The sequence below is a fragment of the Thunnus thynnus genome, chromosome 20 (genome assembly GCF_963924715.1).
Source record: "Thunnus thynnus chromosome 20, fThuThy2.1, whole genome shotgun sequence".
NCBI lineage: Eukaryota > Metazoa > Chordata > Actinopteri > Scombriformes > Scombridae > Thunnus > Thunnus thynnus.
The window spans coordinates 11015722-11135757 of NC_089536.1; the positions used below are offsets into that span (position 1 = coordinate 11015722).

Consider the following 120036-nt stretch of genomic DNA (forward strand, 5'->3'; position numbering starts at 1 on the left):
TCAGGAAACTCCCCAGTTCAGTTCAGCGCTGTTCAACTCAGACTCAGCTTAATTCAAACGTATCCATTAATGATGATGACATGCATCGATGCACAGAGGTGCTTTTGTGATGAACTTGAACAGCGCTTTTGTCACATTGTACATCTCCGGCTACCTGTTCTCATCAGACAGGTCTATAATTACCAGTAGTAAAAGGTTCAGTCAATGAGAGATCACGACCGCTACTGGCTTTATGAGGCTGCTGGAAACCGAATGAAAATAAAAGGCTAAAAAATATCACCTTGTTCAGATCGCTCTTTGTCAGTGATTACATCATTTAATAAATAATCTGCTTTGGATAGAAAGGTGTGTCTGCTTTGAAGATCAAACCTATAAATGCTGACATAATTTGGCTTTATGATATTTCATACACACAAATACTGTCTTTACTATTGCAGCCACTGCACATTACTTGAGGATTTAATTTCATGCTACTTTATACTTCTCCACTACTTTTCAAAATGTGCTTCCTCTCAACAAGCTATTGCTGTGTACATGTTAATGCATCAAAAATAACAATCCAATAATATAATAAATTATAAAATAACACTGACAGGAGCAATTTTGCTGCATAAGTAAACAAAAACTAAAAATCCCCTCTGCACATGTATAAAGAGAAAAATACTCTGCTTTGAATAATAACTTGTGTCTAATATGGTTTTTCCACACAAAAAAAAGTTCAATTACCTCACTAAAATCCTCAAAATGACCTCTCCATTGAAAAATCCAGAATTTATGAATATGCAAATATATTTCCTTTCATGAGTTTAACAGCTGGAGACAAAATGTCTCCTACTTCACATCACACTCGAATTAGTTGAATATTGGACCTCAATTGGCTCCAAACTAGATCACGCTCGTAGGTAAGCTCCTTAAGCTCAGATTTAAAGTGAGCACAGAGAAACTTTCCCCTTTCAACAGATGAATGTGAAAACAGTCCTCTAGTGTCAAACTCTGCACATACATCATCCTGCACAGTGAAGCTCAAAGTGAAGGAACAAGAAGAAAAACACATTTTGGAAGTGAGGGAGACTTTAAATATTAGCTAAATGTAAGTTACCAGTGGTGGAAAGTAACATTAATTCACTTATGTACAATTTTGGGGTAGTTATTTAACTATTTTCATTTTATATCACTTTACACTTGTACCTGACTACACATTGGATTACTTTTAAATCCACTGTATTTATCTTACAGCTTACTAGTTACATTGCAGATTAGACTAACCACACAAAACATATGCTCATTAATAAATTATGATGCATTGTTATAGTTAACTTCTGGATATACTTAAAATGAGCTACAGCTCAACCAGCTTACAACATTATAAATTCTTATGTTAATCCATCGGTAATAAGGATCCAATAATAAAATGACATTGCACTAATGAATGTTAGAAAAGCCTCCCTGATAAGAGGCTTTTGTCTGTGTCCTCCATGTGTATGCCTGGCTGAGCGGTGCATCACCCAAACCCTCCTGAACAATCTGAGGCCCCTGTCTTTTCACATTAGCCGTGGTGATGTCGAGGAAACCCAGCACTGAGCCTGAGCTTGCCATCAGCAATTTATAATCAGCGTCCTGTTAATACAGGCACTGGACTATGGAGTACAACCTTATTTTCATTATGGATCCAGGAGGGTTTTGGCAGCATGACAACATGCTCAAGGCTGCAAATAGGAAACTGTTTTACAGATATAAAATCAAAGGATTTTTAGTGTGACATGGTGTTAGTGTTTTACAGTAGGTGCTGACAAATTGCTTTTAGCCTCCTTGTTAATATTTGGATCATAAAGCACTGGGCTGTGATTATTATCTTCAAGCTGGACAGTTTTTCTGCAGATATTTGCTGTCCAGATTCTGTAGGACTGTGTCAGATTTATAGCACAATTATGTAAAACTGTTGAACCTTACAGAAAAGAGATGTATTTTTAGGCTAATAACAGAAGAAAAAAAATGCAACAGAGCTTTATCCTATTGTGATTTGTCGCCACATCACAAAATAGAAGACGTTGTTTTTACTTTCACCCTTGAAGGCGTCAATCCAGGTCATATGGCAACCTAAATATGAGGCTATCTTTCTTTCATCTCTTTATTTCACAGATGAGTTCACAGTGTCATTATCAGCTGGTCTTTGAAGCCTTTGCTACATCAAACAGCAAAAGCAAACGCAATTTGCAACGTATTGATCTTCTTATTAGCAATTCTCCAGCAAAGTGCCAAATGTCACATTCACTGTGAGGCTGCAGAGCTTTGGTATTGAGTAACGTCTACATAAACGTACAGCTGAGGATTATATTTTGTCTTCCATGGCACAAGCTTTTTATTATATTGACATGCAAAAAAAAAAGTATCATTTCTAATTCATTTCACTTGAACTTCCTCCTTCACACTAAAGGAGAAAGACAGGGCCCTCAGATTGTTTGAATTTTTCTTCTTGACTGTTAAATCAGTTTGTCACTCAGATACATCAGCTTTCAGTAATTTGAAGGGGAAAGCAATCTTGTTTTCTAATAGATCTGTTGTGTCTATTACTGATTGACCTAGTGTGATCAGTGAAAATATCTGAGGGTTGGAATTCCCCCTTGAAGGCCAAATTATTTGGGTGGCCCCGTAAATACAATCAGTATTTGTCAATATTAACTGAACTAAAAACCACTGAACTATAACTGAAACCTGCTTCATAGAAAATAAGTTGTGTATTGCTCCACCAAAAAATCATGTTATTTATTTTAGTCTTAATCAGTTGAATGTGAAATATACAAAGATTGATTATGCTAAGTCTCTTCTTTTGCTACAGAAGTCAGTAGTGATGGTTCACTAATGCAGACTTAGAGAGATCATTCAACATAGGGGGAAATACATTTATTCACTTTCTTGCTGATAGTTAGATGAGAAGATCAATTACTCTCATCTGTGTGGTAAATATGCAGCTGGAGCCAGGAGGCAATTAGCTTAGCTTAGCATAAAGACAGCTTGCCTGTCGAAAGATCAAAAGTCAGCCTACAAACACTTTTAGAGGGAAATACGTTCAACTGTTTCATGAGGAACACCATCAACCTCCTTGCACTTCTGTGCGTCTCTGCTTGTCTGGTATTACTGTGTCGATAAGTCTGAGAAGCCACTGTGCCAGACTGTTATTAGCAAATAAATAGTTAACTACAGTATGTTTTTCTATTGTGTATGGATTAAATAAACAGGATATAGTGTTTTAAATAGTTTTAAACATGTTGGCAGGTGTTTTTGAACTTTCAGGCTAGCTGTTTCACCCCTGCTTCTAGTCTTTATGCTAAAATAAGCTAATTGCTGCTTGGTTCTTGCTCTGTGTTTCTGATATAAGAGTGGTATCAATTGTCTCATCTAACTCTCTTAAAGAAGGTGATTAAGTGTATTTCCCAAAATGTCAAACTATTTTTTAAGTACCCCAGTATGATGGTTTCCAACCCACATTTCTGGACCCTCTCAAGGGGTCAAATCTGAATTGTCGCAGGATAATTAGCATTAGATTAATTAGAGGGAAGCAGATAAAACATACTTTACGACATCTTTTTTATTTTCTTGTACTTTACTGGCTAATTTTACTGCTTCAGGACTCTAATAAGGGGTCACAAGTTGCATTATTTCATTTTAAGGGGTCACAAGCCAAAAAGGTTGAGAACCACTGCTCGCTCAAGCGACAGACATTTGACATAATTCCCAAGTAGCGACAGCTTTATTTTAACAGTCATGTATTGCCAAGCTTTGGTGCACATCACTGCAGAAACAGAGACAGTTTTTCTAAGTGCACATAAGAATGCCTGGAAAATACAGTGATAGGAGGCGAGTGTATCGCTGTACAATATGTCACTGAGAGGATTCATCAAAGTGCAGCAGCAGGAATAAAAGCCATCTGCACTGAGAAGCCAAAGGCCTCTTCTTGCCTCTCTGAGATGAAAATATGATGGGATGGAGTTTCTTGTTCTAGATTATTTCTGGATGCTCCGCCCCCACCTGCATGTAAAAATGGCCCATGTGGACACCTTCAGTTGAACAGCCACTCATCCTTGATAATCATCTGTGCACAACAATCTGCTGTGTTTCTGTGTTTTATTCCCACCTTCTCATCCCCTGCTATGTGTTTAAAACTCAATTTTCTCATTCACTGATCTAATTCACTGCGAGGATTAATTTGTTCCCTTAATTTGATTTTACAGTAATTTAATAAATCCCCCCAAAAAAATCTCATCAGTGTTCAATTCACCTTCGAGAGAGACCTAAACAAGAAACGCTAATGCGTAATTATTCTTTTATTTCCGGCTTAACGTAGCCAGCATGAATAGAATGCAACAAGGGGATGACAGCAGATTTTGGCTTCATAAAATTAATTTCATATCAGCATGGTTACATGAATATGAGTGTAATTTTTTTTTTTTTCTCCTGTTTGCATGAAGGCGGCCTATCTAGCTTGCTGGAGACTGCAATTAACCTCTGATGCCCCCCCCCCCCCCCCCCCCCTCCAGCAGGCAGCTCTCACATAGTGATGTAACAGTTAAATAATCAACTGTTTCTTATATTCTTAGTGACACACAAGACTCTCCAGATGGAAACTTAAACATACATACTGGGGTTTTACCACCAAACGATACAACTGGTTTGCAGCTTTGCAATCACTGTTGGCCGGATTGAAACGCACAATGTGACTCTCTTGTTTGTTCAGGTGGTTAGCTTATAAAAGACATTATCTTCAGAGTTCATTGTCATGATGATACAAGCTCAGTCATTAAATCATGCACTCCTGCCATCTAGTGAAACTCTGCAGTATTACAAACAGACTCAAAGCATCTTCCACAGAGGAGCTGTGAGCCACAACTGCAGCAAAATTAAATCAGTGGTACCTCCTTGTGGCAAAGGTAGATCAGTGCTGTTTTTATTTACCTTGTCATTTTTCTGCAATTACAGTCCACATCTGTTGAATGGCATTTGTATATTGCTTGTTCTGCTTTTCATAGTCATATGAATTATTTGACACCTGTGAAAATAAACAAGAATTGACCCACAGTTTAGGATTTCAACCAAGAGACTGTTTGACAAAGTGAAAAATTAAGTTTTTAAATTCTTTTTATTTATTCTTATTTATTAATTATAAATAAGAATATTTATTAATTCTAATTTATCTAATTTTGTATTCCTGTTATTTTTATTCTAAAGGACATAATAAGGTGCAGCATCAGTTTCTCTCCAAACATTTGTACTTTGCACAAAGACATTGATTCCTGAATTAAAGATCTGCTTGTGCTAAAAAGATGATGGGGTTTTTTGTGTGTTTTTTTAAGAACCATATTCCTAATTTTAGCGACAAATTGCAGGTAAAGGTAAGCACAATGTTGGAATCTATTAAAATGTCAGAATGGTCAAAGTAAAGGGCCCAAGACAAAACTCTATTCAATTTCTGCTGCATTTTGGGAGCCATTGTCCTGCTCTCGCAGCTGGGATGGAGCCACTTCACTCCTTGTTGAGATTAATAGCAGGCACACACAGGGTCCAATAATGTTGAAAAGCCACTGCCCAGCCTTTTCCCCAGTGCTACCCTGGGAGCCACTGCCACCATAATGGCTCCACTCTCTGAATTAATGGCGCTCACCGGCCATACGAAAGAATGTGATTTTAATTATAGGTCTTGGCGATACCAGAGAGGAAAAGTGAAAGAGGGCAGCAGGGGGACCTTTTGTGCCTCCAGAGGCAGCGCGGCTGAGCTAATTCAAGCCTTCATTTGGATCCCACTTTAATTCAGTTGTTATAAAACCCTGTGGGCTTAATAACAAGTGAATTAAAATAGGAAATGATCAAACACAATTAATGTGTAAATTTCAATTCACAGAGAAATTTCAGCTGAAAGATTACTTTTTACCTAAAATAAGATTCTCATCAAACTTAAGTTCTCAAAAAATGTAAGTTTAGAAGAATATAATGGTATTCTATTTAAATTATTTCTATATATAGGTGAAATAGAGTTAAACCTCTTAAATCAGAAAACATCTTGTCATTTTTGACACTTTTTGACATGATTAATGTTGTTGTTCCCTGCATGTTAGAACTTGTAGCCTCTATAAGTATTCATTTTTATTATTATGAGCATGTTTTTTTTCTTTCAAGTAGAGAGACGATACAGCAGTTGTGAGTATATCATTTAAGAAGTACAGAAATTTCCATAAACTGAGCTTCGTCACATTTTTTTTTTTTTTTTTTATACCTTTTTAACACTTCTACTGCCTTGTAGTCATTTATCAGACCGGACTGACAGTAGACTGCTGCAGGCTCAGGATGTACGTCTGCCAGTTCTGTAACAGTATCCGAGTGGAGATGAACGACTTGCGTCAGCACCTACAGTAGATGTCCATGATGTACTGTCAGCAGCCAGCAAAGGATTTCCTAAACTTCCAAGTAGAAGCCAAAAGATGCCAGCATACCAATAATACAGATAGATACCAATAGTAACAGAACATCATTAAGTTTAGTTTCAAAGTGCAAAGACAAAGTTTTTATGACTTTTTATAACTGCTCTTCAAATGACATTAGTGGTGTAAGTTATCCTGAAGTAATTATATATTATTATATATATTATGATTTTATATTGCACTTTTTCATTGACATCATACTGATTAAAGATTTGTGTCATTTGGAGATTAGATGAACCAGCTTGAATATTACTCATCTGTGCATTTGAATATAGCCTGATAAACAAACTATGTAAATGCTTTTCAGGATTTGAGGGTATCTTTTGCATTATAAATATCTAGGGCATAATAATAAGGCTTTTACCATCATCAGATGTACAAAAGATCCACAGACTGCTGTGTAAATAGGCCATTCAGTGCCTGTTGAGTCCTGCAGAGGGCAGGGGAGACAGCCAGTCCATTCAACATCCCTTTCACCTGAAACCCAAGAGGCACCTCTTAAAGAGAGTCACTTGCAATCAGAAAGCCTCCATTTAATTACAACACACAGGAAATTACCGAGTGAATGGGTCAGGCGCTGATAAGAGGCTGAGCCCCGGGGATGACAGCTCCTGAAACCCGAGGAACCCCAATCTCAAAGCCGACTTATCACAAAGGCCAAGTCTGGAAGCCTGACAATCTGATTGTACTGTCATCCAGATTCATAATTAATATATTTATCAAATTAATCACTGAAAAGAGCCCTGGTCTCATGAACAGTAGGCAGATTCATTTGCTACTGGCTCAGCTTACCGCTAATAACAGTGTTGTCAGTGAAATAGGCCCAGAGTGGACCGATGCCCCAGACCTCATGACAGACAAATTGCTCATCTGTGTAGAGATGATATGGGGAATTTAGAGAGTGAAAGAAAGAAAAAATGTCATTGTTTGGTGACAACCACAATTGTACCCTTGTTTCAGACTGTGAGTACCAAGTTGGAGGAACATGAAAGGGGGATTTTGTGTTTGGGGAGAGTTGAAAATACCTGTTGTTATACCTCTGGTTTTACAAATCACTCATCAAAGGGGCTGTCTCTGTCACTGCCACATGTTCAAGTGCAGAAGAACGTTCATAGTATTTCATCAGCAAAATGAAAATGATCTAGCATTATATAACCCCCAAAGAAAATAAATATCTCCAACAAGGCTGCACAGTCTGCTCAATAACAAAAGAAACAGTAGGAATTGTGTAGTGTTGTAGTTTTACTGAATGTGGATCTGTATAAAAAATACACATATAGTGATAGACAATCATGGGTTACATTGTGCCATTTGTTTTTCATTCATGTTAGTCTGAGAAAATAGTGAAAAAGTACAAAAGAGCCCTTCATAATGTTGAAATTCACACTGAAAAGTAACCCTCCTTGGGCCCTGGCCTAAATTTCCAATAAATATAGAAAAAATGTGACCACAAGGTATTGTGCTAACAATGGACAAACAAACAAACAAATAAACATAACCTTCTTGGCAAGGTAACCAGGTAAACATTATTACTTCAAATTAACCTTGGATCATAAAACATCTTAATTTGAAGTTCAGAACAGGAAAAGCCATGTTTACCAACGTGTGTGCTTAAAGATTACTGCAGACAATACAAAAATATCTGCAAGGAAAATGTATTTTCTCTTGTTTTTACCTCATTTAAGTCAAGAATTGAACCAGCACCAGACACAAGATATCTCACTGAGAGCTTCAAATTTCACATCACACTTATATAAGTTGCATACTCGACCACGATTGGTTTCCAAACTTGATGTCAAAGAAATCTCAAATTCTGATACATACACATGTTAAACTTTCCCCCGTCAGCAGATGAATGTGAAAACAGTCTTCTAGTGTCAAATTCTGCACATACATCATTCTGCACAGTGAAGCTCAAACATCCAACTGAAGTAATAGGAGAAACACATTTTTGAGTGGAGGGTGGCTAGATTTGTACAAACTGAAGCAGGAAGCATTTGCACAGTTCAAGTGGTCCTTGTAGTTTTTCTTGTAGAGTCTTAAGGTAAAGAAATGTCTGAACATTTGTTGAATGCTTCTTCTCTTCTGTGTCTTAAATTTTGGCTTTGCCTTGCAATAATGTTGTGTAATTTAGCTTCAAAATATCCAGAATAACACAGAGACAACATTTCTTTCTCCTCTATGTAGAAATAGAGAAATAAAAATTGTTTATGCAAAATATAGATAAAAAAGATTTCACAGTTCTGTCTATATTTGTTCCCTCTGCTGAAAAATTTAAACCAAAGCCTAAATTATCTCACCGTGTTGTCACCTGTGTTGTTGTTGAGAACAGAGTGGACCTCCACTTTGTCGCAGACATTGTCACCCCTTGTACTACAGGAGCTAATTACAAATCGGACACATATGGTTCAATTTAGAGCGCTAATGAGAATCTTGAAAAGCTGCCGGGTGAGAGTGAAGGGGCCCCTTTTGTCTCCTGGATTCCCATCTGGGCCCCTGAATAGCATGAAATGGACCATAATCATTGGTCATCATCCCAGGTCATCAGAAACTGATTGTGAAGCTGTAATTATATGATAAATGTCAGTATACTGACTCCAGAACTCCCAGAAGACGAGGATCACAGACGGACACACTTTTATTTCTTATTTATTTACTCTTTTTTATTTCCTTTGCAGCCTAAAATTGCAAAATAGTGATCAAATACAATTCCCACGTTGTCTTTTGCTTTCAGAGCAAAAGTGGACCTCTTACGGTGTGCAGGCTTTGTAATCGTCTCAATGGTAGGTGCCTTTTATTGTCCTGTTTAATTGCAGCCTGTAGATAGCAACACTAGGCTTCTTAGTTCATTATTTAGCTGTTGTAAAAAAAAAAAACAACAACAAAAAAACATTTTTTATATACTGACAGTCAAGTTTTTTCAAAAGAATAATTTTAAAACTGGCACAAACTGTTCTTACAATATCTGTTGTTGGCAATCCTTGACATGTCACTATACAAGAATTTATCACTGAGAAAGTACATAATCCTCAATGGTTTGGTTAGTTGCACTCGACAGTCACTTTGGCCTCAATACAAGCATCAGCGAGATGGAAGCAAATGCAAATCATCCCAGAGTGAAATGCAAAATTGAGGATGAGCCAATAAAAATATTTTTTGGAACTGTATCCAGGACAGCATGAAAAATGATAAACTGATGTTTATTGTTCATGTGAACTCATTTCTTCTTCTGTTTAAATGAACAAGAAGCAAAAGCAGCTTCTTTATAGTCGCTTCCTGATAACAATGCATGCTCGACTAATCTTCTCTTGTTTACTTTGTAATAATGTTGATTTAACATGTTGTCCTCAGTACTCATAGTTGGTGTTTATGCTGTCTATCAGCAGCTAGTTGAGGTCCTTTTCCATAGTGAGAGCCCGGCTGGTTCAGCTCTGTAGGCTGAATGGCACAACTCTTCACTGCCAATGACTGCACCGAGCAGGTAGCAGAGGCTTTTCAGCAGGGCCAGCCTGCATCAATCAACTTAGTTAGAGGGCTCTCTCTGTAATTGCCAACTATTACAATATGTGGCACGAGGGGTTCAACACTATTTTCAAACACGATGAAATGGCATCAAGGCCTCCTCTCACATCCAGTGATAATTGAACAATTAAACTTTAGCATACAAATTACCTCTTCATATTGCATAGCTAATTACTGATGCTGGCCAGTCACAAAGACAGCTCTCCGAGGTCGATACCAAAACTGTTTTTCATGCTTTCTTGGTTCCATTTTTGAGCCCAGGTTTATAATATCAGGGGGATTATTATGTAGTTGTCTGTTTTGTCAGTAATTTAGCATGCAGCACTTTAGCAAAAAACAACCTCAAAAGGGTCATTTCACCTCATTTATAGAGTCTTATTTTTGAAAACATTTTTTTAGCAGCACCCAGGCTTTTTCAGGTGAAATGGCCCCTAATTATACAGGTGATTGAGACCCAGGAACATTTTCAGACCATTTACTTCGGGTCATCCAGCTGCAACCCCTATTAAACATCTTGATTAGACAAGATTTAAATCACCCACATTTGATTGGGGCAGTTAAGCTCTTTATACTCTTCACTGTAAAATGCTAATTCTCTCCGAAACGAATGAACAAGAATCCTCGCAGAGCATATGGAGAATCTCTCGTATTAATAATTCAAAGGAAATGAGCAAAAATTAGTGAGCAGAGCATCAGCGATGCTGTGTAGCCATTACTTCTGCAAATGAGGTAGTTGATTTGAAAGATTGAAAATGGAAATATCGTCAGTGTGAAAAATTATGATTTTTTTTTTTTTTTTTTACATAACTAGAAACTGAAAATCATCTGCTTGTGTGTGACTGTTCTAACAGTCAGTAACTGTTCAGTAACTGAAATTCATACCACTATCATTCTCCAGATCACACTAATTTCTTTATACTATGGTCACTAAGCCCTCTATACAATACTCCCTAGGTATGAATTCTAATTACACTTTAGAGGGGACCTGAAAACCCTCAGCAGCTCCTCACACACACAGTGGAGCTCTTCAGGTGCATTAGGTGAAAATGACATTATCACTCACAATGGTAGACGCAAAGCTTCAGGAACCACTTGAAGCATGCAGTGGACCTGAAGAGGGTCGTATTTCAGCCATGACAAAAGGCTGAAGACAGCAATATAGGTCTTGCAGCAGCAGTATGTAATGTTACCAAAAGAACAATTGCTAATTCCTCTGCAAAATACTTATTTTTAGTAGTCGGTGAGCCCTAATGCCTAAAAGAACATAAAATGCAGAGACTGTAAAGTTTGTGCAACACAAACATGCACGCATGACAATGTTTGACACTATAAAATCTTCCTCGTTGGAAAGCCAGAGATGAGACAGATTACAAATTTGATATTAACTCCAACACAAAAAGGCCAAACTGGGAGCATGAAGCGCATTTAATATATAAACACGGCTGCTCAAACACATTTGAGCAGCCGTGTTTATATACTCATTTGCAAGTTCCAACACAAGATGATTATATGTGTTGATACGTCAAGGCAAGAGATGGAAATGATTGGAAATGTATCATGAGGTGGTGATTGTAGACAATATTAAACTGCACAAAGGAGCTTTTGTTCTTGAATTCCTGCAGCAGTTCAGCCAGTATTGCCTCTGCTTTAATTTAATATCTATTTATTTTACTCCATTGTTTGGGTTTTATTGAGGTTGCGCCTGCTTTATCGCCCCGATCTAAACCAGAAGTGAAGGTCAGGAGAGGCAGAGTGCCTCTGTTTATTGGCTTCCATTGAGCACATATGAGCTGATTTGGCTATCTGCTCTTGATATTAAGCTCTTTCATAGTATTTTGTGCTATACGGATATTGTTTATCACCGCATTGAGACATTCTCTGTGTATTTACTGTTGAATTAAATATTCTTCATCACTTTTGTAATATCCTCTCTGTAGGCTCATGCAGGATGTGAGAATCCTGTTAGATGTGCTGACAAATCCTTATGTAGACTATCGAGTTCAGAAAAAAAAACACAATATATGTTTCATCAGTGTGTTCCCATATGCTATGTGAAATGTAAAATCGTATTATTTTCATCTGTAGGGTAGACTTCTCTACATTTTTATAATAAAAGTCTTCTCTTTGCACTCTAAAAGGTCACCGCTATAGCATACAATTACTTGTTTATCTTGGAATTAATTGGCTTATACATATGATATAACAATAAGTCAGTGTTTTGCAAACCATAGTTGAATTATTTAATCCTATCTTTCTCTTTTAAGGCCAGACTGAAAAAATATAGCTCAGCTAAGAATATATAACTCACATTGTGTTTCCCAATGACTCCCATTCTTCTAAAGATTTCAATAATCTCAATAAGATTTTGTGAAATATCATGAATTCCATGATAATTTATGTCAAATAGAAATCCCAAGCCAATCATTATGTACATGGGTTATTAGGGTATAGGGTTATTAATCAGCATAATTGATCCAACAAGTAACAAACATAACACAGAAGCAAATCACAAGACATGAACATGCAACAAGGCACCTTTGCAACACTAACAACATTGGATTTGAATGTGTTAATGTCTAATGTTTTATGTCAACCTCCCATATATACTGTTTTGTTGAATGCATCTTTTAATGTTATGCCAATTTTCTGTTGGTAACAGACTTTTTTTTTTTAAATCTATAACTCTGAACAGGGTGATTTTTTTCCTGATATTTTTCTTGGACCACCATTAAAGGTTATCATAAGTGGGAAGTAAGTAATTAGCTTACATTTACTCAAGTGTGAGTAGATACACTTTTGAGGCACTGGTTCAGTGTAGTATGAATTCCCCTTTGGGAGGCTTTCTGTGTTTTTCCTCATAATCTAGTTTTACTCAATTACTCTGACACTTACTACTTTTCAGCCTGAGATTGAACATCTAACATGCAATAAACAAACAAAAATGGCTGTTGTTGTTGTTTTGCCAATTGTCAACCTTTTTTGAACCCTGACAAAAAAATTTGAGACTCCTTTCGCTGTGTGGATGCATGCACTCAACTGATGTGAAAGCATGAAAATCCCCTCCATGAAACTGGAGACACAAACTGAGCGTCCAAGCTCATACTTGAATGTGGAAAAAGTGGTTGAGAAAATCTTGCCACAAGGCCCATTTAGTAGCTTTTCCTCTCATCACATTATCTTCATCATCCAAGTTAGCCAAGTTGTTATGGAAATGTAGAATAGTGCTCAGAAATTTGAACATCCAATGACACCTGAGGAAACCCCTCCTTTATCTGCTGATGAAGATCAAGTGAAATGATTAAAAGCTCCAGAACAGAGCAGCTACTAAAATGACCTTGTGGTGAGATTGTTTTCTCAGCTAGAGATACATTTGACAGAAAGACTAAACTCTGATCTTCAACACAGTGAGTACTTTTGATACTCGAGTACATTTTACAGCAAATACTTGTTTACATTTACTTTAATACAAATTTTAGCACTTGACTGTTACTCGTAATGGATTATTTTGGTGTTAGACCTTACATTGTGATGACGTCACAGATTTTTAAATAGCTTTTTTCTTAGCTTGTGGAAAGTTTAACAAATATAAAACCTCCATGGATCAACAATTCATAATAGAAAGAGTCATAATTGACCTTGTTTGCAGTTTGAGGTGTCCTGTTAACAGTTTTACAGATGTCTCTTTTACAATAGTAGTCTATGGGAAAAATGCTTCTTGGGCTGCAGGGGGATTTTTTACTGCAATACCACAAGTGGCCACTGGGAAAAATTGGCCTCAAGGCTGAGCAGCAAAGCCCTATCCAGCTCTTATAATACATCCATGATGGATCCATCCCATGAATGTATACAGAGAACTGGATACAGTGTCGGAGGCTGGGCCCCATTCATTCCTATGCTCAGTGGCACATGAAGCCAAAAAAGTTCGACTTCCGGGTATAAAATTACCTGGATCTTCCAGGATCATTGGGCGCACCAGTGACTTAGCCCGCTGAGCCAGCTACTTGCGATTTAGCCCACCGGTTAACTTGAATGGGGATAAAACAATTCAATCGTGCAAATCTTTTAGACTTTCTAAATGTGATCAGACAGAACAGATCAAATTCTGATAGTGAGATGAGTCATTTCACGGGGTTGTGATGCTCAAAAAAAATTATCCGTTGATTTACAGACGTGTCTTTCACAATGTAAGTCTATGGGAAAAAGTCTTTTTCGGCCCAGTAGTGTCACGTGACGTAATTACACGGTTTGGCCACTATGTCAAATTGGCTTCACAGCCCAGTGCCATTCCTGGGGGCTTGATCCATCCCCGGAGCCCACCCATGGATGTATTATAAGAGCTGGATACCGGACTAAAAATGGCGCCCATTCAGTCCTATAGAAATTGCTCGCCTGGCGCATACACCAAAAAAAAATTTCTAGCTTCCAGATTTGCTTCTGCGTTGTGCGGCCCACTGAATATGCGCAGTAGTGTTTCCCCCACGCTCGGCACATAAACTTTACATTGTGATGACGTCACAGATTTTTAAATCGCTTTTCTCGGCTTGAGGAAAGTTTTACAATTATGAAACCTCCATGAATCAAAAGTTCATAATAGAATGAGTCATAATTGACGTTGTTCGCAGTTCGAGGTGTCCTGTCAACAGTTTTACTGACGTTTGTTTTACAATGGTGGTCTATGGGGAAAATCCTTTTTGGGCTGCAGGGGGATTTTTTGCTGCAATACCGCGAGCGGTCCTTGGGAAAAAATGGCTGCAAGGCTGAGCGGCGGTGCACTATCCAGCTCTTATTATACATCCATGAGCCCACTTTGTTGCACCACCATGTTTCTACAGTAGCCCAGAACGGACAAATCAAACTGGCTCTAGAGAGGGCCCTTCACATTTCTCATGAGTTTTGCGGCCACCATATGTTCTCCTACATGCTTGGAAGGAGACGGGGTTGCAATATGCCACTAAATCCTACACACTGGTCCTTTAAGATCTGTGGACTCTGTGGACACCTTTAAAAAGCACCTCCCATTTGTTTAGACTGTCCTATTTTCGATATAATTCTGTTTTTGTTGTGTTGGATTTATGCTTTATTTCTTTTCTGAAGCACTTTGTGACGCCTCTGCCCTCGAAAGGTGCAATATAAATAAAGTTGCTTAGGCCTACTTACTCTCTGACTCATTTAATTAGGCCTACTTACTAAATGCATCTTGCACACACTATAGGGTTGAGTGACGTGCTGCGACGTCACGTCTCTGTGGGCGAAATATGATGCTGCAGGTGGTGCACGTGGTCTGTTGTTTACTTCTTCCAGGAACGCTGGAGTGCTGCCGGAGAGGAGGGGGGGGGCGGTAAAAATTGTGAAACAGCTTTCCTGGATAGAGTTACATTGCTCAGCATTTGGAAAAAAAAACACCCGTATACCGACATTCACGCCAGGAAAATGTCGACCTGAATTCGCTGTTTGTTCTGTTAAAGCTCTTTTAAACAGCGCGAGACTTCAACAGTATGTATTGTTTTGTTTCACAGCTTGTGCCAGTTCAGCATGCAGTCTTGTTCTTTCCTCTTTGTTCTCCTCGCAGGCACTTCAAGTTCAAGTGTCGTCAACAAAGCTGTTAAGCTTGCATGTAGCAGTTAGCATGTTTTCAGGAGGATTTAAGTCAAAGCAACAATGCAGAAGAAATGGAAATGGTGTTTTCCATAATGTTTATTTTGCTGAGATTTTAAATGTAGCTAACAGCCATGTTGGATTTTGCTCAACATAAACATAAACATGTTGGACATAGCTAAAAAAAACAAAACATGTTTGGTATTGTAATTACAGCCAAACATATGTGTGTGTATATTCTACATTGTGTATATTTCTTTTAAGCAACATTGTTTTTACATGTTATCTCCAACTCTCATCACCTAAATTCATCTTTTTTTTTCTAGATAAAAACTAGAATGCTTCAGCTTGGAGGCTTGTTCACCCAGTTTCATCTCAGCCTGAGAGCTCCAGAAAGTGCCCAAGGCCAGAGCCCACAGACACAAACACTACCTGATTTTTTAAAACATGCCAGGTAAGTGTTGTAAAGCTATACTAATCAGTATTCTTATAATAACAGTATATCAAGTGACACACAGAGAAGCATTACCCAACTTTGCATCCCATTCAGCTCTACAGAGCATTTTAGCATCTTTAAACTCATTGTTTTGCTTTTACAGCCTGCAACTTTACTGTTTTCACATCATCATTAACCTTGTTTCCAGAGCAGGCTGCTGTTGTCATAGAAAAAGCTCTGATAAACCCACTGTACACCGCCTGACCAGCACCAAATGGCAGACAAACAAAGTTAGCGACTAGCTGGTGAAGAAAATGGAGCATTTAGAGACTTCAGAGCCAGATTCCTAAAAGAAAAATTAATCTTGTACTTACATTCACTGGATGGACAGAAACACAACTCCAAATAAAGTCTAATGTTGCTCTGTGTCTGCTGGTTGTGTAAATAGGCAGCTGTTTGGTAAAATAACACCTTTATAAGGTGATTTTACACTATGTCAGTGTTTTGTTTACTGTTAACAGGTTGTTCAGTTGCCCCCAAGTAGCTAAATAATTAGTTAATGCAGGTTTAAGTTTTGTTTTACTCATGTACTTTTGCACAAAATCTAACTTAATGTTGTTATTTCTATTTTTGTCTTCCATGTAATTCCACTGTAGGAAACTCACCGGGCTGAGAAAAGAAGATGTTTACTGCAATCTGCGGATCCCCGACCAGTGTCAGACAGTTAAAGATGACATCAACATTATTATTCTCACAGGTTGATATCAAGAATGAAATGGCATGTCATGAAAGAACTGAAAAAAAAAAACATATATAATATTGATATCGTGATATATGCTGTAAGATTTAATGTTGTGTGGGATTTGGTCATTGTAAAATCAAGATATATATATTTCAGTGTTGTCTTTCAAGCTGAGCTACACTTAAGTGAGCTGTGAATTGTTCCAATAAGCCTTTTTCACAGCAGACATTTTGACTTGTACTAGGAAAACACAGGTGTTACTAACAACAATAACAACAACTCTGTTCTGTGTGTCCCAGTAAGACACGACAGTGTTACTTTACACTAGTGTTCCAAGTCTGTAAATTTTGACTTTTTAATGCTTTATTTTCCTTTTGCAAAGGCCAGGGGATCTTCTGCATAGATGTAAAACCCTGGAGAGGCACAGTGTCCGCTCACAACGAAAACTGGCATGTGCAAGTGAAAGAAGAGGACCAAAACTTTACTAATACCTGCATTGAGCAGATTGAAGATCCCCTCGAAGCTATCACGGTAAACGACACACTTAATTGAAAGTTTTAAATACCATCGTGAAAACCTAAATGTCAAACTGGCACACTTGTGTCCAAGGTCCAATCAATTGTCCAGTAAATTGTTTTCATCCAAACTCCAGCCAGGTTAAGAGATTCTGAGTCACACTAACAATTTATATGTAAATTTCAAACACTACAGCGGGGCTTCCTAAACTTCCCAAGTGGCGGCACTTCATTTGAAAGGCCATAATTATGTTCACAGAGGGTGTTGAAAGCAGGCAGGTGCCTAAACACAGCTGTGACCTTATGTGCATGGGTCAGTTAGGAGTCATTCATTTCCATCTCTATAGATGCTCAATTTGGACTGGAAGCTTGACAGAAGAGTCTGATGGCAAACACACACACACAACATGATTTAAATAGTTGTGCTTGAATTGGAGGTATTAACTTCATTAATCTACACAAAGCAGATTCAGCTGAACCATCTGTGCCAACTTCAGGTTGTGTAATGTATTAAAATGGGAGCTATTAGAGAATAAAAAGTCTGAATTTGTGTGTCAGTAAGGCCATTATTCGACAGGACTGTTATAAATACAGCACATGCTGACAAATTTCTCCTCTCTGGATCTGTTAACTCTCAGGCTTGATTTGACGCGATTTGTCGATTAATTAGAATCAATAGAGGTTTTATCGACAACTGATAATTGATTAATCATTTGCTATTTTTTTCTTAATTGTATCATCAGTAATCTCTGGATTTTGGACTGTTGGTTTGACAAAACAAGTTATTTAAAACACCCTGTACCAATACTTTTAACCTTTACTTTAAAGAATACAAACATGTTTTTTTTTTAACAAGGCTGCTTTTTAATTTAACAAAGAATCAAACATCTAAAATTTGCAAAATTATGATTTAAATCTGAAACTCTCTGAGCAAAGCAAAAGTAAAGAAAACCACAAATCTGACCAGGCGTTCAATGTGAGCTTTCAGTACTCGACCGTTTTTTTATTCTCAATGCAACAGACACATTTTAAGTATTGAGGTTTGATACTCAGCCGTAGCGATGGCCATTCATTGCATCTCACCATCTTCTCTTCCAGACCAAGACAGTGGACTTATGTGGCCATTTGACGAGCAGTGGAGTGTCTGTTCCCCAAAGCCTCTTCTTCCCTAGGGTCATCTTCCTCTCCCCAAAGTGCGAGCTGGACGAGGAGCTGAAGAAGAGGAGGGAGCTGGTCTCCCACAGCCAAATAGACAACTTCCTCAGATCTTTCAGGGAGGGCTACATGGCCTGGATATCAGATGCACTGACTCCCTCCTGGCTGTCTGGTGAGTGCGTCCTAAAAGGTTTACAGTATTACTTTAGAGGCTGAATTGAAGTTCCAGTATACTGCAATAAAAGTATCAATCTTAACATAAATTTTTTTTGTCCTAAACCTCATTTTCTTAAAATCTCAAGAAATCAATGTCATTATACTGAAACAAGACAGAACACGGCAGACAACTGCTCTAGATTCAAGAACAATGATCTGTTTCCAATACTAATAAACTTGTCTAGATAACTGTCTAGAATGAAGTGCAATGTCTGCCTTATTCTGTCTTGTTTCAACGTAATGACACTCATTTTAAGATTTTTTAAAATACCTGATTGGTTTTGGAAACATGTTGGATTAATGTTACTGCCCTGTCCATTTTTTTCACTTGTAAAGAAAGACTTTTAGAGGACACGTGAATAAAGACATGATTTGGTTCAGGGTTCAAAGGAATTTATTTGTCACATATGCAGCATACATTTCATAAATAATGGCAGTGAAATGCTCTCTATTGGAGTTTGGCCCACTATACGGGATAATAATATCAAAAAGACTCAACTCATAAAAGTAGAAATGAACAAAAGGACACACAAAAACAAGAAAAGAAACTTCAGTATCAACTTGAGGTAGTAAGGCTTGAGGTGAAGTTTTTTAAAATGGACACAGATCGAAGTGTATATATTTGTGCAAATATTGTCATTAAAAAGAGTCCGTGCAGTTGTGTAGAGTTCCAATTATCCTCTTTCCATACTCGAACTGCCTGGGGAAAAATCTGCGTATTAACTCAACTATAGACTATAACTTCATTAAGCCCCTGACAGGAATGCCACTATCTCACCTAGTGTTTTTTTTTAAATGTTTTTTGTCCTGCAGGTCATCTGTCGTACAAGCAGATGGAGTCAGTGCGGGAGGTCCTGAGGAGGGTGGGAACCTGGGATCTGATGCGGCTGCACTGTGGTGAGCAGCTGAGAGGAGACTACCAAGGCTGCCAGTACATCGCTCTCAACCGGCAGGAGATGGACACACTCGAGTTTTCCAGACTCAAGACTCTGTCAACTGATTCACTGTGGGCCCTGCTGGGACACACGCCTCAGGTCAGTCCACTGCACTGGCTCCGATGAGCTACCAGGACCAGAGGTACCGTCTGTAAATGTGGGCTGAATACTGTGTCCGTGGCTCCAAATAACTAAAGCAAAAAGCCCAACATGAACCATAAGACCAGCAGGTGGCAGTAGTACTTTATGACTGTCTCAGTTAATTGTCAGAAATTCCCCTCTTGTTCTGGGAACTGGAAAAAAACAGGTTTGACATAGGTTAAAGACTGCGAAACATGACAGTTATTTAAAAACAATTAGAGTAATTTTTAATTAACAAATGTCAGGATATTACCGTATAAACATCAGATGAAGTGATTACAACACAATTTTGGCCAAGAGCCAATCAATTATTTAATTAATTCAAACCTGAAGAAATAAATTATTTAAAATTATCAGGCTAATTCCAACTAATTACAGGTCTGATTTATTTAGAAGTAAAGCAATTACAGTTATAGTGGTCCTTTTTCTGAAAAATGTTCATGATCTAGAGAAGCCGAGTGAGGCTTTTTTTAACCCGTTTGGCTGCTTTCAACTGAGTGTACCCTCTCAGATCATTTCTGTAAACACTCTTAGTGTTAATTACTTCCTCAATTCTGCAGGCCTTCACTTTCTTATTGACATAAGTAGTTCTGTCGGCCTGCATGGTGCTCATTAGCTACATTCACTTGATTGAATCAAAAGGCAAGGCAATTGCACAGTCTAAAAGGCATCATTTGAGCCTATTCAGATTCTCATATCGCTTGATGTTTGGGATTATTATTGTTTGTTTTATTGCAAGGCAATGAATTAATTTGGCTAATTTGTTAAACGGTGTCTCTCCAGGTGGCATGAAAGGAAATGTCAAATGTCACTACAGCAATGAATGTAAATGTTGATGATTAACTAGTTGAATCCGAGTGATTATGATATTTACACAAAATTATTTTGGTGACATTTTTATCCAAATGCACTGACATTAACACTTAATTATTTTTGCTTGCACAAAAGCGCATCACTCGAGCTTGTTAAATAAATGTTGCTGAATGAGGTAAATGTTAGACAGACAAAGGTCACAGCTCTTAAGGTCCAGTGAGTACAACCTCCTGCATAGCCTCCCATTACAGATTCACACCCACCCTCAGCACCCAAACACTCAGCCTGGGCTTTCCTTACAAACTCTACACAGGCTTCAGTTCACCCACCCCCCAACATCCAGACTGTACTCTCCCCTCTCCCCTCCAGCTGCTGTGTATTTGATACATGACCCAACAATCATTAGACAGTCTCCAGCGGGCCCTTTTCTTGCCGAAGGGGACACACACGGCGACAACAAAATATATTACTTTCAAAGAAGTATTTGTAAATGGAGGCAGCGTGAGGCGTACCTCTTCCCCATATTTCACAGGGAAATGTGACTCGGAGAAAATATGATAAATATGACCCAACAATCATTAAGATATCTTTTTTAACCTACTAATGGTTTGTTTCTCATTATGAGATTTCATGTCTTTGTATTCAGCTTGGACGATCAGCAAGAAAAAATGATTTTGCCTTCGGATTTGTACAATAAAATCAAGTAATGTATTTTAAGATTTTGCTCCTTTTGGACTTCAGCACTCTGTTTTTAGTAAAAAAAAAAAAAAAAAAAAAAAAAGAGATCTCTGCTCGTGTGCAGCAGCTGCCAAGAGAAGCTTGGGGGGCGGCAAAGAAACCTGATAGCTCCCCCAGGCGTATTTTCAGAGCCCAGAAATAATGCATGCTTTTGATTTGTTACTTGTAAACACACAGGCTAGAAGATCTGTGATATGACCTACAGTTTCACTCAGGCATCTGTTTGGTTGTAAGAAATGGCACCAGATGTATCCACAAAGCTACCGCGGAGGCACTAGGTGTGTTTTCTGTGGGCGCAGTCAATTACTCTGTGGAGAATGGGATGTCTACATGTCCCCAAAGTGGAGAATGATTGAGTAGAGTGGCTGTAATTTATTAATTATGGTCTATATTCTTAGACCACGGTTCTGGCTTCATTCAATTTGTATGGATTGAGGGGTAATTACTGTGTGTGTGTGTGCGAGTGTGTGTGTGTGTGTTAGGGAGAGGAAGAATGAGCTAAAGATCTATTCATGTCATAAACTAAAGTGCAGATTACTTACGTTGTTCATCCTTATGTCATCTCCTACTCTGATATTTGACTGTTTCATGAAGCTTTTGTACCAGTTTATAGTATAATCTCAGTTTATTCAGGAAGCAGAAATGGAGCCCCTGTGTTAAAAAAAACAACTCTCCTAACTCGCAGTCAGCATATAGAGTGTCTACTAATTGCAAAGCCGAGAAACAACAATTGAGTTCCTTCGACCGTAACTTGACTACACCACCCTGTCAGCTGATTAATAGAAACGAGCCACCAGGCGAAAAGCTGCAAATTCATCGACAACATCTCGGCCAACGCAGAGCAGCACAAAATAATCAGACCTCTGTTGCCGGAGATACATCTCGTCTCTGACTGTCTACAGATTCCTCACAGATGTAGCTTGTTAATTTAACTCTGCGGTGACATTCCTCTCTGTTTGACCATCTCCCAGGCTGCACGCGTCACAGGCCTGTAATGGACAGGCTGGTGCACTCGGTGCTTAGCACAGAAAAGGCAAAGATGGAGACATCAACCGCTTTGTGGTGCTAATGAATGGAGGCACACAAAAGGCCAGGAGCTGGCCATTAACAAAGCCTACAAATTCTGCTGCCTAAATAGAGAATATTGGCAGCCACTGTGGCTTTTTGGTCTCCAGAGGAAAAAAAAGTATTTAGCCATTTAATGAAAATGTATGTAGTACCCTTTATTCATGTATACAATGAACAAAGCACACACATATATAACACACATATGATTTATAATAAGAATTCTCAAAGTGGTAGCATCTTATGTGTGCTACTTTAAGTAAAAAAAAATCTATATGAACATGGTTGCGCTTGTAATTTCGCTAAAAGCCTGTGTACCTGTGAATAGATGTTTTTCAAACCACAGCAACACAGGTATTATAGTTCAGTCACCAGACACAGACCAAGAAAAGCATACTTAAAAGTTGTTTCAGTAAGAGAGCAATTTATCAGATTGTGAGTCCCACAGAGTTCACTGTTCATCGGCTTCATTATCTACCCGACTAAACCTGATAGAGAGATGATTTCTGTACTAAAGAAAAGTTTCAAAGAAAAGTTTTCTGAAGAAATGCCCATGAAAGAAAGATCTATTAGTCGCACAGCATTTTTCAACAGAAATGAAAATTGTGGGGAAATTACCAGGATGTTCAGATTTCTGTAATTGCAGCATCGCTCTCGAAAGGAAACTGAAATTGGAAATAATTTGCACCAGAGTGTGTGTAGGAAGCTGCAGAGGAAAGCTAACCATGCAATTACACATGAGAAGAGTGCTGCAGAATCACAAGTGTCTGTAATGAACTAGTGAAGACACCAGCACTTATACAGTGGAAGGCAATGATAAAAGCTGCCTTGTAATAGCATGTGATTAAACTTGGTAAAATCTATTTTTTCACTGGAGCACTAAGCCACAGTGAAGAGTCCCATGGAGAGATTCTGCATCTGTCAATTTGAAGATGACTCAACGTGTTTCCTCAAAATTCATCACCCAGCATGCTTTACCAGTCATTTTAGAGGGCTCTTCAAGCACTCTTTTGTTAATTTAGTTAAACATCAACCGGTAGAGTTCATGTTTTACACATTCCTACTTAACACAGGTAGGGATTGAGTTTCAGTAAATTTGAATACATGTTTAAAAAAATGCTCCAAGCCATTAATATTCATTACAAAATAATTCCCTTGAATGTGGAATGAGCTATGGTTGTGCCAGACACACAGTAGGTAATACTATCTGTGATAAATATTGTATGCATACACTGTTCTATTGTATATTTAATGCATGTATCAACAACCAGAAAAAAATCACAAAAGGAAAAGGCCTAGCTTCTGCATATGCATTTATATTTAAAATCAATATTATTAAGAATATTTAGACGGTATCAATGTACTTTATGGACATTATATTGCAACTGTATGAAAAATCACATGTAAAATAATCAGATTGATGTTTAATGCAATGAAAAAACCAATCAAATGTAAAATCAAAACAAAAAGTAATTGTGTTAGGTTTATTACTTTTTGTTTGGAATAATTGATTTTGACAACATATTTATATATATATTATACGCAAAATACCAAATATTGTCTGGTTCCAGCATGTCAAACATGAGGATTAGATGCTTTTCTTTGTCATGTGCAATCGTGAACTGAATATTTTTGAGTTTTGTACTGTCGGTCGGATCAAACAAGAAATTTGACAACATCACCTTTGACTCTGGGAAAATGTAAAAGGGGATTTTTCACTGTTTTCTGACATTTTTAAGATGTATTTTCTGATAGTCATGAAAGTAATCATTAGTTGCAGCCATAATGATGTGATCACATTGTCATAATACGGCTGCAGTCAAGTCAATAATGATATTGAATTATCAACCTAACAAGACCATTTAGGCTTCATACAAGGTTTTTGCTATTAATGATTCTCTGACATCATCCGTTTTGGCATCGAGTGCAAGATTTAGTATCTAACTGAATTTTTTCTTCGGTCACTGGTCATAGTGATGATTTTATCTTGATAAAGTTTGCTCTGTCAAACAGCAGCTATTTGTTTTGGGGATTCAGGATATTACAGTGATCCCCGCAGTATAGGCTGTAAGATCGGATCAATAGGGATTTGTGAATAATGAAGAGGCCGTGTGGAGCAGAAACACTTAATTACAGTTTCAAAAGCCATTCTCATTAATTGAGGAGAATAAAGGTGGTGAAGTGGACTGAATGGCAACATTAGAATTTTTTATCAGTGACTTTTTGGGGTTTTTTTTATCATACAACAAGACCCTAACTGACAGCTAAAAAACACAAGCTGCATTGGCAAGTTATTATTCTCTCAAGTTAGACATTTATCACGAATAATTTCTGTGTTTGACATTTAATATCATAGTTTATTTTGCGTGCTCTGGCCATTTCCTGTGACCACCTGTGATCAGAGTATCGTTCTTTTAATGTAAAGGCTAATATGCCGCATATCCAGACAGTGTGTGGCCACTGTGTGCAGCAGATACAGTAGATAATTGACAGCCCTGCCATCTGTTACAGTTATGTGAAATTATGGATAAACTAGTTAACAGACACTTTGGCCCATTGTCTGTTGTTTTGATAATCACCCTTAATAACGGACGGCATCAATATGGTCTTTAAACCTGATTTGGGAGTTAATGGAGTCAGATGGGGGCAGTCAGTGTATGCTCTGGGGGTAATGCTGTTAGAGATGTTCGTAAAGAGCAAATTAAATCAGTCATAGATTGTGCCCTCTCAAGTCAGCCAGACAACCAGACCCATTGAGGAGAAAAAGGAGGGGGATTCATATTTTAACCTCTTGCAGAAAATGCACTTATGTGGATGGAAATAAAGTCAGAGCTGGGTGAATGGATGTAAATGGTTATTGCAGAAAGTCTAATGGCTTCCTGTTATCTGAGGCAGGTTGGTTGGAAAGCAGAGACGTAGCTATTCAGAACTTAACCAGCCATCTTTTGCGGTCATGACTGTTGGCAAATGTAGTTATTGGATATTGAAGTAGACTGTAACGTCACCAAACAAAAGTTTAGGCATCTTAATCGATGGTGCAAATGTGGACCAGATAATTCAGCGGACCAGTTCAATTACAGTGTTTGAGTATTTCAAGCAGAATGCATTGTAGTGCCCTGTGTTTTTCAAACAAGCAGTTATAAAACTGAGCTGAGGGTGAATTTATTCTCCTGTAAGACTAAAACAATGTTTATTTATTGATCTGACTTATCTGTTGGTCAACAGAAAATTATTTGACCAGAATTTTGATTACTGATAATCAGTGAAGTCTATTATCAAGGTAAAATAAACATTCAGTGTTTGCAGCTTCTCAAATATGAGGATTTCCTGCTTTTCTCTATGATTGAAAAACCTCTTACCTTCTCTTTGAGTTTGTTAATTGGACAAACCAAGCTTTTTTTTTTGACGTTTTATACATGATTAATTGATTAAATTAAAAAATAATTCTACATATTCATCAATGTTAAAATAATTTTTGCAGCCCTACAGTCCTCATTGCAGCAGGTATGAGTGCAAAGATTCATTCTTTACATCGATACATCAATTATGAATTATGCAAATGCAATGCATCAATCTGCTAAAAGAAATAATCGAACCAAGTTGCTCTTATTTCAGCAACGATCTGAATAAAACACTTCAAGTCATTATAGTTGTACTGAATCAATGCTACTACGACTACTGCTGCCACTTTCACAACTATAATTACCACTAATGAGGGAAAATGTGTGTTTAACTTGAGAAACTGTTTAACTTGTTTAACACTTTGAAATTCACCCCCATTTGAGAGTCATTCACCTAAATTAAAACAAACTGTCTGTTTATGATCTTTAGACCCTTGTAATGAATCAGGATTACAAGGACTTATACCATTGGACTGCCAGATTGCTTTGAAGGCAGAGACACCAGTTTTAAAGGTTTAATTTATATACTCTGCTGTGTATTGTGACTGGATTATTTTTACAAGGCTTTTTTTTTTTAAATTACCACAATAACCAAAAAGTATTTGTAAAAGCCGTCCAATTAAGTCCTACGTAGTGCTTCTCACAGGTGGAACAGTTAATTGAAAAAGTAAATATGTTCACTTTGGTATCTTATCCTAAAAAATTAGTGAAATAATAGAAATCTCACTGTTTTTCTCTTATTTTAGAATAATAAGAAGAACATAATTCTGCTGTTTATTTTTCTCCTCTCAGGAGAATAAGGTTTAGTTTTATATTATTGTATATATATTTAATAAATATACACTTTTGGCCAATTGTTACAGAATCATTACAGATCTATTTATAACGAATTGAGGAAGAAAAACAATTATTTCTCCTGAATCGAATTGTCAACTTGAAGAATCAATCTGAATCGAACCGCTGATAATCCAGCAGTTCACACCTCTAGAGCAGGTTGTTAATACATTCATCCACTGAGCCAAACCACACAGTGTTTACCTAATTGCCTTGTTACATCCAGCTGAGATGACAGCAAACCACTTTTGGTCTGATTCCATCGCATTTGGCTTGTCGACAAAGATGTTTGATGCGCCAGAGGTGTGTTACTTGGTGTTCTTCCCCATCTGTGTCTGGTGAGACACGGCGTGGAACAAAGAGCCCGTCGTCTGAAGCTGGTGTGGCGTTACGCTCACTCAGAGTTCACCTGAAACACTGCACCCATGGCTCCAGGTAACAGCCCCCGCTGACTGATACCCCACTGGGATTCTTTGACTCTATCAGGGCAAGAATCTGAACTTTGTGAATGGAAATACACGCAGGTGGTGACACGTCCCTAACCAATTACACAGTTCCTTACATTACTCATGTTTGTCAGAACCTGTCAGACCTTTAGTCACAAATAATTATTCTTAAACAATTAAGATGTGGTCTGTTTTATTCGTTTTATTTTTTAATTAGAAGAACCTCTTTGGGTGTCAGTATACCATTGTGGCTGAGAATCTATGCCATAAACATCCCTACAGGTAGAAGATAAGGAAGCCAGTCCTGCTCTGCAGTGGAGATTGCTATCAGCTATTTGTAAAGAGATGTTTCTTTTTTTGGACGAAGAATGAGCTGTCGTCTTGAGTTTAGGAGGGTAAAAGGTGAACAGTGAACCAGAGGCAGGATTTATGACTATTAGCAGACGGTAAATAAGAAGAAGGAGTTTGTCTGGTTGAAATGTGAGGAGTGATGTCATTCACACGACTCCCCTGACACCGAAAGTGAGAGGCAGTACAGGGGTAGACACCGTTAGGTGAGCTCTCAGCCCTTTGTGTGACACCCAACCTTAGCCCCGAGGGTCCTATCCTCACTGTGAAGTGTTATACTCACACACACGTACACACACACACACACTCAGGCCTGTCTGTGCTTGAAATAGTAATGATTCTTGTAAACTTGTGGACGATTCACAGTCACGGTAAATCTTAGTAACTATGTACTGATATGTTTATCTTTGCTTTTTGTGCAAGCGTGACATGCTGCATTTCAGTAGTAGTGTAGGATGCAGATTGCACTTTGAATTACTTTTTTTTTTAATGTCAGAGACTCATCTACACTTTGCTCCTCTACTGTAAATTAGCAACAGTATCGTCTTTACCCTCAGACACTTGTCTCAAGTGGCTGAGAGGTTCACCTGCAGTGACAGTTCCTGTATCTGACACACCATCCCTACAGATTCAGAACAACACCTGGCGGGCAGGTAGTCTAGACCACACAACTCCCCTCTTTGAGTTGATGCCAAAGATGGCAGCATTCTTCCTTCCTGTACGGCATAACATTTCAAATCATACAGTATGTCTCTGTAGATTTTTTACTTGATAAACGTTGACTCATATCTTGTTACATAGCCAATCATTTTTGGCATTAAAATATTTTGTCTTCTGATATTCCAAATCATTTTCCTTAAAGTGGAATTTTTTGTTGGAAGTTATGAATACAAGTTTACGTATTCTTGCAAACTGCAACTCATGAATAATTGATTTGATAATCAATTAATTGTTTTGAGCCACTTTTGATGAAAAAATGTCCAAATCTCCTGTTTCCAGCTCAAATGTGAATATTTTCTCTTCTTGTGATAGTAAATGGAATATCTTTGGGTTGTGGACTGTTGATCGGGCCAAAAAAAAACATTTGAAGACGTCTCTTGGGAAACGGTGATCGACATTTTTCACCATTTTGGGACATTTTATAGACCAATCAACTAAGCGATTAATTGAGAAAATAATCAACAGATTTACAAATAATGAAAATATTTATTAGTTGTAGCCCTAAATTAGATGCTACAGAAACATGATCAATTTAAATGGCTGAAAATCAAAAATAAAGTACAATTAATCCTTAATTAATTTGCATTAATCAAAGCATGATTATCTATTACTATGTCCAGTTGCAATTTTCTAAACATTTTATATGATTATAATAACAAATATAGAGGATTGTGTGGCCTTGATGGAGGTACTGTATGAAGGCAGTATGTGTGTTTCATAGCCTACGGTGCAGCTCTTGCTGAAGTGAAGTGAAGAATTGTTCTACTTCTGTTTTGAATATGGTATCTCCAGTATTGTGTCTGCGTCTCTGCGGAGCTGCAAAGGTGAAAGAACTCAACTTTAGTTCCCTTAAATTATTTAATTGCTGATTACCAACTCTTACGTTTGACTATGATTTGCTAGAATAATTTCTCTCACGTGTCTTTGTGTCGGTTTATGAGCCTCTCTGCCACCAGCTGTCATGGATCTATTTTTTCATGCATCCCAAATTAATAGACACTCACTCATTCTGAAGTGTCTGATGCTATTGTAATACAAGCCATGTGGCATTCGGCCAAGGCTGCATTATAAGACACAATTGTTTAGCCTTTTTCTCTCTGTCTCTGCCTGTTTTAATGCACAGTAATAAGTAAGTAAATGGTGGAAAGATGTGTGTCTGAAATCGCGGTGGCCTTTGTTGCAGATAATTAGGTTAGCAGCAAGAGTGTGCAGGTGTTGAGGGTGTGCTGCGCGCTCGTGGTGTGTTATCGACTTGCTCATATTCGTAGGCTGTCAGGGGTGTCGCACTTCCCATCAGCCCCAAAGCTCACCAACCTCTTCACTATTAAAATGATCACTTTCAATAGCAGACAAAGGAAAGAGGGAACATATCTAGTGCAGGGTATTTTCCCCACCTCTAATGCTTATCTGCCTTTTGATGTCGGCGTAATAAAAGGCCTATTGGGCTTCCACAATGACCTGCAAAATGGACAAGGGCCGATATACTGGGCTCTGACTGTCGCTACCATTAACTAAAAGGCCCAGACATTATGGAGAGCTGGGGATGAAAGAACATGGAAAAAAAATAATAATTGAAAAATTGCCTAATACTAAAGTGAAAGAAAATGGAACTGTGAAAAGGCACTGTAATATTCTGTTATCCCCTGTAAATGCAGCCAAACAAGAGATACAGTGAGGCATTCTTTTTGAAATGGATGTGGTTCAATTACCTGCATGTCTAAATCTAGTTAAGGCTTCCATTGTCAGGCTCAAATGTAACAGGCTGTTTTGATGTAGTGTTAAAGCATATTATGCCCTACAACCTACATAAAATCAATAGAGGTATGACTCTATTCAAGATCTGGAGGGGAATTAAAAAAGCTTGTAGCGAGAACAAGGTTAATTTAATATTTATTCTGTTTCGGACTGCCGTTTGGTTCACTGTTCCAACAGAGTGGCACAATATTTTAGCGGGAATGTTCTTTTACAGTTTTTATTTACGTATTTTTAGGGCCATTTCATTGGGTGACTAATTGATTCCTAAAATTAGGGTCTTCTCGCTGAACTGACAGTTCCCCAAAAAGCCTGGATTGTTGTTAAAGCATCTAGGTTCAAACTGGGCTACAATGGTTTCAAAAGTGAAAAGTATTTTTTGTTTTTTTGTTTTTTAAGACGTCATATATAAGTGTTGCTTCATCTTAATTTCGAAGACTACATTTCCATGTGAAATTGCCTGCTATAAACTAAATATAACTATCATGCTGGTGAAACAGCTGTTATATATAATCTAGATGTCTAAAAATGTTTACATAACAATCCTGTTTAGCCCTGTTTTACCCTAAATATCACCAAATCTATGCTTTCTGTGTCATACTGGACCTCAGGTTTGAATTTTTACTTTACTCATCATTAAATGCAGTCCCTCGTCCAATAAGCCAGTATCAATAAGTGGCTCTGCAGTCTACAATACCACAGACTAAGCAACAGCTTGTGTATGTAGAGGTCAAAGGTGAAAGTTATGAGTGTCTGTTTAGCTCTAGCCAGAGGTCAGGAGGTCTCAGTCAGGGTCATGATCCCAAAGAAAAGCCCTGAACATCCACATACAGATCCATTTTTATAACCTTAATTAACTGTATTCCCCATTTCTCTTCCCCACTCTGCAGGTAACAGTTAAAATGTACAAGCGTGGATCTCACAGCTGGCTGGGTAAGTCCCTGAGCGCCACCGCCACAATCCCCTCCAACACGTGTGTGATCTTCAGGATCAGCGGGGAGGAAGAAGATGCCAAAATCCCAGCAAACACCATTCACAGCATCACACTCAGCATATGACGGCATGTATCAGTCAATAAAGAGGATAGCCATCAAAACATTGGAGAGGAGGGAGAGGAAGCATTTTTAATTATGTTGCATGTGCAACTGCAAAACAGCCTACAAATCAAACTCTCAATGTAGCTCAAACCAAATTACATTTTTACTGAGTGCCTTTTACTATATGGTGTTTGTATTTTTTTATATTGTGCTAACAAAACAGATTCTGAATGTCTTTGTGTGAATGTTTATTGTAAAAAAAAAAAAATAGAAAGAAAAGAAAAAGCCACATTTGCCAATTTTCCTGATTCTCTCATCCTCAGTGGCAATATTATGTTAATGAAGATGGTTTCAGACAATTAGCCTGATTAACTTTCTCTTGTTTTGAATTTCTAGGGCTGGCCCACACTTTACACTAGCCATTAATTAATCATTATGTTAGCTGATTGTGTCACATCAGTTCAGGATTGAAGTGTTTAATGTGTTAATTGTGGCGGTTAAAAACTGGTGGCCTCCAGCGCGATGAGGGCAGGGCATGTTACTGCCTCTATTGGTTTAATGGGAAGTGATTTACGCTCTGTTTAGATGGTGTAACTGCAAGGTGCTTTATTAATATGCTCCACCGCACAGAGGAGACGATAACGTATTCAAGAGCGCACAGGCGCAGCCACCAGCACCATTCATAACTGTGTCTGAGTCACTTTCCATCAGTTACCAGGCTTACACAGCTGCGCTAACAGCTAGCAATTGTATTTACTGTGCCTGGTAGTGGCTAAAATGAAGTTATTTCCATCAAGATATCAGTGCCTTTAGCTAATGCAATAGAAGAAGCTCTCTGTGTTGATGGTATCTCTTTGCATGGCATCTCTCTACCTGAAACATCATTACACTGTACTCAAGCTCCTCACTTTTTAAAATGTCTTTTTACAATTTTACCTGAGGGACAGATCAGTGGCAGTTGTACAAACAGCACTGTGTTGTTTACATTTGTAGGCACACATTTTTTAGACTCCGGTTGTTTCAAGATCTTGGTCATCATTGCTTGAAAGTGTTTTCGATGAATTTATCTCTGCATATTTATTTAAGAGTGTCCTCAGGAACTTTCTCCACAGCACTTGACAAACAATACTGACAATATCAGATGGTCTGTGCTCAGAAGAGCTTTTAGGCAATTACTAAATGTAATTCTGATCAGTTATGCGTGTGTGCAGGTTTACTGTGTCTTAATTACATGTCAGTATGAATATTTCATTGAATATTCTCTAAACTTCAAGCACTTTCAGCATCAAGCCAACTTAAGAAGCATGATTGATATACACACTCTTCATTGACATTGTTTTAAGCATGGTTGTTTTATTCATAGGTGTGTTATTTAGTCATGTGTTTTTATGTTTACATGTATTTTACCTTCTGGCGTCATAATAAAAAGATTTAATGCTTCTCATAATTTAGAGTTTTTTTCTTTCACTTTCATCGTACCATAGTTCAGGGTACTTTGTGTACTCTTCACATGTGAGTAGATCTGCATGGTGTGAAGGATTTTTAAAGATGAACCCCATATTCAAAGTCATTTGTCACTACTGGGCCACAAGGTTTCATCAAAGCCTCACTGGGGAGATGGAGGGCATCCATCAACATCTCACTCTGCTCTCTGAAAGCATGCAGCACGTCTCCAGTGCAGTAAAGGACTAGAGATTAGGAATGGATGACTGGTCACAGGGACAAAGGGAACTCTTGTTGGGCAGGGTGGCGGCAACTGGGAGGGGAAGCTGAGCGGAAATGGACATGGTGATCAGACCAGAACATAGTGTGACAAGGTAACAAGGTAAACTGATCCAGCCTGCAATTCCTCTGGAAACTGAATCAATGAGGGTTCTGTTAAAATGGAAATCCTGGATCCTGGATATCGCATTTGGGTGAATCTATAGTACAATGTAATCAGCTATAAATATACAGTTTTCCTTTGCAGTAAAAATGTACATCAGGAATCTTATAGTTTTGACTCTCTAAGTTAGGTGTTTTGACATGCAGAGAGACATAGTGAGCCGGTACATCCAGTAAGTGAAAAACCAAAGGTCTTGACCCTGCTGTAAGACCAGGTGTCCAACTCTGACCTCTGGCCGTTTTACACAGTCCCCTGGGCTGCTAGGTCAGGTGAATGGTTTGACCTTTCCTTTGGACAAAACACATGGAACTGTAGAGTTGCCCGGACATGAAGGACAGATCCCTCTCGAGTGACATGCGAAGGAACAAGCCACTGCCTCAGCCACAGCCATTCAGTAGGAAATCTTGCACCACAGTGTTGTATTCATACAGGCCCGTACTCGAGAATATAACTGTTTCTCCTCTCCAAAATGTTTCCAGCACTCCCTTGAACCTGCTTGAACACAAACGCAGTTTGACAGCCGCATTTCAGCGTCGAACAAACTCAACAAACAGTTTGACCCCATTACGTGAACCCCCGTCTTCGTGATTTTGCTGCTTCAGCTTGACTCGCTCAAAGGTTCTGCTCAGGCAGCGGGTCAACATCCTCCTTTTAACTGCAATATTTTCTGAGATGCAAGCCTGTGTCATCTGTAAAGGGCCCTAGAGATGAGACCGTGTCGTACTAAGAGTCTAACCCCGTGGGAAATGTGTTTAAGTGGGGAAACAGTGAGGAATAACTCTTGGCTCTGATTGTGCCCTTACATAAACACAATATGAACACCGACATGCACTGAAAGTGTCCCTGCATTAATATTCAGTTGTTGACAGTGTTCTGAAAATCACTTTCCATCTCTTATCGTCCTGTAATCCAGCCCCCAATCCAGTGACGGTGAATATCATTTTTGCTGTGCTGCTCATTGACAAAATACATTTATATAATCTCAACAACAATGTGTCTTTCCGGAAACAATGCCCTGACTACTCTGCATAATCCAACAACCCTGCTGTCAACACTTTTAACTCAAACTACTTAAATAGAATATAGAAATATTCCCTATGACAACTGTTGACATTCTCCTGAACCTTTAGGACACCTCAAGGGTTTGTGAGATGATTAAGGAACAAGAAAAGACAAAATTCTGCTTCTCAAATTTCCCAGCTTTTCTCGAACATTGCTTTTTTTTTCTTGGGAAATACTGTACAGTCTGAGCTATTCAGACCTCCAAATGAAGCAGTGTCAAAGGGGGAAATTACTCGTTGATTGAACTTCTCACAAATCAACCTGTGATAAGGTGTTGCATGGTTTTGTGTAAGGTCATGAGCAAAATAGGCAGCAAACCAGCCATATAGATTGCTGTCAACATGTAAATATAGTATCCATGAAAAAGAACATGCAATGTAATGCTGAAAAATACATACAGTAGCAGTAGCAATACTTCCCCTAAGCCCCTTCTTACGGTAGCAGCCGCATTTATATAAAACTGATGTATCAGGGTTAAGAGTGTGCATGAGAGAAAAAAAATGCACCAATGTAATATAGTGAAAATCTTTTAACGCATTTTACAACAGGATAAAGTGTAATTGTGGTGCAAATATAACCACAAGCTACATTTTGCAGGCTTTTATACAAGTACTACAATGTGATGATGAAAGGAGAAAGGCCGTCCCTCTAATGCCCACCAACCTCTATTCTGTGACCACTACTTTACTGAGCAGCAACAAAGCTTTCAGAGTGTGAAAGCTGCAGGATTCATAAGAGATTAATGTTTTTCCACCTTTTGCGTACGTTCAAAAATGTAGAAGGGTACTCAAAAGTATCATGAAGATGCTATTAAATGAGAAGTTATTAATACGCGTCAGTGTCCATCAAGATAAAGAATCTTTCAATTGTGTATTCACAAAATAAATAAATAAATAAATGGGCATATGGGCAACAACAGGCGGAGGGCTGCAGAAATTAGCCAGTTTTTAAACAACTCTCAAAAGCACTACACTTGTAAAAAACCTACAGGACAACAAAAGACATGCAAGAGTGAATGGAACGAAGCCTCCTTGCCAATTACTGTTGCAAACGTGGCTGCGGTGGGGCTTTTTGTGCTTCACACAAGCAGTCTTTTCTCCCCTTGTCCCCGGCTATTGAGAGGGATACATTAGCCAGGCGGGATGGATGGATGGATGGATGGATGGATGGAGTGGAGAGGAGCAGAGCGGCGCGTTCGCAGTGATACAGCTCACTTCACGCCTGGTGTTGCAGACCTCTCTTACAGTATGACTTCACTCACAGTGCTCGCACAGAAAATGATTTATTTTTTTTCTCTACAATGTCATTTTCTACCTCCTATCCAAGACTTGGGCTAAAATCCAGACATGGAAAATATCTGCTTGCGTGCTTTTTTAAAATATTCTTTGGATAAAATAGTGATGAAATGTATGTGTGGTTTAATTTCTCATTGAGACTGTTCTTATTTCAAGTAGCCGTGCTCTAAAAACAATGTGTTTCTCTTTTTCCTGGCCAATTTTAATATTTTTCCAGAAGCATCCTCCTAGTAAGCATAGTTTTGTTGATTTGCAGGTCAAAACACCTCTGGAAGGGGTTAAACCCTCCCTATATTTGACTGAAAAGACATTTTTAGTCATTAAGTGACATATAACTGTTGTTTCAACTGTATTTCAGTGACTGAACCACAGTTGTTATAACCCATTTAACTTAGACATCTTTTGACCTGTAAATATTTGCAGGGCTGCAACACTGATGTGATGTTTTGATGTATTTTTTGTTACATACAGACACGCCTCTGGACCACCTCAATGAATGCTCAGGTCTTTAATTCAATGGCAATCCCGGCAGGCTTTGCAGGGCATGTGTTAGTAAATGTGCTGCCTGTGACAACTATTAGCAAGGTTAATGCTGTGGATAACAACATCCATCATTCAGTTTCATTAGCTCTGTCCTCTGACCTGTTCCACATAATGCTGTCAAATGTGTCAGGCGCCAGATTATTGGGAGGTATGATGATCAATAGATAAATAAGAGAGCTATGTGTGGCGCTGCTGGCACGACTGCAGAATAAACCTCCATCCAGCATTCTGCCGCCTGTCACAAATCTGAAAAAAACAAATGGACTAGCCCAAGGCAAGAGCCATCAATAATAATATAATGTGCGGACGATGATGAATTAGAGCCAGACTTCTCGATGCAATGCGGCTCCAAATACAGAAAGATCATTACATGAATGAATGCATTGATCTCTGAATTCACATTAGTTTGCTTAATCTGCATTTGTGTCGATGGGACAACACATTGTTTCACTTCACTGAATTCAGAAAAGTTAATAATGTCCAATAATCAAAAGCTGTTTATGAAAGCACCTCTCTTTGTGTCATTGATTTGACTCTGTAATGCACTGCAGTCACTGATCACTCAGACAGAATGCACTTAGGGAATGAGAAATGTGTTTTATATTCAATAACATAGATTTTTCCTGCTTAGCTACAGGTTGGAGTTTAAAAACAAATGCAAGAAAATTATATTTCCACATCTAAAATAAGTATAGACATTAACTCTGGGTTTAAGTAGCACTGAATGAGGAAACATCATGTTCGAAATGAGTTGTTGCTGTTTTATCCTGAAAATAATAGTAAAACTGAACTTTCCCTTTCAACCCTCTCATTCAATTTAGATTACAAACACCTGATTTTAATCGTTACTGAGATGTTGAATACAGTAGGCTACATGTATCAGGGAGGTAGGCGGGTAGTGTGTCAGCATACTAACATTTGCTAATTAATATACAAAAACACAGAACAGTTGAGTTTAATTTTGCAGGCATTTGATCATTAAGTATTGGACAAGTTGATTTTTTTTAGCTCCTTGCGGCACTTCATCCTGACAGGAAAATGAATGTCTGTACAAGATTTCATGGCACACCGCCACATTGTTGTCGAGACATTTTATATCTTCTGTCTGTACAAAAGTTTGTGCCAATCCATCTGGTGGATGTTGAGATATTTCACAAAAGAAGGGAAAACTTTGACCTTTTGGTGCCAGTAGTCAGGCAATCACCAAACTCATAGAGAGTCTCTAACCCTCTGGAGAACACAAATGTCTGTGTATATTTTATAGCAATCCATCCAAAAATTGTTCAGATATTTCAGTCTGAGAATCGAGCCTGAAGTTGTGAGTCTGTGTCTCTCTGTGTGCTTTAATACTTTATTAAACTTTATTTTAGCTTATTTTATTAGTTCACTCTGATCTATGCATTTTCTGTTTTGTCTTTTTAGAGCAATTTGTAACTTTATTTGAAAAATGCTAAATAAATTTATTATTTTATTCAATTTAATTTAGTTAATAAAGTTAATATTAACTTAAGAGGCATTTGGTACTTTTCCCTCCTTTATTATGTGAGAGCTTTTACTGTTGAATATTTGACAATTTTTTGTTTAATTCACCTTTAGCCCCTGAGTGCAGCGTTTGCACTTTTATCTCTGTTGTCACTTTATGTCCATGATTTAAAAAGATGCATTCACTTGCTCTCTGAAAGTCCCTCAGTCCACATTGCAGCCTAAATATTTGCTATAGTTCTCAAACAATACTAGTCAACCTACATAAATGTCTGGGGGTTCATACATAAACTGTAATATTACACAACACAGGGAAAGATAATAGCAGAAAACAACTCCAAGCTGCTTCATTTTAGCGTTGGTGTCACTTAAGACCCATGAGATCCCTACGGCCCACAACTGCTGCCACAATAGCTTTGGTGTAAATGTTCCTGCACGCTGAGAACCGCCGTGAGATCTCAGTGTCTTGACCTAAATGTCACAGGGCAAACAGAACACGAAAATAATGACAAAACAGAGACCGCATTTGTTTTTGTTGTGATACAGAAAGGTGAGAAAAATATGAGAAACAAATGTAGATAAACAATGGAGCGGAAATAGCCCACATTGATCTGTGATGTGAAAAAAGAGGGCCACAGGGGACGAAGCTCTGCCTGCTAGTGATAGTTCAGACCCTTGTGCTAATATGCTTGTAACTGTATAACCTGGAGCTATCCTGTATATCAACACAGTATGCATACAGTTTATCCATCTCATTTGTTCCTGAGAGCAACAGTGTGACACAGACGCTTAATTGGCCGATAATAGTTGGCTTGAAATGGTATTCTTCAGGGGATTTTGCAAACAACATCTAATAAAGCAGGTGGAAATGGATACAACGAGTCAGTTAAATCTTGCCTGCAGTCACTCAGAGGCACACAGGGAACTTGAGCCTCAAAGATGTGGTGCATTAGTTCTGCTAAGCTAACCGTGAATGCTAATTGCAGGAAGGACAAACTGTAACCCTTGCCCTGTGGCCATGAACCCATTAAACAGCACAGAGAGTTTCATAGACATGGAGAGCGTACAAAGAGGCTGTCCTGAAAAGGCCTGCAATCTGATGGGGATAACAAGTTACTGTTTTCCATAGGCCCACTGGGATCTGCCCCCACCTTTTTTTTTTGACAGTAAAAAAGAAAACTGCCTGTCACTCCAAAGTGGACTGCAAATCATCCATACAATGCAACAGGTTCTATGTTTTCACATGTGATATGTTCTGTGATCCAGAGGCCATGCCCTTAGTTCACACAGGACCTGACAGGGACCGGATCAGTTGTATTAAGTACCTGTGGTTTCACCCCTGAAGGAAATTAACAACACAGTACATATGACACCCTATGCATGGGAAAGGTGTCCCTCATCATGGGTACGAATGACAAAGTATTGTCACTGAGTTTTATGGGGAACACTATAAACACTCAATATGAGCAAATTCGGAATAAATCAATTGATATCTAAAAAAACCACTTGTTTCTTCCCTGGGTGAGCAAAAGTCATGGAAGAGTTCACTTTTCTGTGTATTTTCACCTTTCATCTCAACAGCTCTCGTGCCCCCTGGCCCTAAATTTTCAAACCCCGATGCACTGACTGGCCCATATTCTCTATGCATACATTCATCAGTTTGACAGGTGACTTGAAAGCTGATTTGAAAGCTGCACTTTTTTTTTCCACTTAAGCACCCTTTTCTACAACTTACCTTTTGAAGTGAAAGGTATATTGTGATATCTTGGTGAAAGACTTTCAAGGAAGACAAGTATAGATGAAACTTTAATGGTTTACCTTAAAGTTGAATATATAGAATCAAGGCTTAGGCACAGCTGTGCTTTGAGAGAAATGCTAACGTCACCATGAAAACCATGCTCACAATAACAATGCTTAGCTTAAACAATGCTTAATGTTTAGCAGGTATAATGTTTACCATGTTCACCATCTTTGTTTGGCATTTTAGCATGCTGACATTTGCTAATTTGTACTAAACACAAAGTGCAGCTGAGGCTGATAAGAATGCCAGTAGCTCTGCAGGTATTTAGTGATAAACCAAAGTGTTGGACAAATTGAAACTTTGTCCTGATGATGGCGCTAGAGGAAAAGTCAGGGACCAAAATCATAGGGACTCATTATCTTCGCAAACATGAATGTCTACAAAATGTCATAACATAGTTACTGAGATATTTCAGTCTGGACCAAAGTTGTCGATCAACCAACTGACATTGCCATCTCTAGATGAAAAATAGATATTGTGGTTCTTTATGGTCAAAATCTGTTATCCAAATTCAGCATAATACCACACATTCTTTCATTCACACTCTCAAGTAACATTGGTTATCCAAATTCAGCATAATACCACACATTCTTTCATTCACACTCTCAAGTAACATTGGTTAAAACACCAATGTCACACATTTCATTATCATATGATTAATCTGCAGCACAAAGCCTAGAAACCAACATGGAACCTCAAGCCCAAAATCTGTGACCCTCTTGTCATGCCCAGAGATTTTTGATTTACTACAGCCCAACTCCCAGGTGAGCTTCCCCTTCACTATAGTCGACCCCATGCTGCCTGCCTGCCTGTCCTGTAAAGAGATGGATGGCCACGAGTGTGAAACCTAGCAGTGGGATACATGGCCTTGAGCTTTACCGTCTAATTAGGCTCTAATGTAACTACAATGCTCTTGAGGAGATGTTGTCTTGCTCACCAAAGCTCTTTAAAAGCCTCCCTGGGGCAGGAGCAGCTTGGAGTGAGTTGCTGTGGCAGGCCACAGCCACGTCCAAGTAAAAGGCTCAGGTTTCTTTTCACAGCTGGGATGGACTGGCAACAGGACTCCATACAGGACAGGACCTGGATCTTCATTGTCGCCCAATCTGGTGGCTGTGTTCAACTGTAGGTTTTCATCTCGTGAAAGAACAACAGGATGCTGTTTTAAATTATGCACCTGCGTACACTAATAATACATTCATTTTAACATATTGTATGTTAATGGCACTAATGCAATGCTTGATGGATCAGCAATTAAAGTATTAATAAAGGCAACTTTTGAGTTCCAGCCTGTTCTTTAATTTACCAATGGAGCCTTCGACCACTTACCTTCCTTCCAGAGCACCAGGACCAAAATATATTTTTTCACAAGTTATCCAATTTTATAAGTGCATACTTGACAAAGAGTAAGAAACCTTCAACAGGTTATAATAAGGAAATAGGTGGTGATCCTGATGCATCTCGTCTTGTGTTCAGTTTAGTTTGTAGGTGACAGACCAGGGGATGGCCTAAACAGACACGCTCATTAAATAAATGGCTTTTGGTCTATGAAGTAGGACTTCTCTTTTTTTTCCTCAAATGTAAAGTATGTTAGTGATGTTCCATAAAAATATATGAATTTCCTCAGAATAGCAGAGGTAAGGTATTGTTGAGTTGTGCAGGAAACCCTGTACAACCCAATATTAACAAAAGGGTCCTCTACAATAATCCATCCAGTCGGCAGTAGTAGATGTAAGTTATTATTATTGGATTTTGGTCAAGGTGATCTGCAGCTATTTTCCAGAAGTGGTTGATTGGTCCACTGGAAGGGTCTTTGTAAGGAGTTAAAAATAGCAACGTATGCTGGAAGAGGATTTGTACCAGCCACATGTGTGTTCACTGCTATAAACTGCAACCTGGCAACCCAAAACATGTCCAGATTAATGGCTTATTACGGACCAACAAAGCTCCAACAACGGATAAAGCCATAAGTTCTAAGTTAAAAACCCTTTATAAAGTATGCCTTACTAGAAAAGTACCCAAAAATCTTGAAAACACGTCCATCATGATCATTATCACAAAGAGCTGCTGAAGTGCTGTCACCAATGGATGCGTGCCCCAACATGGCTGAAAGGCCTTGTAATGAAACAATTCAGTTTTGGTGTGTAATTATGGAAAGTAAGATTAAATAATGATGCTGTATGCTTATTAAACTGAATTTCCTCAGTTTTATGACATGGCATCATGAATTGACTTTGTTAAAGGAAGAAGAAACAGCATTGGTGTCACTGTGTCTTGATCTCTGGTCTGCAGTATGTGGCAATGAAACAGGAGACAGACCATAATACAGAATGCTGTCAATATTTTCCTGATGCGTCATGTGATTTCCCCATTTCTACACAGCTCACGAAGGCTGGTATCATCAGCTTGATATAATATTAGAAACCGGTCTTGAGAGATAAGGTGTCTGCTTGAAGGTCATCTGTGCCCTCTTGAGTGAACATAAGAGCCTTTTGTGGTTGGGTTAAATGCACCTGACAGGCTGTTGCAGCACAATCACCCATTTTAATTGTCATGTAATGGTTTCATGTAGAGCCAAACTGTCTGCAACACTTCAGTGGTTGGAAACCAGAGCCTGGCCACACAACCACAGATGTGGTTAACTGGGCCTTTGCTGAAGGAACAAAAAAAAAAAACCCTGGAGAGAGCCCTGTGGAAACAGGCTTGGAGGAAGATCCTGATAGATAATGCAACAGATTTATCTGCTGCAATTTGGTGAATTACAGATCTTGATAAATCTACTGAATAAGAGAGAGCTACATTTGTAACTCAAAAATTTTTAAATCTACTGCAAACCGTTGAGGTCACAAAAATGCTAAATGCTTTAATGCACCTGCCAGATTAGCTGCTAAATTACTTTTCCCTGTAAAACAGATATTCAATACAGACAAGAAAACCTTAACAGCTCTAATGCACACTCAAAGAACTCGATTTTCCAATTTAGCGGAAGCCAAAGATGACAGGAAACAAGGTAATTCGCTGCAGCCCAAACAACAAACCCCCGGCCATTCTCTGTCTGCTTCATGGGCAGTAATTACGTCTGAAAATGAATGCCATTTCATATTAAGCTGCAATCATAATCCAATGTCAAAGACGGACTCATTATCGACAATCATGGGAATTAGTTACATCATTTAACCAAACTGGACTAATCATTTCCAGGATACTGCAGAAGCAGATAGAGCCATTAGAAAAAAATGGAGCTCTTAAATAGAATAATTGACATCTATATCTTCTCTGCTGCTTTGGCTGAAGGGCTTCAGAAATTGTATTAGATGCAACTGAAAATCTGAACTGGGGGGAAAAGAGACACCACTTAGACTTTTGCAGGGCACTGCTGTGCTTACTGTTCCCATTCATGTAACGCTGAATACTGCATTAAAAAGGTCTGCGTTGCATCTGACTCTCACCAGTGTAACAACTTGCAGAACAGCAGCAGATAAATTCATCGATAAGGATGAAAAAAGTACTGTATATCCAACTCAAACATCTCTGCTGTCATCCTTCATCTATAAAATTAGTTTTTCTGTATTACTCTTTCATACTTAGATTTTTTCTTTGTCATATATATATATATATTTACAAATGAGTTAAAAAAAACAAACCCACAGCACAGTAAAACCATGCAGATGGCTAGCACTCAGGCCTACAGTGTACTCCAGTCCTGACAAACCAGATTTTACCACCCAGGCTACTCAACTGATAATGCACCATTAAAAATAAGGGAAATCTAGAAATGAGCTTCATGATCATTTTATTTCAGTGTGAACCTTTTAGCTTTCCCGGACTGCCAGATGCAAGCGAGTCATCCAGTTTTTAGTGGTTTTCCGCCAATTTTCACCAGTAATAAAGCAAGATCTGGTTTAGGCCGCAGACCTCTGATGTCTATCAGCACAGGTCACCGTCTGAGGGCAAGTGGAGCCCTCGGCAAGACGAGTGGCTCATCGCTTTCCCTCAACACATCATCAAGAGAACAACCTCTTTTGCCCCGACACATTCCTAACATTTCTCAGGTTTTCTTTTGCAGGTAGTACATATGAAAATTGTTGATGTGTGAGCTGAAGTTATTCTGTAGGTCAGAATTAGAGATTTTATTATGCTGCAGTTGTCAAACTTATCAATATTAAGACTGAAACAAGGACAGCGACAATGTTTGGTGACTCCAAAATGATGAAGCAAAAAAGATGTGTATAAACAGTTTTATTCATGAAAAACAAAGTTGCTTGTCCAAACATACATGAAACAATGAAATATTTAACAAGAACCAGAAGAGAGAGAGAAAAAATGAACAGACATTACTTACAAGAAAGAAAACAAACTATTGAAATGGGAGAAAATGACAGGTAGCAATTTAGTAATGGTACACTGGATGCCAGCAGATAACCCAAATGTGATTAAGGCTTCATACGCAGAGGGAACCATACAAAGGTGGATTTAGGTTGACCTGTAAACCAAAAATAGGAGAGAATCAATCAACTCAGGAGCAATCACTGAATCAATGCATGGAGGCAAACGATATCCCATTCATGGACTACTAGCCTATTTCATACTGTTCTTCAGAAAAAAAAATCTAAGCCAATTTATCCACTGTTGTGCCAATAAAGTGGGGTCAAACTGAGGTGGAGTAAATTACTTTTGATGAAGTGAAAGACTCCAGAAAACACTGGTTTCTAGGTTTCACTATGAATGATGGCCTTTTTTTTTGTTGCTACTTGATGTCACTTATGCGAGTGCAAACTTGTTTTCCATATTTTGTGAACACTCAGAAATACCCTAGCAAATATTTATATTTTTGACACAAAGAAATCTGCTAAAAAATGTTTTTTATACTTCAATCAATCAATCAACAACAGAGAGATGGCATTTACATCAAAGTAGCTTTTTGTGACATAGGTGGGAGCAATTTCATGTTGACATTACAATAACAAATAAAAAAACAACCCTTGTGTTTTCAACAAAATAACATTGGAAACGCATCAGTCAATTGCCCACAAGTCCTTCTGAGAAAGAAACAGTTTGACCAACAAACTGGATTTTCTAGTGTTGTTGCACCTACATATCCAGGCCAAGACGTCCATTTCCATGTGTTGAGTCAAATATTTCTTAACACATACTGTATACATATACTCACTTTTTGATGATGTTACAGGTTCAGAGAAAACATTTTTGCTAGTTCTGTCCTTGTTCAGTTTCCACCTGGACTCTTCACTCGACAGCAATTCATCAAATCAAAAACATATCAAAATCTCTTAATAAAAGCAAAACAATTGATATTACTTTAAATCCTCGTTCTCCCTCAGCATGGAAATAAGAGTCCAGGGAAACACAAACAGGAAGTTTTGTTCTAAAAAGACTAACTTTCGTTGGAAGATATACACTTGATTAAACTTAACTCAGATGGTTAAATTGTCATATTTGCTTTAGTAAGACTTTTGAATACAGTTTTGCACAGAACAAAAAGTGAATTTTGCCCCCAATCACTTATATTGGATGCACACTAGGAAGAGATGTGATAATGAGGAATGATTACAGCAAGCAAAGCCAAAGTCAATGTACTGTACATATTAGGGCTGGGCGATTAATCAAAATTTTTTTTCAATTACCATTTTGGTTTCAACGATTATAAAAACAAGATCATCGAGATAAAACGATTATTGTGCCGCATTCTGTTTCACGATGATGCTCTCGTTTTGTCTTGTGTTATAAATCCAGCGCAGCCCTTTCCTTTACAGCGATGCGCTTTTGCTCCTCCCGGCCAGACAACCCGCCTCCACCAGACTGACTGACAGCAGAAATTTACTGAACCAAAATAGTTTCATGTTGGCTCCACAGAAAGAAATTGATGGTGTTTATATTTATTGATCCATTGATTATATTTCCCTGCCAACCCACTGTAGCGAGTGAGGGGAATCTGCCTGTAGTGAAACAGGTGAGCTCACAGACAGAGTGGGAGCCTTGATCAATCAATGTAGATGCTGGTAATAAGCTCAAAACACATATACAGCAGGATATTTGTGTGATTTAAACAGCTGCCTGTGCAAATTACACTTTATGAAACTGGAAAGAAACAGACTCAGTGTAAAAAAAAAAAACAAAAAACAAACACAGGGGGTCTCCATGAGACTCAGAGTCAATGTGGATTGATACATTTAATAAAATGGAAGTGTTTCTGTTCTTTGAGTCAATGAGTAATTGTGTTAAACAATCGTGATCTCAATATTGACCAAAATAATCGTGATTATGAATTTTGCCATAATCGAGCAGCCCTAGTACATATGGCCTTGTGAATGTGTTTAAGACCAAATTAAAACATTTGAACCTATCTTTTAAAATTGCAGACCTAAAATTGTTTATTAAACAGTGTTTTTAATATTTTGTCCACCCTCATACATAAAGGAGAAACAAAATAATCAAAAACATGGTTCAATATAACACAAGCCAATACAACAATACCACAAAACAACCTCAAAATTTAACACCTGACAGACTCGGTGTCAACAAAGATTTAACATTTCAAGTTTCACAAAGGCAGTATTTATTATAAGGCCATTGTAGCGAGTGTATATTCACAATGGCATAGATGGGTGGGAAGATTTTCAAGTTCTCATCTGTCTATCTTTCAACTGTCGGATATTGAAAAGTGGGAGGACAGAGATACAGATCAGCATATGCTGCAGCTGGACGTGCTCCTTGTAAATACAGCTGCTCACAGATTCCGAGTGTAGCAAACCGTCATACTGAGGACCACAGGGCTGAGGGAGACTCACTTGGGCTTGGTCTCGGCATCTGTGACTTGGCGGATGAAGATGGCGTCCTCTGGGTGGCTGATGTCTCCCTTCTCGTGCATGTAGGAGGAGGCGATGGCGAGCATGGTGCCATCGTTATTGAAAGCCAGTGAGGCGATGCTGGTTGGGTACCGATGGAACTGACAAAGGCGTTTCTTGTTGAAAGGATCCCAGATGTTCACAAAGCCGTCTGAGCCACCTGGTAGAAGGAGAGGCTCAAGGTCAAACTCAAAAGATTTAGAGTGTGTTACTGCTGAGATACAGATCTATAATAACTAGCAGTTCCATATGCAACCTTGGCAGCACCTAAAGGTCATAGAAAAATCTATGAGCTTTATAAAAAACAAACAATTACTAATAAGGCTAGGCGATAAACGATAACAATAATTACCTAGATATAATTTTCTTTTATAGAAATATTACAAATGTTCAATATAATTAAACTGAGGGAGAGAGAGAAGCCTGCTATGCTATTGCTCATTGCTAAGTGACTAGGAGATCTGAACAGCATGTTAACAACTGTGGGATTAGCGAAAAAGTCGTTAAAAGAATGGGAGAGCTATCAGTGCTTGAGCAGCTCAAGTGTAAGTTTAAATGTACAGCTGATAATTAGCCGCTGTAATTAAGAGTATAGTAAATTAACTGGGTTGAGAACAGCAAAAATGCTACCAGTAGCAGTAGCCTGCATATGAGGCGTTTATAGAACATCAGTGAATTGCAGTGTCTACCGCTAGTCTGCATGTGAGGCCTTTAGGGGACATCTGTAATTTGTAACTACAGAAAATTTCTTATCATGATAACATTTTTGGCCATATTGCCCAGCCCTAATTACAGAAACAAATAAAAATGTACAACAAAATAAATTAATAAATTCTTGATTTGTAAATAAACTTTTCAGAAACCTATATTTGTTAAGTACTAAGCAGCCATTCATACCTGTGGCAAAGGTGTTATGAACACTGTGAAACGAGATGGCATTGACAGGGTAAACATGCTCAATTCCCTCTTCCTTCAGCCTGTGGCACTTGAAGGCGTACTTCTTCTTCTGAACCTCCTGGCTTGGGTCCAGGTACTCCACAGCTACACGTCCCTCAATTGAACTCAAGACGTAGCCCTGCAGCCAAGACAGAAAATATGAGGTTACAAACCAACGTCTTCACATTAACACAGGAATTTGTGTCAGTAACACAATACTCGATCAGGAGCAAATTATATTTCAAGTTTTAACGGCTGGCTGTATCATTCATTAGGATTGTGTACATGTCGTGCATGCTCACACTGCAGATTAAACTAATAAAAGTCAACTCTAATTCAAAGAGTACCTGTTTGTTGGGGAAGGCTCTAATGCAGCGAGTCTGATACTTGAGACTGGACTCTCTTCTTTGCTGTACGTAGCCCATGTTTCTCAAATCCCACACCAGGACTCGTCTTCCAGCTGTGCCAACGATCAGTCTATCTCCAGCCACAGACAGCGTGTACACCTGTTACAAAGACAGCAAGAATGAGACAAGAGAGAGACGCAACATTAGTAATGCCATGAACTTCACTTGATACAAACATGTCATGGAGTCATGCGTCTCTGCCATAGTTCAGTGTACAACATTTTCACAATAAATGCAACAATATATAAAGTGTCTATATTATTATTTTGTAACACAAGTATCTGATTAAATGTAGGTGCTTTTTGGAAAACAGTGCACCTTTAATGACTACCTCATTGTGAACCAGTGCCAGTGTTCTTGAGAAATAATGTTGAACATGTTAGGTCCCATCTAAACATTGTTTCTCTCTCTCTACACACACACACACACACACACACCAATTTAATAAAGCAGGAAGCTCTAAAAATGTCATACCATGGCAATTTTAATACCATCTCATTTAAGTTTAGAAATAAACTGGGACAAATAAAATACTGAGAAACCCTGTAGGCTATTTATGCTTTGCTGCATGAAAGTCATGTGATCAAATCTAGCATGTTTACAAAATTATTTGTGATTAAAGATGATTCTGACAAGTTATAATCATTTCTTAAATACCTTTTTTTTTTCTTTACAAACAGTCTCTTAAGCATGGATGTGTCTATTACTCTACCTTCTCAGGCTGAGTAAAGGTGCCTGCGTTGCAAGGCGTCCTTGGATCCCACAGCCGAACTGATCTGTCCCAGCTGCCCGTTACCATGACATTAACCTCTGGGCAGTATTCCACACAACGAATGGGGGCATCATGTGTCCCGACTATTGTATCTGTTTAAAGGAGAGTGTAAAAAATAGCGTTTGAATAAACACATGCAGCACATTCAATTCACAGTTATGACCAAATTTGACAGGTACAAGTGAGGTTATTGTCTGAAACTTAATAGGTTTTTGGTGATGTTGGGACACAGTGTCATGACATACCTTGGTCTGTGTTCAAATCATGAGTTTTTAACTGTGCATCTAAACCTCCACTCCAAGAATGTGTTGGGTCCTGCAAGTAAAAGGTGACATTAATGCATGTATCAGACTTCTAGGGTATAACATGACAATAAGGAGCCTAGACAAATATAAAAATCTATGACATACATAAAAAGCACAGTCAAGAACTGGAGCTGTGTGCTGGTACTTCATCCTCATGGTGTTTCCTCCAACATCATAGAGACGGACAGTGCAGTCCCAGGAGGAAACCAGCAGGAACTGAGCTGTGCTGGGGCTGAACTTGACAGCAGAGATGCTGTCCTCCGGTCCCTGGTTCAGCTTGTACTCATTTGAGCCTGTCATCTGCAGACAAGTAACACATCATAAAGTAAAGAATTGAGACTATATGGCTCTCCAAGGTTACTTTAATAACACCTAATTCGTGCATATTTACTGGACACAATGTATGACACTTCAACATAACAATATACATAGGTGGCTGCAACAATATAAATACCTTCCAGTATTATGCAATCCAGTTTAAGAACAAACTAGACCTCAGAAAAAGGATTAATTAACACCATTCTGACACAGCCAAAACAAATGTATTTAGATTAAACTTCAGAAACATAGCAAATGTTACAGAGACATTATATGGGATTCTGTTAAGATCCTACAAGTAGTGTTATTATGTTCACTTGTGATATAATTTCATCTCAGCCAGCTGAAATTGAACCACAGCTACCACAAATTGGTTTCCATAAACTACAGGATTGTTGACTGCTAAATATGACCGATCAATACATCATTTTCCATTCACAAAATTAGGTTAAAAACAGCATATACTCATTTGTGATTTGAAGGGTTTGCTTTTAGCTAAAGCACAGTGAATGCCATTTGCATCATGTTTTGAACAACTGGAGATTTCTCTTGGTGGTTCTGAGAAGAAAAAAGGCTTTCTTGACTTTTTATTAACTTACAAAATTTGATCATTTAATTGAACTAATTAAGGTCAGTCCTTTCTGATTTGCTACTTAATGCTGGTTTTATAACTAAGATTTAGAGTTACTAATACAGCTGGGCTTGCTGGAAATGAACTGATATCAATCGCTGAGCACAAAGCTGCTATAAAACATGTATTGTATACAATTATGTCAAACGTTATCTAAAAACATCTATTGAAGAAATTGGAAGTCTGCATACTGGTGTATCTATAGCGTTCCTGCTTGTTGTTAGCCTAGCTCAGTTACAGTGGTTGTGGATTTAGCTAACTAGCCCCACCGAGCACTTAGCTTTCTAACACTTAAACTAAATAATACGGTTTTCTGTTGCGATAAAGTGATTTTACTTCGTAGTTTAACGATTGCATTTGATCTTTATTCCCACAGACTATCCGATTTGTTCCGTTAACTTACATCCAGCAATTACACCAAGCCCACTTCTGCTGTCACCGGTGTCTGCTAACGCTAGCTTGTAACGGTAAATATAACGTAAGCTACGAGCCGCTGGTATTGGCCGTTCCACTTCACTTACCGCTTCGGTTGGGATTCTTCTCTTTCAAGACTAGTTATTATGCTTTTGTTTACGGTAAAACACAAAACAAAGCAACGTGGAAAATGCTAGAAAGCAAATGAGGCGCGTGAAGCTAACTCGCTTGCAAACGCTGCCTGTCGTTGCTCTAGACCAGAAGATGCTGATTGGATAAAACGAACGTTCAAATTCCCGCCTGGAATGTGATTGGCTGATTTTTACCCTGACGTATATCTTCCGTTGGCACAGCGCAGATCACGTGACCCAGGACAGTTTTCTCTCTCTCTCTCTCTCTCTCTCTCTCTCTCTCTCTCTCTCTCTCTCTCTCTCTCTCTCTCTCTCTCGCTCACACACACACACAGGATATATTTTCTGCGTCTGAGTGTACTTTTTGTCCTGTCTTTTATTTAAGACAGGACAATAAAGCAGCGTAGTAGGTGAATCTAATAATAGGAATATTAGCTGAGTTAATTATTCTATATCCGCAAAGATCCACGATGGCTAATTAGACTGTTGTAGACTATTATAATGTATATTTTATCTGTATATAACCGTCCTTATTCACCTTTGTGGTCTGAGAAGAACTTTGCCCAAATAGTCTACTAGCATAACAGTTTCTTATAGGCCATAGGTCATCTTCTCGACGCCTACAAAAAGGAAATTAACCCATGCAGCTATCAATGTCGTTTAATGGATGAATAATAATAATAGGCTCCTAGATCAATTTGTCATTTAATTGTGGCCAGATTAATCGAGAAATTTTGTGGGGATAGCCTATTGTTTTTAAATATTGTTATGCCTATTGTCATGTACCTAATTCTCGCTTATTTAAGAAGGCACAAATAATGTGGCAAAACAATATAGGCCTATAGCAAGAGACAGGCTGTGCCTAAACATTTTCTATTGGCCTAAAAACGTAACAAAAATCCAATATAGCCTAATGTTTTCTCAAATGATGGTTACAATTAGGCTATAACCCACTATTTCTCAAGTCATCATATTTAAAACGATGACCATCATTAATAAACTAAATTGAAATGATCTAATTTTAATATCTTATTTTAGAGAGCACCCACATCTCTTCAGACCCTCACTGTGCCTTACTGCCTCGTTTTAAATATTTAAAGATCTCACCATCCTCACAAAAAAACCAAGATCTTATGGCTTGACTCAAATGAATGATTTTTTTTTTCAGTGTACATCACGATCATGAGGATAGATACATCTCTTTTTGGAACAAAATCTTTACTGAGTGTAAGATCATATAACATCAGAATTCATACAGTATTCAATAATATCAGAGGAAAATCATAACACAAGAACAGAGGCTATTTTTGGCTCTTTCATGGCTTCAAAATTACTGGCAAAACATTGCATCTTAGAAACAAGTGCCTGTCACCTGCAGAGTTTTCGGGGTATTTATTTCAAGGATCACATGATTGTCCTCACTATTACAAAGAGAAAAGGATTAGGACATGGGTTTTTTTTTTCTGTAAAAGTGAAATATAGATGCCACAGGCTGGTAGCCTAGCGTGAAGCCAACAGTATTGCACGATATTTGAAAATATCAAAATATTAAAATCCACAGTTTTAGCTACAAACACTAACACAAGTCCCTTTAAAATACATATGGACAGTCAACCCTGTTCAAAACATGTTCTTTTTTGAAGTGAATACATTGAAATATATTCACCCACTTTTGAGCATTTAACGATTCCATCAATAATAATAATAATAATAATAATAATAATAATAATAATAATAATAATAATTTTTAATTGTCCCTCCTGCAACACACATGGGAGCTGTAAAGGGACTAAGTGTCTTGCTCAAGGACACTTCAGCAGGATAAAGGATGACCAAATAATAATAATAATAATAATAATAATAATAATAATAATAATAATAATAATAATAATAATATGACCTAACATTGTGTCCGTTGAATCTACAAAATATACAAAATTGTAATTTTTTCAATGAAGGTCACTCTCATTTAAAAACATATGTACAACACATTAAGACAGTTGGTGCTAAACAGGCCTCAGCAGCGGGACAGGGTGGGAATAGTACATGTGGTGGGGAAAAGCCAGCAGGGACTGGCTGCCCTGTGAGTTTCCAGCGGGACCCCCGGTCGATTCTGGGGCTCCGTTCTCGTGGTAAAGTATGGGAACCCGCACAATCCTCTGCGCCGCCGCATGGCTCAGGTTGGCCGCCTCCAGCTCCGCGGCCAGCTGCCTTTTCCACTTATTCCTCCGGTTCTGAAACCAGATTTTGACCTGTGTCTCCGTCAGGTGCAGTGACGCGGCGAGGCCTGCTCTCTCCGAGCTGCTTAGGTAGCGCTTGATGTCGAAGGTGGACTCCAGCTGGAAGACCTGACTCCTGGAAAACACCGTGCGCGTCTTCTTCTTCCTGCAAGGCTTCTTGTCGGAGTCCAGATCGTCCGTTTTTCTCCTCCAGTCGTCCTCCTGGTCTGTGTCTTTCTTTGGTTCTTCTGCGTCACTTTCATCTAGCGCGATATCGTCGTCTGCGCTTTCCTCTTTGGCATCTTGGTCACTTTTTTGGAGATCAGGGGAGCGCCTGTCATGTACCGGCAGGGGTTCCCTCAGGTTGGCCTTCTCAGACCCTGCACGAAAAAAATACAGTTTTTAAATTTGATTCACTAAGACAAAGTGATCTGCAATGACAATAACCTGTATTTTAGGGGGAAAATCTAGATATATATATTTCATTAGTAAAATATACATTTTTATGCTATTCCTTTTTCATTAATGTATACGTAATATAGTGTTTACTGACATTAATTCATGATATAAGCTATTTTTAAAATCATTTAAATCTTCCCCCTCATGATACGAAATTGTATGCTTATAGGCCCCTTTCTTTAACATTATTTTGATTTTTTGAAAGCAAAACACAACAATATTTTTATCTGCAGAATTAGATGAGTCAATAATATTTACCTCCAGTCCTCAGATGAGTCCCGAGTGTGTATGGGTACCACCAGGTAGACGCTCTTTCCAAATACTGCGCTGATAGTCCAATTCTCTGTGTGGGCAACTCAAACCGAGGGAAAGATAAGTCACCGAGCCGAGAGAAGAGGCTGCCTTCAAACACTCCTTTAGATGAGGCGAGGACAGTTTTCGGCTTCGTGGGTTTGTCTTCGATGTTCAGTAGGTTCTTTATGGAGAACGGTGAGTCTTTTGCAGGTTGGCGAGTCTCTTGCGCATCAGAGTCTGCCATCACCGCTTACTGTCCGATGAGAATCACCATCAAAAATTTATAAAGAAAAAAAAAACTCCTGAAAAAACGCTCACAGGCTGTGATGAAATCATACAAGAGAAAGAGAAAAAAAGACCCTGAAAGTCGCCCGAAGCTGCGTCCAGCTCTTGATGATGACCGGAGTGAAAGCAGAGAGATCACTGCGCCAAACTTACGCCAGCTTGATGTAATGATGAAATAAAAAATGCCATCCGAGTTAAAACGCGCTCGGTCTCTGCGATTGGGCAGGTACAATAGCAAATGAGATTTGAGATGAAACCGCGAGGGGCTGTGACGAGAACAGACTCCAAAGAAAAGGCCGCGCAAGCGTTTTGGCTTCAGGTTCAGCAGTACGCACCCACTTATCATCCAATTAGATTAAAGAGAAAATTGTTTCAAGGTTTTTGGGGCGTGCACGAGCCGCAATCACCTGTCAGTAAATTGAATAAATGGTCCAGAGATTATCACACCTCAGTGTGGAGCTAAACTGGTGGGCTTTGGCACAAATATTGCGCAAATTGCGCATAGATTTTACGCACGCACTTGAAGCCACTGAAAACATATAAAACACAGAAAGAGGCCACTTTGTTGTTTTTGACAAATAAAGAGAACAAGACACATCAATATATACAGTAACCTATTGTAGCCTGAATTAATAAAAGAAATAGGAGAAACTGACACATGAAACAGTATCATATTAATTTCTTATAGCACAAGAATACAGTAGATAAAATACACTTTCTTGATTCACTCTTTTTTTGACGTTGCTTGTGTTGAACACTGCAACCTGCTGAGGATCAACCTGTCATTCATCTTTTATTTCAAATATCCTCTGTTCCACCTGAGTGCAACAGGAAAGCACTGTAAATTTCACCGGGGCCAGAGCTCATTGACCTCGGTGTAATTTTATTAGTCAGGACGTGCTGCAGGCAGAAATTGAATGCTTACCATTGTGATAAAGGCTTTTCACATCGGCTTTGTTCAAAAGCATGTAAACCCACACCGACAGCAGGTGATCTAATGCATGAGGATGACATGAGTCTTGTATAATAACACTGGTGCTTGGATGCAACAGATTATATTTTTATGTGTAATGAGACATTTATATGATCAAGTGCGATCAGATTAGATGATAAATAGGAGGTAATGGGCAGGAGGGAGATAGCCTTCACATTTATAAGCCGTCACAGTGCTTTTTTGGGTAAGGCTGAAGGAAGAATGAATAAGTGAGGCTGCATTATGGAGAGGTATGATGAATGATGTTATGCTACTTGAGTTAAACAGCTGGCCTCTGCAATGTGCTTTGTATCAAGACATGATAAATCTGTCACTTTTAAAGCCCTAAAGCAAACACAAAAAATATGTCTGTCACTTTGGGCAAATGCGACCTGTGGGGGGGAAACATGGCTCAGACTTATCAGTGATCAGAAGAAATATAGCAAATGCACATAAAACACAACATGGGCAAAATTTAAGATTCATCATTTAAACCAGATTTGAAGGTTATGCAGAGAACTAATCAAATAAATTGAATTTGCTCAACCTACAAATATGCAGCCTGTCCTTTTAGCTCATGGAGCACCCTCCAGCTCTAAAGGACAACACTGTGTTTTGTGAAAAGCTACTTGAATCCCTGCATAATTAGAGGTCTCATAGCTGTGTTTAAGATGGGGGCGGAGAAAGAGGCCAGTGGAGCTGCATTTGCCAATGCAAAGTGTAAAGCAGATAGCTGTGTTTTCATCAGATTATGTTGATTAAACAGGGGCTAGAACAAGTCAGAGTGGATCAGAGGGGAAAACAAAGTGCACTCAATCAATGATGCAAACGCATGCCCCAGTTTCCCCTTTTCAGTTTTGTCGTTTAAGTGATTTGGAAATGTCTGGGCAAATGTGGAGCTGATCTTATTAATATTATTTGGTTCTCTCTCTCTGTTCTCTTACGCTTAATTTTCACCCTATCGCTCCTAAGCAGGCACCAACATTATCTGTATAACTCAGATCAGAACCAGGGCAAGGTTTAAAATATAGAGGTTATATGTAATTACATTACATATAATTGATACTCACGTATCTTCTACCACTAAAATACAAATAGGCTGCTTTTACAGGATGCAATGGTGATGAGAAGGTATGTTGGTTATTCTTTGTCTGACAAAAATCTCACAAACATACAATGATGACTAAAGATTTTCATGAGGAAAAGACATATTTCAGCTGAATCTAATTTCATAGGAGATGTTAATACACTCAATAAATGCTGTGTTTTATCTGGTGCCAACAGGTGACACTGCATATTTATTATAAATGTATAAAAACATTAAATCTTATGATCAAAACATAAAATCTTATGGGGAATTCTCTTCCATGACAGAAACAGAATTGATAACATTTTGTTTTTTTATACCAACTAGAATGATCAATAAAATGTAAAATGGACATTTTTAGTTAATGTTTAGTCCAAAAAATGTATTTTCTTTATATTCGTGTCAGGTTCTTTATAGACCAATTTACAAGAAACAGAAACAGAGGGAAAGCTTTGTTTCTCCTGTTAAAATAAATCAGTTTAATTAAAAGAAAGACATAATCTTGTTCAAGTATATGACAACTTTGTTATTCATTACCTTCATGGGAATCTAAATGTATTGTAATGCTGTGTTTTACTGCACCATATATGGCTTCAATACTACCAATATCTACCACTCCAGCACTTCTGAATTCTACTTTTCCATCCTTGTTAATAAATATTGTCAAATATTGTCATTGATCCGTGACTGTACTTTTGTTAAACATGGCTCATGCTCATTTTTTTTTTAAGTGGTCGTCATGGGTAATGCTTATATTAGTGGTCTGTATACTTGGACACAGCTTGTCTGTATAAAACAATAGACCTCATTTTATACTGCTCGTGTTTTACAGGCCGCGGAAATTTAATCAATCTCACCTGAAAAATTATCAGTGAGTCAATTATGCAAGTCTCTTTTCATCTGAAGCACCCGCATAATTAAATTGATATAAAATATCATTAGAGGTGACAGGCTGTTATGAGATATGGTAATTGACTGCTGCTCTCAGTTGAGTAGCTGCAATGACTCCAGGTGCTGTTGTATCTCAGGAGAATGCTGCCATCTAGTGACAGAACCTGATATTAACCTGCATACAGTCAGTCATATCAAAGTAAGATGACCAGTCAGTTACTACAGTATACTTCACATTTATTGATATTGTTGAAGTTATTGACAGATTTTACAAATATTTTGTTGTGATGTGAATTATTTTTTCACATATTTTCCCAAGAAGGAACTGTACAGTATTTATAGATCATATTAATGAGTGAACCATTACAATCTGCTGTTTTGAGGTATTGTACACAGAAAAAAATACTATTAAGTTATTGATCTCAGTCATTACAAACCTTTTGAAGGCACTGAAACATTCAAAGAAAATTCCCAATCAACATCTTTCAAAAATGCATTCTCATACTGAAAGTAACACTTTAATATTGAAATGATGTATCAAAGCACAAATGCTAAGATATGTTATTTGTACATGATTGATAAGCGGGCGGAGAAGACATGTATGAACATGAAGCAAGTAGTGTAAATCTACATTTGACCATCTGAATCCTGGGTTTTTGGAAAAGTCTCTTAGAAAGCAAACGGAAAGTAAAAAGCATCGTTAAACCAGATCAACTTTAACTCTAAAGCTGAACAAGTATAACCACAACATCAGTAACATCAGAAATGAGAAGGAGCAACATAATGAAGCACTGTAGTTTACAAGAGTACAAGTTGGTAATATTCAGGGCAAACATCTGCAACAAACCTCTAAAAACATAACAGCAGGTCTACAGTAATGCACTGCTGCTACATTAATCCAACCAAAGTCATTTGAAAAAAAAGAAAATGCGGAGTGTAATACAGCGTTGTGCAATCTATCAGGCTCCAGTCACATGGCTTTCAGCTGTCATATTCCTTATCAATGAACTTGGCCATAGTAGTGAGCTGGATATTTGTCGTGCCCTCATAAATGGTGCCTGCGCAAGGAGACAAAACACAGCATTAGAATGAATTCCTGTTGTAAAAAAACAAGGTCAATTTTGTCAAATTCCACTGCACAGAACATGAATCTACGGCTTTCACTATCAGGAGACAAGGGAACAACTGGCTTATTATGTAGCTCAGTTGTGCCGGTGCTCCAGCTGAGGAACTAGGGAGCCGAAATGGAGGTGATGAAAGGAAAAGTGACATTTTGCCCTGGCAGCTTCCTTAGCTGTGTGTTGGTATAATGACACTCCGGAGGGAGGGGTCAGACAGGGGAATTCCTGCAGAGTCCGATTACAGCCGCTGCTATCAGCCCTTCTCTCCGCCCCACTCTGGTCCAATCACAAACAACTACACCCGACCTTCCTGCGGCTCTCATGAGCTGTGTCCTCTCCACATTGTAGTCACAGTTACCAAAACCACCTCTAATCCTGACAACAATCTAACAAACATATTTTCTAGTACTGCTGAGTCCAAGTATATTTCTGTGGTCATGCTCACCAATTTTACAGTCTCTGTAGTATTTCTCTATGGGGTAGTCTTTGGTGAAGCCCACTCCACCCATCCATTCGATGCATTTAGATGTGGTTAAGGTTGCAACCTGAGGAAAATAAAACAAAACAGATATACAACTTTTATTTAACCAGAAAAATGCTTAACTTAGATTGAAAATCTCTTTTTCACAGGAGTGTCGTTGGCAAAAATACAGCAGAACCGTTACAATCAGCAAAACATCCTTGTATTTAACTCAATTCAGTGAATCAGGAAACTCACCTCTGCAGCGAAGTATTTAGCCATGCAGGCCTCCTTAATGAAAGGTCTGCCAGCTTCTTTCAGACGAGCAGCGTTGTACGTCAGCAGCCGAGCAGCTTCAATCTGTGTTGCTACGTGGGCTATTTGGTGCTGCATGCCCTAGAACACATAAGTACCATAACAACATAAAAACTCATTGAACAATATGTTGGCCTCCAGAGTAATGTCATCAACTACAAACATGTTATCTAAAGTGAAAGAAATCTTTTTGGGTCTTTACCTGGAAGTCAAAGATACGTTTTCCAAACTGCACCCTCTGTTTTGTGTAAGGAATAGTCTGGTCAAAGCAACCCTGTGCCAGCCCCACCATCTGAAACACAGAGACACAGCAAGCATGCTTAAAATATTAATTTTACAGTTTTTAATCTTAAATAGAGCACCTTTAGCATGCTTTAAAGGCATATGATGCAGGATTTTCTGAAAAAAACAATGTATAGACCCATACAAAAATAATCCCTCTCAATCATCCTTTATGACCGACTAGAAGTGTGTGGTGGTGGATATATCTAGGGAGACCCTGCCCTTTGCCTGTATTTTCTTATTATTTTGCTGTATTTGGGATGTTTCTGGGCATCAACCTTTGGGTAGTGGGTGTGTAGCCCCCTGCTAATGACAGCGTGCACGGTGTAAAGTTGGGACTCATAATGTAGTGACCAGGTTACATCGCTGCTTCTCTCCTCTGCTGTCTGTGTGTCTGTTTGAGCACCTTCCCGCAGGGTTGTGCGAAGCTGTTGGCTTGTTTATTTGTGCTTTAGAACACGATCGCCGTGAAACAATCAGAAAATAATGTTTTATTTATTTGATTCACGGCTTGACTACCACTGCTCTCGCTCTGGTGTCATTGAGCCAGGAAGGAGGGGCCAAATTTGAATGCTGACCAATCCTGCATAACATGCCTTTAAGAACACTATTTATCTAAAAGAGAAGCTTTAAAAATACCTGAGCAGCGATACCAATCCTGCCTTCGTTCAACATTCCGATGGCATACTTATACCCATGACCGATGTGTCCCAAAATATTCTGCTCTGGTACCTACGATGGAGAGCAGAAAGTTAGTAAAAGCCACATGATGTTTGTCTTTCACAGAAGTCTGGAACAAATCAGAGTGTTTGTTAGTACCTTGACATTGTCAAAGTTGAGCGGGCAGGTGGAGGAAGCGCGCAGGCCGAGCTTGTTCTCCTTCTTGCAAATCTCAAGTCCCTCCGTGTCCCGGTCTACAATGAAGCAGGTGATGCCTCTGTATCCCTGTCGATCACACATGAGTTTGATGTAATGTTTGTACAGTGAAGGAGAACACACTAAAGTACCAAAAGTATCAATGTCTATAGATTTTGTTAGGACTGAATTAGAAAAATTTTGATTCAAATCTATGACTATAATCTTGTAATTTGCCATGTTGTTGAATTGGATTGCATTTATTCTTTTGTTTAACAGCTAAATTTCATTGGAGTGAGATACTACAAGCTCTAAACTGGATGACAGGATGTTAAATGAGATTATTATTAAATTGTGCATTACTTTTTGGTGGACAACAGGAAGTGTAGAAACATGAGCAGTTACTCACAGCGGAGGGGTCTACATTGGCCATCACCAGGAATACACCTGCATGCTCTGCATTACTGATCCACAACTTGGCTCCATTGATGACATAATAGTCCTTGTGTTTTTCAGCACGTGTCTTCAGAGCAAAGGCGTCACTCCCCGACGCTGCCTCAGAAAGGCAAAAGCTACCAATCTATGTGTGACATGACACAAACATATAAGAATGAGCAGGAAAACATTCCAGAAAATGCAGTGCAAAATATGCTTGATGTACATGTAGTTTGACAATCTCAAAACATCTTTTAGGCCTCAATCTACGAGTACAACGAGAGAATTTTTGAATTGACCCACCAATGACAATGTAGTGTTTTCATACCACACCCTGGAGTGCTCACTGAGAGGCAGAATGTAAAATTTCTCACCATGTCAGTTGACAGTCGGCTGAGGTACTGCTCTTTCTGTTCCGGCGTACCCAGATTGGAAACCAGTGTGTTGATCAGTGTGTTCTGGATGTCACAGAGCACAGCCACAGAGGGGTCCACCTTCGCCAGTTCCTCAATGACCAGAATGGAGGAGAAGAATGTAGAGCCAGTGCCACCGTATTCTGGGTCAATCTCAATTCCCATGAGCTGTAAAATTTCAAGATCAGAGTCACTGGATAGAAAGAAGTCACTGACAGATTTTTAACATCTTTTCATTTACTATTAGATGTGTAGCAAAAAAATGTCCCTTACACCCTGTTCAAAGAGAGATTTTATCACTTCCTCGTCCATGACAGAATTTTCATCCATCTTTGACACAAATGGGGCGATGCGCTCTTGTGCATACTTTTTAACTGTCGAAAAGCAAGACATATGATTAGTGTTTTAAAGCTTTTTTAATCTCCAGTTTTCAGCAGCAACATGGACCTGGTTTTCCCTGCTCACCTGCTTCCCTCATCATGCTCTCCTCCTCTGAATATGTCTGCAGGGGAGGGAAGGCGACCACCCCAGCCGCCTGCTCTGAGGACACATGTGGGGCAGATTTGGTGGACCTGCTCCTCCATCCAGCCTGGCATGCACCCCATTGTCGAGAGATCTGTCTGCAAGACTGAAAACACAATAGGCAAAAGTAGATATATATCAATATACCTGTTTGGGTAAATGCACAACTGAATAACAGCGCAGGTCACTCATGTTAGCCACTTTTCACCACTAATGTTGTGATCATTTAGACGTTTCTTTTAAGACTGAGTTGCTACTGGCTAGTCTGTAATGAAATAAGTTCGTTTGTGCTCTAAAGCTAGCGTTAGCCGTCAGTTAGCTGGTAACGTTACGTTACAAAACCCAGCCATGTTACGTAATTCAAGAGTGAACGATTGATACAGGGGAAAATAATAAAAATAGAAAAAATGAATGCAGAAAACCTGCACATGTAAATATCAATGGTCATAATAGTCGGTCTCACCTTTGAGAAAGTCCTAAACAACGGAGAAGCCATGATTTGTTACAAAATGTTTACATGCGTGCATTCAGCTGAGGGGTGACGTTGCCTTCAGGTACCCCGTTTACGCGTTAGATATTCCATTGCTGTGTATGGAATGCAAAGGCATGTTTATTATGAATATTTGACTTTTTTATACTTAATAATAGACAGTTACCATATGATGATTACATGAAAGGTACGAACTCTGGACACTGCAGAAAAAATATCTGTTGATTGGGAAGCGTTGTTGAGACTAGTTTCTAATAATAATTTAGTCACCACGGGTTTTTCCGGTAGTTCGCGAATGTAACAGCTGCGTTTGTGGGGACACGGAATACTGACGTAACAGTAAAAGAAACGGAAGCTGTCAAGCGTTTACCGTTTACCTGGTTACGGTTGTAGCCGGAAAATTTACCCACAGGGCCCCCTTTTCACCCCTCTCTCGGCTTAGCGATAATGTTGCTCAGACGCTGAAAGGTAAGGTATGAACCGCGCTGAGACTTGTGTTAGATAGTCGGTATAACAATAATAAAAACTGTCGTAAGGGCCGCGCTAGCTAGGTGACGTTAGCCTTGTTGATAATAGCTATGAGCTAACCATTGTCATGGTTTATAGGCAGTTTTGTTAGCTACTGTGGGTTATCAGTTATCAAATGTGAAAGCAGAGATTTGTCACATGTCCGACTACAGGCTCGCGTTTTCTGGATTTTTTTCAGGTACAACACTAAAGAAGAAAAATGGAAGAGATTAAGACCGAGCCTGTGGATTTTGTGAAGGAATTCCAAGAATACCTGACACAGCAAACCCAGCATGTCAACATGATCTCAGGCTCTGTTTGTGGAGAAAAAGAGTCAGCAGAGGCGTTTCCAGCCGGTGGGAAGGGAGCACAACAAATGACACCGCAATATCTCTTTGATGAGTGAAGAGTAAGATGTTAAAGTCTCTTTGTGTTTGTGTTTTAGTTGCCCCGAGGAGTGAGCAGAATGGTCTGGACCCTCCGTCTGTGGAAGTGAGCCTGTCAGTGGAGGATGGTTCAGAGGTACAAATGGACGGCCTGGAGAGGACCTGCGATGGAAAGTACAAATGCAGCTACTGCAGCTATGCCAACAAGGGCATGGCTCGTTTAATAGAGCACATCAGGATCCACACAGGTCAGTATTTAGGCAACATCATGTTTATAAAACAATGCAAGTAATCCAGACACACTTGTAGGAACTGTTATATACTAGTGGCTCTCAAGTCGGGGCATGTGAGGAAGTTCAGTGATTCCCAACACAATTATAACAAATTATGAAACAAGTTACATTTTTCACTGGGATTGTTCCCAATGAATTTCTATGTTCCCACATAAGGTGTAGTGCTACCATTGTGTCCTCCTATAACCAGATACCTGGGGCAGAGTCTTATTATATACAAAATTCTGTCCAAATCTATGACTACTTAAGAGTACATGACAATGTTTGGGTATATGTCATAAGTTACACATAGTTTGAAAAGCACTGAACACAGATATGTGGTGATATAATTCCTAAACTGGTATGCCATTTCTTATATCTCTTACCAATGGTAATCATTTGTCATTTGTCATAAATTGTATCCCAGGATTTTATATTATTAATCTTGTCAAGCAATTTTGTCTAAATTAACAACACAAAACCTTTACTAAATCACATTTACTGTATGTCACATTAATTTCTGAAATACTTGAGAATGCCTGCTGAAAATTAGTTTGATTTACGGTCATGATGTGACCTACAACAACCAGACAAATTACATTACATTACAAAGCATATAAACTGGAAGGTTTTGTTGCCAGCATGATCTTTTCTTTATCTTCCAGCTCTACTTTGTACAACCCCTCTGCACCTACTACATTGTATTTACTGCATCACTGTTAACTGTATCACAGTAAAGTATGCTTGGTATTATTATTATATTATAACTGCATTTTGCACTGACTATTTTCCTGTAAATTTCCCCTCCTGATTGTCAACCAGGAGAAAAGCCTCACCGCTGCCAACTGTGCCCGTTTGCTTCAGCGTATGAGCGCCACTTGGAAGCCCACATGCGCTCGCATACAGGAGAGAAGCCATACAAGTGTGACCTCTGCGCCTTCCGCTGTAGCGACCGCAGCAATCTGTCGCACCACCGTCGCCGCCGCCACAAGCTTCTGCCTGCAAGGGTCGTACGCTCTCCCTTCTCCAACAAGAGAATGTTGACCGCCCTGCAGAAGAGGACGGGCTCACTAGGCTTCAGCAGGCGACTACTCATCAATTTCAGCCCTCCCTCTGTGGTGATGCCAAAGTCGGATTATCTGAATGACTTGTCTCACAAGCTCCACCATCATTTGAACAGCAGTGAGTACAAGAATCTTCCCAGGGTGGATGAGACTGATAATTGCAACAGAGGTGCTAATGGTTTGACGTTTAATAACCCACTGGACCAGCTGTCTACACTTGCTGGCCAGTTGGCTGACCTTCACCCTGAGTCTCAGACTCCTGCATCCCCAGACAGGGAGTCCTTAAAAGACGAGAAGCCCATCCTTATTCAGCAGGTCTCTGGTACACCAGTTGCGGTGTGTTCAAATGGAGTGCAGACATCCCCACCTAAAAAAGAATCTCCCACCTCAGACCACCGGAGCTGCAGTCCTGAGCCTGGCCTCGGCTGTGAGAACAGCATGAACACACTTACTGCGAGTGTTAGCAACAGCCAGCCGAGCACACCCACCCCTGTCCTAACCACACCAGACCAACACCTTTTGCAAAAATGCCAGCACTGTGAAATTCACTTTTCTGACAATATCCTCTACACCATTCACATGGGTTGCCATGGCTACGAACATCCATTCCGATGCAACATCTGCGGTCACATGTGCACAGACAAATATGACTTTGCATGTCATTTTGCTCGAGGGCAACATAAAAAGTGATTCCTTGTTACAAAGATGCATATGCAGTCTTTGATCCTTCTGTATCGGTACATGTACAGCATATAGAGGTGACAGTGATTTACATGCTGTTACTTTTTCATTTTACACTTAATAACTGCACTATTGTTGCCTTTTTGCAGTTCTACATGGCTCATGACTTAAGAGTTCCTTAAGCACAGAAACATCTTGTAATACAGCATCTCTGCAGTAGAAAAACACAGAGTGTAGTTTGCAGCATTTCATAGTCAGTGTTGGTTAGATCAGTGGCTCTCAAAGTGGGGTCCGGGGACTCCCAGGTGTCCTTGAGGGGGTTCTAGTGGGTCCCCAGCAAAAAGGGGAATCATTTATTTTCACTATATTTCCATCCATAACTAACACAATGAAAGAATGTATGACTGTTTTGGTCATGGGTGTCATACACTCTCTGTAATAAAAACATCTAAAAGCAAAAATCTTATCAGATGGGGGACCCTGGGACAAAATCTTATCAAATGGGGGTCTGTGGTCTAATTTGTGTCAGTTTAGGGGTCCTTGACGTGAAACAGTTTGAGAACCACTGACAACTGTACTTTGTGAATTCAGCTACATGTGTTTGGCATATGTAATCATGGTTTTTGCTTTCCACCAGCATTTCACTCAGCTCTTGAAGTAGATCACTATTACATAGGCATCTAGATATAAAACGCTTTAATTAAAATACCACTTAACAGTATTTAACACTGAACATCATGAGCTCACCAGCTTGGTATGTTTTTGAAAAAACTGAAGCCGATGTTTGGAGACTGACAGCCAAACTGGCTCATTTTCTGTTCAAAACATTTAGTTTGTGTCCAGCCTGACCCACAACCCTGCTCTCTGTCCTGATATTTATTTATACCTCCCATCATAGACTGCAGAAGGTGTTGCCCAAATCAGTTAGTAATATTTCAGAAGGATTTCAATAGCGCTCTTTTTTTGGTACTAATTTATACCATGGAAACTTTTTTCTACAAATATTTATACATTGTCTTGAGTAGTTTTTGTGGTACTGTGTAAACCAATTTTCACTGTAGCAACTTCTTTGTATTGTAGCTGATGTTGAGACACTGTAAAGGTGCAAGGTGACCCTCAGATTGTTAGGTATAATGTTACTTTTTTTTTGGATGCAGCACGGTGGTGTAGTGTTTAGCACGGTTGCCTCACAGCGAGAGGACTCTGGGATTCAACACACCTGTGTGGAATTTGCATGTTCTCCCCGTGCCTGCATGAGTTCCTTCGGCTTCCTCCCACAGACCAAAAACATGCAGGTTAGGTTAATTGGTGACTCTAAATTGCCCATAGGTGTTAATGTTAGTGTGAATGGTTGTGTAATTGACTGGCGACCTGTCCAGGGTGTACCCCACCTCTCACCTATTGTCAGCTGAGTGGCTTCAGCTCCACTGTGATCCTCTAGAGGATGAGCAGTAAAGGAAAATAAAATGGAACTAGTTTTTTATTTTTTTTAAGTCTTGGTCTAAAGTAAAGACTTATTGCCTTGAGTGAAGTCTTCAGTATATTATGTATTCTGGCAAAAAACATTAAAATATTGCCTGATTAACATTTTACACCACATTTGGTGAAACCATGTAGATGACTTCTAGAGTATCACCTTATCTTGAGTTTAAGAAATTAGTTGTGAGGAAACTTTGGTTTTCAAAAAATATTTAAAGTTTTAATTACAAAGTGAAATGATAAAATGATATATATATTACATTCAAGTGTTTGTTTCATGTAGCCCCACAAAGGTCCCACTAACTGAAGAACATATGATCAGCAGCAAAAATAGAAAAACAAATCAAATACAATTTACTTTATCACAGTTTCACCTGTGACCTTTCATGTGATTAAATTTACCATTGTCAAAACTCAAGAATTGTCATTTATGATTCTCAACAAGAGTTCCTTTTTTTCACTGTCAAAAACATCCACTGCTCTTTTCACCACACGTTCCACATCGATGTCCTCTTCTTGATTGAAAGGCACTTCCTGTAGGAACTGTTTCCGCAGGTTGTGAAGAAATCTCGCTTTGGATTCGTTCAGCTGAGTGGCTAAGAACCTCATATGATCAGGGCGAACTTGACTTTCTGAAGTTTAGATAACAAAATGATTGTTATGCAGGGCTATAAATGACAAATGCAAAATATTAAGTGTGTAATATTAATGTTGCACACTACTGACCTCTGGCAGTCTTCATCGCTTCAGAGATCAGGCGTCGACAGGTCTGGTCTGCCTGGTGAACCACACTAGAGGCACATTTCTGGCGGTCAGCGTCCTGCACAGAATGGAACCAAAAAAAAAAGTAAATAATTCTTCATTTATGTAGATGTAAATTTAAATTGGACTATCATGCTTGAGGGGAGCTACATCGACACACCTTTTGTTCCGTGTTGTCCTCAACCGGGCTCAGCGGGTTGCTCAGTGCAGAGGAGATCAACTCCATCACCCTCTGGCTGAGAACAAGCCACACAGGAAGAGAGGCAACAAATTAATACCAGTTTATGCACTTGAAGTAATTCACTAGAAAGACTTGCTTATTGTGCTGCCTTACATGTCATTTTTGGAAACACTGTCTGAAGTGTTGAGTAAAATGCTGTTTGTCTCCCATGAGTTTTTCTGTGGATTTGGAGACTCTAAACGCTTTGTCATCTCCAATATCACTTCAGTGGGAATGGGCTCAGACCTGCTCTGGTTTCTGCTGATGCATGACTCCAAATTGCACTGCAGATACACCTGGCAAAAGCCCAGCGAATCTGCAACAACAATTGACCATTTCATTCAACCAAAGGACCAACATTTAAAGGGCATAATGATGGTTTTACATATAATAGCCCATAAGAAATGACTGATTTTCCAAAAAGGACCAAAAATGTTTAAACTGATTGCTTGTCACCCAGACCGCCATGGTTTCAGTTTATGTAAGTGGTCTAAAAACATTTACTTGCAGAGACATTAAACTTGTTTGATATATGTAATTCTTCACAGCAATTCAGTCACCTTTAATTTTGTCAAAGTATGTGTTCTTACAGGAAGGTTTGCAGTGTTAAATCAATATAAAAGTTGACAGAATGCTTACATAATTGTAAGCAGTTCTCTAAAGTATACAAGATTTGTACTTAATGGGCAGAAACATGCAAGACCACCAGTATGCTCCTTTATGAACATTCAGATAAGGGGCCTATGATCTACACAGAAAACTTACACTTTCTTGCAAGTTGGAAAACTTCATATCTCATGCTTGGATAGTAGAAGTTGTCATCTAGTAGAAACACGAGTGGTGCCCTGTCAGCCTGAGAGCGTTCCGAAGTTTCCGGCTCCAGCAGAGCTTGAATGCATCTTTCCCATGCAGTACTGTTGATCTGACAGCTGCTAGGTAGCATCGCCAACACTTCAGGCTTCTTCAAGAACTGCTCAATACACTGCAACACTGCCTGTCTGTGCAACTTCCATTCAGTGTGCTAGAGAGGTAAAAAAAAACAAAAAAAAAAACAATTAATGTTTGAGGAGACTTTTTTTAACACATGCTGAAAATATGAAACTGAATTTAAATTGTCATGGTATATTTAATATGAGCCCATAACATAGACACTAAAATAGGCAAAAGGGCTTATAATGTCTCTAGTGAATATTTGTGCCTCTAATGTACATTTCCTCTTCAACATTTCAAATGGTGCCCCTAAAGTATTCCTCTTATACTACGAAATGTTTCGCTGCAAAATCTATATGTTATTCTCACAATTATTGTTTAATATTACTGTCCATGTGATAAAGATAGTATTGATAGCTACTTTAAGGGCAGGGACTCTGATCAGAGAGTAGGGCAAAGAGATTCAATCCAAATAAACGATCACTCCTTGGGCAAATACGGGTCATGGATGAGCACAAGTGTTTGGGTGTGTATATGGGTGTGGGTGTGTGTGTGGTTCTAAAGAAAACATGAAATAAAAATACAGTATTAGTCTTCAATAACATACAGGTTCATATATACATTACTTAATTACATAACATATTAATATTAGTCTTTGATAGTTAAATGAAATAGACTGGTTAAATTAAATTGGAACACTCTGGTCTATACATGAAAGAAATTAGTGTTGTCTATATTACAATCATTGGACATACACTACAACTCTATTATTGGTCAGAGAAGTGCTCAGTCCACACAATATTATACATTTTATTGTGCTATTCTGCTAATTTGCTCTGTTACAAGACTGCACTTTTGTTGATACTACTGTATATCGAGTAAGTCAACCCATCCGTCTTTACCATTTCTTGCAGTTTGGCATCTTCGCCTGACACTGTGGCATGAAACGCATGCTCGGGGATCAGGTCATCATAGGATACCACAGTGGACCTCCACCCTTGCTGAGCAGCGGTGCTGCAGACCGTGCGGGACAGCGTGGACTTCCCAGCTGCAGGCAGCCCGCAGAGGACACACAGACAGGCCGGAGCCCGGCCGGCACTCCCAGCCCGCTCCGCTGCCATGTAGGTTACAACCAGACAGCCCCGATCTGCTTTTCACATGTTGTTATAGCTTACAGCTGACTTCCGCGTCACAACGGGAAAAAAAAGCTACTTCCGGCCAAATCCTTTCTAAGTAAAAGACCATCGGGTGAATCATGGCGAGCAAAGAGCAGAAACAATAAAACTCAGGAGGTTTTAGGCTAACCTCCTCCTTACACCTACAAATGGAGTGACAGGAGAAATGCAAATAGCAGGCCAGAAGAGAAATTTCTTCCCTATTGAAACTCAGGCCATGTAGAGATGGAGTTAATCTAATTTAGGTTTGGATATGGATGTATTAGAAGAGCTGGATAAAGGACCGAAAATGGCGCCTATTTAGTCCAATAACAGAATAGAAAAATAATTGTTCACCTGGTGCTCTTATTATACAATTATTATTAATGTATGTTTCTCATCTATTTTCATTTAAAGTAAAAATCTAGGAAGGAAAATCACTCTTTGGTTGAACTTTTCGCAACTCATGGCTGCACTAGACCTGTGATTAGGGTTTAAAAGTAGACACAGACAGGCCAAAAAGGTTGGGAACCACTGGCTCTCAGGGTTTTTTGTTGTCCTACTATAGCATATGAAAACCATCATCTGACTGGAAAGGCAATTACTCATTTCCCACGATACATGTGTATGTCTGAAAGTATGAATGATAATTTAATTTGTATTATGTAGAGGGCAGTAATATACCATTCAAGTGTCTAAACTTCCAGAAAAAGAGCAGAAGCAAGGCAAGGGTATTTCACTTCAGGGTCATGTCCATAATTCTTTGAACAACTCCTCGCTTCATGTTAATTTCTGACACCTACATAATTCTAGTGTGTGAGTCTCATGTACAATTATTACTACAGTTCCAAATGAAACTTTTATATAAAAAAAACTTGAAAGTAATTGTCTGATAGTTTTTTATTACAATTAACATTCATGAAATATTCACAAAATCATTAAAATATTTTGAAAACAAAAAACCCTAAACAGCATAAAATACAAAAGATTTGGTGATATTTTTTTACATTTGATGTGCATGTATTTCCAATGAGTTACAAACAGGAATTTCATTTATAAAAACATACATTCCAATAAATATTTACACGTGTACCAGCCTCGTCAACCACCAGGTTAGTACGGTTGACCACATATAGGTCTGGCGACAATTTACAGTGAGTCTATCACAGTATTTTAAGATCATCTCTTCATTTAGTTAACTCCATACATTCACAATAGAACTGACAATATTTAGTATAAAAAGAGAATCATGATGGCGGCTCCCGGGGTGGGATTGGTTTGGGTACTCCGGGTCCCTGCATGGGAGGTGGTGGTCGTGCAGGGGCGGTGCTCGTTTCTGTATTCCAATAATCCAGTTCTCCATACCTGAAACTGATAGGTTGTATGAAAATTCAGTTAGATCCTTCTATGTTAACTTGTGTACTGAAAGTTTTAAAAAAAAGTGTGTAAACAGTATGGATCGTACGAATAACAATGTTTAACGAGTTGATACCCAGAAATTGGAACTGAGGTGGCTGGTGGATGTCCAGGCTGAAATGAGAAGAAATTAAAAAAAAACAATTTGAGGTCAACATATAGTCGGTTTTTAAACATATACTGAAAAAACTGCATGTGCTTTTACTGATTAAACTACCTGTTCCCTTTTGTGTGACTGCATTTCAGGTAATGAAAACCTGTTTTACCTACTGCAAACTAAACATTTGACTACATTCCCTGCAGTGACAAACAAAACAAACAAAAATATTTACCCTTTCAGGTGGAACCTGTGCCGGGGGCTGAGTTGTGGCACTTGTCTGACCATTGATGTTTGACTGTCTGTTTGTATTTCCATATTGAGCATTACGTGACCTGTAAACGCAAAAATGCAACAAGGACATAATCCTTTCATCAATGCTATTTTATAAATCACTGCAACTGCAGCCTTTAAAATATCTATAAGTATATTTTTAATGTGAGTTGATTTTTACCTGACACGGCGTCGTTTAAGACAGGGGTCCAGGGTGTCTCTCCTGAAGACGTAGAGCAGCACCAGAACGAGAGCAACCAGAAGAGGAAGCACAAGCAGGAAGAAGATCAGCAGGCCATTCCTCAGGGAGTAGTCTGAGGTACAAAAGGTAGAATGTGAATAAGAAAAATTACAAGAACATTACAGTATACGGAGCTGCAAAGTCACATAACAACTAGCGTGTATTTCTAGCAGATTACCTACAATTATATCAGTGATTTGTAGACTTTCTATGTAGTTTTTTTTTTGTGGTTAACATTTTTTTTCATTTCTGATCCAGAAGACATACGACTGAGGAAATGGGAAAATTGAAATGATATATTTTGAACATTATTAAAATGATCTAAGACTAGAACACATATGCATCTGGACACTCAACTAGTGCTGAGGCTAACGATTATTTTCATTATTGATTAAACTGCTGATTATTTTCTTGATACATCAATTAATAAGATTGTTCATAAAATGTGAGAAAATGGTGAAAATTATAAATTATAAATTTTCTGCAGCCCAAGGTGATTTCTTCAAATATCTTATTTTGACCAACAGTCCAAAACACAAAGATGTTCAGTTATCATGTGACAAAGAAAAGCATCAAATCTTCACAGGAACCAGCAAAAGTTTGGCAAAACAACAATTTGATTATCAAAGTAGTTGCTGATCAAATTTCTGTCGATCAACTAATTGATTACTTGACCAGTTGTTGGTACTAATGCTACCATACGCATGCCAGCAGAGGACAGAATGATTTATATATGAGTAACATGAAGCCCTGATAAAGGACTACAATAGGCTACACAGTCTTAGTCATAGATGACGGTGTATCTAGTGATGCATTTGGAGAGCTTCACTGCTCATTTTCATGTTTCTCCGATAAGAGCTCATGAATGTGGCATTAAGTGCCACAGAGATAAGCGTTCTGTATGTAGCAGAGTGCCTTTAACGATCCAAACTCACCTATCTGAGCAGGACCACTGTCTATGCTGCCACCGAATCCAGATCTGTCACAGTTGGGTGGTGCCCACCCGTTTTCACAATGGCAGTGTCCTTGGTCATTACATGTCTGAAGGAAACATTACAACAGCAATGTCACACTGGTTACTATTGGCTGGTTAATGAGTAAAGAAAGTAAAGAAAATTAGGGCTGCAACTGACAATTATTTATTTTCATGGCTGATTAATCTGATGATTATTTTCTAGATACACTGATGAATTATTTTATCAATAAAATGTAATAACATAGTAAGAAATACCTGTACAATTTCCTAAAGGCAAAGTTGACAACTTCAAGATTTACTATCACATATGACAAAGGAAAGTTGCAAACCCTCACATTTGAGAAGCTGTAACGAGGGAATGTTTTGTATTTTTGCTTGAAAAATTACCAAAATGATTAATCAGTTATCAAAATAGTTGCAGATTATTTTTTTGTCCACTGATTAATTGTTGCAGCTCTAAAGAAAATGTCGTTTTACCCCCCGGCTGTTGCATGTGGTCTCGGCATGACAGTCCAAGTTGGGCAGCAGAGCAGAGGCATTCACACACTTAAAGTCCAGGCAGGTCTGAAAGAGAAGACTTATTACTGATTGATGCAATCAAAATGAGTCATCTCGTCCACTGTCACAATGATAGTGCTGTCTTGGAGCAATCAAAATCAAATTAGTTCCTGGTTCCTTCTCTTTAGTGTGTCACTTCTTAAAATAGTTTACAGACTTCAAGGTCTGCTTACCTTTCCTTTACCACAAGGGCTGCCAGGGTTAACGTAAGCAGGATCTAGCACATCTGTGCCAAGGTTGAAGTCTGCATTAACACAAGTTGCCCCATCAATTATTTGGATACTGACTTGGGCACCATTAGGGGGGTTGTTGACGTCCACATTAGTACATTGCACCTTTCCACACATAGCGTCTCTGTAGTGCAGATTCAAGAGAACATTTTGATTTGATTTATTGATTGGGACAGTGTGCAGTTTTAAACATTAAAGATGCACTGCACTGGAGTTAGCTCGAAGCTAATTTGCATCAAAACATACAACAGCACAACAACAAACAGTACAAGGCAAAAAAAACCCCAACAAACCCCCCCCCCAAAAAACAAAACAAAACAAAAAACACACAGAACAAACCATACAAAATACAAAAAACAAAGCTACACACAACAGCACATCACATACACCCACAATGTCAATTGGAAATTAATAATGTAAACTAGACTCATAATGTAAACTAGACTCAGTGTCAATGCTGGAAGTAAACAGGTCATCTATCCTTTAATTGACACATTAAAGTTGCATCATATCATCTTGTTCAAAATTACCATCCTGAGTATATTGAATTGAATGCCTTTCTACAAGTATGACTAAACAAACTTTCTCACCTAAACAAACAAAGGATCTGTTAAGAAAAATCTCAGCATGGTTACGCTAAAGCCAATTCTACTGAGAGGATGGATGATTGGATTTTTTCGTCAGCTGATCATAAGAAAAACTATCTTGAAACCCTTAAATTTGCCCCAAATAATTTCAACAAGTGGGTTGCAATGCATGATTCAGTGATTAAAAACCTGTACTTACGCTACTTTGCATTTGATATAGTCTCCTCTGCTGGTGATTCCACAGTTTCCAAACAAGTTTCCTTTAGTATTTGCATGCACAAAACAAGTGTCTGCTGCCTTTGTTGCTGGATCTGCCCAAGAGAGAAATAATATCAAAGATAAAATATTAATGACAAGAGAAGTGAGTTAATATCCACTGCCTCCTGGTAGACGGTGGTCTGATGCATTCTTGACTTCTTGGATCATCCATAGCTGGGATGTTACACAAAGAGACACAAATTAAATGTGTTTGTTTGACAGGGTGTCACTTGCACCTAGAAATGGTGTATACTAAAAGTACACAATCCTAGCAGTTTCTGGAGTTTAATTAGCTGCAGAAATCTTCAAATATCAACCATTATTAAATGTACCTGGCGCAAAGAGATGTTTGCACTGGAAATCATATGTCTGGCAACGGCCCTCGTAGCAGTACGCAGCATTATTTTGGCAGGGCAAGCCATCCATGACATAGAAGTCACGGGGACAGAACCCACTCGTTCCATCACAGTATTCAGGAAGATCACAGGTGTTGACAGACTCTCTGCATGGTGTCCCAGCAACTCTGATCTAAAGCACAAAAAACACAACATATCATGGTTACGCACTATTATTATTATTGCCTCTTTTCAGCGCAGTCATAAGCTACATAACTCAAGGCTTAAGTCTAACATAATGCTGACCTGACAGTTGTCGCAGCAGCTCCCCTGGGCACAGGCAGATCCACGTGTCAGTTTGCAAGTGGCAGCATCACAGCATTCATTGGTGCATTCCTGTATGAAATGGAAAGAGAGAAAAGGGCTTAATACCACACTAAAAAGCCAGCAATTGAATACTGTCAGATTAAGTTGGATTTTAATTGTAAAATCAATCAGGTTGTCACATGATGTGTGTGTGCTGTAATCTATAAAGCTGAAAGCAAAATGTGTGTATTTGTGCATGTGTGTTACAGCAAAATGTTCTTCTCGATTCACAAAAAAATATTAATGTGTAACTTTAAGCATCATTAATTTGCAAATGTCGGCATATTCAAAATACAGATTTGCATTGCATCACCAACATTTTGCTTTTCAGCTTCATGGCCTACACATTTCTAAACCAAAAAGAAAATTAAAATATATTGTCTACAAATCAACATCCACACTTCTACTGAATTTATTATGCATCTGTGTAAGTATCTGATATACATTACTGTTTAATGGCCGTCAGACCTGAAATACTTGCATAAAAGTGTAACACGCCTTAAAAGTTTTTTAAATTCCTATTGAAAATAACACATTAGTTACTTTACAAGAAAAAGACTTCAAACATATTGACTAGACTTATAAACTACACTAGCTATATATAGCTACACTAATTGTTCAGTGGTGTAAACTTCCTCTGCATGTGTCTAACAGACAGCACTCTACCTCCGGTGTGCCACAGTCACACTGCTCATCTCCTTCCAGCAAGCCGTTGCCACATTTAGCAACACCAACAACATCTGACAGGGAGGGCTGGTTTCTCAGACACACGCCTCCTCCACGGACGATCAGCGTCTCAAAGTCGCTTGCACTGCAAGTGCTGAAAGTGGTGGAACCACTACAGGGTAACAGAATAAACCATTGTTAAATACATGAACAGTGGATACTTTAGTTAATTAACAATAATTAGTAGTTTTTTATGTGACACGTAGCATTTTGGGAACCTATACAAAAATATTGACAACTACACAATTATATTAACAAACTAGGGAGCCACCAAAGTCCCGAAAGATCATTTAAACATTTTTTTTTATCTTGTGTGCACAAGATTTAAAAAAAAAACAAACAACAAACAAAAAACTTTTAGGACATTGGGAGATTCTTATCAAACAATATCAGCTCAGAATCTGAATGCTGTTTAACAATATAATATTCTGTCCAGCCCATTAACATACATGGAGGGGCATAATATTAGGAACACTTTTCAATATAACACACCACTACAACACCCTCTACAACCTCAATAATAAACAGAATTTTAAAGTAGAATTATCACCTTTCTGACAATGTGAATAAAAACTAAAAATACATAAGCTTTATAAAACAGAATTGATGGCCGAGCTGTTGTACTGGACTGCATTAATCTGTGTATTATAATCCCTTAATAAGTGGATTAAATACTGTATACATACAACTGTAGTTTTCAGTATAATATGAACTGACTTCAAAATATGCTACATTATATAGAAGCATCTTGTGTTCGACAGCTTAAATCCTTATATCTAAAAACACCACATTTTAATGAACTAGGAAAAAAAAAAGGAAAAAACTTTTTTTAAATTATTTGTTCTGTAGGAGTTTCATAAACCCAAGAAGGGGGTTAGAGAATTTTCTCATCCCAGCAAGAGCGATATTCAGTAGTACAATAAGTATATCAACCATGGACACTCAACTTAAATGAAAACGTAAAAATAATAAAACTGCTATCAGCTGCTTTTCTCATGGCAAAGACCATTTTTAACTTCAGGGAGAATAAAAACATGTATATACACACTGTAGGACTTTAACTACAGCTTTTAAATTTCATGTCAAAGGATTAAGAAAATATTTTGTGAAAGATATTTTACCCAGCAGTGGCTGCCATGATGCAACTTCTTCCATTACAGGTGCAGCGGCCACTGTCATGATTCATGCCCAGGTTATGGCCCATCTCATGGGCCACCACAGTGGAGACATAAGCCAGACCATTGTCTTGGAACTGTGAATACAAATTCAGTACATTCAGTGCAAACATTATCAATCATTTATATACTATAGCTAAATATATTATCCTGAATTAGAATTTAAGTTATTAATCAATATTATCAAACAACTAAAAATAACTTTGGCTATATATGAAACTTCCATTAAACACGAATATATTTAAGTCATAGTGAAATTTCATTTTGAGAGAACTTCACTTGATATATTTAATTTTCTCCTGTTGAATCAGGATATTGGAGTTTGGAGATGAAACATTTGATGGTAGTAGCAATAATAAATGTCAGAAAATTAATGTCATTCTTTACATTAATTCTCAAACTAATGTATGGTTCAATTAAATTCTTTAAAATTGTTCATCCAATGTGACCTTAAAAGCTAGTAAGAAACTGTAATGCAAATGTTTGTACTGCAAACAATGTCACAATACAAAAGTATCTAAAGATCCCAATGACTCACATAAAGCTGCCTCGTCAAGAGGCATAATGAGATTGTATTCAAGTCTAACCTGTTTGACTCCTGTGCTATTCAGAGCCTGTGAGACTGAGCTTTCCATGAATAATGCAGTGTGTATCAGTTTCTACACAAAAGATCATGCTGTCAGCTGGTGTTAGAAGTTAAAAGGGAGTTAAACTAACCACGTTGATTCCTCCGGAGCTCGCCACGGAGCAGACCGTGCCCACGAAGGCCATACCCAACACACCTCCAGGATATGCCCTGGGCTGACCGCTGAGAAACACAATAACAAGGAAAGACAAGTAAACCATCATAATCCTTTCTTTACTTTTCAGAAAGAGTTCAGACCATGTGGCATGCATTAAAACTAGTGGCATCTTCTTATAAGAGAAAAAAGCTGTTACTTACACAATGAGTTGACCGATGTCATGCTTGATCTTTGGTAGCAGAGTAGACTTCCTCCATTTGACAAATCTCCCCAACACCTGTCCTGCAGAACCGTCCACGCTAAAGGGATTACTATCCTTAAAAATCTCCAGGCCCACAAGCACAATGCGGATATTCAACTGCTTGTAATACTAGAATAGAAAAGAAATTAAATTTAGTAATTAAATTTAATTATAGCATATACAGAACTGTGATAATAGCATTCTTTCTTTTTCAACAACTTAAAATCTCACCCCATCCAGCAGATTGGCCATTTGCACCATCTCCTCTCGTACTGCTGTCTCATTTTGTTTCTTAAATTTGTACTGTGAATGAAATTACACATAATAATACGAGAAACCCATATTGACGACCTTACATTTATGAAAAAGTGGCATGACTTTTAGTACCATATTAAATAGCAGAGGAAAAACAAAGTATTTGTAGGCAGAAAGACATGAGAAGGATAATATTGCTCATCTACTTACATCTATAAAAATAAACCTTCTGCGGCCAATTCATACTCATATACAACACATGTGAATTCATAAAAAGATGCACACACTCACCCTGAGATTATCAACAACCAACACCAACTCCACATAACTGGTTTGAGGTAAATTACGCTTCCTCTGTAACAACGAACAGGAAAGGAGGAAAATTAGTCATTTACAACCTCTCCCACTTCCTGATTTAAAACCTGTTCACACTGTAAATATGAGTTCAGATTAACACAGTGAGTACTCCTTACTCGCAGGAGTGACGTCAGTGATTGGCCTGGCTCAAAAGGCTCATGACTTGGCGTTGGTGCAGCCTCATTGACAACCCCACAGGTGACGGGCTCTGACTCAATGTCCTTCAGTAGATACAAAAGGTGCTCGTTGGTGGTAGACTGTGGTACAGGCTCAAGTGCATAAGTCTCGTTTCCAACAAGGATCACACCCCTACAAAGAATTAGGGCATAACATTTACATCATCATTCCAAAGGTAGGTTGTGTTGCAATGCTACTTGGCAATAAAACATACTTCCTGAGCAACAGAGAGTTTTCCTGATAAGAACCTTTGAAATAATGAAGCTGATACTCTACTTACTTTAATATACAAATCATTATAATGATGTTAACAAAAATACACTCCTGATATATCATCATATAATATACATCAGACACATCTCTTCACAGCTGTTAAACAAAAATTATTTTTTATAAAAGAATATAATCATCTCATCATTTTATCGCTCCACTGACAGTCGATTAATGTAAATACTGACTCCGAGCCCAGCTCTAGCTCTATATCTCCCTTCAAAGGAGGAATATATTCATATTCAAACCTTAGGCCAGAGCATGTGCTGAGCGCTACCAGTGAGTCCTCATAACCTTCGACTTCACCGTGGTAATAGCAATGCACCTGGAAAAAGAAAATAAAATCAGGTTCAAGGGTTGATGTTCAAAAACAGCCTGTTAAACCAGAACGAGGAAGAGTTGACTTACATGTTGTTTCGGATATGTTGGCTTGTGATTACCGTGTGAATACTGAACAAAGTTCGGGTGTAAAAAATCTCTGAGAAGAAGAGAAAATTAGATGTTATTTCATCTGAAAAATTTATTTGGACATTTATATGGTCAGTAAGGGTAGCATACCTGTTCTTCTTTAGATGAAGGAGGTGTTTTCTGTTTTTTATGGTGAGAGCATATGAGATCTTCTCCTCATCATATATCTGAAATAGGTAAAAATAAGAAATCATTCTTAATGTTGTCATATTAAAATGTCAGTTAAAAAGATCATTTAACCAGAGTTGTTACCTACTTCTTTTGACTGTGGTTGTTTGTTGATGCTCCGTGCCCATCTATGAATCACCTGAGGTTTTACAATGGAGTACTTGGAAAGTTTTAATGTAAGCTCATTGAAAATGTCTGGAAGAAAAGTGAACACGAAGAGAAACTTTAAATAATGAGAAGTTATTCTGTGGTTTCCTCTCAAGCACCCACAAATCATCCATCCACACACACACACACACACACACACACAGACACACACATAATAAAAAAGAAAAGTGACATTTAGGTCTCTTTCTTCGGGGGTAATAATATTTTTTGGGTTTAGTTGCAGCTGTTTAGATAACAAAAACAAAACGAAACTATTGTAAGCCACAAGCAATGATGCATAAATCCTGTCTAAATGTCCACAGTTGTCGGCGTGTATATAGGAAGAAAAACGAGCTCTTCTTCATCGAAGAAGTAACCGAAAACAATGTTCCTCACCTTTGTTGTCAATCCCAGAGACGTAACAGAGCAAGAAACACGCGAAAAAGATGTATTTTCTGACCATGATGCTGGTTAAAGTGTCTTGCTTATGTCCCCATTGAGCCTTCGGTAAGTCAGTGATGAATTATTTCAGGGCTTCTTTCCTTCCTTCTCTCTGCTAGTCATGTGCGTCAGGGGTGTGGCTAACGACAGGTGAGCTATGTGGCTTCGCAACACAAACAAAATGCAACGGTACACTAACAAAACTAAAGTGAGTGGATATCCCCAGATCGTAAACTCATATAACGGTGCGTGCTTCACTTTCTGTCTCAACTGAGTTTCTGTGTCATGATATTCTTCAGTTCATTGGCATTATAATTGTAAAGAAACACAAAAGTCTACAACAAAATGATTTGGTTTTGGTGCCTAAATCAAATATTCTGTAAAACAATAGCAAAAAATTATATTTTTTTGTGAATTAAGAAGTTTTGGCTTTTTGCTTTATTGACAGGGGCGTCACTAGAGATTTATGGATAGGGGGGCTAAGCCTTTACTTTTTAAATGGCCCCAAAATGTGTGTTTGTAATGAATTTTGCAATTAGAGATGTGCAGAGGGGCCAGTATTTGTATTCGTATCTGCATTTGTTGAGGCAGCAAATTTATTTGTATTTGTATTCAAATAAAAGTGTTTTTATCACACTTCATTTTAGAAAATTAAAGTGTTACAATTAGTGTTCATGAATAAACTATCTTACGAAGGAGGTCCCCACACCGGGTCTCGAACTGAAGTCTCCCAGATCACAGATGACTGCGCTGACTACTGAACTAAAACTTCACTCTTTGCCTCATTGCAGACAGACCTCTACCTATTTATACACCAATAACACAGAGACAGCAGAGTGTGCGATTATTGCTTTGCTCTTTTCGTTTATTGCCTATTTTTTTTACAACTTAACTTTCTGGAAAGGAGAAGGTGAACAACAAGTTAAGGACAGTCCCTTGGGAGCACTTTGCATGTGTCAGTAGCTAAGTTTTATCTCTGAGGAACAGCCCCAACTCCAGGAGTGATGTCCACATTAGGAAATGTGTGTCATGCAGCAGGTGGATGTGACTCCCCTTGTTGAGACCTGCTGATAGACGTAACAGCTGAGCAGAGAAGATAGCGATGTAATTGACCTGAGCGCTGGTATTTGACATGTTTTTTTTTTCTTCCCAAAAATTTTAAAAATATTTGTATGAAACAAATATTCTTAAAAAATCCATTATTTGTGCTTTGCCAAATAACATATTTGTATTCAGGCACAACCCTAGTAGCAATAGGTGTAAAATCAATCAAAAATATGTCTATTTGGTCAAGTTGGCAAAGTAGATCTATCTCTTCATAGTTTGTATCAGGCATGAGTCTAATATGACTTAAATGCTATCCATCCACTTACAAAAGGGAAAGCAAGATAAAGCCAAGGTATTGAAAACAAGGAATACTATCTCCTCTCTCTTAGATAAGTTGCAGATCCTAAGTATATTATTCATACACAGACTGATGTTTGATGTGTGAACCCCTAAAACTAAAAATGCCATAAAATCATTTAGGCCAGTTTATGCCTAGTATGAGTAATATGTCATAAAATTCAGTATTAATTTTAACTGCAAGCTTAAACAACCTCCATTAGCCCTGTCAGTGTCCTCCATCTTCCTTCTCTCCCTCTCCTTGCCTGTGTTTAGTAACATGTCTTTTTTGAAGAAATTTCGTATATCTGCAGTTCGAGGAATTGAGGGATATGAAATTGTGTTATGACCAACACAATGTGACCTTTTCCCCTTACACACGTACTATTTTCAAAGTCTGATTTTGGTGTGAAAGTCTGCTGTAGGGGGTTCCCAGCTGCACCTTCACCTCAAAGGAAGTACGTTGGTCAGTCAGTTTTTCGTGTAGTCAGGGCTTGTAGTCTCTGACAGCATAAGTAGTATGAGGATGTGGTCTTGAGTTCAGTTTGAACATTGAACTTTCGTTTCCCCAACCCACACATCGACCCATGAGCCCACAGCATGAATGTTTACTGTTGCCATGCCAATGCTGGTTCGGTAGTTAACGTTAAGCTTAGCGTAATCTACATATTAACAATGAACAATAAAACTACAATACATTTCTAAACCAAAACAACTATCAACACCAACAGCCATTCTATCAAAGACCTTAACCAGGATGCCATATCTTAACGTGGCCTCACTGAAACAATGTAACCTAACTAAACACGGTGCGGTTCATACAGACATTACACCTACATCAGTAAGAGTAGCCTACTAATAAGATGTGAAGTGCTTTGCGACTTTTACCCATCTGAAAGAGTAAGTGAAAATACAAAGGATGAGGTGGCTGATAACTGACAAATATAGAAGCAGCCAAGCCACCGCTTTAGCCATCGCCCACAAGCATCATCGTGCCTTTCATACTCAAACAGATTACGAAAGTGTGAGCTACATAATATACATAGAACAAATAAACAAACACTAACTCACTGTATGACATTAACACAAAACAACGAATACACGTTACTTATCGCTGATTATTTAAAAAAAAAAAAAAAAACAGCTCATAGAAAGACTGCGTGCTCTTACTTTGAAAGCGGAAATGACACCATCAGCAGGCCATCACTTGCTATCCGAAAATGACCCAGAGTGATACTCGGTCTGCATGGATATATAATAAGAGTTTATGATACATCCATATCGGACTGGTGGAAAGTTTGTTTCAAAACTCCCTGTGTGTAAAAAGCAAATCCACACGCGTAGAACTGAGATCCACAAATGTTTTTTCGATTCACAAATAAAAACTGAGTTCACAAATGCCTGTTGGAAAGTTGTAAATGTTAGGAAGATATTCACAAATGCTTTTCATTTATTTGTAAATTAATTTAATGTATTCATATATATATATATATATATATATATATATATATATATATATATATTATTTGTGGAATTTGTTTGTGTATTTGCAGATCCGTTTTATATTCGCAAAATATTTTTGTGCGTTTACAAATCTTTTTTTTGTGGAAGGTGTTTGTATTAAAGATTACACATTTATACACAGATTGTCGATCTGTTCATACAAATAATTATGGAACAAATCTCAATCCATACAAAAATTGTTTGGGTCTTTGTTGCTTTTCAGGATCAAAGGTGCTCGAGACGTGGAAATATCGCGTTATCTTGTCGTCGTTACGTGACTCCCGCGAGGAAGTGATTTGACGTTGAACCAAACAGCGGTATTTACATTTTAGCCAGAAGTAGCTCGTTTAAAGTTGCACTTTGCGTATTAAGCTTCAGTAAAGTACAACAGATGTTCTCAAATTGTAATTTGAAGCTCTTTCTATTAGACAACCGTGACATACAATAGTTGTTTGACAAACCAGGTTCTTTTTTGGTCGGTTTCACAGCACGGTGATGCCCAAAGCTGGTTAGCATATAAGCTAACAAGGTTAGCTACGTTTGGCTGACAGTATTTTCTAGAGGGTCTGTCAACCTACTGTTGGACAACAACTAGCGTACATTACGACATAAGTCAAAAGTCTGAATAATAAAATACAAAACATTCTCATACATCCTTAGGTACTTAGTTAAATAATTACTTAATTTAGTCACATAGCAACACGGGTAGTTATGTTCCTAACCAAAGCACCGGTGTGTGCTTTCTTGCAATAGATTGTGTTATGTATGGCTGTATACCATATATTGAGATTTGCTCACCTGTTGAAGAAAGGACTGCCCCAGAAACAAATCTGGACAAGACGAAATAACACCTCCCTTGTGGTGTCAGCGCAGGTTGTATTGTGAGTATACACGGTTTGTCATGTTTAAACTGTCTCAAAAGGGCATGTCTCATGTGTTGCCTTCTTCTGTAGAATGACTGCACTGACAGACTTTGAACCTTTAGCAAAGAGACTCAGGGTTGAAACCAGTGCCCCAACGTCCACTTCATCTTCTCTCCAAGGTAATTTGGATATATACAAGCTATTAGCTTCTTTTCAGTAACCTCCTTGCATGTAAAACAAATGTTTTTTCTTGTTCTCCAGGCCCATCTATATGCATTAAGAACAGAGATAATGAGACAGTAGATCAAGAAAGGAGACAAAACAACTCAGAGACAAAAATGGATATACGGCCAAAGACTGGAGCAGCTGGTTTGCGAGGTGTAAAGACAAAAGGTTCCCATCACAAAATCGGCCCCAGACAGCAACAGAAGTTTAGAAATACTCTTGAAAAATGGTTGGTGAAGCCCAAAAAAACCCCAAGTACAGCTGAAGTCTTCCAAACTGAAGAGGATGTAGAAATGATTGATGGTGGTGACTTTCAAAGCTCCTCATCTCAATCTCTGGACTACCAAAATGCTGAAAAACCTGCAGTCTCTGACTCAGATGAAGAAACTCAACCCTTAACACCACAAGACCTGGAGGAAGACAATTTTGTGTCACCAGCTTTGAAGGATTCTGCAGAGAGTGGGCTTACGCAGACACTGACCCGCAGTGATGGTGGTTTAGAAGAACAAGAAATGGAGTCGTGCTCAGCAAGTTCAGAGGGCTCTGTCAAACAAAATACCAAAATAACAGACTTCTTTTCAGGGACCTCATCACCACGCTTACCTTTGAGACAGGGCAGGCCAAATAAGTCTCCAGAGAAAGGAGATGCAAACAAGGAAACTACCTCCGCTGATGACGAGCCTGAAGTCACCTGGTTAGGGACGCCAATCAGTGAGCTGAAAAGAATGCCTGAATGTGGCAGACCATTTCCTCCACTGAAGGATGTCCCTGGCCTGCATACTGTGATGATAAGGGTTTGAAAAAATCTTTCTTTTCTGTACTATTAACAGTACTTCAGGTGATTAAGCCATGGAAATGTACAGTAATTTCATAGGCCAACCTGATGTCCTTGAAGGTTTCTGCAAAGACTAGGAAGAGATTTTCATCTTCATGGTGAAAGTGGCAAATTACGTTTCCAGTCAACAATTCTGAATGTTATATAGATTAAACAACTACACTTAGATCATAAAATTGTTTTTGTAGTTTAGGTCAGTAGTTTGTACAATGGGAGGATATTTTTTATGACTTTAAGGATGATTTGTAAGCATGCCATGGTACGGCAACAGGTCTTTAATGTGATGATTATTCTTGAGTTTCTGACAGATCTATGTTTTATTGTCAATAAGACCATTTGGTTCGCACACTGGTATTGCATTAACTAATACCATTTGTTTTCATTCACTTCTATTGACAGACAGACCTTCTTCAGCGTGTTAAAGTTCCTGTTCCATATCCTGCTAAGTTTATGGATACTTGGGATGATGTCCATGTCAAATTGCCCTGTTCTAATAGTAACCTGTTTCCTGTACAAGATGAGGTAATGATCCATGTGTTTACAGACCTATCAGTAACAATTGTAGTCATGATTATTAAAATACATGATGACTGTTTTTCATTGCACAGATTGCACACCAGGTGGCTCAGTGATTTAATATTGGTCATCTAAACAGTGCAATCACAGAAGCTGTCTACATCCACTTTTCATGCCTCAAATCTGTGTGTGTACAAATGAAATGCCACAGTATGAAAATGATTGGCATCAGAGACAAGGCGCATATGAAATTATTGCATGAAATCACTGCACGAAAAGAGGAACACCAACACAGCATTATTATTCTTTGCATACAACAAGCTGAACAGAATTCACCTTGCAGAGAGCTGACTAAATTTTTGCTTCCACAGGAAACAAGAGAGCTGCAGAATAAGAGTCGGTGGGAGCTGATCACTGAAACTTTGTCCAAGAAATTTATGAGTCCACATGAGTTGAAGGCAAGTTTCAAATCTCTGTTCTTCATTGACAAGACAATGTATTTCACCTCAAGGGGCACAGTGCAGTGTTATTGCTGTTTCCAGACTTTGCCATAAGATGGCGTCATGAGCCTAGGAACTGAGAGGGACACAGTCTCTCTGCTGTAGTCAGAATTTGGATCTTTTGACAATTTGCTTGTTGTTTTAATACACATATATAGTATTTCTGACTTAAAATTCTGATTAATTTTGATTGTTAAGTAACATGATTATTGAATTTGTTTTTTTACAGAATGCAGTATTGAAATATTGTGCTTCACATGCCAAGAAATGGGACTTCACAGCATTACATTTGTACTGCACTAAGGTAAACAATACACATGTCTATTATGATTACTGTTTCTTTTATGAATATGAATAAATCCAGAAGTAGTGAACTGAGTTTCTTTTGTTCCCAAAAAGTACTTCTATAGAGGAGTCATTGAATTAATACTGCCATGTGGACATGTAAACACAGATGGACACTCAAGTTGAAGATGTTAAAGGATTAGCTGTTGGCTAATGAAACATTAACTGTCCAATCATGACACTTGATTGCCCAACAGAAGGCATCGTAAATCAATGTTGCTGCCGCTCACAGAGCTCAGAGGTCAAAGAAAGTGCATGAGGCTCATTAGTAGAATGGAAGACACAGTTAAGCAGATGTCTCATTTGACACCAGATTATATGTGACTTGGCATGTACAGTATTTTAGTGGTATTGGAAATCAGTATAGATGGATTGTAGGTCTAATATCTTCATACTTTCAGGCACCATGAGTGACAACTGCAACATGTTTGATAATTCAAGGTATAATATTTCTGCAAGACAACGATTGTCCTTAGATTTTTGGTTAGACTCTGGTAGCATGTACTCTATGTTTCACTTTCATCGTGGCTTAAATTTTCTAGTATTTTCATTTTGCTACTGCAACTAAATACAGCAATGAATTTCCTTTTACATATACAGTATAATAAGCCTGTCTTGTAGTGTGTCTTGAGTCAAAGACAAATTCACATAGCTCTAAACTCCTGTTTTAGCTCTGGCCATTTTGATTTTTATGGAATTAACAAAATACTAAATGTGATATAAATGTTAACTGTTTGTTAATGATTTAACAAAATGAAAAAAATGTGGGATGGAAAACATGATGTATGTGACAAATAGGACTAAGAGGTAAAAAAATAATAATTCAAACCTTGTGACATCCTGAATGAAATTAGCAAGTATACATGCAATTGTTTTTCTCCATATAATGAGTGTGCTACCTATATCTTATTTACATTTCCTGTTTTATTTCCATTTTCTTACTTTGTAGTACGTCACAGTATATGAACATGTGCACTTTAGCACTATTCTTTATGATTTATTAATATAATATTTTTATTATTGATTTTCACCCTAAAGCTAAGAAAATCTTCCCTTTTGAAAAAGAAAGAGTTGACCTTAAATTCCCCCTTAAAACATGGGCTTTACATGAATGAAAAGCTATGTTTAAACTGGGCGGCACAGTGCCTCACAGCAAGAAAGACCCGGGTTTGAACCCCGGCCGTCCCAGGTCTTTGTGGAGTTTGCAAGTTCTCCTCCTGTTTGCGTGGGTTCGCGCTGGGTGCTCCAGTTTCCTCCCACCATCAAAGACATGTATGTTAGGGTTAATACTCCTGTCAGTGCCCCTGACCACTGGCACTGGCAAATAGAGCTAGAGTTGGTTTCTGAGCGCTGCACTGTAGCTGCCCATTGTCCTAGTGTATAAGCTGGGTTAAATGCAGAGGACAAATATTGTTTCAATGTATGTGGCTGCTGAGAAATTAAAATAAAGAAAGAAATCTTAAAACACACTGAAACAACTGTTGGAGTTATAAATACCCTTGTTGAGGGGCTGTGGCTCTTCTTCAGTTGTTATATGATCATTGTAGACATGATAGTCTGTTTGGTTCTCCCTCTGATGTCCTCTCATCTCCTGCCTGACAGTAGACACCCAAGTCATCTGAACCATTAGTTAGAGCAGCACAGTACTGAGGCCAGTGTGTTCTGTATTATTATAATTTATGTCATAAATCTTGCTCACAGTTGACTGAATGCAATAAATTTGTATATATTTTATCTTCTTGTGTAGTCCGGACATCTGGCCATCTGGCGTTCAGATTAAGTTTGTATTTTAAATGTGTTTATGTGATTTTTTTTTTTTTTTTTTTTTTTACTGTCCTCAGCTAAGTCATTTTCTTTACAGATCAAGGGGAAAATAGGCCTGAGTTACATCATGATGGCCAGAACATGGTTGGTTCATTGGTCGTTGCTCAGAGTTGTCAGTGTCTTCTCCAGCCCTGTTTAAAGGCCATCCATCATCTGTGGTCTTGATGCACTCTGCGTCATCCTGTGTAGAGAATCAGGGAGGGCTGTACTGTCTGTCTCATGAAGCGCTGGGAATATTCCATTTGGAGAGAATGGGCTGTGCTGTGACATGAATGTTGATATAAAAAATCTTTCCTGAGCTTGTAAGAAGAGACAAATAATAGGCTTTATTTTCCTTATGGTAAGGGACCCCTCACCCGCTCTGTGCTGCATGGCATCATCTAGAATACATCAGCTACACGTTTTTATGATATCCCACATCTCAGGAAAAAAAAAAAATACATGGAACCTTTTTTTTTTCCCATGGATGCCAGTATGTCAAATGTGTTTCTGTCATTTTGAACAAAAACAGAAATTGGATTTCACACAGGAGAATGTTGCAGCCCTTCAGAGGCAAAGTGGGAGTCTAGAAAAATAATTTAATCTTTTGCCAAAAGGTCACATTTAGTAACTTGTCAGAAATGAAAATGGCTGACATTAGAGAATGCTTTACTCCACCCTTATACTGTTGAATCAATTGTGTGCCGTATGTATGTCATAAATCATGTTAGAATGGGAAATTTATTAGATAAAATCTCAACATGTTGAGAGGCTTTAGCCATAGGCCAAATTTTATTGTTGTCAAGTCTACTAAAATGGAAACATTAATTTATGTCAGACTGCAAAACATCCATGTACTAAAATTGAGTTAGATTTTATTTTATTTGTGTGCCACATGATTTATAGCTGATTACATCATACGATATTTGATCACCAACTGTTTTGTTGATTGAAGTGAAGATAAGTCAGTATCATTAATGATTTCACATGAAACTGTAAAACTTGTGAATGTATGGGTGCCTTTTTGACCATGAAGTAGTAAAAAAGAAAATATGCAAATTGGTTTTCATGTTTGGCAGTTGCAGGTAACTTTTAACAAGTTTAATACATGTGATTGTATCTCACACAAAATGCACTTGCTTCATTTATACTCTGTTATTACAGAGTTGACACACACCATTCCTCATAACGAAGACTGTTTTATGCTTGTACCCCTTCTAGATTTATTCAGAGCTTGACTAAGTAATGAATCTGTATTTTAATAGTCTGGTATGCTGTATAAATGCAGTTGCAATTGGGCTGTATTTATCTGCAATACATTGATGGAAAGCTGCTCGTATAACCCACAGAATATTGTGTTGGTGTTTTGTTAACACATTAAATTTTTAAGAACCAATCACAGAGGATCTAATGCTACACAAGTAAAATGGGAATGGGTAAACAATGCAATGTAATGTACATTTTTAATTTTGTTACTTTTCACCATGAAGATGCCAGATTGGAGACAATGTAGTAGGAGTGTCAGAGAAAAGTAGAGTATGAATGGCATAGAGTGACGGGCCAGGCACCTTCATTGAATATTCATCTCAGCACGCACACCTTATGAATAACAGAAAAGCTGTTGATGGACAGCATCAGTTTTGTTCAGTTTTCTTTCACCAGTCCAACCAGTGCCGTATTTATGGTTACGAGCACGCCAAGTGTTTTATTTTTACATGGTCACACGTCTACAGATGCAGTCAAGCAGATTGCTTTATTGCTCGGACCTGTGGGGAATAGGAACAGGAGCGTGAGGTGTTGTGTTAAATCTGTACGGGAGCTCTTGTTTCTCACTACCCACACCCCCGCGTCTTGCTTGATTACTTTGTCAGTTTGTTGTGATGTACAGACCTGTATCAAGTCATACAGAGAGTTAGTCCGGTTGATTTGATGCACTGCTTGTGCTGATTTAAAGAGCTTGGCTTATACTACCTCAGCTATATCCACCGCCTCGCCCTGTCAAGTGCCTTCATTTATTACGCCCATAGGAGCAGTTTATGATGTCAACCAGGTCATTACTTATGACAGTGTTTAGTCAGGCTTCCTTTGCCATAATATAAATGTCCTAGGCTAAATCACCAGTCAAGGCTCCTTGTCCTGGGAACACACTGTCCCTTCTGTTTCAAATGCTTGGTCATTTGCATTTCTTCCAGGAAGACTGTTTAATCAGCTGGCATGGCCGTATAACCTTGATGAAATTGTTCTGTGATTGATCATTCTGACATTTGGTAGCCAATCTGGGTGTAAATATGGGTAGTATATATTTTATGTTAGTCCACTTAGGCACTGGTGTGGATTAATTGATGGTTGGTGTGTTACTTTAATATTTGGTTCTGGTGATATTATAGATGAATTATCCAACTAAAGGTAGATGTATTATGTAATATGAAGCCATACAGTATCTGTCACATTCATTTAAATCTTTCATGCATGGTATTTTAGCTTGAGCAGTGTAATTTTAGTTAATCAGAGTATAGTGTATGCTGCCTTGTCCCGAAAATTGTACATATATTCTAACATTTTGATATTTATCAGCACTGTTCATTTTTATCTCTCTGTCTCAAACTAATCAGTCCAAACAGCTAATAATGTCACAGCTGAGTTTTGTGGCAAAAACAACAAACATAAACAGATCTTCTTCCTCTCTCCAAGGTCCTGGAGCCTGATGCTGCTGAACATCTGTTTAGCTCCCTGCTGCCAGACATGGTGCAATTAGCACTGAGAGCATCTGAGCTCTGTACCAAGGTAACAGCCATCACTAACCAATGGACACTGACTCACTGGTCTGTGACACAGTAGATCACCGCAGCAGGTTGATCCCAAAGGTCACAACATGACAAATAATCTTGTGAAATGGTAGTAAAATGGTGAGGTCAAGGCACGTAGCTATTGATGGTCATTTGTTGGATGTTTTATAGGCTTTTTGGTCATTTGGTTCTTTGGCGTGTGGATGATGAAGAGCAATGTGTGTTAGCAGTCTCATTAAGAAGGTTTTTGTGTATTCATTTGGCTGAGCAGTCGGTAAACTTTTAATTAATTTTACATAAATGTATTCCTACCGTGGTTATTTCAACACTCAAAGTGGATCGCACAAGTTAAAAAAATTACCAAAGCAAGCAGGTTTTTGCTTAAACTATGCATGGATGCATGAAACTCAGTGTCACAGGCCATCAACATTAAATATCACTGTACACATGAGTGGAATAGAAAATTATGTATGTTGAAGTGTAAGAATAGTTTTTTTTCCTCTTGTCACAACTAATTTGGTACCACTTGAAAATTAATATAATCATTGATGTAGGGGATTGGCTAATAGAATAGCATCTATTATTTAATGGATAGAAAATTGAGTAGCTGGCCTGAAATCAACTTCTATTGATTGTGTTGGAAACCGAATGGGTTCTCTCATTGCTGATTTACTACAACATAAAACATGTTCAACAGCTTGGTAATTGAATACAGTTTTCTGAATAGTATTGGAGAACTTTAAGTAAGAATAAAACATCATTATTGCTGTGTTGTTCATACATTTGAACATTTTGGCCATGCAACTTGTATCCAAACAAATAAGGAATTTTCCTGTTGGTCTGTTATCTTCATTCAACATGCTCTCCCCATGGTCAGTACAGAATTACTTATACACATGTGTTGTTTATTTATAAATCCATAGCCTTTATTGGGAGTATGGATCACTTAAGAACATGGATGGACCTTGATTGTAATTATGATGGCTGATTCAAGAAGGGCAGAGTGGTGCCAAATAAGTACATTTATGCAACATACTTCAACGTCTCATTTGGCAAATTGACAAAACAAATGATTTTGACCTTCCTCAATTGTACCTCTGTTCCTCCTCTAGCCGATACCCCTCCTCAAGGAAGGCATGAACCACTCCATCACCATGTCTCAGGAGCAGGTGGCATGTCTGCTCGCCAACGCCTTCTTTTGCACCTTCCCCCGACGCAACTCCAGAAAGACTGAGTACTGCAACTACCCAGACATCAACTTCTTCAGGTAATGTAGGAACGTGGGTAGTTTCACACGTGACATCTAGAGTTACATAATCCGGTTGTTAATGGTGAGAGGACGGTGTCGTGACAACTAGCTTCAATTCCATGAGGGGGCACTACTGTATATGCTTTCGTCACTAATAATTTTATCTTCTGGCTGCATATTAGAGCAAACAACATTTAAACCGTTGACTCATTACACATGAGCAAACATTACCTTATAACAAGAGTATATTGATGAGAGGAATCAGTCTGAGTCATTTGAAAACTGATTTTACTGCTCATTACACTTAGTGCAGAGCAGATCTTTCATTTAGCCTGCTCTGCCCTCCAGAACCACCTGTTTCAATTTTATCTGTAGGGCCCCCCACACTATTGTTTACAAAATAAGTTGTTAATCAGTCTTGTGCATCCTGTCTCATAAGGCAGGTACTCGTTTGTACTTATTGAGGAAATGCTTAGATACATTCCATCATTTTATGACAGGGTGCTGCGATTTCAAGTTTTCACTGATTAAGTCTGAATGACAGTAAGGGTACCTTTTATCAAAACCTAATAGATTTTCTTTGTAATATACAGGCTTTAACAAAGATCTGTTATACAGTCCTATCTGTTCACATTTCATACTTCTGGATATATATTTACATTGATTCATTGACCTCTGGTTTAGGGCTGGGCAATCAATCGAATTTTCAATTACAATTTTGACTTCCAACGATTTTGAAAACTAGATAATCGAGATAAAACTATTATTGTGCTGCATTCTATTTGGCAATGATGCTCTTGTTTTGTCTTGTGTTATAAATCCAGAGCACCCCTTTCCTTTACAGCAGTGCACTTTTGCCCCTCTCTAAAAGCCTGAACAACCTGCCTCCACAGGCTGACTGACAGCAGAAATGTACTGAACCAGAATAATTTTCATGTTGGCTTCATGGGAAGAAATGGACAGTGTTTGTATCTATTGATTCATTGATATTATTTCCTCGCCCAACGTAGCGAGGGAGGGGAATCAAGCTCACAGACAGACCGGGAGCCTTGATCAATCAATGTAGATGCAGTTAATAAGTTCAAAACACATATACAGACAGAAACAGACAGGGAGGGTAAAAAAACCAAAAAAAACCGCAGGGGATCTCCATGAGACCCTCGGAGTCAGTGTGGATTGATAAATTTAATACAATGGAAATGTTTCTGTTCCGTGAGTCAATGAGTAATCGTGTTAAATAATCATGATCTCAATATTGACCAAAATAATTGTGATTATGATTTGTGCCATAATCAAGCAGCCCTACTCTGGATTGAAATACAGTTAGTTGGTCTATGGGACTTGTCAGTTTTACCAGAACAATAAATATCCTTTCTTCATGTGTACCTCAGAGCCAAACCTTTAACTTCCAAAACATCAAATATGACAAATAGGAGGATCTTTTTTTTTTTGTAGTCTCTGCAAGCTTTCACTGTGGAGATTGTTTGGGTGGTGTAATGCAAAATCAGTCTGCAGATCACTGCTCAGTCATGTCCCCCATCTCTGTTGGCATCACAGTGTAATTACCTAAATGGAGGAGGGAATTAGATTAACATTGACTCAGATGACTGCTTTGACAATGGAGAAGGCCATTGGCTTTTTGCAGATGGTTGTAACAGCGTTCAATTGCATCAGTATTTCATTCACATAAAGGTTTTGCTGTGATTTGAAAGGAAAACTGCTGCTGTCTTTTCTCTTTTTCATTAAATGTTGTCCTTATTTTTTATATTTGTTTTAAATATATGTGAAATCCATTTTTTTCCTCCCCGCATTATTTCACAGGATAAGTAAAAGAAATAAAACAAAGCTATAGACATTCTTTTATCTCTGCAGAATAATTATTTGCATTGAGATGAAACAGACTGTTTTTGTCTTTTTTTTGGCTTGTTTGATAGTCGCCTCTATCATTTGAAGTATTCTTCAGCAACTTATTCATTTACCATGAAGTGCATTTAACAGAAACCATTTGCAAGCTGAATTTTCCAGTTTTTTAAGAAATGTTTTCTTGTGCTGATGATGCAGAAACTCTGCTATCATACATACTGTAGTCACTTATACCCTTTCCCTGAGTTACATCATAGCTTTTTGCACATCTATGGGGGGTGTATTGATATTATATAATTGTGTATTAATTCTTCCTTCCCCAAAGGCCACATTGCGGTCTGTTACTAAAAGCCTGCTCTCACCAGTGTCTAGCCTAAGTTAAAGACAGTTTGCCCTGAAGACTACATGACGCACAATTGTTTCTACTGGCCACACTGGAAAAAAAAAGAGAAATGAATGCAAGAGTTGACTTTGATGAATGAGTTTCTCTGCCCCTGAAGGGCTTTCAGTGCATCAAGCTTTTGTCATTATTTCATTTCCCTCACATGAAATTTCTTTCTCTTCATGATGGCATGTGGGGTGGGTAGTGGAGTTCTTTATAGAGTTTGCTGGAGAGGGAGATGGTGGGCTTAATGCTGTGCATTCAAACCCGCCCACTGCACCTCACTACTAGCAGCTGTGTGTGTGTGTGTGTGTGTATTATTTTTCAGGGGGAATTGACCTTTTGCTTCCTGAGGACACTGTTGTTTAAAAGGGACACAGGACTTCTTAATGTATCCCCAAGGAGGGGGCGCTGGTTCCCTCTCTATTGCTTTTTTTTTGTGTGAGTGCTGTGAAGTGGCACATGAGTGTGACTCTGTGATGGCAAGCCCGAGGCAACTCCATTGTCGTAACAGCGAAGGAGCTCCTACATAATCGGCTAGTGGCTGAAAGGGAAGCTGAGTGAGAGATGAACTAATTCATATCAAAACTTAAAGCATGACTGAACTCACATGGCCAAAGTGGAGGTCTTGTGTCTCTACGGCACTGGTTATATTGAGTGTCATTTCTCCTGGTCTTGGCTTTAGCATTTTCATCGAAAAAGAGTTGGTAGTTGGCTGTGATGCCATGTATAAACCTCTTGTTTAAAAAGTATGTCTTTAATTTTTATAAGATGAACATAATATGTAGTCTAATATCAACAAGAATTGAATTAAATAAATAATCTCTCTTTGCCTACAGGCTGTTCGAGGGGTCCTCCTCAAAGAAGATTGAGAAGCTGAAAACTCTTATGTGCTATTTTAAAAGTATCACTGAGCAAAGTAGGTGTTTATATTTTAATTTCTTGAGTAACTTCAAATTTTGCAGCAATATAGTCTTATTGGTGTGAAGTAATACACATTATTGACATTTCTTCTTTTCTTCTTTTGCTTTTCAGAGCCTACTGGTCTTGTAACATTCACAAGAAAAAGCTTGGATAAACCTCTAAATTGGATAAGGTGACGTATATTGAAAACAATATTATTGATATTAGTAGTACTATGTTAAATGATCTTCCAAAAATCCCTGCAGTGTGCTAAATCCAGTAGGTTGTTTGGAGGCAAGCAAAAATCCATTATCTTTTTTTGTAGTTTTTTCTTTTTTATTGTAAAGGCTCTGAAGCAAGGATGATGTTCTCTGATACATGTACAGTACATGTTGGTATGTTTCAAACCCTAGATACACATGAGGCCTTTTGTTCAGGTCTGGTGTTTCCAAAGTAAAGTCATATCTTGATCTGCTTCCCCACTGTCTGGATTTGCCTCTGCAAAACCTTTCCAGCATATACTGGTTTATTGATGTGTATGAGTCTAAACATTCAGCTGATGGGGGGGAAAAGAGGGGCAGCCAAAAGTCCACAGTGCCAGAACTAAGCATGGACCCAGACGAGCATCTACAACATAAGACTTGGAAGCTTCTGTACCTTTGGTAGAGTGTGAAGGATCTGAATTCAAGCTCATAGGCATATTAAGTTCTTCTACACAGCTGATACGCACAACTATTTTTGTGATATAAACCAATATACAGCTGCTATGAATGTCTCAGAGAAGCTGTGCATTCTACATAACTGCAAAATCATGTGTGCGACGCAATATAGAGCTATTATTTATGTAAAGTCATGATATCACAGGCCATTTGATTTACCTTTCTGCAGAGCAAATCTGTTCAGATGCAGCCATTCAGACAATAAAACTATCAGGTCATGTCCTCAAAGACACCACCTACATTTTCTAGATGTGAGATTGAAAATCTACGGTTCACTTGAAATGAATATAGGGTTTATGCAATATTGTATTCACCTTTTTATATGGCCGTCTAATAACATGAGCTCAACAATAGCAATAATAACGTCTAAACTTTAATTCAGGCAGTGACATCTTGGTTTTATAAGGCCGAGGCTAAAAGCGCAGAACCAATACACTGTAGAGTTGTACAGTGTAACGTGTTCGGAGCCTACATATCATGTTCTCTGTAATAGAGGGGCTTTGTATCAAATAAAGACACTGAAACCTATTTAACCTGAAACCTATATAAGTGAAATAACTGACTTTATTGATAGACTTAAAGAGGTAAGAATGCACAGAAAACCACACCATCTATTTGGGCAACAAAAAGCTACTATACAAACAAAGCCACATGTGACATTTCGCCTGCTATATATGCCTGTTGCCTTAAATGACCTGTGTGTGTCAATGAATTGACAAAAAGATATCTCTAAGTTAAATTAAAAAAACATAGTTTCACAAGAAATAAAACATAAATGCCATTGTAACATCAATATATTGAGAACATACTGAAGCGCTATATTAAACAGTAACAAACACTTTTTAGATGTGACTGTAGAGTGCATGTGCATCTCAGATCTCTTTGAGTGTGTCTTGTCCCTGTGGGTTTTCCAGCCAGTGAGGAGGCCAGCTGGCTTTGATGCCGGGCCTTCAACAGAGAGTAATACTCAGCCAGTTTAGGGTAACAAGAGTAGCAACAGTTGGAAGAACTGTCACATCTGCCAGTGAGAAGGGGGGTCCTGCTAGATGAGAGCCCGAGCCCAGCTTCTGCAGGTAACCCTCCCAAAGTTTGAGTTCAGCAGACAGAGTTTCTCTTCAGAGCTGAGTCATGCTTCTCTCCTTCAGGGACAAAATAGTTATAGTAGGTGACCGCAATGAATTTCTCATAGAGTGTGAGACCCTCAAACATGTGTTCAGGGCGCGTTCTGCTAAGCTGTCTGGGAACAGTTTGTTCCCTTGGAACTTAAATTGACTCTCCAGGTAAAAACAGGCTGCATAGGATTCATTCACAATAATGTCTCCATGTGTAAAAGTGGGAAGCAGTCCCCTGGGATTCATATCTATCACTTCCTGGGATTTGTTTTTTGGTTGTAGCCCTGCACGTTCTTCTCCGCCAGGGCTATCATCACCCTCCGGCAGGGAGGAGAGCCATGGTTTGGATTCGATCCATTGTCTCTTGATAATGTAAGAACAATTTGCTCTTTGTTTCAGCTCAGAGACTCTGCTCACAAAACTCCACATTACATGCGAAGGGACCATTGAAGATGATGGACATGGAATGCTTCAGGTAAGACACGGAGGTGGGGAAGTGCACCAGTAGTGTTCATTTGCAGAAAGACGACATGATAATGTGGTTTAGAGGGACTTAACCTTTCAGAATCCTATTCTTTTGCTTGAAGGAGCTCTTGCTTTAAGAGATATTCTGCCTTGTCCCGTCCTCTTTTCCCTCTGTTGTAGTCAGTCACTGAGCCTCCACGTTCTGGAGTCTTTCACCCAGAATGCTTACTGCTGCTGAAAAGGCCTTTGAGGGAGTCTGTGACATGTCGGACGGAGTGTGTGCTGGGACTGGGGTCGAGGCCTCTGAGCCTCCTCTGCTCTCTGTGTAGGCCATGCTTCCTGTACACTGTCAGAATGGCCCGCTCTGCCTTTCACCTTTTGTTTGCCTCCAGTTGCCACAAGCTGACAGTTGATGTGCACACATGACCAGCTCCGGGGCACGCTGCGGCCCGGATTGATGGATGCTCTGCAGGGGTGGAGGGGGGTGGGTGCTGACAGCCTGTCAAAGTAGACTTTGGAGGCTGGCTTGCTGTCCCAGAGTTGAGTGACCAGTTTGGGGAGATCTGCTCTCAGACTGCTGCTCACCCCTTTTGCAGCATCTTCCCGGGGTTGTGATGGGGTTGGTCTGGGCTGTCGACAAGCCAATGAGCAACAACTGTCAATCCTGAAATTGGAGGATTATACGTTCTACATGGTTGCTTTCTGACTAAAACAATAAGTCTGTGTCTGAGCTGAAACAATGAGATGCAAATTTTCTTTTGAATTTTAAACAGCAAATAAACAAGTAAATCAGTGTGACTCATAGATCTACTCACAAACTTAAAAGAATACAAGTAGCAAAACAGAGGCTGACACAGGCATCAGTCAGCAGTCAATTTTACCAGCATGTTATGGCTGGAGGGAGATGTTTACTTTGGACCATAGGACTGCTGTCTTGTTGTGATATTTGCTACTAGCAGCAGCGCACTCAAGTGTTGCTCCTGGGGAGAGCTCATTTTGGCATGGGGGACAGATGTCAGAGTAATGCGATCACCTCAGGCCACCTTCCCAATCAGCTTGTCAGGGAATCTGTCACAAATAAAAGAAAAAGGGCTCAGACCTTTTCATGAGGTGTTTTCATCCTGTTTTCCAAGTTTGGGAACTAAAAATTTACACAACTTAAGAGAATGTTGATTTACTTTCATCTAGCTGTTTTGTTTTATAAGAATATGTGCATGTGAGAAATTTAGTTGATGCTTATTATCGACGTATGTGCAGTTCAAAATGAAAGATACTGTCTGCAAGGGTGTGCATGTTTAAGGTTTCATGGTGATTTTTTTCTTTGTCACTCATCTGTTTTGATTTGCAGGTGGATTTTGCCAATCGGTTTGTGGGAGGAGGAGTCACCAGTTCAGGTCTGGTTCAAGAGGAAATCCGTTTTCTGATCAACCCGGAGCTTATTGTTTCTCGCCTCTTCACCGAAGCCCTGGATCATAATGAATGTCTGATCATCACAGGTCAGTGATCCAAAAGTTTCCTCCAATAATATACACTGAAGGAATCCTAATCTGCAATTATTCATGATTTAGTCCGTTGATGCAGATCGGATCAATGATGCCCTGGGTTCACTTTTCTCATGCTTGACCTATAACTTGACAGAAGAAACATAGTGAGCATTACTAGTCACACACAGCATGGAGTACACATTGCAGACCTTCAATTTACCCCATCCTGGCTCAGCAAGAGGCCAAAGGATGTTTCTGGCAATTGCCTTGTTTTCTTGGATCTGTCCTTGTCGCACGTTTCCTTTTGATTGGCTGCAGAGGGGAGGCGCATCAGTCGGGAGCTGGGCTGTCCTGATTGCTCTGTTGGGTCTTTGTGTTGAGTAATTCCCACTGACTGTACCTGAGTATTGAGTGGTGGCAACAAACAAGGTTGGGACAGGCCAGTAGCACCAGTAACAAGAATCCCAGCAGGAGGCTGATGGCATCTGTCTGTTTTCTCCTCTTTTTTTTTTTTTTTACCTATTTGTCTAGACTGTTGTAGCTGCTTGATTGCATTTGATGAAGACTTAAGAAAACGAGTGTTACGTAATATAGTAATAGCTATTTTATTTTAAATTTATTTTCTGTCTCATATTTATACACATAAACGCACAAAAAAACAAAAGAGACAGATACTTAAATACAGCACAATAACCCAACTTAAAGATTTCTGCAGTCTCAAGAAAGATGTAGGCTTAAGGCGCAGCTTATAATGCCTACCCCTTTAACATGCATTATGTTTGACCTCAAAAGTTAACTTTGAACAACAAACAGCCAGTCAAAATGGAAGGAGGCTACACAAATCCAGTTGTCATTCTGCAACAATAAATATATCAAATCATTAACGTGTGGATTTTCAGGTCGGTTACTAAAAATCCTGACATCTGGTAATTGAATATATCTAGTGAGCCCTTTATAAGTACGCCATGTCTGAACAATTTATGGCGCATTAATGTGTGCGAGAGAAAATGACTGCTCTTTCCATCTTTCCCCATGTTGCATTGCCTTTTTGCATGTAGTAAAACCATCAAACTTGTCATTTAGGCGGCGCTTTATAAAAACACATGACCTGACATAACCATCTCAATGTGGTCAGATGGCCCTAAAGGTTTTCTTTGGTTATGTTATGCTGTTATATTATGCTATGGTTACGTTAGAGTGCTGTATTAATGTTGTACAACTTCCAGTGTTCAGTTTAGTTTTAAATATTGATTCTCCTATTATAGATAATATCAGTATTTTATATTCTAATAAACGAGTCCATGACGTGAACCATGGTTACGATGTAATCGTCCCTGACATTGCATAACAAGTGGGATGGATTAGAACAGGAAGTGAGGCACCAGAGGCTCCGCCCTCCCAATCACCAATCATACCGCTGCATCAGAGCTTCTCACTTTGGCCAAGTCACCTTCAGACTTCTGGCCAGCCATCTTGCTCTCTCCTCTCTCTCTACTTACACCACTTAACGTTATTACAGGGGCCCAGAATTAATTATAGCTGGAAGACCTGCCCAAGACCTGCTCCGCTAATGGACTCTTCCATTCCATCATCTTTATTAAACCCTGCCCGTATCTCGTGTCCCACCCCCCCCCTCCTGTTAAAAAAGTCCAAGCCTTAGCTACATTGAGGCCGTGTGGTAAATCATATTACCCTGTGATGCATTTTGGCATACAGTAGGAAAGCTAATGGATCTTACCTCTGCACTGAAATTTGCAAAAGTGCCCAGGCTTAATTGAATTTTCCATGATTGCTAGATCTCTGGCTGCCATCGGGGCGGTCAAAAGTATAAATAGTATCAAGGGGAAGTCATATGATTTATTGATGGTAGTACTGACCAGAAAATGCGGTGCAAGCTTGACGCAAACGGGATGTAGTGACACAGGAAGATGTTTTTTGACTCTGCACAAAATCTTGTTTTGTCCTAATTCTATATCAGTGTGGATAATAGTTGAGAAACTAGTGGTGGCGTTACACAGTGATATTTATAATTTAAAACCTTTTTAACAACATTTTATTGTATTTTTATGTTATTCCTGTTGCAGACACTATGCATTTTTAATTTCTTAAAGGTGAGGAACTGTTAGCCTAATTTGTTCTGATGCAAACGGTGACAATAATACAATTGTAAAGCTTCTTCAGCTACCCAGTTTATGAGATGCGCTTCTGACCTTTTCAAGACTCTGGGCCGCTACAAATATTTGACTCTTTGTTTTGATGTATTTACACATGAAAGGAATAACCCTCAGGAACATTGTGAATTATACCTGCGGATTTTTATGCAACCGATTTGTTATTTAGGAATAATTTCTGATATCCAGACACATCTTTCACAGGCCAAGATTGATCTGCCTCCCACTGCAAATAATTTAAAATGGCAAATGGGTTGCATGAAAAATCTAAAGCATAATTCATATTGTTCCTGAAGGTTGTTCCTTTCATATGCAAATATTGTTGATCATAGTTTGATATTTTTAGAGGACCAGTAAAGGTCTGGTGTATGCATAGTTTCAACAAGTCCTTCTAGGCTATCTGTGGTACCTTGTACTGAACTTAACATGCTTTACATTTTTATATCCAATTTGCAGCATCACTAGAATATTTTAAACTCATGATATATCTTTATCATTCATTGTTCTATTGATAAGATTTTAATCAACTTTGTAATTATTTAACACATTTTGCCAACATACATTCTGTTTTCAATGTGAGTGCACCAGTTTAATATTTTAGAAACTGTTTAGTGTTAATTCTGCCAACTCAGTCTGTGCATCTTATCAGACATTCTCCAAAAAGGGGTAGAGATTGTTTGCCTGTTGGCTGTTGTAATGCCTTAGTCAAACATTAAAGATGTCAGCAGAATACTAATAATATACTCACATCAGGATTGCCACAGATACCATGGAGGTTTTGAAAAGCTCAAACAAAAAGGAGGTTCTGTTCTGTGATTAAAAGCATTTAATTTAACCTCTCATGGTGTTTTTCTCTGCCATGCTGCTGGGGCATCGACTGTGACTTGGCCAATCATAGAGTTATATTGCCTTTTTACCCACGGTTATGTCTGTACCTCAAAATCCAGAAGCTTCAATGGGACTGTAGCTCCCCAGCAGTAAAATGAAGAAATTTCTGATTCGTCCATACTCAACTAAAGATATGTTTTGCTTATCTCTATCTATCTATTTTCTTTTTTTAATGGCATACTGGTGAATTAGATTATGTACTTGAGTGTCTTACTCAGGCAGTGATTTTGCATCACTTAAAAAAAAAAGGCAGGCTGATTATTAGTGAAATGTCTGTCAAGTGGAGTGCACTCTAGAGATTCCCTCCCCCCGTGCACACCTCTTAATACCTGCTGACCAAGCCCCTGCTACTAATCACTTGGTTTATTCACTTTGCAGCTTGAAGCATCTCAGCGAGTGCTCTCGACAGCCAGGTACTAATGAGCGCTAATGAATGGGGAAGTTAATTTGTGGCCTCATTTGTTTGACTGTGCTGTTGCTTCCCCAACCTCCATTCCCCCTTTTACAGGTGTTGAGTGTTCCCCTGTGGGTTGATGGTCAGGTGTGGTGGTCAGGGTGGGATAATAACTTGACCTTCCTCTTGTCAAGAGACAGCTGCTTCTGTTTCATCTGACAACATAAGGCAGAATCACTACCACCTCCCCCTGAAAACCTTTTGTTTTACAGTGAATCTTTCTATTTGTATTGTTGGAAGTCGATGCAAAATTTTCATTACAGACAATTCTTTCTTTCTTTTTTTGCTCTTTTTTTTATTTATGTGTTTATTTGTGTAAATATTCAGATATTTAGAAGTACATTTAATGTAGATGTATGTTATTGGTTGTACAGTATGGTATTTGCCACACAATTATTTTAGCACAATCTGTCCACCACTTAATAAAAACCTAATGGCAGTCACATCATAGTTTATAAAATCTCTGTCAAGTTTATTATGTTTAATATTCGCAGTGGTGTGTGACTGTCGCTGTTTGTAATTACCAGGTACACAGCAGTACAGTAAATACACGGGCTATGCGCAGACCTACCAATGGGACGGCAGCCATCAGGACACAACTCCAAGGTATTTATTGCACCTAGGTCCTTTAAACACATTAAAATAACTAAATGTTATGTTTAACTCTTTCATAATAATCCCTCCTTGCCATGCTAGTGGTGTGGCTCAAGGGAAAGCAATTTCAGTCAGTTGGTCCATGATCTTAAATCCAGACTAAAGTATCAACAACTGTAGGATGGACATCTGTCATCAGATTCATGGTCCCCAGAGGGTTAATCCTAATGACTTTGGTGATCTTGTGACTTTTCCTCTAGTGCCACAATGAGGTTGACATTTGTGGCTTTGAGTGAAATGTGTCAACAACTATTGATTTATGACCACATACCTGCAAAACCGACATCCCGATCAGCTTCGGCTATACTTTGTGTTTAGCGCTAATTAGCAAATTTGAGTATCACAAAGTTTTGTGTCAGGTTTTATTGACTTTATTTCGTGCACTAACATGGATGTAGTCAAGAGAAATTGTGCAAAACCATCTCTTTTTTCTGTTCCAGAGATGACTGGCAGAGGAGATGCACAGAGATCGTGGCCATCGACGCCCTGCAGTTCAGGAACTTTCTTGAACAGTTTCGCCCTGAGAGAATCAACCGGGAACTCAACAAGGTTACCTTGAATGTTTTTGCTTCTTTCTCTTGTCTGTCTGTCTGGTTCCTTCACTCTGCACATCCTAAAACACGAGTGCTGGGTTGTGCCTTTTAGTTCTTGCGCTTGGCATTGGTGTGGATCTGTCATCAGTTTAGAAGAAACCACTTGTGAATAAAAACAATGTCAGCTCATTGCAAAAGCAGGGTTTAGAAACTGTTAAGCGAATGCTGCTTTAAGGGAAATTTTTAAAAGTGTTTTGTAGACAAATGAAGTTTGTATAATTTATGGCAGTGGAAGTGTGGGGGGCAATCTACCACTGCTCTTTGATGTTACGCTTTGATCTCACATATAATCATGTCTATTTAAGAGTATATGGCTGCAATAATGTTATGTTTTAACTTTATTTATCATTTCACCTCATGTTTGGTTTGCAGATATTTAATGGCTTCACCGTCAATCCATTTGGTTGATGATTGAAAAACAAGCTTATCACAAATGTCAGCTAAGATGACATTGACTCATGTTTATTCTTTTCAGATGAAATATTTGAGTTATAGACAAGTATCATTTGCCTGTAATGGAGACTGATGGATTGTCATGTTTGTAGAGAATAAGCTTAATTTCATTCATTACACTGTCCGTTAAGCCCAGAATGAATTTTAATGAACATTACTGACCTCAGGGCGATTAATCTCAATTATTAATTCTACATCACAGTTGTTTTTTTTTAATGTGAATCCTTCGGTAAATACAATTCTCCTCCCAGGCAGAGCTATCCATTTGTAATAGAAAATCAAGATGTTGATGTTGTCAAGTCCGCGGTCAGAAAGCTTGGAGGAGTTTGACAGCTCTTACAAGGATGTGAAGAATGCATCAACATGAAGATCAATCCTGTTTCGAATATTGTTCAGCTAACTGTCACATCTGCCCTTTCACAGGAAGAATTTATGACTGGTCAGGGGGAGGATGGGCACTTACAATTTATTTTCAGTATTCACTTAATTTCCCAGTGTGAAAATGAATGTGCAGAGCCCCTTCAGATGTTTCATTTAACATCTCCTGCTTTTAGAAATCATTTCTCATGTGACATACAACCCACCTGACACGTTGTCATGTCGAGCAATGAAACTGAGGGAAAGGGTACGAAGTTGCAAGATGACACAAAGTTAAAAATGTATTTTCAGCCAGGCCAACCACATCTTACTAACATGTATGTGTTCATGCATTGAAACAATGTGTCAAGCACAGGCCTGCAGGTGAATGGAATTACTTTGTCGCTTTCTATATTCAATTTACATTTGATAGTATGGAGACGCAGGCCTGGTTCTCATGAAGCATACCAGTGATCTGGAACAGTAAGGTGATCCCAAGACCTGAGGCTCATCAGAGCTGATTCCAGCTTTATGTACCAACTGACATATCATTCCCCATTTACTGGTGAATGGCTTGGCCTCATTTTGCTGACAACTTGATGTAAAGTCAACCCCAGGAAAACCAGATTCATACACGTTTTTGATGACAAAAGGATTTTTCTTATTGTGAGGAGATAGCGGTGTCTGAAATCACTTCCTATATGCTAACTGGTGCATTTTATTTATTTTCCACCTGTGTCCAAATTCTAAATGTCAAGCTTATGCTCTCAAAAATTACCACAATTGAACAAAAAATAGTTCAATACTGCTAAAAATCCCATAATGCATTGTTTTTTTTCTTTGAATTACAGTAATGCAACACTTCATAAGTGACCAAAATGTCAATGTACTGCTTCTCTCTCAATGTACTCATTATAGAGTAAACTATTATATATTTACTATGTAGGGAATACTGACTGACCTATCTCTTAGAGTACTTACGTATCTCCTTGGTATTATGAGTATTGTTTGAACAGAATACTTATCTTATCAAATTGTGTTTTGCTTCCTGTTGACATTACATTGATTAATCTGCTCCTCTTCATCTTTATTCAGGCCTACTGTGGTTTTGCTCGCCCTGATGAACAAAGCCAAAACCTTGCGGCGGTGGCGACAGGGAACTGGGGCTGTGGGGTTTTTGGGGGTGACACACGTCTGAAAGGTAAGTACTGACGCAACACTATCGTCAGTGGGGCTTGTGGAAAAATTAACTCCGATCATTGCCGCACACTTGGCAGTCTAAGCGGACTCTCCTCCTGATGTAACAGAATAAATTTCAGATTGAAAGGCTCCAGCAGATCAGTGTGGGCATCCATTTGTCTTCTGGGAATATACGTTCATTTACTTAAAGCCTATTCGTCGCCTTCCCCCTATCGATTAAATGACAAAGTTAATATGTTTCATTAATAGTGAAATTGATCGCCTGCTTTAGTCCATCAATCTGTTAGAGCACTCTGCCTGAGCCTTGTATCACTGTCACTGAGCAGGGAGCTTCAAGAGAGTTTATGCTAACAGATTGCAGTAGTTGCTTCTGCTTCTCACTTTCTACCCTGTGCCTGAAAACTATACACACACATACATGCATATTTGTTAATTAGCTGTAGCAATGTACTGTACAGCCCTCCATAGGCGCAATCACCTACTGTCTGCTTAATGACATGCCTCCCGGAAAGAGCTTTGTAGTTCCAACACTGTTCTCCTCCCGGGTTTACCTTCTGTGGCCTCTCATACCCACCTGTTTTTAATTGTCAGATAATTTTTGAAGAAAGCAGTTGAAACAGGAGGGGAGAGAAACTGCTGAATTTTCAGCTTAGCCTTCCTCTGAAAATGTTGATTCAGTTTTGCTCGTTAACTTGCCACTGTCCCAACCTTCATTAATCAGCAGACATATTTCCAGTCTCTTAAAATATTCACAGCTCTCTGGGGTCAGACCTGGCCTCTCTTTGCAACTAATCCACAGTTCTCAGTGGGGGGGAGACCTATTCCCCCGATTACTTACCTTTTACTGTACAAGCAGAGAGAGGCAGCGGCTGGTGCTGCTCACTTTTAATGGTAACATCAGCTGCTGGATGATTAGTCAGACCTCTGTATATTTAACCTTTTTTACAAATGAGAACAAGAGACATTCAAATTGTTCACATATTATGTAGTTTTTTTCACTCTTTAACTTCCTTTCATAAAAAGCCTTAAATTACCAATCTATGTACTACATTGAAACAAATTTTATGTCACTCTCACTGTTGAGGTTTAACACAGGCTTCTTCTCCTCCAGCTCTGCTCCAGATGCTGGCAGCTGCCGAGGCGGGCCGAGACGTGGCCTATTTCACCTTTGGTGACAGCCAGCTCATGACAGATGTCCACAACATGCACTCTTTCCTCACTCAGAGGAACATCAGTGTCGGTGAGGCAAGCTACTTGTTTATGAGCAACTGCGCTTCTGCCTTTTTATTTTCTGTCTCGGGATTGCACTGCTAAGGATGTGATCCCGTGGAATAATGATATGATTAATAATGTTTTAGAATATCATCTCAGGATTTTTTGTATAATTGTTGTTTCTGAAAACTTGTTCACATTTTCCACACTAGCCAACATGCACAATCTTCTTGTCTCTGTCACAGGGGAGGTGTATGATCTCCTGGGGCAGTACTATAGCTCAGAATGCAAGAGCTGCCTCAGTCGGCGCCCTGACGTCAGCCTGTACTCCTTCATCTACCAACAGGTCAGCTCCTCCCTATCGCCCAATGACTCCGACGGGGGCTCAGCCGGACAGACCGTCCCCACAGACTGCCATTAAGGTCAGGTGGCCGATGAGTCACTGTGCCTCGCCTTTGGAAAACGAAACACTTACCGAATTAAAACATTCTCAGTCTGCCTTTATAGCTTTATTTTTATCTTTTTTTTTTTGGACAGACTTTTAATTAATAGTGGTGGATCTAACAAATAACGTCTGGCAGCCAAAAATGACAATCTGGCATGCAGATCCTTTCGAAAGCAACTGAACTGCAGGGGGTGATTAGTTATGACCTTGTCTGGCGCTGCAGTCCAAACTGTGTTCATTTTGCCGCTGCTGGTAATATGCCGATGGACTGAGCTTCAATACGATGCAATTGTGATTTTAATGGTGAAGCAAAGGTTGCCATCCATCTTCTGGGTTTGTCATTGTTGCCTTTTTTTACACCCACACATATCCAGCTTAATTGAATTGGCTGCCAGAAATCAAGTTAAAGGAAAAGAATAACAAGAACGAGGTTTAGAAAGCTTGGAGCGCTCTCAGGAAAAGGGTTTGATTTAAAGAGCAGCCTGGATCTTTAGGAAATAATCTTGAGTCCATGAATACATTTTTTGGGGGTTCTTGCTGTATGTGGTGGGTATTCCAATGAATCCAGTTCCACTTAAAATAATGATTTGATTTGTTTGTTTCTGTATTTTACAGTTACAGCCTCACTGTTGTATAGCTACACATGAATGAAAATGAAGGAATCTTCTGACAGATTTTGTTTTTCAAACAGCCTGAATAAAATAATAAAATCAATAAAAAAAAACAGTTTTATGTAAATGTAATATTCAGAGTTTCAGTATTGCTTATATTTCATCCTGAAGTATCGTTTGAATGGAGCCACAAATGTAAGGAATACATCTCTGAACAACCACTATGAAGGCTTCTTGTCCCATTGATGTTACAGGCAAAATGAGTTTCTATACAGCCTTGCCATTTATCTTTGCCCAGCTATTGCTTCACCCTTTCTCTCACAGTTTAATAAGGTCATACCTTTTATATAAACTGTACATGACACCTCATTAAGTAAAGAGTAGATCATAGTACATCCAGTCAGAGACGAGAGTCAGGCAGAGGGGCTCCTGTGTGATTTCTCTCTGTCTGTCGGACAAAACACAGCTTCATTTGCATCGAGAAGAAGCTGCATGGCGCACGTTGGAGCGAGGTTAGACCTTTGACACATTCAGGTTAAATGACAGATATTTTGTGGTATTTGTAAACATGTAAAATGACACCTCACACAATTTGACATATAATGTATGTACTTAGTTCAGAAAAAACATATAACAAAGGAAAGCACATTAAAGATATGTATTTAATGAAAGGGGAGTAAAAATTTTAACACTGTTTGACATTGATTACATTTTTTTAGCCATGTATAGTGTAATATAGTATAATCATAGCTGATTATTGACATATTACTTAGTATTTCACAGATTCATGTTGTGATTATCTAGTTACATGCCAAATGAGCTGTTATCTGTCAATTTACAGATTACCCAATCAGCAGGAGCTTATTGACTAAATATTTTTTTGTTGAAGGTTAAATTAGCTTTATCCCCAGAGTGCACAGTGCTGAATGGACTCCCGGGAGCCTGTAGGTGAATGAATGAGGTGTAGGCGTCTCTAAGCTTGGTGTGCTGTTTGCCTTCATGGAATTAGGACCTGAAGTAGGGGGTCTTCTTTGTAGCTTGCCGAGTTCAAAAAAAAGCCTTTGGTGGCGTCTCTCCCAAGGGGATCCACCACAGACACACAGGGGGTATCCTACCGGACTGATCCCTCTGCAGTAAGCCTCATGTGTGTCTTTGACCTTTTGTCTACCATCTGTCATGAAGTCATGAACACGAACAGTCTTTTAAACACGATCACACTTTGACACAACTGCACTGCAGTTTGTTGACAGAAAAGTTCGTCAAATTTACAGGTAAGGCTTCAAACTTTATAAACTCAGCACAGAGGAGTGGTTGCAATAATAATCACAACAATGCTTCTTTATTTTCTATTGTTTTGATTTACAAATAAAACCACTTTTTACCTTTGAGAATCTCCTTCTGTATGTATTCTGTTTTTATACAGAAAGCTCAATTCTGCCAATCATTAATTCATAAACTAAATTCCTGTTGTTTTTCCAGAGTAACTTGCTATGTCTTGTGTGCCGCCAATTAAATACATGCACATAAAGCTTTAATACTGTTTCTTAGATGATTTATTTGACGTTTCTTTGATTGAATTTCAAATAGGGAGAGACAGGACATCCTTGGATATTATCCCTGTGCAGAGTGAAACTTTGTGATTTGTTGTCATGAGCTTTCGTTTACTAATTATTCATATTTTGTCCTTTCCATGATAAATAATATATAAATGGTTTAGTTGAAAATGTCAAATAGGGAGGAAGAGGCAGGGCATCCTTGCACAGTACCCATGAAACTGTGATTTTACTCCTTTACTAACAACAGAAGCCATTGGTGAGGTGTAAAGAAGCTTAACTCGATTGGTAAATTATTCTCCAAAACATGATTTCTCTCTATTGCACAAAGACTTCATCATTCACTTCATCATTCAAGCTTTAATAATTCAGGAATTCAATCTCCTTGGATGGAGAAACAGTATTTGACAACTGAGTTAATTCAGTTGTCAAATACTGTTTCTCCATCCACAGATTGAATTCTTGATTTTTTTTTTTTTTTTTTTAAAGCTTTAATGTCGGCTGCAGAAGTGACAAATATGAGTTTGAGTTGGGGTTTGATGTGGAGAATCAGGGGATCAAGCAAGGTACAGTGCGCTCATACATTTAAATAGAGTAATCATACAGCACTACAGTAATGCAAGCATTTCTTTAGTGTGTTGTATGAATTATCAATGAACCCCAGAGGAAAATAAAATGCATCAAACAGCTCATCAGTAGTTTCTTTTTGAAGCCAGAGCAGCATTGCCATATAATTTTTCCACTTTTACATTGTTGCCATCCAAGAAGGTCAGCTCTGATAATGCAGGGTTCTGTATTATAAATGGGGAGGCCTATTTGAATTCATTATAAGCTATTTACTTATTTCCGGATCATTTTTGATCATTAGTGGATATTCCCTGTAGTGTTTGGAGGAGTTATGCAAGGCTCTCTTGGCCACAGATTAAAGGCATTATCAGCTGAATATTGATATGTTGGATGAAACCCTGGGAGCTGCGGCTTATGTTTGTTTGGACTGAAGACGCAAGACAAAAATAGGATTCGTTGTCATGAGCTCTCGTTCACTTATTATTCATATTTTGCCCTTTCCATGATAAAATTCTTATTTTATGAAAAAAAGATGGATGCTACACATACACCTGGGGCATCAGAGTTCTTGTGAGATGCAGCTAATTTGCAATTGCTCCTAATCTAGGAACATCTAGTCACAAATTCTGGTCATTTTACACTCTATTAGTTGCATGGTTTATATGTTAAAGTCATTACTACTAACACCAAAAGAGACAAAAAAAAACAAAAGATGGCAAAAGATTGGTTTCTTCAAGTAAACATCAAACTTTTTCTCGAAAGTGGACGATCAGTATGTCCCCTGTTAGCATTTTTCCTGCTGACTTTCCTTCCATATGTGTATTTTGGGCTAGCTTCAATGTTTATTTTATCGCCTTTGCAGTATGACCACACTATTATAGAAGTCATCTGTTCAGAATTTAAAATTTTATTTTAGACATCAAATATCTCACTCTAAGGTGGTTATAGTACTCACTTACTTTAATAATCAGAGCACTAGACTTTTCTCAGGGATTTATTAAAACGTTCTTTTTTGGAAAGACCCTCAGCAAAAGTACTTCTTGTTATAACCGAGCTTAACAGTGGTTCTGAAACTTTAATTTGCAGTTACCCACAAGAGACATAAAACCAAAATGTAGTTGTAAAGGTGTGGTGACAAAAACCAGATGCTAGGCAGTGTCCAAACCGCAATAAGTTTGATCTTGTTATCTTGTAATAAAGCCAAAGTTAAGCACACAGCAGCTGCTGAGATAAAATGCAAGATTCTGTCGCACACCCATCAATATTTTCTACCAATCACTTCCCAATTCCATATCTTAAACCATCGGCAAATTTAATAAACAGACAATGAACCAGTAATATTATATTGCAGACAGGATGTTTGCCTTGTCATTCTTTAAATTCAAATTGTTAAATCAGTTTTGTGCCCTCACAATTAAGAAATTCTGCATCATCTGTGATGTCCTCAACTCACACTGCTGTAGCTGAGAGCATGTTTGAACTCGGCATGACCTAAATGTTTCACCACTTCCTCTGTGTCCTGTGTGGCGCCGCAGCAGTGGCACAGCCACTAACGTTTGATGGTAATTGTGTCTCTCCTCTGGCTCTGCACATGCTGAGATGGTTCCTTGTCCATAGGCAGTTCCTTCGCTGGCGACAAAAACTTGCTTGCATTGTCTTTTATGTGGCGTAAATAGTCTGCTTTCAAAAACACTCTTCAATAATGGCTGCTGTAGAGGAGGCGGAGAGGGTATAAATCCATGATAACAGCAATTATTTATTAGTGACAGCTTTCTATGGCCATTTTAGTTCAAATGTTTCCACTGCAATTGATCCAAAAGAAAAATCCATTTTTATGTGATAGCCGTAGCTTTTAACCAAACTGACTGCTCGCTCCATAAGGTCAAGGATTGAGGGAGTGAAGTTATTTTTGCTCCTAGTGTTATTAGATTGCCTATCTATCACTGGTGTGTCATGTGATTGATACCGACTCAGCTTGAAAGAAAGATGGAGCAAGGCCGTTGCTGCTCGCACACAATAGTAAGGTGTAGCCTGATCGCCACGGCAACACAACTCTACTTCAGGTGTAAAAGGAGCCCTTATAAGGATGTGCGATGGAAAAAATTTACTAGCTAACCACTAACTTCTTGTGTTGTGTCATTTGTCACTTAAACTCATTTGAAATCCAGTGTCGACGTTATTCTTCAACCTCAGCATGAAAAAAAAAACTGCTGGATAGGCAGTTGTTGGGAGATGATTACCACTAACAGTATATTAAAAGGCTGTTAATACAGGGACAGTCCACATATTGCTGACCACTTAAAATTGCATGAACTGATCATTAGCTTTCATGCATGCTTGCTGATTTCATTTTACCATATATTAGGGTTCAAGATGTAAAATTTTGCCCGCCATATGCACAAGGTATGAACTATTCATTTTTGCAGTATATGCCTGAATTGGTTTACTCTTCAGAGTTTATCTGTTTTGAACTGACGGCATCTTCTCAGACCCTTAATTGCACACTTGTTGCTCCTTCCACCCATGAGGTAGATAACACCATCTGTTCCTTGTCCGCACAAGACCAATCATAATTTCAAAAAGAGAAAAATATATTCTGTTCCCTGGCAAAGATTTCAAAGTGCTACAGGCAGCTTATTAGGGAATATGACATTCGCGTTTTATTTTCATTTTAAGAACATTTTAAATTATAACATTACTTGCAAGTAAAAATGAGATGTATAGATGAAGGCATACATGTTGATCTTGGGGGATTTTTGACATGTTACCACACTAGACAGATGTCTCTTTCTGGGATTCAAGGCTGCCAGAGACAGATGTTTCCCACGCATTTCAAAGGAGACATTTATCTGGCTTTTGGCCTTGATCATTTTTAGGATGTGATGAGACTCCAACACATGGCAACAGTCGTTAATTGGGGGAAAAACAAAGTGAGGTGAATAAGTTTGAGTGTATTTTTACTTTCTTCGGTGTAGTGCTGGAAGAATTAGTTGATTAATTGGACTATTTTGATGATTGATGAGTCGCTTAAGTCATTTATGAGGCAGAAACAGTCACAGGTTCCAGCTTCTCAAATGTGAGAATTTGCTGGTGTTTTATATCTGCTTTAATTATATACCCTATGGGTTTTGCACTGTCGGTTGGACAAGGAAACAATCTGAAAATGTCACCTTAAGCTCTGGGATTTTTTAAAAATTATTTGGACATTTAGATTTTGTGGTTATTACTTTGAGAATGCGAACCTCAACCGCAACTTTTCCTACTGTCTTTAAGTGCTAGATATGTTGTTCACTGCACGAATGTGAGGAGTCCATGACAGCGAGCTGTAGGGAATAGCAGGGCATGAGTGTCTGTGGCAAGGCCCTGTCACGTGTCGCAGGTTGACTTAATGTGTGCATGTGAGTGTTTGTCCGTAGAGAGGAGGGAGCTGTCTGTGTTTGCCTTCAGTGCTTTTTTAGAGTAGCGTTGGCAGAGTGGACCCCTAGGCTCTGCCGTGCACTGAGCTTGTTATGGAGCTGTCACTGTTAGGGTGGCAGCACACAATGCAATGGCCCCTTTGCTGGATGTTGGACAGGATGTATTTGGAGTATAAAAGAAAGGCAAAGGGCGCAAACAAATGAGTTCTGTTCAGACCTCTGTGTGCACTTCCTTGACTGTTATTCACGGATGAAATAAGGAAACAAACTATTAGTATTTTTTTTGTTTTTCCATGACAAAGCTGTAATCACAATGTTTTGAAAGCAGGCCGTTAATTCACCAGCAAGGCTGCACGGGGGGTTGAGGATTTCCTGGTTAGAAAGTGATTCCCTGCTGGGCCTTTTTACTGAATGTTAATTGGATTTCATCTTAGAAAGCCCTCCAGTTCTTACAAAGACATCCATTTTAATCAAAACATAAATGAAAACATGCTAAAATGATCGTAACTCTGGGGGATTTATGACTTCTTACTGAGATGAGATGTGTATAGATAGATTCTTTTATCTTTGCTCTCTGCTTAACATCTTATTACTAAAAAAGAGTGGTGCCAGGGGCTGTGTGAACATGCACATTGATAATTCCAAATTGAAAATATTTGCATTTACAGTATAACTGATTTTTGCACCTCCTTGTGGAAGCATTTAGATATTTTCTGTATTCAAATGAAAATTCTGTTATAATATTCTGCTGTGTAATTGCACTAGTGAGTGCTGAGCAAGATATACAATAGTATCACATTGTTCTGTGATAAAACTATGATAACAAAAAGCTTCCAGAGCATAAGAGCAACAGCACTGAAGGCACTGTCTTAGAAGAGCAGATTGGGATCTATGTCACACTTTGAATTTATTTTTGTTGCTTTAAACAAAATTTGTTAGACTGTGGAAGGTAAAAGTCTGACTTTGCAGTTTGCAGTAATGTTTGCCTTTGCACTGGAAAAAGCAACAGTGATCCCGTGCCGTACTATATAGCCAAATGCTATATAGTCTGTCTCTCTGTTGGGTAATTGTAAACTACAGAGGCAAAACCTATTTGTTGTGCCTATCTGAGCTGTCTTGAGGGCCAGTTTCCCTGACAAGTGTGGTTTGAGGGGCCATAAAACGACACTGCAGCTATTCCTCAATCTTGTCCTCTATTACATATGAACTAATGTCTAATCTGACAGGCTTGTTTACACCAGGACACATGTAGCCTAGATGATGCCATCGCTCCAGCACCAAACAACGCTTCTTCACCAACATACAGTATCTCAGTGACAAACTACTACCAGTGGAAGGCAACAGAGAGGGGTTAAATAGAGAATACCAATATCAATTCACCAGTTGTTTAGTTTGGATACATTTCCTTTACGGATAAGTGGATTAGACCTTTTTACTTCCAGCTGTTCAATTACCCAAGCACCCATAAAAACCTGAAGTTGTGTCTCCAGAGTGAGATATTGTCGTGCTGCGCTCGTTGCAATAAGAGCGAGATTTAGGATGAGCCCTTCCACTGTGACAGAGACTCAGCCGAGGGACCCTCTCTGTCACCAGATATTGCGGTCCCTGGCCGCTCATTAAAGATAGAACCATTACTTTACAGCTCCGGCTCGCTTCTCTCTGCTCTTCTTTCATCTACCTTCATAGCCCCCTGGAAGTTAATAAACACAAATGAACTCAAGAGTGTACAGAAAGCACATGAGGCAAACCTGTGAAAGGTGTCCATACAGTATAACTTCACAGCTGTGTGGCCCATTAAGTTCTCAATGCCTCGTATCATATTTCTCATAACATCTCTTAGTAGGAATATTAACTTTATTTCAGAGAAAACTCCCCTGTGAACTATGCAGCATAATGTGTTTACTGATCATGGTGTGTGCATTTCCCCGTGGTGTTTGGATTTCAACTGTGTTATTTACTTTACTAGTAGAGGTAGGACAATCACATGACAACTACTTTGTTTATTTCTGCTAGTTTAGGTTGTTTTAGTGAAGATACAGTACTGTGTAGTTTTAGGAAAAGTGAGGATGCTTTCAAAAATAATGCCATAAATAGTTTTTATTTATCAATTAATTATTTTTCAGTAAACTGTGAAATCAATATTTGGTGTGACCATGCATTGCCTTTTAAAACCACATCAATTCTCGGTACACTTGCACACAGTTTTTCAAGGTATTTTGCTGGTAGGTTGTTCCAAGGATCTTGGAGAAGTTGCCACAGTTGTTCTGTGGATTTAGGTGTCTCAATTGCGTCTGTCTCTTCATGTAATCCCAGACTGACTTGATGATGTTGAGATCAGGGCTCTGTGGAGACTGTACCATCTGTTGTGGGACTCCTTGTTCTCCTCGTCGCTGAAGATTCTTTATGACCCTGGCTGATCAGACGCCTCACTGATAATATTGCGTAATGAGTAAGAATCTAAACATCTAAAGTGCCTAAAACTTTTGGACAGTGCTGTTGAAGGCTTTGCGGCACACTGGGTAGAATGTGTAACACACTTTCCTGTACACACTGTAGGTTGCAATATAACAGCATAAGTAATACAAAAACCAATGTGTAAACATAATGTCATCTTTTATGTTTCTTTTATTAAACGATACATGCTCTGTGGCAATAGTCTAATTATGTCTACTATGTCAGACTATTACCTGATCCTTAAACCACACTATGGCGAAATAACCATATAGATGTCTCATAAAAATAGAACGATCCATTAGGGAAACTCTGTTTTGGTCTCTTTAGACAAAAAGCAAGAAGCACGTCAGCACCAAACTAAGCTTTGTCTCTTCTTTCACCAAACCAGTGAATGAGCACGTCTCCGTTCTCCCATCTGTTGGAGCTGCGTTCCCTCTTCTTAATGGGTCACTGTAATTGGAGGAGTCAGGAAGCAGGCACTGCTCCATGGTGTGTGGTTTAGTTACTGGAGTTCTGAGAGTGATTGAGCCATTGGCAGCTGTGGGCTGGAGGATGCTGCTGCTCACTGCGGGCCTCTGTTCATCTCCTCTCCACCCCACACGGCTCTGCTCCTCAGGGACGATGCTACTGGGACAAATGGCCACCTGGGAGATGAGCACTTAATGAAGCACACCTTTTTTTATTCCGCTTTTCCTCAGTCAACCCCTATTCCACCAACAATCCGTCCATCTCACATCTGGCCTGGCAGCAGAATAGATCTGCTGGGGAACTTAGGGAGTGAGGGAATTGCCTTTTGCTTTGTGTGTCTCACATGACCAGAGCCACAAAGCCTACATGCATGCAAACTCATGCCTTTTTATTTGCCCCCCATGACAGTATAGCTATTAGCTGCCTGGTGGCGGTTTTCACTTGTCAAACGTTATGAGATATCCTTCAGAACTCATGGCCAGCTCACAAATTTCTCTGCATTACTGAGATGGGGTTTGTGAGGAGAGTGCAGCGCTCCTAATGAGTTCCTTCCATCTAACTTTTCTCTCTCCTGTCGCTTTGGATCCATTCATATTTGGCACTTATGCAACCGACTTTCAGAGCTGCTCTCATGCTGAACTGGGAGGCCATGCAGGCGAGCTAACGGTTGTTATTCTGATGTTAGGAGAACATTTATGCGATTGTCTCTTTGTAGTGCTTTTGTGGATGATTGACTCTGGTCTTAGGATGATGGCCTGGCACAACGATTTACTTTCCAGGATCTTAACTCGCATCTTGTCATGAACTCTCACTCTCCCTATTTGTCTGTTGATCTCTGCTCAGCTCTTGCAAGTGAATGTGAGTGCTTGAGAGAAGTAGAAGCATTTATACTGCTGAGAGCTGTACGATACGCTTATGATAATGATTATGATGATAAAGCTAATGATTAATGATTGTTGAGGGTTTTTTTTATTCCACACCAATCACGACTTTCTCCACTTTCTCTAACTGTAACACCCTGACCCTTTCGCTTACCATCCCCACTATTCACTCAGCAACCTCTTTCACTGAGGCCACTCAAATTAGCCGCAGCCGTTCGATGAGAGCCCAACCGCTACAGGACATGTCGCAGGACCAAGGCATAAATCATTCCCTAGAGCAGGAACTGTGGCAGGCCTAGACGCACATCCACCACCCGAGATTTACGCTGCACATCGAAGCACAGCCCCACAATCTGGATCCTCTCCACCAGGTAATCTTCAAATTGGTTATTGATCCTCCAATCACAAAATGAATCATATGTTGCCAACACTGTTTAGGTACTACGTTTACAGTAGCGTGGCTTGTGTTACAGCTGATATGCAGCCAAGGGATGGATCATTGTTTAGAGACCATGAAAAAACAAGTACCTGGGCTGAACAAGGGAGTAAATAGGAAAAGAAATTAGAAGCAGTCTACCTTGAGATGAATAGGTGTTATGTTGTCATCCAGCAGAGCCTCATTATAACATATCAAAACAGCTGAAGAAACTGTTGACAGTTGTTGAAGTGAAGAGCTTGAAGTTAGCCATTCTATTGTGCTGATATGCAACAATATATGATTAAGACTGCAGTCATTTAAATATTTTCATTCAAAGATATTCAGAGAATAATTGCAGTGTCTATGACATTATTATCCTCCAGTCTTTTTGAAAGTATAAACAGTGCATGCTGTATTTTTGTAATTCCTCTTTAAAAGTGATGGAATCAAACTCTTCACATAGCTCTTAATTCTTACTCATTCCTTCTTTAAAAAGCCACAATAGAAGCCCCTCAGTCACTACATGAAGCTGAAATATTTGGATTTTACCGTGAGGGATTCTGTCACAGCCAAATCAGTGCTTTTATCTATATCCAACTTAAATGGAGCTGGTTCCATGGAAGTACCTCATTTCAGCTCTTGGCATGTACTATATTGTGGCGTATTATTTAATGGGGCTTCACTTCTTGCCCAATTAGGCTTCAAGATGGTGTGTAAATGTAGCTTCTGCCCTGGGAGCAGTTTCCTCATAAATGCCAGAATGGCCATTATCAGAATTCCTTTGTGAGTGAAAACAGACAGCTATAATATAGAGTCAGTCTTAATTGAAAGATTGTAAGAATGGCAGTGGTGCTGTCTTTGAACTTCTTCTTAAATGTCAGTATCTGAAACACAAGACAATGGGACATTTTTCCTGTTCCATTTTGGAGGGAAAATGTCAAGTCAAGCTCAGTTTCATTTTCAAAGATGGCTACATCATTGCTCATGGCCTTTTTATTACCCAATATATTAGTAGTGTGGGGAGCACAGTTGGATGACAGGTTCAGTATAACTAATTGGGTGTTGAATGGAGTCAGATTGTAATGTTTGTAGCTATTGTAGTTAGTTTTGATTCATGTGCACACATTCATTTATAGAGGCTCATTATGACTACAAGGTGATTAGTGATTGCAGCACATGACAAGATTTGTGGGTACTGACATGCTATAGGTGATTTGTTAATTTGTAACGGGGGGATGGCCCAATGGGAGGTTTAGGGACTGCAGGATTATCATACAGGCCTAGCCTAATTCTTGACATTATAATTGCGATTGTAATTTTGATTTAATAGAACTGCTATTAGGCCAAATACATATTTTGTGGCCTATTCTTTTACTGGATGTGGACATAAAGCATTTTAATAATGCTTATTTTCCAAACACACTGTAGTTTTGATGGTTAAACTTTACCTAGAATAATGTAACTGCAGCAGCTGAGCACAGTGTGGTCAGTGCAGATTAATTTCCTCGGTCACATTACCTGCTCCACTCCCAGGTTACACCAAACATCTGTATAGTAAAAATGATGTCTGTAATCATGTCTCCCCTAAAATATTTTGTTACAGAGGTGGCTTGGATTTGGGGGTGTATTTTCAGCAGCACAGACGCTACTGAATGATCATAGAAATATTATAGGAATACTACAGTCAGCAGTGTGTCTCCATGATCCTCTCGCTCTTCCACAACTACACATTGCTACTTGTCACTTTGATCATGAAGATGACACTACTCTATAAAGTATAAAAGCTACAATATGGTATAGAATTGAATATTTATAGTATATAGTTTAGGGAGTATTATAGATCCAAGACGAAACTGACCGAAGGGTGGGACTGAGAGAAAAAGGCACAATTACAAATCCATCTGCTACTTCAGCACCATGGGCAGTGCCATGGATTTATCAATACACAGCACAGTTAAGCTACTGATATTTCAGAGCCATGGTTGGAGTAATAGATTCTAACTTGCACAAACCTCAGTCAGATAAAGGATCAATGAGTCAAGCAGACTTGACCAACATATTCAACTAAACAACCCCTCTACTCCTGCAGTCTCTCTGCTACTAGCGGATGGAGAAGGGGGATGGCAGGTTAACAAGGGGGATTTATTTTGGTCATTTTGCTAACAAGGGGGGTGGCTTCCCCCTCATCCCCTGCTGGTCTGCTGTAAGGACTGGAAGCTTTTTATTAATAGATGCCCTGTGCACTCTTTTAAGAGCTACTGTCACTGTTTTGAAATATTTGCTATTTCCGTATTTCAAGATTTTTAGAACTAAATTTAACCTCTGAATGAGTATATGCAAACTCAAATTATGGCCTTGCAACTATTAATTTCCTACCCATTCCTGCTGAGATCTTCTTCAGTGTCTCATTTGTACAATGGTGGATCTATTGGTAACTCACCATATGTATCCTGCCTATTCAGGGGAAAGTTTTCATGTATGAAGGTCTTAACTTGCATACGCACAACCCCTACTTTGTTTTGTCAAGCTGGAGTTGAAACCCATCCTCAGTGGCCCTCATTTCTCTTGGACTCTGGCAGGCCCCAAAGCAGGGAGGAGGGAAACTGGATGGACAGCTCTGCTCTCCTCTGCTCCCCTCTCCAGTCGATAGCAGCCAGCAGGTAAGGCTCCGTCTCCGTCTGCACCGTGGCAGACACTTATTAGTGGTAATGTTCTCCCATCATCCATCTCCAGGTGGGCTTCCACCATTGATCTCAACGCCAAGGCTTGTCACTAGCTGCTCTGCACGCAGTGAAAGCACTGGTCGCTGCCAGCACTTGCTTTAGATGACCCAGCTCAATGTTCTGTCAATAAACTTGTGGCTGAACAGCTGGCATTAGAATGGTTAGGTTACTTGCACAGCAGTGTGAGAGGTTTTCCCCACAGTGTTCTTCAATACCTAAATTCAGCCTGAACAAACAGGATGAAGCACCTACTGTAGATTTCTGAAATGTGAGATATGAATCCCCTTTAATCCTATTTGTATGGCAATGAATTCAGATGACATCACTCAGTTGGAGAATTTACATCTGTATTGCCTTTTAGTTAGTTGGACTCTTGTTACACAGTGAAATGGGTTAAACATTTGTGATTCTAACACATAATAATTACTTTATATAGCATTCTGTATGAGAAGTACTTATGTAAGATTATATAAAATAAGGGCGACGGTGTGCCTTATCAAGATAGGTGTCCTGATGTTGTATTCTCCCAAGAAGAGAAGCAGCTGATACCTACAAAGTGATACTACAAATCCCTGTATCTGAAGCTACATTAAAGTCAATACATATTTAGATATAGTTACACAAAAATCTTGGATTGTATAAAATCAGTGCTTGTTCTCTAAAAAAAAAAGGTAATGAACAGCTTCTTTTTGCTGTACATTAAAAGATAAAAGAAGATTTTAACTCCAAAGCCTGCGTTATGTAATACACTGTTTGGTAGCTATATTGGAGGTCTACAGCTCTTGATCAACAGTGGAT

General features: G+C 38.8%; 8 protein-coding genes and 1 pseudogene across 12 annotated transcripts; 3 read left to right on the top strand and 6 right to left on the bottom strand.

The window, feature by feature from the left end:
- The first annotated feature begins 15277 nt into the window (after positions 1-15277).
- si:zfos-911d5.4 (uncharacterized) lies at positions 15278-32321 on the top strand. The gene is made up of 7 exons (XM_067576290.1): positions 15278-15485; positions 15914-16041; positions 16680-16780; positions 17148-17296; positions 18379-18607; positions 19465-19685; positions 30735-32321. Exons 2-7 carry the CDS (start codon positions 15926-15928, stop codon positions 30900-30902), a joined length of 984 nt encoding a protein of 327 aa, XP_067432391.1. The 5' UTR covers positions 15278-15485; positions 15914-15925; the 3' UTR covers positions 30903-32321.
- Positions 32322-43170: 10849 nt separating this feature from the next.
- Positions 43171-49867, bottom strand: bub3 (BUB3 mitotic checkpoint protein). Of its 2 annotated transcripts, XM_067576225.1 has the most exons (8): positions 49700-49866; positions 48335-48529; positions 48170-48239; positions 47865-48016; positions 47093-47251; positions 46707-46884; positions 45753-45969; positions 43171-43429 (listed from the first exon to the last, which is right to left on the bottom strand). In XM_067576225.1, the coding sequence occupies exons 2-8, from the start codon at positions 48527-48529 to the stop codon at positions 43420-43422; spliced, it is 981 nt and encodes a 326-aa protein (XP_067432326.1). In that variant the 5' UTR covers positions 49700-49866; the 3' UTR covers positions 43171-43419. The 2 variants fall into 2 exon arrangements, with proteins under 2 accessions (XP_067432326.1, XP_067432327.1); XM_067576226.1 differs by having other exon boundaries at positions 43171-45969; positions 49700-49867.
- Positions 49868-50956: 1089 nt separating this feature from the next.
- hmx3b (H6 family homeobox 3b) lies at positions 50957-53292 on the bottom strand. Its single transcript, XM_067576074.1, has 2 exons — positions 52660-53292; positions 50957-52322 (listed from the first exon to the last, which is right to left on the bottom strand). The coding sequence occupies exons 1-2, from the start codon at positions 52937-52939 to the stop codon at positions 51730-51732; spliced, it is 873 nt and encodes a 290-aa protein (XP_067432175.1). The 5' UTR covers positions 52940-53292; the 3' UTR covers positions 50957-51729.
- Positions 53293-56151: 2859 nt separating this feature from the next.
- acadsb (acyl-CoA dehydrogenase short/branched chain) lies at positions 56152-60956 on the bottom strand. Its single transcript, XM_067575616.1, has 11 exons — positions 60798-60956; positions 60278-60440; positions 60086-60186; positions 59774-59980; positions 59374-59544; positions 58929-59054; positions 58749-58841; positions 58030-58119; positions 57771-57908; positions 57498-57597; positions 56152-56989 (listed from the first exon to the last, which is right to left on the bottom strand). The coding sequence occupies exons 1-11, from the start codon at positions 60828-60830 to the stop codon at positions 56913-56915; spliced, it is 1299 nt and encodes a 432-aa protein (XP_067431717.1). The 5' UTR covers positions 60831-60956; the 3' UTR covers positions 56152-56912.
- A 177-nt stretch (positions 60957-61133) lies between these two features.
- On the top strand, positions 61134-65634 carry LOC137171600 (zinc finger protein Pegasus-like). Of its 2 annotated transcripts, none has more exons than XM_067575619.1 (4): positions 61134-61297; positions 61531-61687; positions 61777-61965; positions 62812-65634. In XM_067575619.1, the coding sequence occupies exons 2-4, from the start codon at positions 61552-61554 to the stop codon at positions 63741-63743; spliced, it is 1257 nt and encodes a 418-aa protein (XP_067431720.1). In that variant the 5' UTR covers positions 61134-61297; positions 61531-61551; the 3' UTR covers positions 63744-65634. The 2 variants fall into 2 exon arrangements, with proteins under 2 accessions (XP_067431720.1, XP_067431719.1); XM_067575618.1 differs by having other exon boundaries at positions 61142-61292.
- Positions 65557-68328, bottom strand: LOC137171601 (L-seryl-tRNA(Sec) kinase). Its single transcript, XM_067575620.1, has 6 exons — positions 68028-68328; positions 66961-67216; positions 66310-66511; positions 66136-66211; positions 65940-66033; positions 65557-65845 (listed from the first exon to the last, which is right to left on the bottom strand). Exons 1-6 carry the CDS (start codon positions 68244-68246, stop codon positions 65628-65630), a joined length of 1065 nt encoding a protein of 354 aa, XP_067431721.1. The 5' UTR covers positions 68247-68328; the 3' UTR covers positions 65557-65627.
- An 832-nt stretch (positions 68329-69160) lies between these two features.
- On the bottom strand, positions 69161-78919 carry adam9b (ADAM metallopeptidase domain 9b). Of its 2 annotated transcripts, none has more exons than XM_067576513.1 (22): positions 78740-78919; positions 78285-78391; positions 78119-78195; positions 77969-78038; positions 77809-77885; positions 77230-77422; positions 77048-77110; positions 76733-76804; positions 76461-76630; positions 76235-76325; positions 75464-75594; positions 74283-74454; positions 73557-73646; positions 73248-73443; positions 72857-72968; positions 72014-72194; positions 71760-71846; positions 71242-71347; positions 70247-70379; positions 70028-70127; positions 69745-69809; positions 69161-69650 (listed from the first exon to the last, which is right to left on the bottom strand). In XM_067576513.1, the coding sequence occupies exons 1-22, from the start codon at positions 78804-78806 to the stop codon at positions 69527-69529; spliced, it is 2484 nt and encodes an 827-aa protein (XP_067432614.1). In that variant the 5' UTR covers positions 78807-78919; the 3' UTR covers positions 69161-69526. The 2 variants fall into 2 exon arrangements, with proteins under 2 accessions (XP_067432614.1, XP_067432615.1); XM_067576514.1 differs by having other exon boundaries at positions 69772-69809; positions 78740-78917.
- A 2998-nt stretch (positions 78920-81917) lies between these two features.
- LOC137171772 (poly(ADP-ribose) glycohydrolase) lies at positions 81918-106982 on the top strand. Of its 2 annotated transcripts, none has more exons than XM_067575891.1 (18): positions 81918-81987; positions 82424-82551; positions 82624-82712; positions 82795-83552; positions 83993-84115; positions 84481-84567; positions 84839-84913; positions 89449-89541; positions 90656-90810; positions 93877-93956; positions 94073-94133; positions 96171-96246; positions 97585-97732; positions 101761-101839; positions 102328-102436; positions 104386-104491; positions 105602-105730; positions 105948-106982. In XM_067575891.1, exons 2-18 carry the CDS (start codon positions 82436-82438, stop codon positions 106121-106123), a joined length of 2460 nt encoding a protein of 819 aa, XP_067431992.1. In that variant the 5' UTR covers positions 81918-81987; positions 82424-82435; the 3' UTR covers positions 106124-106982. The 2 variants fall into 2 exon arrangements, with proteins under 2 accessions (XP_067431992.1, XP_067431991.1); XM_067575890.1 differs by having other exon boundaries at positions 81947-82330.
- Positions 95460-96166, bottom strand: LOC137172577 (glutathione S-transferase A-like; annotated as a pseudogene).
- Positions 106983-120036: the final 13054 nt, after the last annotated feature.

What these genes read in the sequence shown, in the direction of transcription:
- bub3 (XM_067576225.1), bottom strand. Translation starts at nt 48,529, where the DNA reads ATGACAGGCTCAAATGAGTACAAGCTGAACCAGGGACCGGAGGACAGC. An exon ending in CCTTTACTCAGCCTGAGAAG is followed by an intron (nt 47,252 to 47,864) that starts GTAGAGTAATAG and finishes TCTTTGTAACAG; the next exon opens with GTGTACACGCTGTCTGTGGC. An exon ending in GAGCCTTCCCCAACAAACAG is followed by an intron (nt 46,885 to 47,092) that starts GTACTCTTTGAA and finishes TCTTGGCTGCAG; the next exon opens with GGCTACGTCTTGAGTTCAAT.
- adam9b (XM_067576513.1), bottom strand. Translation starts at nt 78,806, where the DNA reads ATGGTCAGAAAATACATCTTTTTCGCGTGTTTCTTGCTCTGTTACGTC. An exon ending in TGGTTGTTGATAATCTCAGG is followed by an intron (nt 76,805 to 77,047) that starts GTGAGTGTGTGC and finishes TTTCATTCACAG; the next exon opens with TACAAATTTAAGAAACAAAA. An exon ending in TATATCAAATGCAAAGTAGC is followed by an intron (nt 72,195 to 72,856) that starts GTAAGTACAGGT and finishes TCTGCACTACAG; the next exon opens with AGACGCTATGTGTGGAAAGG.
- LOC137171600 (XM_067575619.1), top strand. Translation starts at nt 61,552, where the DNA reads ATGGAAGAGATTAAGACCGAGCCTGTGGATTTTGTGAAGGAATTCCAA. An exon ending in AGCAGAGGCGTTTCCAGCCG is followed by an intron (nt 61,688 to 61,776) that starts GTGGGAAGGGAG and finishes TTTGTGTTTTAG; the next exon opens with TTGCCCCGAGGAGTGAGCAG. An exon ending in GCACATCAGGATCCACACAG is followed by an intron (nt 61,966 to 62,811) that starts GTCAGTATTTAG and finishes ATTGTCAACCAG; the next exon opens with GAGAAAAGCCTCACCGCTGC.
- LOC137171772 (XM_067575891.1), top strand. Translation starts at nt 82,436, where the DNA reads ATGGCTGTATACCATATATTGAGATTTGCTCACCTGTTGAAGAAAGGA. An exon ending in CACTTCATCTTCTCTCCAAG is followed by an intron (nt 82,713 to 82,794) that starts GTAATTTGGATA and finishes CTTGTTCTCCAG; the next exon opens with GCCCATCTATATGCATTAAG. An exon ending in AAACCTCTAAATTGGATAAG is followed by an intron (nt 94,134 to 96,170) that starts GTGACGTATATT and finishes TCTTTGTTTCAG; the next exon opens with CTCAGAGACTCTGCTCACAA.
- acadsb (XM_067575616.1), bottom strand. Translation starts at nt 60,830, where the DNA reads ATGGCTTCTCCGTTGTTTAGGACTTTCTCAAAG. An exon ending in GAGCATGATGAGGGAAGCAG is followed by an intron (nt 60,187 to 60,277) that starts GTGAGCAGGGAA and finishes GCTTTTCGACAG; the next exon opens with TTAAAAAGTATGCACAAGAG. An exon ending in AATCTCTCTTTGAACAGGGT is followed by an intron (nt 59,981 to 60,085) that starts GTAAGGGACATT and finishes GAAATTTTACAG; the next exon opens with CTCATGGGAATTGAGATTGA.
- LOC137171601 (XM_067575620.1), bottom strand. Translation starts at nt 68,246, where the DNA reads ATGGCAGCGGAGCGGGCTGGGAGTGCCGGCCGGGCTCCGGCCTGTCTG. An exon ending in ATGCCAAACTGCAAGAAATG is followed by an intron (nt 67,217 to 68,027) that starts GTAAAGACGGAT and finishes TTACCTCTCTAG; the next exon opens with CACACTGAATGGAAGTTGCA. An exon ending in TTTCCAACTTGCAAGAAAGT is followed by an intron (nt 66,512 to 66,960) that starts GTAAGTTTTCTG and finishes TTGTTGTTGCAG; the next exon opens with ATTCGCTGGGCTTTTGCCAG.
- hmx3b (XM_067576074.1), bottom strand. Translation starts at nt 52,939, where the DNA reads ATGGCAGACTCTGATGCGCAAGAGACTCGCCAACCTGCAAAAGACTCA. An exon ending in GACTCATCTGAGGACTGGAG is followed by an intron (nt 52,323 to 52,659) that starts GTAAATATTATT and finishes TTTTTCGTGCAG; the next exon opens with GGTCTGAGAAGGCCAACCTG.
- si:zfos-911d5.4 (XM_067576290.1), top strand. Translation starts at nt 15,926, where the DNA reads ATGCTTCAGCTTGGAGGCTTGTTCACCCAGTTTCATCTCAGCCTGAGA. An exon ending in GATTTTTTAAAACATGCCAG is followed by an intron (nt 16,042 to 16,679) that starts GTAAGTGTTGTA and finishes ATTCCACTGTAG; the next exon opens with GAAACTCACCGGGCTGAGAA. An exon ending in ATCCCCTCGAAGCTATCACG is followed by an intron (nt 17,297 to 18,378) that starts GTAAACGACACA and finishes CTTCTCTTCCAG; the next exon opens with ACCAAGACAGTGGACTTATG.